This window comes from Giraffa tippelskirchi, chromosome 8, assembly GCF_054371585.1.
Source record: "Giraffa tippelskirchi isolate mGirTip1 chromosome 8, T2T-mGirTip1v1.2.pri, whole genome shotgun sequence".
NCBI lineage: Eukaryota > Metazoa > Chordata > Mammalia > Artiodactyla > Giraffidae > Giraffa > Giraffa tippelskirchi.
The window spans coordinates 29,684,884-29,827,233 of record NC_137282.1 but is presented as its reverse complement, the minus strand read 5'-3'; the positions used below and the strand labels follow the sequence as shown (position 1 = coordinate 29,827,233).

At 43.5% G+C, this 142,350-nt stretch overlaps 4 protein-coding genes, 7 long non-coding RNA genes, 1 other non-coding gene and 2 pseudogenes across 20 annotated transcripts; 7 read left to right on the top strand and 7 right to left on the bottom strand.

Moving 5' to 3' along the window:
* Positions 1 to 2,118: 2,118 nt before the first annotated feature.
* Positions 2,119 to 2,781, bottom strand: LOC145517359 (claudin-22-like). Its single transcript, XM_081519634.1, has one exon. It carries the CDS (start codon positions 2,779 to 2,781, stop codon positions 2,119 to 2,121), a length of 663 nt encoding a protein of 220 aa, XP_081375760.1.
* A 1,537-nt stretch (positions 2,782 to 4,318) lies between these two features.
* LOC145517358 (claudin-24) lies at positions 4,319 to 4,981 on the bottom strand. The gene has a single exon (XM_081519633.1). The coding sequence runs from the start codon at positions 4,979 to 4,981 to the stop codon at positions 4,319 to 4,321; it is 663 nt and encodes a 220-aa protein (XP_081375759.1).
* Positions 4,982 to 22,158: 17,177 nt separating this feature from the next.
* Positions 22,159 to 22,231, top strand: TRNAG-CCC (transfer RNA glycine (anticodon CCC)). Its single transcript has one exon. It is a non-coding gene; the product is annotated as a tRNA-Gly (tRNA).
* Positions 22,232 to 42,770: 20,539 nt separating this feature from the next.
* On the bottom strand, positions 42,771 to 48,977 carry LOC145518150 (uncharacterized). The gene is made up of 3 exons (XR_014062656.1): positions 48,838 to 48,977; positions 46,045 to 46,855; positions 42,771 to 44,960 (listed from the first exon to the last, which is right to left on the bottom strand). It is a non-coding gene; the product is annotated as an uncharacterized LOC145518150 (long non-coding RNA).
* LOC145518152 (uncharacterized) lies at positions 45,299 to 46,784 on the top strand. Its single transcript, XR_014062658.1, has 3 exons — positions 45,299 to 45,815; positions 46,276 to 46,344; positions 46,542 to 46,784. It is a non-coding gene; the product is annotated as an uncharacterized LOC145518152 (long non-coding RNA).
* Positions 48,978 to 49,088: 111 nt separating the features above from the next.
* Positions 49,089 to 55,150, top strand: LOC145518149 (uncharacterized). The gene is made up of 3 exons (XR_014062655.1): positions 49,089 to 49,307; positions 49,808 to 50,004; positions 54,167 to 55,150. It is a non-coding gene; the product is annotated as an uncharacterized LOC145518149 (long non-coding RNA).
* Positions 55,151 to 56,045: 895 nt separating this feature from the next.
* LOC145518151 (uncharacterized) lies at positions 56,046 to 61,632 on the bottom strand. The gene is made up of 4 exons (XR_014062657.1): positions 61,491 to 61,632; positions 58,112 to 58,240; positions 57,287 to 57,528; positions 56,046 to 56,880 (listed from the first exon to the last, which is right to left on the bottom strand). It is a non-coding gene; the product is annotated as an uncharacterized LOC145518151 (long non-coding RNA).
* Positions 61,633 to 61,812: 180 nt separating this feature from the next.
* Positions 61,813 to 64,179, top strand: LOC145518154 (uncharacterized). The gene is made up of 3 exons (XR_014062660.1): positions 61,813 to 61,916; positions 62,240 to 62,572; positions 64,094 to 64,179. It is a non-coding gene; the product is annotated as an uncharacterized LOC145518154 (long non-coding RNA).
* A 455-nt stretch (positions 64,180 to 64,634) lies between these two features.
* On the bottom strand, positions 64,635 to 66,983 carry LOC145518147 (condensin-2 complex subunit H2 pseudogene; annotated as a pseudogene). Its single transcript, XR_014062653.1, has one exon. The product of XR_014062653.1 is annotated as a condensin-2 complex subunit H2 pseudogene (transcript).
* LOC145518148 (condensin-2 complex subunit H2 pseudogene) lies at positions 64,635 to 69,667 on the bottom strand (annotated as a pseudogene). The gene has a single exon (XR_014062654.1). The product of XR_014062654.1 is annotated as a condensin-2 complex subunit H2 pseudogene (transcript).
* Positions 69,668 to 70,900: 1,233 nt separating this feature from the next.
* On the top strand, positions 70,901 to 74,455 carry CDKN2AIP (CDKN2A interacting protein). 3 transcript variants are annotated; one of them, XM_081521957.1, is made up of 3 exons: positions 70,901 to 71,347; positions 71,783 to 71,882; positions 72,342 to 74,455. In XM_081521957.1, the coding sequence occupies exons 1-3, from the start codon at positions 71,076 to 71,078 to the stop codon at positions 72,348 to 72,350; spliced, it is 381 nt and encodes a 126-aa protein (XP_081378083.1). In that variant the 5' UTR covers positions 70,901 to 71,075; the 3' UTR covers positions 72,351 to 74,455. The 3 variants fall into 3 exon arrangements, with proteins under 3 accessions (XP_081378083.1, XP_081378082.1, XP_081378081.1); XM_081521956.1 differs by having other exon boundaries at positions 71,783 to 71,913; positions 72,345 to 74,455; XM_081521955.1 differs by having other exon boundaries at positions 71,783 to 71,913.
* A 2,216-nt stretch (positions 74,456 to 76,671) lies between these two features.
* LOC145518153 (uncharacterized) lies at positions 76,672 to 100,882 on the bottom strand. Its single transcript, XR_014062659.1, has 5 exons — positions 100,650 to 100,882; positions 99,618 to 99,653; positions 99,433 to 99,542; positions 82,519 to 82,993; positions 76,672 to 77,992 (listed from the first exon to the last, which is right to left on the bottom strand). It is a non-coding gene; the product is annotated as an uncharacterized LOC145518153 (long non-coding RNA).
* On the top strand, positions 81,587 to 99,707 carry LOC145518155 (uncharacterized). The gene is made up of 4 exons (XR_014062661.1): positions 81,587 to 82,735; positions 85,883 to 85,939; positions 90,291 to 91,263; positions 99,476 to 99,707. It is a non-coding gene; the product is annotated as an uncharacterized LOC145518155 (long non-coding RNA).
* Positions 100,883 to 109,842: 8,960 nt separating the features above from the next.
* ING2 (inhibitor of growth family member 2) lies at positions 109,843 to 115,393 on the top strand. 5 transcript variants are annotated; one of them, XM_081521954.1, is made up of 3 exons: positions 111,273 to 111,600; positions 113,047 to 113,165; positions 114,575 to 115,393. In XM_081521954.1, the coding sequence occupies exons 2-3, from the start codon at positions 113,102 to 113,104 to the stop codon at positions 115,243 to 115,245; spliced, it is 735 nt and encodes a 244-aa protein (XP_081378080.1). In that variant the 5' UTR covers positions 111,273 to 111,600; positions 113,047 to 113,101; the 3' UTR covers positions 115,246 to 115,393. The 5 variants fall into 5 exon arrangements, with proteins under 5 accessions (XP_081378077.1, XP_081378075.1, XP_081378080.1 ...); XM_081521953.1 differs by having other exon boundaries at positions 113,007 to 113,165; XM_081521952.1 differs by having other exon boundaries at positions 112,993 to 113,165.
* The last annotated feature ends 26,957 nt before the right edge of the window (positions 115,394 to 142,350 follow it).

The window sequence follows — 142,350 nt, the reverse complement described above, 5'->3', positions numbered from 1 at the left end:
TTCATCCTGTTAGGTAACTGAGGAGAACTGGAAAAAGAGCACCGATCCTCCTTGTCAAGGTCAAATGTGAAAAACAGAAGTTTATTTAATGTAGAGTTAAATGAAGGTCAGCTGTCTTCAGCTTCTCAGTTTGACCATGAAAATGTTTATAGGATTATGTGTGGTTGTACCGTACGATTTTATTTTCTTCATTTATTTATTTACGGTCTTATTTATGTTCTGTTTAATATATAGTTCGGTTCTGGCCATCTTAAATGTTTGACATAGAAGAGGCTATATTGGAATATTTACAGCTTTATAAATTCCATCAGATTAGCTGTTAACTTTTTGTACTACACCAGAGTTTCAGACAAGCATAAAAGAATAAAACCTGTCTCAGGCTGGTAGTTAGCAGTTGTATGCAAGATGCTTTGGTTTTATTTTACAGCATTTGCTCATTTCTAACATGAGAGACAAACTTATTTTAATATAATCCTTTTTCACACTTTAAAAATCAGCAATAGTGTTATGTATTTATAGGCAGCTTTTAACAATCCTGACATATTTGTACTAACCCAAATGATTCACAGTGACAAAACATTTTAATAACTTGATCACAAAACCATCTGGACGACATGAATTTTAATATTATAAATACTATTTTTTAAAGGTAGAATTTATTCTTCACAGGGTAAAAAGAATGTAATATTTAGTTCTCAAGTTTGAATTATCAGTATGTTATTACAATTTTGTATATCAGAATCTAAGTGTTACAGGTACAAAAAGAATATTGCTAGCCAAATGAACAAAGTTTAGCTGAATCTCTGTAGCATGCAAATCAAATAAATTTAAAATCTTTTTTGGTATTACTTTATATTGTATTAAATATCAAAAGCTCAGGACTGAAACTAAATATTTAATCAGGTTAAATTCTGAATATGTTTCTGTTTTAATTTGTCTTGTTTGTAAAAGTATGCAAATACATCACATAGATTAACTGGTTTCTGCACTTTTCATGTGTTCATGGGTGGAAAAAAATTCAGTGTTTTTTTTTTTTTTAAACAAAGATACATATTGCCTAATACTTTATTTCAGTGTCTTTATTGTTCACTTAATTTCCCTGACTGGCACAAACACAAAAGTTTACTCAAACTATGTACCAAACAAATATAAAATCTTTCACGAAGAATTCCTCAAGCCCATGGCTGGTTGTGAATAGCTCTTGGCTGGACCATATATATCACTGATTCTTTTAAAAGGGGCCGGGGGAGGGGGGCAGTGCTCTGCCCACACCCCCCAGTCCTGGCCCTCAGCACCCCTGTGGCTGCTCCATCTACCCCAGAACACAGGGCACAGAGCAGAAGCACATCTGTGTGGTAGATTTTTACATGAATCTTGAAAACACCAGACTGCCCTCTGCTTCACACACAGTCTCCAAAGAGGCACTGAGCTCTGCAGTTAAAAAGGAGATGGTGTGTCCCCCATAGGCACCCCTCATGCTTTTAGACAACCAGCGATTCTTTCAGTCTAATCAAACAGCCAGACTTCTGCTGCTGTTTAGTCGCTAAGTGCATCCGACGCTGCCACTCCGTGGACTGTAGCCTGCCGGGCTCCTCTGTCCATGAGATTCCCAGGCAAGATAACTGGACAGGGTTGCCCTTTCCTCCTCCAGGGGATCTTCCCAACCCAAGGATCAAACCCATGCGATTCTTTACCACTGAGCCACCAGGGAAACCAGACTTTTAGTTTCAGTATAACATGCTTTTAAACACTTAAAAGAAGTCAATGATTATCAGTAACATTTTTATTTGCCAAGTGATTTTATCTCTATGAATAACACCTTCAAAAGATGTGTAGGTGCTAATGTAATGTTTTATTGACCAGTTCTATGCAGTTACTGAATCCATTTTAAAATTGAGAAAACCCAACCCCAGTAATGAGTATGATGACTATTAAGTCTTGAATGGTTTTGGTCCCAGAGTAGAAGAAAATAGTTTACCACCTTAGAAAGAAATGACAGTTTCAGAAACAACAGAGGAAAATGCATTTTAGAAAACGGAAAGCATAGTGAATGGGTAACTGTAACCAGGAGATCCTACCAAATCATCCGAGGAGGAGACACTGCGGACCCCTTCCGGCTTAGAGTTTCAGGTGAGTGGTTTTCATCTCCAGATGTAGACGGTGAGGCTGCATTTCTGCCACTGCATAGCGGCCAGAAGCCAAGGGAGCCTGGGTCCCGCAGGCAGCCCAGTTCAGCAGACACCCTCCGAGCAGGAGAGAAAACCCAGCAAACCAGCCGATAAAGAGGGCCTCTCCAAACTCCCACCTCGGCACAATCTCAGGGATGCGCTCGTCCCAGAACTCCTGGACTGTCACATGGGCCACCCAAGAGACGGGAATGAGGGCTGTGACGCCCGCTGTCCAGAACAGAATTCCTCCCAGGATCAACAGCCGCTTCTTGACGTCCTGCTGTGTCTCTCCAATCCTCAAGCAGTCCAGGCCAAAGCCCGACACCAGCAGGCCCAGGAGCCCCAGCCCATTCGAGAGGAACATTAAAACCCTGGAGATCCTGAGCTCAGCAGGCAAACCCAGGAAAGACTCGAAGTCCTTGCACTGCATCCCCACTTCCTCCTGGACGACACAGGCTTGCCAGAGTCCCATGGTCCAGTTTTCCATTTCATTTAAGTCCAGGTTGAAATTCTTCCATTGCGGCAGGTAGTTTGTAAGACAGGATAAAACCCATCCCAGCAAGGATAATGAAATACCAGCTAATTGTGCCACTGCTCTAAACACTAAAGCCATCATAAAATCCTGCGACCTTAGCCAGGCTCACCCCTGTCTTTCAGTGGCTGTGAAAAGAAGTATGACACTTGTATTAATATTATCACTTGCAGAGCTCAAAACTATTTTTTCATTGTGTATATAGGAGGATTCTTGCCAGAGTTGCTATTGTTCAATTCTGTGTTGAATAGATTTCAGAAAAGGATAGGGAAATAATTCTGCAAACCAGTCATGCCAAGGTGTGGCCAAGATCATGTTCACGTCCTATGGACTGCATTTCGTAGTATGCAGTTGGTCCCCGAAATAACATGAACTGGTAATAATCCTCTCATTATGAATGTATAAATGGTCCTCCTGTTGTTCCCAAACTTTCTGATAAGTCAAAGAATTAAGAAGTCTCCAGGCAAAATGTTTAATTGACAGTTTGGTTCAACTCCTGCTGCTTTTTATCTAATTGCACCTGTCAGATTTTCTTCTTTTCAGAGGTCTCATATTTCAGTACGCCTGTTGTGGTAAGTGTTATTGGCTTTAAAAATAGGTTCAACACAAGTGTTTCTTAACCAAATCAATCACAGAGATTTCTTCTGTAGGCTTTAAATCAGACTTCTGTTTCATAATCTCTTAGGCTACATATATCCCATAACATATGAAACCGTTCTGAACTAAGTATCAGGTCTGTTTAACCCCAGTGCCTTCCTGACAGCTGCACTCATGTAGGCATAAACACTTGCTATTTTTTGTTTGTTTCTTTTCCTGAATAATTATGCAGCAGAAAAGTTAAGCAGTAGTACTGTGTAGGTTAGAATCCACGTCCGTTTCAGTTCATCCCCATGTTTGTAACTTTTAATTGAACAAAGGAATGTTTTTATTACAGCCGATGAGCTGAATAGCAAGCAAAATATTTTTGGAATTGTTTTTTTCAAGTCTGAAGCTTTTGAGGGAAGAGACAAGAGATTGGCTGGTATTTTAAATCTCAAGAGTATCACAATGTACTGAAAACCTTCAGCCTCTAAAGTCCTGCATAGCAGGGTTCCTAGTAATTTCCTAAACACAAATCACCTCTGTTCAAGAAAGACCAAGTCATTGTTGTGGAAATGGCATTTTGGAGAGGCTTAGCATGTGGCTTTGCTAGTACAGAATGCTTAAAGGATCTCAAGTTATTAATTTAGTTTTTTTTTTCTTGAGGAAACAGGTTATCAATTTCAGCTACCAACAAAACCAAAAACAATTTCTAATATCAAATTAACACATTAAGCTTAATGCTGACTCTCTTGGACAGTCGCCACTACGTTTTGCTTGAAATAACCAAATCAATGAAATTTCTTTTGTTCATACTTATGTAATGGTTACCACAACAATTTTCTTTTAGATATAAGATTGGCTTCTTTCTTACTTCTCCAGGGTTGGGGAGGATGAGCTATCTAGGATAGAAAAATCATTGTCTGATGAGAAAATGTGAGCAGCACAAAGTTAGTTACATAACGAAGACCCCTTTTTCCTGCAGACACTCCATCACAGTTGATGAAGGAAGATATACCTATCTGTTCTCCTCAATGCCTTATACTGAAGGGTTGGCAATTCCATTTTCCAGGTACGCACACTGAGTTTGCATTTCTGCCACTGCATAGCGGCCAGAAGCCAGGGGAGCCTGGGTCCCGCAGGCAGCCCAGTTCAGCAGACACCCTCCGAGCAGGAGAGAAAACCCAGCAAACCAGCCGATAAAGAGGGCCTCTCCAAACTCCCACCTGGGCACAATCTCGGGGATGCGCTCGTCCCAGAACTCCTGGACTGTCACGTGGGCCACCCAAGAGACGGGAATGAGGGCTGTGACGCCTGCTGTCCAGAACAGAATTCCTCCCAGGATCAACAGCCGCTTCTTGACGTCCCGCTGTGACTCTCCAGTCCTCAGGCAGTCCAGGCCAAAGCCTGACACCAGCAAGCCCAGGAGCCCCAGCCCATTTGAGAGGAACATTAAAACCCTGGAGATCCTGAGCTCAGCAGGCAAACCCAGGAAAGACTCGAAGTCCTTGCACTGCATCCCCACTTCCTCCTGGACGACACAGGCTTGCCAGAGTCCCATGGTCCAGTTTTCCATTTCATTTAAGTCCAGGTTGAGGTTTTTCCAATGTGGCAAGTAAGTCGTAATAATGGATAAAACCCATCCCAGCAACGAGAGCAAAATCCCAATGAATTGCATTGCTACTCTCAAGACTAAAGCCATTGCAACAGACCTTAGGACCCTTGCCACCCCTATAGGAGCTGCCGTCTCCTGGCGGGCAGTAGTGTGACAATCTCGGTTCAATGCTGCTCAGGGAATATAAGCTTTGGTCGTTAACTCTTTGCATACTCTGAAATGCGTTTTTGTTCTTCTCGAATATAGTGTTTCATGTAAAGGACGAAGGGCTCTGTTAAAACTATGAGTTAGGCTTTCCGATAAAGATTTGATCTGTTACCTTCCAATTTGCTTGGTAAAATTATATCCCCTATGCTTGATGATTATAAGTCTAAGGATGAACAAAGAGGGCTCTATGACCCCTCACCCTAAAATACAACAGAAATCTTTGTGCTTCAATATGGATTAATTAGATTTTAAGTGGTGATAAAAGGCCAGCTCTTTCTACAACAGGACCTCATTGTAATAGCTGAATCTGAGATTTCAGAGATGCAAAACAAGACCTTGTAAAGAAAGGTAGACTGTTTGTCTATAATCTTTACTCTTCTCAGGCTTCCTTAACCTACACGAGAGCCTGGCCCACGTTCTTGAGTGTCACAGGGACTCGGTTGGGACTTGGCAGAGAACGTTTCCCTCAGATTCCTTTGAAAGGTAGAGGCAGGTTCATTGGATTAATGAAAATGAAAGATACCAAGGCGATGCCCAGAGGTACCAACTGAGGAAGGGGGCATCTCTGGATTTCATTCTGAGATTTTCTCCATCCTTGTTAAGGACCTGAGATAGAACGGGATTTCTTAGTATCCAACAGGTGTTTTTTTTTGTCCAGAATCAAGCTGTCTTCACTATCATTTAAGCCACAAAGACAAAGCAGCACCAGGCAAGGAAACTCCTACCGATTCCAAGACAAAACAGCCTCCCTGGGGCTGAGCTTTGAGGCGTCATCTTGTCTGTGTGTGTGTGTTTTCTCACTATGTTTTAATTTATTAACTGAAGGATAATTGCTTTACAGAATTTGGTTGTTTTCTGTCAAACCTCAACATGAATCAGCCATAGGTATACATATATCCCCTCCCTTTTGAACCTCCCTCCCATCTCCCTCCCCATCCCACCCCTCTAGGTTGATACAGAGCCCCTGTTTGAGTTTCCTGAGCCATACAGCAAATTCCCATTGGCTATCTATTTTACACATCATAATGTAAGTTTCCCTGTTACTCTTTCCATACATCTCACCCTCTCCTCCCCTCTCCCCATGTCCATGTGTCTATTCTCTATGTCTGTTTCTCCATTGCTGCCCTGTAAATAAATTCTTCAGTACCATTTTTCTAGATTCCATATATATGTGTTAGAATACAATGTTTATCTTTCTCTTTCTGACTCACTTCACTCTGAATAATAGGGTTCTATGTTCAGCCACTTCATTAGAACTGACTCAAATGTGTTCCTTTTTATGGCTGAGTAATATTCCACTGTGTATATGTACCACAACTTCTTTATGCATTCATCTGTCAATGGACATCTAGGTTGCTTCCATGTTCTAGCTGTTATAAAGAGTGCTGCAGTGAACAATGGGATACATGTATATTTTTCAATTTTGGTTTCCTTGGGGTATAGGCCTATGAGTGTGATTGCTGGGTCATATGGTGGCTTTATTCCTAGTTTTTTAAGGAATCTCCATGCTGTCTTCCATACCGGCTGTATCAATTTACATTCCCACCAACAGTGCAAGAACGTACCCTTTTCTCCACACCCTCTCCAGCATTTATTGTTTGTAGACTTTTTGATGATGGCCATTCTGACCAGTGTGAGGTGATATCTCATTGTAGTTTTGATTTGCATTTCTCTAATAATGAGCAATGTTCAGCATCTTTTCATGTGTTTGTTAGCCATCTGTGTGTCTTCTTTGGAGAAATGTCTGTTTAGGTCTTTTTCCCACTTTTTGATTGGGTTGTTTTTTTATCTGGTATTGAGTTGCATGAGCTGCTTATATATTTTGGAAATTAATCCTTTGTCTGTTTTTTCAATTGCTATTTTTTTCTCCCATTCTGAGGGTTGTCTTTTCACCTTGCTTATAGTTTCCTTTGCTGTGCAAAAGCTTTTACGTTTAATCAGGTCACACTTGTTTACTTTTGTTTTAATTTCCATTACTCTAGGAGGTGGGTCATAGAGGATCTTGCTTTGATTTATGTCATTGAGTGTTCTGCCTATGTTTTCCTCTAAGAGTTTTATAGTTTCTGGTCTTACATTTAGGTCTTTAATCCATTTTGAGTTTATCTTTGTGTATGGTGTTAGGAAGTGTTCTAATTTCTAATTTCCAGTTTTCTCAGCACCATTTATTGAAGAGGCTGTCTTTGCCCCATTTTATATTCTTGCCTCCTTTGTCAAAAATAAGGTACCCATAGGTGCATGGGTTTATTGCTGGGCTTTCTATCTTGTTCCATTGGTCTATAGTTCTGTTTTTGTGCCAGTACCATACTGTCTTGATGGCTGTAGCTTTGTAGTATAATCTGAAGTCAGAAAGGTTGATTCCTCCAGCTCCATTCTTCTTTCTCAAGACTGTTTTGGCTATTTGGGGTCTTTTGTGTTTCCATATGAATTGTGAAATTCTTGGTTCTAGTTCTGTGAAAAATGCCATCGGTAATTTGATAGGGATCACATTGAATCTCTAGATTGCATTTGGGAGTATAGTCATTTTCACAATATTAATACTTCCTACCCAGGAACATGGAATATCTCCCCATATGTTTATGTCCTCTTTGATTTCTTTCATTAGTGTCTTATAATTTTCTGTGTACAGTTCTTTTTGTCTCCTTAGGTAAGTTTATTCCTAGATATTTAATTATTTTTGTTGCAATGGTGAATAGGATTGATTCCTTAATTTCTCTTTCTGATTTTTCATTGTTAATATGTAAATGTAAGTGATTTCTGTGTATTGATTTTGTATCCTGCAACTTTGCTAAATTCACTGATTAGCTCTAGTCATGTTCTGATACTATATTTAGGGTTTTCTATGTACAGTGTCAAGTCATCTGCAAACAGTGAGAGCTTTACTTCTTTTCTGATCTAGATTCCTTTTATCTCTTTTTCTTCTCTGATTGCTGTAGCTAGGACTTCCAGAACTATGTTGAATAATAGTGGTGAAAGTGGACCCCCTTGTCTTGTTCCTGATCTTAGGGGGAATGCTTTCAGTTTCTCACCATTGAGAATAATGTTTGCTGTAGTCTTATCATATATGGCCTTCACTATGTTGAGGTAGGTTCCTTCTATGCCCATTTTTTGAAGAGTTTTAATCATAAATGAGTGCTGAATTTTGTCAAAGGCTTTTTCTGCATCTATTGAGATTATCACATGGTTTTTGTCTTTCAATTTGTTAATATGGTGCATCACATTGATTGATTTGCATGTATTGAGGAATCCTTGCATCCCTGGAATAAACCCAACTTGATCATGATGTATGAGCTTTTTAATTTGCTGTTGAATTCTGTTTGTTAAAATTTTGTTGAGGATTTTTGCATCTGTGTTCATCAGTGATATTGGTCTGTAGTTTTCTTTTTGTGTGTTGTCTTTGTCTGGTTTTGGTATCAGGGTGGTGGTGGCTTCATAGAATCAGTTTGGAAGTGTCCCTTCCTCTGCAATTTTTTGAAAGAGTTTTAAAAGGATAGGCATTAGCTCTTCTCTAAATGTTTGATAGAATCCTCTTGTGAAGCCATCTGGTCCTGGGCTTTTGTTTTTTGGGAGATTTTTTATCACAGCTTCAATGTCAGTGCTTCTATTTGGGTTGCTTATAATTTCTATTTCTTCCTGGTTCAGTCTTGGAAGATTGAACTTTTCTAAGACTCTGTCCATTTCTTCCAGGTTATCCATTTTATTGCTATACAGCTGTTCACAATAGTCTCTTATAATCCTTTGTATTTCTGCAATGTCTGTTGTAACCTTTCCTTTTTTATTTTTAATTTTTGTTGATTTGATTCTTCTCTCTTTTTCTTGATGAGTCTGGCTGAAGGTTTGTCAATTTTGTTTATTTTCTCAAAGAACCAGCTTTTAGTTTTATTAATCTTTACTACTGTATCTTTCATTTCTTTTTCATTTATTGCTGCTCTAATCTTTATGATTTCTTTTCTTCTACTAATTGGGGGGGGGGGGTTGTTCTTCTTTTTCCAGTTGTTTTAGATGTAAAGTTAGGTTGTCTATTCAATGTTTTTCTTTTTTCTTGAGGTAGGATTGTATTGCTAGAAACTTCCCTCTTAGAACTGCTTTTGCTGCATCCCATAGGTTTTGAGTTGTTGTGTTTTCATTGTCATTTGTTCCTAGAAAATTTTTTATTTCCCTTTTGATTTCTTCAGTAACCTGTTCATTATTTAGAAATGTATTGTTTAATCTCCATGTGTTTCTGTTTTTTTACAGTTTTTTTCTTGTAATTGATATCTAGTCTCAGTGTTGTGGTCAGAGAAGATACTTGGTAATGATTTCAATTTTCTTAAATTTACTGAGGTTTGATTTGTGACCCAAGATGTGATCTATCCTGGAGAATGTTCCATGCACGCTTGAGAAAAAGGTGTATTCTTCTGCATTTGGATGGAATGTCCTGAAGATATCAATGAGATTCATCTCATCTAATGTATCATTTAAGACTTGTGTTTCCTTATTAATTTTCTGTTTTGATGATCTGTTCATTGGTGTGAATGGGGTATTAAAGTCTCCTACTATTATTGTGTTACTGTCAATTTCTCATTTTATGTCTATTAGTGTTTGTCTTATGTGTTGAGGTGCTCCTATGTTGGGTGCATAGATATTTACAATTGTTATGTCTTCCTCTTGGATTGATCCCTTGATCATTATGTAGTGTCCTTCCTTATCTCTTATAATCTTCTTTAAGGTCTATTTTGTTTGATATGAGAATTGATACTCCAACTTTCTTTTGCTTCCCATTTGTATGGAATATATTTTTCCATCCTCTTGCTTTTAGTCTATATGTGTCTTTAGGTCTGAAGTGGGTTTCTTGTAGACAGCATATATAGGGGTCTTGTTTTTGTATCCATTAAGCCAGTCTGTGTCTTTTGGTTGGAGCATTTAATCCATTTACATTTAAAAGTAATTATTGATATATATGTTCCTATTGAACATATTTTGATTTTGTAGGGTTGATTTTGTAGATCTTTTTCTTCTCTTATATTTCTTGACTATACAAGTCCCTTTAACATTTGTTGTAAAGCTAGTTTGGTGGTACTGAATTCTCTTAACTTTTGCTTGTCTGAAAAGCTTTTTATTTTTCCATCAATTTTGAATGAGATCCTTGCCAAGTACAGTAATCTTGATTGTAGATATTTTCCTTTTGGTACTTTAAATATATCCTGCCATTCCCTTCTGGCCTACAGAGTTTCTGCTGAAATATCGGCTCTTAAACGTATGGGGTTTCCCTTGTATGTTACTTGTTGCTTGCTGCTTTTAATATTCTTTCTTTGTGTTTAGTCTTTGTTAGTTTGATTAGTATATGTCTCGACGTGTTTCTTCTTGGGTTTATCCTGTTTGGAACTCTTTGTGCCTCTTGAATTTGATTAATTATTTCCTCTTCCATGTTGGGGAAATTTTCAACTATAATCTCTTCAAAAATTTTCTCATACCTTTCCTTTTTCTCTTCTTTTTCTGGGACCCCTATAATTCAAATGTTGGTGCATTTGATATTGTCCCAGAGGTATCTGAGACTATCCTCAGTTCTTTTCACTCTTTTTACTTTATTCTGCTCTTCAGAAGTTATTTCCACCATTTTATCTTCCAGTTCACTGACTCTACTTCAGCTATTCTGCTATTGATTCCTTCTAGAGTATTTTTAATTTCACTAATTATCTTGTTTGCTTCTGTATGTTTATTCAATTCTAGGTATTTGTTAATTGATTCTTGCATTTTCTCTATTCTGTTTTCAAGGTTTTTGATCATCTTTACTATCATTATTCTGAATTCTTTTTCAGGTAGTTTTCCTATTTCCTCTTCATTTATTTGGACTTCTGTGTTTCTAGTTTGTTCCTTCATTCCTGTAGTATTTCTTGGCCTTTTCATTATTTTTTTTTTTTAACTTATTGTGTTTGAGGTCTCTTTTTCCAGGCTTCAAGGTTGAATTCTTTCTTCCTTTTGGTTTCTGCCCTCCTAAGTTTGGTCCAGTGGTTTGTGTAAGCTTCATACAGGGTTCGGTTTGTGCTGAGTTTTTTTGTTTGTTTTTCCTCTGATGGGCAAGGCCGAGTGAGGCGGTAATCCTGTCTACTGATGATTGGGATTTTATTTTGTTTTGTTTGTTGTTTAGATGAGGCATCCTGCACAGGGTGCTACTGGTGGTTGGGTGATGCCGGGTCTTAGACTCAAGTGGTTTCCTTTGTGTGGTTCTCACTATTTGATACTCCCTAGGGTTAGTCCTCTGGTAGTCTAGGGCCTTGGAGTCAGTGCTCTCACTCCAAAGGCTCAGGGCTTGGTCTCACAGCTCCTTAGCCAGTTTCCAGAGGTGTTCAGCATGTTTCCAGCCAGTTTCCAGAGGTTTCAGGCAGCTGCTCCACAAAGTTAGCTCTGCTCCCCTCTTCCTGGCTGAGTCTACGGTGTAGGAACTCTACTGGTCAGCACACACTGTGCACCATAAATGGGGGGAAAGCAGCAGCTGCCGCGATCACAGGCCTTGCCTGTGTTTTTGACTGAAGCCACACCTGAGCTCGGTGCTTCTGCAGAACAGTATCCTCAATGTGTGGCCCAGGACGAGAGAACACACCCAATGTCCCCAGAGCTGGTCCTCCCAGCAGGGCCCCCAGGCTCCTGTACCCATAGCCAGAGGGGCAGGACCAGATGGGCACGCCCAAAACAGGAAGGACCTGCAGGTTCCTAAAGTGGAGCCACTACTACCCTGAAGATTCTCATCCATGAACCAGACCACCACCTATCATCAGATTTCTAGTCTAAGATGCAGGGATTTCCTTCATGATGTTGCTCAGTGATCAGAGAGACAGCACCTGGATCCTGAAGCACCTAAGTAAGCACAGGAGTCAGGTTAGAAGACATTCCTTCGTCAACATTTTCCATCATCAGACATTAATTAAACAGGATGAATTCTTTCTCAACTTCTACAAATATTCAGCATCCGCTAGGATCGATTGCTGTCCTCAGTATACTGAAATAAGTTGTTCCAGTTTGCACAAAGACACAAGGATCCAGAAAGGGCTAACGACCTGCCAGAGGTCGTTGCAAGATACTGGCAACTTAGAGTTTGCTTCTAGGCGGAGGTCAAGTTGATCAAGCTCTCCAGAGAATCACTAACAGTTACAGGGCATGTGTACAAGCATGAGCGCTCAGTGATGTCTGACTCTGTGTGACCCCATAGACTGCAGCCAGCCAGGCCCCTCTGCCCATGGGATTTTCCAGGCAAGAATACTGCAGTGGGTTGTCATTTCCTTCTCCAGGGGATCCCCCTAACCCCTGGATTGAACCCAATGAAGGCAGATTCTTTACCACTCACCACCTAGAAATGGTTTTTAATATTGCATTGACACTTTAAAAAATGGAACAGAACAGGCTGCTCTGCATCTCCAGGGTGTTAAAAAGGTGATTCTCACGTGTCAGGGCTATAGGGAGGAAATTTCTCAGTGGTTGGAAATAACCTTCAACTCTTTTGTTCTTGCAACATGCAAAAAAAATTTTTTTGAGCACCTCTTACTGACTGGACAGTAAGTGATGAAGACACTGCCAAGACCCGCAGGGATGCAGGCCCCACCCCTACCTGGGATAGTGGGGCGGGGGTGCGGGGGCGGGGGGCTGTGGTCGTTGAGGGGATGGGCTCACGTTCAAGTAGGAAAAGCTGTCAGCAAATATGTAAATACCATCGTTCAAAGCAGTAAAAAAAAGCATGGGTGTGAGTGTTCCAGGCTGAGGAAACCCCAGTGCAGCAGCCCTGAGACTGGAAGCACGAAGCCTCCCCTCCCCTGACCTGGGGGCTCCGGTCTCCACATCTCTATTCACGGATTAGCAGCTCTGACCATGATACTCCCAGAAGGGGAGGTAGGCGTGAAATTCAGCCAGGAAACAAATATTACCAGCAGGTTGCTCAGCGTGTGGAGGACAAGATGAAATGGTTGGCTGGGTTTGGGATCTTCTAGGACACACACTCACTGAATTCGAAGACACTAGAGTCAGCACTGCTTTGAGAGAGGGAGGCCCTGGGGGCAAGTACTCAGAGAAACCAAATATCCCCACCTCTGCTCGGGGCAGGCTCATCTTTTCTATGGACAAGTGCTCCAGGCAAAGGGGTGCCTCCTGCCAAACACAGGCTTGCTTTTTGGTTTTTTTAAAACTATTTATTTTGAATTGGAGCATAGCCAGTTAACAATATTGTGATAGTTTCAGGTGGACAGCAAAGGGACTCAGCCACACAGGTACATGTATCCATATCCCACCCCTGACATCCCCTCCCATCCAGGCTGCCACATAACATTGAACCGAGTTCCCTGTTTTATTTTTCTTTAAGACTTTTTTTTTTCTTTTTGATGTGGATCCTTTTTAAAGTCTTTACTAAATTTGTTAAAATATTGGTTTTTGGTTTTTTTATGTTTTGGTTTTTTTGGCCCCAAGGCAGGTGGGAGCTTAGCTCTCTGATTAGGGATCAAACCCACACACCCTGCAGTGGAAGGTGAAGTCCTCAAACAAAGGTTTATTGGGTATTTTTTTTTAAAGGAAACCTATAGTTTGTTTGTTTGTTTTCCTTAATATTCCTAGTTTGCTAAATAGTAATCCTCACGATCAACGCTATGAACTCACTAAGTGGGACGAAACACCGTGTAGCCTTCACAACCCCCAGAGCACAATGCCGTGTATGTACCAGGTGCTCAACAAACACGTGTCTAAGAAACGGTTGAGGTGGCTTCTCCTTGCGCTCATGTGCGTGTCTTCAGTCGCTCAGTCGTGTCCAACTCTGTGCGACCCCATGGACTGTAGCCCACAAGGCTCCTCTGGCCATGGGATTTCCCAGGCAAGAGTACTGGGGTGGGTTGCCATTTCCTCCTCCAGGGAATCTTCCTGACTCAGGGATTGAATCTGCATCTCCTGCCTTAGCAGGAGGACTCTTTACCACTGCACCACCTGGGAACTGACAGTGAGTGCTTGTGTCCAACAGCAGCCCTGCAAACGCCGATCTCAAGGCCAGTCACCTGTCCTCTCGGCCACACCACACGCTGGTGCCTGAGCAGGACGAACAGACTCAAAGCTGTGAACTCAGTCAACTGCCCATAGTGAGATAGTAAATGCTGCCCAAACATCCGGAGTTGACCTACAGGACCGTTCTGTTCCTGAAAGGTGTCAAGATGGGCGTAGGCTAGGTTTGGGGAAAAGGAAGGAAGGCTGGACCAAAGTTTTCAAAGGATGCTAGAGATGAATGCTTGTTCATTTTAACATGAATGTTTAAAAATTCAGAGCACTTATCAATTCCTCAGATTGGTTGGTTTGATTTAGATAATTGCCAGGCAGTATATTGAGTGGCTTTTGAAAATTTCATCAAAAAGTTTTGGTAAGAAGAAAAGAGGAAAAGACCCCATCCTTGCCCATTGGAGTTAAAACAAAAAACCTAGGGACTTCCCTGGTGGTCCTGTGGTTAAGACTTTGCCTTCCACCGTAGGGGGCTCAGGTTCAATCCCTGGTAAGAGAACGAAGATTCCACATGTAGTACAACCAAAAACGATGGAAAAACAAAAACCAAGCGGCAAAAAAAAAAAACAAAATAAAAAACCCAAGTTGGGGGACATTACAAGATTCATGTCAATGTATGGCAAAAACTATTACAATATTGTAAAGTAATTAGCCCCCAACTAAAATTAATAAATTTATAAAAAAAAAAAAAATAAAGTGAATCTCAGACATATAAAAAAAAAAAAAACTGTAAGGAAACATCTATCAAGTATAAACTAATACTGCTCTGCAATTTTAACATGCATGCCCCAGTCTTTACACTTGTAGCCAGTGGCTTCCTGCGTTAGAAGATCTTGGGGGCAGGGGCGGGGTAGTGATCAGCATGTGAAAGTTACTCCCTCTGGCCGACGTTTTGCTCAGGACTTTGTGGGGATGAACAAACAGACCAGCTGGCGGGAGGGGACCAGCGCAGGAGAGCTTCCAGAGAGCCGCTCCGGAAGGAGTGCGTGGACCCTTCCCTGGGGGCTGCCCTCCAAGCCCCAGCGCAAAGAGGGTGAGTCCGAATGGCCACACCAGGATGCATCGCCCACATACAAGCACTGGTGTGTGTGAGTGTGTGAGCGATTGCAGGTGTCCTCGGCCGTTTCGGGAGGTGGCATTTAAGAGAGGAAGTAGGGGAACCCTGGAGGAAGGGGTGTATTTCCAGCCCCAGGGTTGAGAGCCCTTTTCATCACCGGTGTGTGGGGGTGGAATGTTTCTGAAAGCTAAATCACGTGGTGTTTCCATCCTCTGAGGCCCCAGCTGACATTTTATCCCAAGCCTTAAAAGGACAAATACGTAAAAGATAAGTGAGATCTGAGTTCTGGAGAATGAAGAGGACATCTTGTCATTCAGTGACTGATGGGGCTGAGGGACACTTTAATATTAAAGTGTATTATGCTATACCCTATATCTATTATACTAATATACTATATACTTGATAATACATTATAAATATTATAGGGCTTTCCTGATGACTCAGTAGGTAAAGAACCTGCCTGCCAATGCAGGTGATGCGGGCTCGATCCTTGGGTCGAGAAGATCCCCTGGAGGAGGAAATGGCAACCCACTTCAGTGTTCTCGCCTGAAAGAATATGGGGGGCAGAGGGACAGAGGAGCCTGGCAGGCTACAGTCCGTGGGGCGGCAAAGAGTTGGACACTACTGAGCGATTGAGCACAGTGAGCACACATACTCTATGAAGTTTAATATTCATACTTAAATGTTATATTAATAGCCAGTGTTTACTGAGCACTTACTGCCTGTCAGGCATTAAGAGAAGAGCTTTATCTGTATTAATCTTGCTTATCCTCACAAGAACCATGTGATTAGATGCTATGATTACCTCCATTTAATAGATAAGGAATTTGAGGCTTAAATAAACCAACTAGCTTGCCCTGCATAGAGGAAGATTCAAGCTCAAATTCAACTCAAAACGTCCAGGTCTTAATCATTTTACGGCGTAAAAAGGCATCTTTGGCCGTTGTCACCTCCACCTCTTCCTCCTGTCTAGAGGTTTTACCCGCTCACTGTCAGCATCCACTTGGCCTCGGTGTCTCCTCCTTGGACCAGAGGCAGGCACTGAGTGCATCCGACAGCAGAGGGGCTGAAGCCACAGAAGCTGTGGGCTGGCTTCGTGGCTGCAAAGCTAGAAACTGCATCAGCAAAGGACCTTTTCAGGGAGGAAAGTGCAGTGGGGACTGTCCTAGCCAGGGACTCTGTCCCCACCCACTTCACAAATAGAAATGAAAAGCCCTCTATCTCAGGATTAACTGGGTGCTTTTCTTTGTAAATCCTTTCTAAATATTAATCTAGGCTCACCACCCTCGGGGCTAAATTAATTTCCAGTTAACAGATGGGAAATACATTGCCCATCAGCAGCAGCCTTGGCGCCTCCCTCTTGGGGAGCTGAGTGTCGGGAGAGGCCTGGAATCGGGGTCAGCCCACATCTCAGACACACAGTGGCCTCATTCAATGGGACACTGAGGCCTAAAGAAACCAGGACCTGATTAGGACCAGCGTCAAGACGAAGGCCTGGCCTCCAGGCTGGGTCTCCAGGGCTCTTTCTGAAACTCTCCCCCACTGCCGGGCTCTGGAAGGAATCCACAGCCCCCAATGGTGCCCCGGCCACCTGAGTATTTATTTGCCATTTCTCCAGGAGAGAGACCAAATTCCATGGAAATGATAACCTCGCACCTGCCACTCAGGGGAGAGTGCTAGGAGTTAGGAGAGGGGAGAAGCCAGGAGGGAGGTGTGACTCCAGGTCGAGGGGATGGGGCAGTCAAGGCCATGGGTGGCCAGTCTGGGGCCACAGCAGCCCCTCTTCCCAGATTCTGGCCAGAGGGAGGGTGAGGTGGACAGTGGGGCAACAAGAGGTCACACTGAACAAACAGGCTGGGGTCACAGTCATTCAGCTCCAGAGCAGCTACTAGACGTGAGGCTGAGCGCCAGGCCCTGGGGTCAGGAAGGGTGATGAAGAGATGCACGGTCCTCGCCCATCAGCGATGGGGGACAGATGGTACAGGAGTGAAAGCAGAACCAAGTGATGGGGAAGCTCTGAGATGCATGATGGGTGGTTCAGTCTCTCTGAGAACACGACACGTGAGCCAAGAACTAACCAACAGAAAGTCAATCGAGCCAAGACCTGGGGGGACCGTTCCAGGCTGAAGGAGCCAAGGGGATACTTGCCTGATGCGGCTGAAGAACCAAAAAAACAGTGTGCAGTGGCAGGAGACCTGTGAGCAAGGTGAGGTGGGACCAGGTAGGACCAAGCGCAGGCCAGAGGTCAGGAGGAACAGACGAGGCAGCTTCAGGGGCAGAGGCGGTGTGGCTCAGCCTGCGGAGGGACCAGCAGAGATGGAGGGATACTGGTGGGTCCCCCAGAGGGGGCGCCGGCAGGACCTACTGATGACTGGACTAGGGGTGGGGTCGTGGCTTGAGCCTCTGGGTGGCTGGTGACAACGTGTCCTGAAATGAGACAGACCAGAGGAGATGGCTGGGGGTAGAAGGCTCCAGAGCCCTGTGGGGTCATTTCATATTCAAGATCCTATTAGTTATCCGCACGGCGATGCCAAGTAGGTGGCTGGATAAAGGCACTCAGTGCTCAGAGATCCCAGCGGAGAGACCTATGCTGGGAGTCACCGGCCTTCAGAGGGAATTTAAAAATCCAGACCAGACGACCCATCTGAGCAGCCGGCTGTGCCCCAAGGCCTTCAGGGCCGGGATGGTGGGCTGGATACATCACTCCAACCCAGAGCCAGGCAGGTGCTGCCCAGTCCAGGGGCGGGGGAGGCGAGAGAGTCCGTGGAAGGGAGCACACGTTGGCCCTCCCCATCCCAGCGCACCTGCTGCTGCCAGGTACCCAGCTCCCTGAACACATGCCCCTTTGTTCTTGCAACAGCTTGTTTCCTTCGGGTTTCCCCAGGGCAGCGTGCTCAGGGGGTCTGAAGGCCGTCTTGCTCATAAATCCCCTTGCGAAGGAAATCCTTGTGTCTCAGTGATGGTTTTGGTCTTGACCTCTCTTTCATAAGCTCTTTGTTAACACATCTGTTCCTGCTCAGGGTTTTAGAGTTTGGAAGGGAATTTGGGGTTGGGAGTTGGAGTGGTGTGATGAGATTCACCAGTGGATTTCAAGCGGTCCCCTCCCTGGCTCCAAGGGAGGGGGTGCAGCGACCACTCCACCCCCACCTGTGGGCAGTTCCCAAAGACCCACAGTATTCACCTAGAAAATCCCCACCTAACACTCATAAAATGGTCTTATTTCAGAATTATTACATGGGTTCACTACCCCTGCCAAAGACAATGAGATTTCTCCATAAATCAAAGATTTACTTAAAGGAAATGCAAGAGCTTGGACTCTGGCATCAGAAAGACCTGGTTCAAACCCTTAACTCAGCTACATACATTTCTGCAGTGGAGACCGCTTCTTTCACTTCTCTGAGCCTCAGTGCCTTGATCTGTAAAATGGGGATAATAGTAACAATTCACTAGCATTCACCAGCTGACTGAGAGGGCTGGGGAGAACTGTGGAAACTGCAAAGCACAGGAGGCCCTCAATCAACAGAACTACTATTTTCACTTTGCATTTTGTCTATCAAACCCGCATTCACAAGATGGGAAATTGCGTTTCTTCAGCAGCCAGGTGGTTATTGTACACTGGCCGAAACAAGTACCCCTTTCCAAAGTCCTCATACCCTTGGAGTCTTCTAAAACCGGGGTCTGTGCCATCGGAAAAGCCTTGGCAGGCAGGCTTGGCTCTGCTGGCCTCCCAGTGAAACCCGCTCTTTCCCTTCAGACGAGAGTGAACGGCTCTCTCTTCGGATTGCTCCTCTGACACTGCCCCTCCCAGGGCGGTATTGGGTGACTGTCTCCCTTGCCCTCAGATTAGCAGGATCAGATGGCCTAGTCATCAACTGTGGTTCCTGTGGCCATCAGCCCACCTGCTCACCCCGTGGCCAAGCCTGGGAGGCTAGATCCAGAGTCAGTGCTTCTTGCCAAGTCTCACTAGAAGCCTGCATAGGGAGAAGGGCTGTCAATACTATCAGCACAAAGATTTCCATCAGCCTTAGCTGGAAGGAAATTGTATTTCTAAGAGGAGAAGAATTGATTTAAAGACATTGTAAATATGAACTACTTTGCATCTGCCCTGAATCTTTTCATCCATCCATCCGTCCACCCAGCCATCCATCAGCTTGTTCCCTCCTGCTGTGTTCCTATAATAAGCTAAGCTAATAAAAATGTAACTTTTCCCATTTGGAAGAGCCCCTTTCTTGGAGTTCATCGACTCTGAGCCTCCGAACACCTAGTCCAACTTGATTACCTCCTCCAGCCCTGCCCCCTCCAGCCACTCTGGATTCTGATGTATTTGTTCCTGGTCATTGTCCTCCTGTCTCTACTAAGACGTGAGCTCCCTACACGTCTGAGTCCATCTGTCTTTTCACCTCTGTATCCCTAGAGCCTATCAGAGGCAAGTCTCTGCGTGTATTAGGTGCTCTGTAAATGTTTGTTGAATGACTGAATGAGTCATGCCACCCTGAGGATTTTAGAGTTTGGAAAGGGATTGGGGATTGGGGGTTGGAATGGCATCATGAGATGTACCTGTGGATTTCAAGCAGAGTGGGAAGAAAAACCTGTGAGATATTACCAATGCTATTCCACCTATTTTGGCTCAGATGAGGAGTCAGGATGTGTGCAAAGCAACTCTGGTGTGTGATGACCTTTCCATTCCTGTCATCCATTCACTCAGCCGAGAGTTACTGGGAACTGACAGACAAAGGGCATTGCAATAGGATCTCTGACTCACACAAAGATGGATAGATACGGTCCCCGTGAGTTTGGAGCATGTCCTCCATGCAACATTTCACATTCAAGGCTTTACTTGCTGATTGATTGACTACGTACATAATGCTGTGAATGCTCTGGACAGATGGATGTTGCCCCTCTTTAAAACACGGTGTACAGTCTCACAGGGAAGACAAAAGATGGGGCAGGGCATAGACAAATAACACAGGTAAAGACGTGGCCAGCCACAGGCCAGGGACTTATTAAAGGAGCTGCATTAAGGGGAAAGAGGAGGGCCAGCTAAGGAAAAGGAAGAAATAGGCTGACGTGGGATGGTGTCAAGGAGAAAGTGGCATTTGAGTTTAGCCCAGGAGGTTGGGCAGGATTTGAATAAAATTCACTGCACGTGGTTTATTCCTTGCCAGTAGAGAGTGATCCCAGATCGGAAGTCTTCATCTATCTGCTTGATGTTTCCTTATTAAAGATCCTGTTCAAACCATCAGATACTGTAAGTAAACCTTCCTCATCTGAATTTTACTTCACATGCCCTCAGTGTTTAATTGGACTGACTCTTAAAGCCATCAGGACTCCTGCATAATTTGAAACTTATTTTTGTAAAGGTGACTCTTTCAAGCAGTTCCGTGATCCTTACAGTAAGGAAAAGACAAAGATATTTCCTCTTACTGATTTATCGCTTTTCCACCAGGGTACGTCCAACATTAAAATTTTGAAGATTACATGAAAAGATAGATTTGTGAAACCATCTTTAATATCAAACACACACGAAGTTAACTCTTTGCTTACGCAAAGACTAAGGTACAGGACTTCCCTGGTTGTCCAGTGGTTAAGAATCTGCTTGCCAATTCAGGGGACATGCGTGCGATCCCTGGTCTGGGAAGATTCCACTTGCCTCGGGACAACTCAGCCCATGGGCCACAGCTACTGAAGCCCGTGCTCTAGAATCTGGGAGCCTCAACAAGAGAAACCCATGCCCTGCAACTAGAGAGTAACCCCTACTCACTGCAACTAGAGAAAGCCCGTGAGCAGCAAAGAAAACCCAGGGCAGCCAAAATAGTTTTTAAAAGAAAATAAAGAAAAAAAGGAACCAAAATTAAAAAAAAAAAGACTAATGTGAATCCTGTCTAAATTATTAGGTAAAAAATTTACTGCTGGTATATTTTTTGTGACTGCAACGAGAAAATGACCAGGGCTGGAAAAGAATATTCACTTTCACCAGTGCCTTCTGCGTGCTACGACCTGCTTCCTTGTCTGGTTTCCCTGCTGACTGGATGTTTGGGAAAGTCCTTAAGGGCAGCTGTCCCTTTCTGGAAGCTCCATCTCCTCCTGAGGCCTTGGGCCCTTCGGAGACCATCTTGCCATGACCACTCAGAACAAGGCTTGGGCTCCGCAGCGCCCTCTGGCCCAGTGACGCTCATGCCCTCTCCTCTCTGCCAACCCACTCTCAGTGTGGTCCTTGATTTTAGGCCTAGCTTTCAGCACAGTTATCAGCTCGAATTTTCTTTCTGTTTTGTTTTTGTGTTCCTCGCAGTTGCCCCAAATTTAGAATTTCTGTGCCCACTTCCCACCCAAGGAACCCCAGTCCTGGCCCCCAGTGTGACCAGAACTTTTCAGTGGCTCATTGATGTCTGTCAAGTAAACAAGATGAAGCATGATAAGGATTCATCGAGAGCCCGGACTGTGATACCCGTGGGATATTTTGTGAGGTCTTCCAAGAGCAACATAAAAGAAAAGGAAATCTGCTTCCTCGCAACAAAGTTTTGATTGATCGTTTTTGTTTCTTTTTTCTTTTCTGGCCTCATTCCGTAAAGGGAATCTGATGCTCTAAGACCATAGCCCAGAATGTGTTCAGAAGAATTGATTCTGATTTTACTAAAGCTGAGAGATAACTGAAGAACCCATTGACTATGAGACCCCAGAGTCCTCCCCTTGCTGCCTCAGCTGGGAGTCAGTCCTACTCATCTCCAGGTTCTGAAGCAAAGAGAATCCAAGGGCTCACTTGCTGTGGATGCCTCACAAGTTTCTGGTCCAGCCCTGGACTGCTGCAGAATGTCAGCCCTGGTGGCCACTAGCAGTACCAGGGTTAATTACTCCATCCTTCCATCATCACATATGTTCTCCATACATTTATTCATTCCACAAACTGAGCCCTGCCCCATGGACTAGACATGGCTCAAACAGGCTTCTAGCCACCACAGTCCAGTGTGATGAGTGTTAGACCAAGGAAAGAGCAGGACGCAGGACTTCCCTGGTGGTCCAGTGGCTAAGACTCTGCATTCCCAATGCAGGGGGCCCAGGTTCAATCCCTGGTCAGGAAACTAAATTCCACAGGCCACCACTAAAAAAAAAAAAAAAAAAAAAATCCTGCGTGTTGCAACTAAGACCCGGTGCAGCCAAATAAATAATCTTCCTTTAAAAGTAAAGGGAGGGTATGTGCCGGATGCTGTTGGAGCTCAGAAGAGCAGCTCCTAACCCAGAACCAGAGGTCAGGAACGAGCTTCTGGAAGAAGATGACATTGAAACGATAGGTATTAGCAGAGCAAAGATGGAGGAAGGTGTCCAGGCAGAGGAAACAGCAGATCTGGAGGCAAGAAGCCCCATGGTGTCCTGACACCTCTCCAGTCGGGATCATCTTGGATTGATCTTGGCAATGTCCACAGTTAAGACCACGCCCCAGGAGGAAGCCCCCTGCCATCTGGGGCCCCCCAACCAACCATCATCTGGTTTAAATTACACTGCAGGGACCTCAGGGCTCAGACACTTGGAATGCCTCCAGTTTGGGTGGAAGGCTGTTGTTGGCTGGAGAAGAGATGCTGTTGGAGGCACGGGGTCCAGAACCTCTGTACCCGTGTAGGGTGAGAAGCAGGGGCAGAGCCGCGCTCCCAGCCCCTGTATGGTTCCGCAGGGCTCCCCTCCACCCTTTTGTAAAGTCCAGACTTGTCACACGAGCCCCAAACACATTACCCACCCAAGGATGGGGATGGGAGAGTTTGAAGGGCCAGACTCAGAATTCTTGGAGTCTACCTTGGGGGACAACAGACACCTCCCACGTGTGGTACCAGCCTCCTTAGGAGCAGCTTCTGTGAAAGAGAAATGACCTCCGGACACTGGGGGGCCTGCCTCCCGGGTGACCTATTTACTCTTCCCTGGGTGCGGCCCGCTTACATTCTTTCATGTGGCCACCTGGCCCCATGCCAGGCTGATGGATTTCAAACCCCCAGCAATGACAGATATGTCACTTAAAACAATCTCCCATCTATTAAGCTAGCATAATTTTTTCTTTTTTTTAAGAATAGAGCACAATGCTGGCAGGACTTGAAGGAAATAAGCACATTCATACACTGCTGGTGAGTTTATAGTGGTTCCTCTCTTTCTTGAGAAAAAAATCAGACAATATGTAACAAGAGCTAAGAATGGTGTGACCCAGTCATTCCACTTTTGGGAATATGCTGCAAGAAAATAATTCCAAGAAAAAAAATAACCAAGCATGCACAAATATATGCACAGCAACTGCGGTTCAACACAATACAAAACTGGAAACAGGCCAGGACACACAATAGGGAAACGGTTAAGCAAATTGTGCGATGACATGAAACAGCCTATGGCCATTAACCATGACAAGTGTGGACCTTGCCAGCACGTTCAGATCTGGATGTTTAAGCCGTGATAGAATGTAAAGTGGCGTGTCCTGCTGAAGGTGACTATTTTTTAAAGTTTGTAGGTATTCTATAAACATTACAAGATAACCTAAAAGGAAAGAAGTTTAAGTGTTCCTTGAGTCCTTGCCTTGTAGAGCTGCTCAAGTTCATCATTTACAAAGCACGTTTTTGAAAAGCTGATGTACAGATGGCTCTTTAAAAGGAAAACAAAAGCTCAAAGGAGCCCTGGGGTCCTGTAGTGTCAGGACCCCAGGCTGATGGGTTTTGTTTGTTTTTTTTAATTTTAATTGGATGATAATCACTTTACAATATTGTGATGGTTTTTGCCATACATCAACATGAATCGGCTATGGGTATACATGTGTCTCCCCCATTCTGAACCCCCTTCCCAGCTCCCGCCCCACCCCATGGCTCCAGAGCATGGACTTTGGGTGCCCTGCGTCATTCATCAAACTCCCACCAGTTATCTGCTTTATAGATGGTAACGTATATGTTCTAGTGCTATCTAGTTCTCTCTAGTTCTATCGTCCCACCCTCGCCTTCTCCCACTGAGTCCAAGAGTCTGTTCTTTACGTCTGTGTCTCCTTTGCTGCCAGGCTGCTGTTCTTAATGCTGCTTCATCTCTGACTTGGACCTGATGGTTACACACCTGCGTCAGACAGAAGACACGCCTCTTCCTTCTCCAAGCACTACGGGCCAGCCCACGGCAAGGAGAGCCTCTGGTCCCATTTCTGCATCAGGTGGTACCCAGCAGAAATTCACAGGGGGCCCCTGGGCAGGAGCAGGGGAGGAATTCCTCAGCTTGATGGAGAAGCCAAGACATCTTCCTCTCCTCCGGGACGGCTGGTCTGGCCAGACTGGCATCTGCTGTGCCTGCCTGTAAAGAAGCCACACGCAAGGAAGCAAATGAGCGGCAGCCTGGTATTGAGGATTTCTAGGGTCTAACAACTCAGAAGCTTATAGGTACCAATCCTGGTGCAAACTGGGGCCTCGGGAAATAGCTGCAATCAATTCTCTTTTTTTCGTTGTATTACTACTGTTCGATTCCAATCCAAAGACTGTTGTTTTGGTAAGAGTTTCATTAAGACGTAATTATATACCATGCAATTAACGCATTTAGAGCGTACCATCCAATGGCTTCTCGTGTAGTCACAGTTGTGCAGTCATCACCACGATCAACTTAAAAACCCCTGCGTCCCCTTTAGCCATCACCTCCTAATCCCTCATCATCCACGCAGAGTACGGAAAGATCCTCACTACTCGTCACCACAGAACCAAAGTATACGACCAGGTTGGGGTGGGGGTGATGCCTGCCCACCCAGGGCACATCACCCCCTCCTCCTTCAGAACATCTACCCCCCACCCCCAGCTCGGTTCAGTTAGCCACTCCTCCCCAAAGGCAGCTGTGCACCCAGGGGGTGGGGGGTGGGGAGGAGCCAACCAAGCTCACCCCATCAGGGTGGGCCCGCCTGGACCAAGCGTAACCCTGCTCCTCCTGGTGATGGTCCTAGAACGGACTTAGGACCCGATGCTGCCCAACAGGAAGTGACAAACTGACTAGGGGCTTCTGGGGAAAGTTCCGTCTGCCCTGGAACAGTCTCACGGGAAGGCAGGCTCTCTTTTCTTTATCTGACTGCAATTCATAAAAACGCCCCGATCGCCTGCTTCCAGCCTGAGGAGGAAGTCAATGTTGAGGATGCCGATGGAGCGATGGAAAGACCCCCAGCCCTTGGTGAAACTGTAATACCCGGAGCCAGTGACCCCAGGGCCGCCCCACCTCCAGACTTCCTGTTAGGAGAAAACAAATGTGCTTGTTGTTTAAGCCAAAGTTTTAGTTACTGGCGGTTTAACGCATCCTGGCTGACATGGGATGGTTAAGGGGAAGGCCTGAGCTTAGAATTTATAACAAGGGAAAATGCTTTGTCTACCCAGCAATACTGACTGTATACATGAAAGGGTGGGTGGAAGAGGAACAGAGGTTTTGTTTCCAATCAAGAAATTTCTTAATAATTTTTAGATTCTATCTTTTTATTGGATGGGATTAATTTCAAACCATCCAGCTTAACCCCTCAGGCCTATGGAGGTAAACAGAAACAATCAAATGAGAACAGGTAAAGGGGTCAACTGTCATGACTGGAACTTTGGCAGAGATGCAAAGGCAGGCAGAGGGGTGGGAGAGCTTTGTAGTGGAAAAAAGGGAAGGCTTCCAGTCGGCCCTAATTGGAGGCTGCTGACCCCAGGGAGCTGCAGGTGGGCCACTAGAAGCTGGGCATCCTTTGTCATCTGTTAGGGCTGCATGCTTGGCTTTCTGGGCTTCCCTGATAGCTCAGATGGTAAAGAATCTGCCTGCAACGCAGGAGACCCTGGTTCGATTCCTGGGTCAGGAAGATCCACTGGAGAAGGGTTAGGCTGCCCACTCCAGTATTCTTGGGCTTCCCTGGTGGCTCAACTGCTAAAGAATCCACCTGCAATGCAGGAGACCTGGGTTCGATCCCTGCGTTGGAAAGATCCCCTAGAGAAGGGAACGGCTACCCACTCCAGTATTCTGGCCTGGAGAATTCCATGGACTGAATAGTCCATAGGGTCACAAAGAGTCAGACTCAACTGAGTGACTGTAAGTGCACCATACTTCTTTTTGGGAAGAAACTGTGTGAAACAGAATTTATCAAAATTCCTGTGTTTGGGGCCACAAATCTCGAGCAGTACTTCAAACAGAAGAACCACTTGTACATGAAGTTGCATGCATTATGTATCCAAAGCGTTATATCAAGCGTTGGCGTATCTGACATGACGTTTGTCTTGAAGTCTCGCAGCTGCAAACAAAACAGCACACAAAGTTCTACCAGCACAGTGAGATCACCCAAGAGATAAGCATTTCCAGTTACAAAATGGCACATAGTCATCAGTGAGTCAGTGTATTTCATCTCAGAGTTATTTGACATTACATTTGTGCAGTTCCAACATAACAAAGAACATTTAAAATGTATTTGCATGGCTCATAAGTGTGCTTCCTATTACACTTGTTTATTTATATATAGATAAATAGATGTGGACCATTTTTAAAGTCTTTATTGAATTTGTTACAATGTTGCTTCTGTTTTTTATGTTTTCGGTTTTGGCCGCTTTATGTTTTTGGTTTTGGCCGCAAGCATGTGAGATCTTAGCTCCCTGATCAGGGATTGAACCGCACCCGCTGCATTGGAAGGCAAAGTCTTAACCACTGGATCACCAGGGGTGTCCCTACAATTTTTTCCTTAAAGTAGACCTTCCAAATTGTATCTGCTTCTCTTGAAAATCTTGGATCTGCCCTTATTAGTTACCCAAGTCTTGAGCAAAAGTAAAAATAAAAAGATAGTGGGAGAAGCACACATTTCAACTTAAAACAGCAAAACAAAAAGGTATAGTTATTTGTAGGTATAAAGAGTATCCCTACCCTTTTAAGATGAAAGCAGAGTGTATCTATTGTTCTTACAATTGACAATTTCACTCCTTCATGTTACCTGCCTGGCCCCTATGAATACTAAATGTGTCACCCCATTGACAAAAAAAAATTGCATAGGCTTAAACAGAAACAGACTCAAAAATTTATGGTTACCAAAAGGGAAAGGGAGGGGGAGGGATAAATTAGGAGTACGGGATTAACTGATACCCACTGCTGCTGCTGCTAAGTCACTTCAGTCGTGGCCGACTCTGTGCGACCCCATAGACGGAAGCCCACCAGGCTCCCACGTCCCTGAGATTCTCCAGGCAAGAACACTGGAGTGGGTTGCCATTTCCTTCTCCAATGCATGAAAGTGAAAAGTGAAAGTGAAGTCTCTCAGTCGTGTCTGACTCTCAGCGGCCGCATGGACTGCAGCCTACCAGGCTCCTCCGTCCATGGGATTTTCCAGGCACTACCACATATAAAATAGATAAGCAACGAGGATTTACTGTGTAAAACAGTGAACTATGGGGCTTCCCTAGTGGCTCAGTGGTAAAGAATCTGCCTGCCAACGTAGGAGATGCAGGTTTGATCACTGTGTTGGAAAGATTCCCTGAAGAAGGAAATGGCAACCCACTCAAGTATTCTTGCCTGGGAAAGCCCATGCACAGAGGAACCTGGCGGGTTATAGTCCATGGAGTCGCAAAAGAGTCAGACAGGTCTGAAGTGACTAGAACAACAACAGGGAACTATACTCAATATCTTGTAATAACCTCTAATGGAAAATAGTCTGAAAACATATATATATATGACTGAATCACTTTGCTGTACACCTGAAACTAGCTCAATATTGTAAATCATCTATATTTCAATTTTAAAAAATGTGGAAGCTTGACCCAGAGGCAAATGACAGCCGAGAGCCGGGACGAGGGAAGCATGTGAGCCTCCAGCCACTGCTGATTTCCGCCGATTCCTGTTCAGGAGGGAGATGAGGGCTGAGAGGGGCAGAAGCCTGCTTATCAGATGAGATCAGCGTGGGGAGTTAGACATCGAATGGAAAAACAGTCTCTTAAAGTGAGGAATCAGGAACAACAACACAGAGACTTCCTGGTGGTCCAACGGTTAAGAATCCACCTTGCAATCAATGCAGGGGACGCGGGTTCAATCCCTGGTTGGGGAGCTGAGATTCCACATGCCTTGGAGCTTCTGACCCTGTGCCCCAGTGAAAGATTCCACATGACTCAACAAAGATCCTGCGGGCCATGACTAAACCCAATGCAGCCACGTGAGAAAATAAGTATTTAGGACTAACGACACGTGTTCACCTGAATCACATCACTTTACTTGCAAAGACAGAAATAAACAGTCTGCCTACTGACACTCATCTCGTGACATCAGGCCAGGCTGTTTCAAGAGAACAGGTCAATGGACTAGGGAATTTCTGACTTCTGTGCAGAAAGCACACTTGAATGCAGCCTCCGCTGAAATCTGCTCCTGGTTTCTTCAAAGCAGAGTAAAAACTTACAGCTGTTGAGCACTTCAGGTGCGGATGTCAGGGTTCTTCTGACTTGCCCCTCATCTGTTATAATTGTCTCACCAACACCGAAGCTAAGAGCAGTTTGAGTTACTCAACTTGATCGGTTTTTCTAAAGTTTTTAAACTAGTTTTCATATGAATGAAGTTTATTCTCACTCAAATTGAATTAGTTCATGTGATATTTAACTAAAATACAAATCAATACCAATAAAAAATGGCATAAACCAGTTAGGAAACAAATGTCACTAATTTAAGGCAATGATACCACTCAACCGGTGAGAGTCAATTGCTTAGAACAGCCTGCGGGCTGAGAGCTTGCTGCCTGTGGTGGCGTCCATCCGTGAGCTTCCCAGAGGACCAGAAAACGTCAATTAGTCAGGCTAATGGACGATGTGATCAAAACATTACCTTGATGACCTCCCGGCAGGGCAGGTCTTATATTGAGTATCCAATGAGTTTCACCTAGTAGCTTACTCGCAAGTTTCTTTTTAAAAATGTCAACTTTCAAGCAGCATGTAATTTAGAAACACAAGCTGGAATCAAGATTGCCGGGAGAAATATCAATAACCTCAGATATGCGGATGACACCACCCTTATGGCAGAACGTGAAGAAGAACTAAAGAGCCTCTTGATGAAGGTGAAAGAGGAGAGTGAAAAAGTTGGCTTAAAGCTCAACATTCAGAAACTAAGATCATGGCATCCAGTCCCATCACTTCATGGGAAATGGATGGGGAAACAGTGGAAACAGTGTCAGACTTTATTTTTTGGGGCTCCAAAATCACTGCTGATGGTGACTGCAGCCATGAAATTAAAAGACGCTTACTCCTTGTAAGGAAGGTTATGGCCAACCTAGATAGCATATTTAAAAGCAGAGACATTACTTTGCCAACAAAAGTCCGTCTAGTCAAGGCTATGGTTTTTCCAGTGGTCATGTATGGATGTGAGAGTTGGATGGTGAAGAAAGCTGAGTGCCACAGAATTGATGCTATTGAACTGTGGTGTTGGAGAAGACTCTTGAGAGTCCCTTGGAGTGCAAAGAGATCCAATCAATCCATCCTAAAGGCGATCAGTCCTGGTTGTTCATTGGAAGGACTGATGTTGAAGCTGAAACTCCAATACTTTGGGCACCTCATTCGAAGTGTTGACTCATTGGAAAAGATCCTAATGCTGGGTAGGATTGGGGGCAGGAGGAGAAGGTGACGACAGAGGATGAGATGGCTGGATGGCATCACCAACTCGATGGACATGGGTTTGGGTAGACTCCGGGAGTTGGTGATGGACAGAGAGGCCTGGCGTGCTGCAATTCATGGGGTCGCAAAGAGTCGGACATGACTGAGCAACTGAACTGAACTGAATTTGTACACATCACTTGCCATCTTGCGATTTGTGGCAAGTGAAACTGTACCCACTAAAAAGTTAATTTGTAACTTTTGGACTAATCTTTAAATTGAGATCAACCATGCAAGGAAATGGATTGGCCACCATCAAAACCACTAGATCCACCTGGATAGGCCTTCTGATTGGCGTTTCAGTTTCCTGTGCCTATAAGACACACACATGGTGACATCAGTGTGTTAGTGTAACAGGGAAGCAAATGGAAGACACTAATCTTGTGTCCATTCTTAACTGAATTTTGTGAAATTTTTAATTGTCATTTACTGAGCTTTTTGATTATAACTTCCACATGACTTGCATTTGGCACATGAGACAAATTTAAATATGCGCCCTTTTAAATGCAAGAACACGGAACTAAAAGTTTGAAGATGCCAGTGCTTTATTGCTTTCCCGTTATGAGGCAAAGAAACTTAACAATCAGAATATCACTGGCAATTTTTGCTCAAGAGTTTGGGCTCTTTCAAGGTAGGTCTCAAAAACTTACCATGAACTACCTCCCTCAAAAAAGGGAATTTATCGGCACACATAACGGAGAAGGTCTGGACGGCATTGCCCGCAGGGTGGGCTAGACTCAGTGACCTCAGCCTGGAGTCAAGCTTTTCCCTCGCTTCTGTCTCTGGTACTCACGCCCTCATCTGCCTTTGTCTCACCTGCATCACCTTCCACCCATCAGGCCCAAGTTGAATGACCTTCTCCTTCGTTTTCTGCTATGTATCGACAACAGACCCACACAGCCCTGCCAAATCAAGTGAGCCCGACAGGGAATCCATCCACACTGTGAAACTAAAGGAGTTTCCTCTAAATCTGTGGAAATCTTCAGTGAAAGAGTTCTACTCAGCTTCTTATGAGACGACCCAACCTCCCTGCACAGATGAGAGTGTACAAGAAAATAATTCAATATTCACTCAGGTCAAGGGCAAGAGATGAAGAGGAGGTCCGTCATGGATCACAGGGGCAGGGCTCCTGGGGACCAGGGCTAACCCCATGCACAGTGGAGCCTCTTGGATCCTCTCTGCTGTCTGAGAAGGTCTCCAGAAATCAAGGGGCACCCCCAAATGGGAAGAACTCAGAGAGGAAATGAGAGAAAGAAGCTGAAACTCAGAAAAACATTCAAGAGGCAAAGTTGAAATGCATTTGCAGGCCTGTGTTCCAGACAAAACAGCTACAACTTTTTAATGGAAAACTGCTCTTTAGAATGATAGACGGGAATCATATAACCCCCTCCAGGGCCGTCTGGTGACAGGCGCAGTAACAAGGATGGATAATATGCAGAGATGGGGTATATAGCTTTCCTCTGGCTTCTGTAAGACATTACTGCAAGGGGGATGGCTTAGAACAATACGGGGCTTCCTTCCCTGGTGGCTCAGCTGGTAAAGAATCCGCCTGCAATGCAGGAGACCCCAATTCGATCCCTGGTTAGGGAAGATCCCCTGGAGGAGGGCATGGCAACCCACTCCAATGTTCTTGCCTGCAGAATCCCATGGACAGAGGAGTCTGGCCGGCTTCAGTCCCTGGAGTCACAAAAAATTCACTCAACTGAGTGATTAACACTTACAACAATAGGAAATTATCCCCCTTCAGTTCTGGGCCCGGAAGCCTGAAATCACGGTGTCGGCTGGCTGAGCTCCCTCTGGAGGCCGTGGGTGGTGGTGCAGCGTTGCGTTCCTGGCCTCTTCAGCTCCTCGCGGCTGTTAGCGTCACTCCCCCCTCTGCTCTGTCTCTGACTTCACAGGGCCTTCTCTGTGTGTTTCTCTCTCCAGCCTGTGTCTCCCCTCTTTGTAAAGACTCTTGTCTTTGGATTCAAGGCCCACCAGATAATGCAGGATGATCTCTTGAGAGCCTTAATTACATCTGCCAAGTAGATTTTCCAAATAAGGTCACACTCACAGGTTTGGCGTGGACATTTTGTGGGAGATCACTGTTCATCCTACTAAGCAAGGACTTGCCAGTTGCAAGATAAATGGAATTTCTGCTGAAACAGATGACTCTCAAAAGCTTTTGCTTTCTGGTGTTACACAGTGCAGTGGAAAATTAAAATTTAAAAATGAAAATAGCCTTCCTTTTCTAATGGGTAATTAAATGTTTTTCTCTATTAGGGATAGCTTTTCAAATAATTTAACATGGCCGCATGTGTAAAAGAAGCCTTGGGAGAGGTGGGTTCCTACTGGTGGGATGTGGACCTTTGCAGGCTGTCATATAGATAAATAGATCATAGGGAACTTCAAATTCGCACCTACAGCTCAAAACTTCACCCTTTTCTTTCCTCCTGTTCAGAGACATTCCACCTTCTGCTTGTTTGCATCTATTTACAATTTCTTTCTCCTGATGAGAACCTTAAAGATCTACTCTCTTAGCAACTTTGTTTTCTTTTTTCCTTAGCAAATTTCAAACATGATACAGCATTGTTAACTAAAGTCACTATGTTGTACATCACACCCTCAAGATTTATTTAATCAGTGAGCATCTTTGGAATCAAATCATTTTATAGAGCCTTGATTATTTAAGATAAATTTCTAGAAATACACTCATTTGATCAAATAATTTTAAATTATTGACAGCTTATTTAATATATATTAATCTCTGTTAATGATTTAATCCAAAACTCTTGATACATAGCACAAATCTGCCCTCCAAAATTGTTATATCAGCTTACATTCCCATCAGGAGCATAGACCTATTTCCTCACACCAGCCCTCATCAATCTTGTTGGATAATTAAAGAAACCTAAGGATCTAGTTGTCTCAGATTTTGCTGCTACATACACGCAAAGCTGTTCATTGAGAATGTGAGGACAAAATAAGTTAGCTTTCTGAGCAGTAACTAGAGACTCACAGGGTGGAAAAGCATCTTAGATGAAAGAAAAACAGGTAGCACCTCTACTTCAGGTTATCAGGAGCTTGTCTGAAATAGTTTGTGATGAATGGTTTAGGTCAATGAGAGGGTGATTCCAATTAAGGAATTTTAGCAGAGGGGAGAAGGCAACTTGAGTAAGTGAATGGCCATTATTATCTGAGATTAAAGCAGCAAACCCATCCAATAAAGAACACATTGTTTGAAAGACCTGATTAAGTACACGTCTGAAAACAGGACGTCAGCACAGAGGGGAGGGTTGTTCTAACTATAGAGACTGTGACTTACACCATGACATTGACCTTATCTTAAGTGAGTTATGATATTTTCTGGGTCTCAGCCATGAGATTTCTCACTGAGCTGACCTCACAGTGATAAAATAGTCAAGAGTTCGGGTTTGTCAATGCCATCTATCTGGGCAGACCCAGGAAAAATAATAAACGAGCAACTGGGTAAGGCTTAGATATAATCTCATTAGGAGGCCTTTGTGGTGAGATGGTGGGAAGTGGATTACGGTGACCTAGTTCTATAACCCATTCTGAAATTCTCTGAGACTATTCCAAAACCAATTCTGCCTAGAATTAAAATACACATGTTGTAAAGTCATTTGGTATTTCCAGTGAAATCAGGAGCAAATCTCTACCATGAGATGCTGAGTGGATACAGAAAAGAGTTGTGACAAAGCTCTGCATTAGAGCTACCTTGGGACCTTGGAGGGCTGTTCAGAATCCCAAGGAAGCAAGCTGTTCACCCACAAAACCTAAGTTCTGCAGATAGGAAAATTAACATGTATTTAAGACCTGAAAGAAATTGAGCTGTGGGGAGGAGACGATGTTCAAATGAAAGTTAAAAATAAAACCCACCACATGGGGCTTCCCTAGTCCAGTGGCTAAGACTCTGTATTCCCAATGCCCGGGAACCCAGGTTCAATCCCTGACCAGGGAACTCGATTTCACATGCTGCAGCTAAAGATTCTATGTGCCCCCAACAAAGACCAGGAGCAGCTATATATATATGCTGCTACTGCTGCTAAGTTGCTGCAGTCGTGTCCGACTCTGTGCGACCCCACAGACGGCAGCCCACCAGGCTCCCCCATCCCTGGGATTCTCCAGGCAAGAACACTGGAGTGGGTTGCCATTTTCTTCTCCAGTGCATGAAAGGGAAAAGTGAAAGTGAAGTCTCTCAGTCGTGTCTGACTCTTAGCGACCCCATGGACTGCAGCCCACCAGGCTCCTCCGTTCATGGGATTCTCCAGTCAAGAGTACAGGAGTGGGGTGCCATTGCCTTCTTTGTATATATAAATATATATACATATGCAAAAGAAGAACCGACCACATGGATGGATGGACTTGGAGAGCATTATGCAGAGTGAAATAAGTCAGGCATGAAAATACTATATGGTATCACTTGTATGTGGAATCTAAAAAATACAACGAACTAGTGAATATGACCAAAAAAAACAAGGCTGTTGGAAGGACTGAAGGAGGTCAGATGTGTAGAGCTTTGAGAACAATGCCTGATATGCGATAGGAATAAATACATGTTGTCTCTTCTGAGACAAGAAATGTTTATCAAACACCCACTGTGTTTCAGTGCCAGGGAGCTGGCCCCTTGTCTCAGCCCACTGGAAAATGGACAAGAAAACCCCACGAGATGACCAGAGAAGTCATTGGTGCCAGGGGAGCAAGGCAGAACACCATTCCAAGCCACTCTGGGGCAGAGGACGAGACTCAAGGAAGACTTGCCAGAGGGAATGACCGGTGTGCTGAACCCCTGCAACTGTTCACTCGGTGAAGAAAGGTGCAGACAGGAGAGGGAAGAAGACTCCAGAGAGCAAGAGACACGTGCTGGTGGTTCTGGAAGACTTGAGCAGATCATGGAGGACGCCTGGTGGCAGAGCAGACACAGCTGAACCAGGAAGAGCACGTCTGCCATCCTCAGGGATCTGAGCTTTATGCTTAAAGCCAAGGGGAAGCCCTGGGGGATTTTAAACAAGCCCACCCCCTAAAGGGTTAACAAATCAGCATGCTACCGTCCACCCTGATCTTTATAGCATATCTGCAAGAAAACCTATGTTTTTCTTTTGTCATCTCAAAAATACTCGTAGTAACACTTGTCTTGGTCTTGAAGGGTGGCCCATTTTTCCTGCAGCGGTGGTTATGATTCCATAAAGACGACCAGCTAGATAATAAATGCTTGCTCCTGTGAGATGTTTTTCCCCATTTCTTTGCTCATCTGGTGCAATCATTTACGAAAAAAGGCCCGCTGATTGTGTTTCTCCTCATGTCCCTGATGTGGGATGGAGGCCCGGTGGGCCCTTGTGCTTCATTTAGGGCAAACCATGTGGCCAAGCAGTTGAGTCACCCTGAGGGTCATCCGTGGATTTATTTGAGGAGATGCATTTATGGTACTAAATGGCTGGGCTAAATGGGGCCATTATCTGGCCTTTTCACTGCCGCTATGAATGTCCCTCCAGAACGTGGGTATCGTGCTTTCCGGACATGACTTCGAGACAACATTTATGCCAGTTCCAGTCAATGCACATGCATGAGCTTGGGTCATTTTAGTCGTGTTTCTTGAACACTGAGGCACAAACTCAATGCAAGATGCTCTATTAAATGCTTCCAGGGCAATCAAAGGCAGAAAGAGGGGGAAAGAGCAGAGATTTGTTGAATACTCAATAGAGTCTAGGGGTTGAAATGCTACCCTAAATTATTCATGGCTTGGAATAAGCCAAGAAAAAAAAAAATCATAGCTCTAAATCCCAAGGGCCACTTTAAAGGATACCATCTTTCTTCTGGACCTGGGGGTGCCCTCACCACTGGAGGTGAGGGAGAAGGAGGCCCGCTGAGTGGGGACCGTCCAGGGGACCATCTGCCAGGAGTGAGAGGTGGACACGTCTCAAGCTGAGCCCCTGAGGGGCAGGCACCGCCCTTGGAATGAAAAGTGTTGGCTTCTGTGGTTCATCACCCCACCCAGCAAGTATACTCCGAGACACACGGCTGCTTCTTATGAACTGTCTGCGCCAAACCCCCAAATACCTTTTCCATATGTTCTTATTTGACTTTCCCACCTCTAAGGTTTGTCCAGCAGAAATGGGAACAGATTCTGGAAGAATGTACCAGCTTTGATTTAACAAACTAATTGTGTACGTATAGGAATAAACAGGGGTGTACAGACATACAGAAATGTGGCAAATATCCATACAGTTAGGCGTCTCTGACATCTGAGATCTAGGCATGGTTTTATGAAAAAGGGAAATGACTACTTAAGGAATTAAATTACTGCAGAATTTCCACATTCTAGGGAAAAAAGTGGTACTCATAGTAGGCAGCACAATGCTTAAGAAAATGTGTATGCTAAGTCACCTCAGTCACATCCAACTCTGTGCAACCCCATGGACTGTAGCCCTCCAGGCTCCTCTGTCCATGGGATTCTCCAGGCGAGAATACTGGAGTGGGTTGCCATGTCCTCCTCCGGGGATCTTCCTGACTCAGGAATCGAACCTGTCTCATGTCTCCTGCGTTGGCAGGTGGATTTTTTACCACTAGTGCCACGTAAGAAAACCAAGGGGAACTTTGGGTCAGGAAAGGGGATATCCCTTGCTCACTGTCTGTAGGTTGGGATTAGGCAGGGAAGGGCAGAGAGTGAGAGAAAACAAAATTACTCCGCTTGATAAAGAAAGGGCAGCAGGCGCGGTCCTCTGGCCATTCTGGAAGAAAATGGCTTTCGGGGTCTGGGTGGTAGAAGGAGGAGCCGATGGGGAAGAAAAGAGGCATCCTGAGAAGACATGCTGGCAGACACCGACACGCGCAGGACGCCAATGAGACCTGAGGCGGGGAGCGCAAAGGGACCCGAGGGCTGTGATGTTTGATTCCTATAGTCGTCCCTCAGCATCCAAGGGAGCTGGACTGGTTCCAGACCCCCTCCACCCACAGATACCGAATCCACGGATGCTCAAGTCCCTCATATAAAATGTCACATTATTTGCGTATTACTATACACACCTTCACATTTATTTTATTAAAAATTTTTTTATTTTATATTGGAGTAAAGCTGATAACAATGTTGTGATAGTTTCAGTTAGGCAGCAAAGGGACTCAGTCATACATCTACATGTATCCATTCTCCCCCAAACTCCCCTCCCATCCAGGCTGCCACATCACACCGAGCAGAGTTCCCTGCACTCTGCAGTAGGTCCTTGTTGGTGATCCGTTTTAAATACAGCGGTGTGTACGTGTTGATCCCAATCGTCTCTAGTTTACTTACAATACTTAATACAGTGTAAATGCTACATAAACAGTTGCAAACATTATGTTCCTGGCATGGCAAATACCAGCTTTGCTTTTTTGCAACTTTCTGAATTTAAAAATATATGTATTTGCCATCTGCAGTTGGTTGAATCCACAAATTTGGAACCCACAGATACAGAGGGCAGAGGATAGCAGCAAGTCTTGGCCTGTTTGAGCAGTAATGTAACAGTCTTCTTAGGCGCTAAACGTTCATCAGATTTTAGTGCTCTTTGTGCTTTGAGGAATGAGAAAGGGGTGTGTTTAGGGTGGACAGAGCAGCCTTAGGAAGCAACAAGATGGACAGATCACTCAGATTCGATAAAAAGCAGGAATTTGTACCAACAGGTGACTGGGGGAATATAGCCCATAAACCCCTCCCCTCAGTTCTGGGGGGGGCGGTTCCTTAGAAATCTCAGTAAAGCCATGAATGTTCTAGAGCCAGAGCTTGGCATAGGGCCTCCATCGAGTCTGTTTGGATATGAAAGAAAAAGGGAGATCTGCAAAAGCCAGGAGAACATAGAAGCAGCCAGGCAGCTGACACTGATGACAATTCCACAGAATTACGCGTATGGGTCGAAAGCAAAGAAGCCCTGGTGATTCATCATTTCCAGATTTGCTCCTCTGACTCCATCATTGGGCACCAACTCAACCTATGGCCTGTGATGCCACGCTGTTTCTTTGGCTTTTCCAAAAGCCTTTTCAGTGTTGTTGTGGGTTTTTGTTTTTGTTTTTTTTTTTGGTCTGCTACAAAGGAGAGACACTCTAGTGGACACAATTCTTTCTTTTTAATTCCTTCAATTAATGATGGCTCGTTTCTCCTGTTCTCTAATTGAAGCCATTTTTCCTCCTTTCACAAGTGCAACACAGAATTGCCCTGTACATAAAGAAAGACCAAATGGGAACGAACAATTACATTGTTTTCAAGATGGAAGTGATTTTCTTGGCTTTTCACACTATAAAAGGAACTTTCTAAGAAAGAAACTTTTTTAAAATCAGACAATACAGAAAACTAAAGAGGAAAATAAAAACACCTGATTTCCTACCACACAGATTTTTTTTTATTTTGCGAAAACTCCATAATAGATGGTGCTGCCGCTGTGCTGAGCTCAGTCATGTCCAACTCTTTGGGACCCCATGAACTGTAGCCCACCAGGCTCCTCTGCCCATGAGATTTCCCAGGCAAGAATACTAGAGTGGGTTGCTATTTCCTCCTCCAGGGGATCTTCCCAACCCAGGAACTGAACCTGTGTCTCCTGCAATGGCAAGCAGATTCTTTACCACTGAGCCACCTGGGAAGCCCAAGAGATGGTGCACAGTTGTGCAGCTAGCTTCATTTCTTTCTAGCTCTATATGCTGAATGTCTTTCCATGTCAAGGAATGTGGAGCATCATTTTAAGCAGCTGTGTAGTATTCTGTTGGATAGAGTCCCTTCATTTATTTCGCCAGTCTCTCATTTACAGACAGTTTAGAAGCAATGAAGAGATAAACGGCCTTTTACCAACATTTTGCACGCTTGTCCAACTGTTGTCTGGGGATACATCCTAGAAGTGTGAGGTAGTGACTAATTCTTTAATGCAGGTATTCAATACCTACTATCACACATCTCTGTTGGCACTGAGAAAAGAGCAATAATCTAGACCAGCAAGGTCCCTCCTTCAGAGTTGTTAGCCTGGTAGAAAATTTAAGTATTAATTAAACAAGGAATTCAAATAAAGTGCGATGACTGTTTTCATGGGGAAAGTACAGAGTATTCTGGCTCAAGGGAAATGCACTTTAAAAAGGCTCTTGCTACATCTTACCTAATTGCTCCCTGAGCAACCTTATGCAAATATACCCTCCCCTAGAAGGTTTGCAAGCACCTTACTTCCACAGTCAACCCTGTGAACCCACATTTGAGTTCGTGTTGGCCCATCCCAAAGGTCAAAGTTGCTTCTCTTGACTGAGCTCATGGTACAGTCATTATGTCAATGGGTCTCTGATTACTTTTCTATTGTCCTGTCCATTTGTTAAAAGACACTTAGCAACCCTACCTTCATGGAGCACAGTTTCAGAAGCTGATTGCTTAATTTCCCAAAGATACGCTTCAATTTTCATACTCAAGCAAACTGTTCAGAAGCTGAAGTTGGTCCCCAGCCTCCCTGACCCCCTGTGCTCCAAGGCCTGTAGCCCTCAGTGTTTCCTGCCATCCACATGGTGCTGTCCCCAGCCCGATTTTTCCAAATAATACCCATCACTGCCTCGGAGACCTCGGAGGAGGACTTTTCATTAACACATACCTGTTCTTGATTCTTTCTGTACAAAATGCGGAGGACATGCAGAAGGCTTTGGGTCGGTGGAAAGAGGGAATGAAAAAGATGAAAGAGTTTTAAGTAATGATCCAGTCTAGAAGAAACCTGGGGAAGTTCACAATCCCACAATATGCTTATTTAGAGTATTCACTGCGCTACAGGCTTTCTCATCATTTCTGTTCTATAAATCAATCTGAAATCTCAATTACCATTCACTCACTCACTCAGCCATTACTGAGGCTGTGCAGGGCCTCCAAGTCTGAGGACAGAATGTGTGTATGTGATTGTATGAACATCACAGATCATCATGGGTTTCAGCTATTGTTACATTAGTGGACCTGCAGACTTAGAAAGTCATCTTCCAGCAGGCGGGGTTGGCAGGTTCCCCTGGAAGGTGGACAGTTCATTATACAGGTCTTGAGGGTCTATCTGGTGAACCCCTCATGTGGAAAACTGGACCTGAGTGGCAGAGGGTGTGGAGAGTGGGGCCTTCCTCAGGGTCAAGGAGGACACAGCTCCTGGGTGACCTGAATTTAGGTGGCACCCATCATACGAGGACGGCCCCAGTGGCTGTGGAGTTGCACTATCCTAGGGAGTAAGGCTATCATCATGGCAGGATCAGAATCTGTCTTTGGGGGATTTCACCGGTGGTCCGGTGGCTAAGACTCCAAAGTCCCAATGCAGAGGGCATGCGTTCGATCCCTGGTCAGGGAACTAAGATTCCCCGTGCCACATGGTGTGGCCAAAAATAAATAACAATAAAAAATTTTTAAGAAAAGAAGGGGAAAAAAAAAAAAAGAAAAAGAAAAGAAGGGGACTTCCCTGGTGGCCCAATGGTTAAGAATCCACCTTCCAATGCCAGGGGTCATGGGTTCAACCCCTGGCTGGGGAACTAAAGTCCCACATGCCTTGGTGTGTGGCCAAAAATTAAAGAAAAAAAGAAAAGCACTGATATGAGACTTCCCTGGTGGTGCAGTGGTTAAGACTCCTGGAGGAGCTAAGAGCCCACATGCTTCACGGCCAAAAAACCAAAACATAAAACACAAACAACACTGAAACAAATTCAATAAAGATTTTTTTAAAAAATAGTTCACATAAAAAAAAAACTTTAATAAAATGTTTAAAAAAAGAAATCCGTCTTTGGGAAATCTGACTTTTGCATACCGCTGATATTTCCTGGAGTATTTTTTTTTTCCCACTGTCCCTTGTCAACACACTTTGGAAAATGCCAACTTGTCTCCCTTGTACTAAGAGTCACAAGAAAGGGAACTTCTGTGTGTGCTCAGGGAGGACTTTTCTTCTGGGAGGTTGGAGGGGCTCACCCCTGGGCACAGTAAGAATGAGCAGAAGAATCAAAGCCACATGACCACAAGGGCATTTTTTTACCTTTCTCTGCACAAACATATTCTTCTGCTGCTTTCTCGTCTTCTTTTCTGCCTTCTCCTTCTTTTTTGATCTCCCCCCTCCCTCCCATCACCCCTTTCTAACTTCCCTGGTGGCTCAGTGGTGAAGAATCTGCCTGCCAATGCAGGAGATGTGGGTTCTATTGCTGGATCAGAAAGATCCCCTGGAGGAGGAAATGGCAACCCACTCCAGTATTCTTGCCTTGAGAATTCCATGGACAGAGGAGCCTGGTGGGATACAGTCCATGAGGTCTCAAAGAGTGTCTCAAAGAGGTCTCAAAGAGTCGCTCAGGTACAACTGAGCGACTAAACACCACCCCACCCCACCCCACCCCATTCTAACCCACAGCTCAGTGACCAGCTGAGAAACAGCCAGACTTCTTGAGACTCCATCAAGAAATGATGCAAATCAAAAAGCCAGGCCTTGTCCCCGGGGGCTGCCCCCAAAGGGAATCACCCACTGACCGTTTGTAAAGGGAGCCATCACTATTGATTTGACTGTAGCCCTTCCTGAATTTTTACACTTCAGTGGGAGAATAATATCACCCTTTGATTTAATTATAGGGGAGCTTTGTTCTTTCCATGCAAGAAACCCTTTGCGATAGGGCCCAGTGAGAAAATACAGAGATGGTTCTGAGCGGCCCTGATAACTAGATCCGGGAGCCACGTTGAAAGGCAGTGTCTCCGGCTTTTAATTCCTTTCAATACGATTCCTGTGTTACTGTATTTCCCTTGTGTTTTTGGAAATGAATTTTTCACGGGTGATTGGGTTTTTTTGTGCTCTCCCTCCTGACAGGAAAGATTTGGATCTTTGTCTGTACAATAACCATACAGCACACCCGAGCCTGAAGCCAATCGATGCAAAGATATACCCAACCCTGGACCAGTGGTTCGCCAGACGGGCAGAACGCCCGCCGCCAATTGGACCGGTGCTGAGGGTGAGTGGCCGAGACAAATCAAACTCAGGTCCAGAGTCCAGTGTCAGTGTTGGAAACAAACGGTTGGGATTTCGGGGGAAAAAAAAAAAAATCAATCATGTGTGAGTTAGGGTAGCTCAACAATCCTCATTATCGGTTTATTGACTTTTATTTTTAGACTTTTAAAGTCTTCCCATTAGTTCGCCCCTCGGGGCACACGGATGGTGGCTATAAAGTTACACAATCAGCAAGCTGACAACAGCCAAAAAGAGAGAGCCAGCTCCCGAAATTGTTCCAAACCGATTGCACCGTCCCTTCCTCATGGCTCAAATCCAAAGTAAATACGCAGATTCTTTGCTCTCGATCTCCAAAGAATACACATCAGACACGGGAGGCTGGCGGGACCACTGAAGTTTGGGACTGGAACCAAGCCTACAAGACAGCAACAAGGAGATCTAAGCTCTCCTCCAAAAGGTGCCGGCTGACTGTTGAGGGCTCAGAGCTGGGGTCCTCGGCCAGGGAACCAGAGAATGGAGGCCAGAGGTGGGATCAGAGGCCCTGGAATGGGTCCCGAACCTACCAGCTATGCAATCTGAGAAAAAAAAAGCGAAGACTGGGGAGGTGGAGGGTGACTGGCCCGTCATCCACAGCACTTCTATTGGGTCCAAATGCATGCTAGGACTCATGGTAGGCACAGCGGATACACCCGTCAATGATCGAGACAGAAGCCCTGCTTCCTTGGTCGTGTTGGTGATAGGATGAGCAGATACAGTGTGACAATCACGTAGGAGGAGAAATGCAGGAGACCGAGACCGCAGCACCGACTGAGGGGTCGGGACAGGCCTCCAGGGGCAAAGTTTCCAGGCTGACGCCTAAGGGCAGGATGGGGCGGCCGGACGGTCAGCAGGAAAAGTGCTGCAGCCGCAGAGGAGGGGACCGGTCCCGAACCTGCAATCCCGTTGGCAGAAAGATGTCCCCTCATCAGGGCCGCCTCCTCCAAGAGCCTATTTAAAATTTTGTCCACACACACATTTTCTAATCCTCTTCCTGCTTCACTTTTCTCTGGAGAGTTTATCACCATCTGCTATACCTCGTATTTTCTTTTTTGCTTGATTGCCTTTCTCCCCTACTAGCTCTGTGAGAGCAGGAATTTTTTATTTATTTTTGCACAACTCTTTGCACAATAGTGCAATTGCTTCATGGATGGCAGATATTATTATTGTCATTATGTTCCCAGTCACTCAGTCGTATCCAACTCTTGTGACCCATGGACTCTAGCCTGCCAGGCTTCTCTGTCCATGGGATTTCCTAGGGAAGAATACTGGAGTGGGTTGCCATTTTCCTCCTCCAGGGGATCTTTCCAACCCAGGGATGGAACCCGAGTCTCCTGTATCTCCTGCACTGCAGGTAGATTCTTTACCCGCTGAGCCTCAGGGAAGTCTCATAACCAAAATAAGCAGCTTTAACCAAAATAAGTAGCTTTAACTCTAACCCACTTTATAAATACAAGACTACATTAAACACTTGGAGACAGACACACAGCCAGGGTGTAGTATCTAAGCTTCAAAGATGGGTCACTGATGGGCTAAAATTTCTAGCATCCATGCCTGTGGATAGTTTTATCCTCTTGAATCTGGTTCGGCCTTGTGACTTCCTTATAACCAACGTGGCACTGAGTGAGTTCCAAGGCTAAGTCAGAGGAACCTCGCGCCATCAACCACTCGCTGGACAGCATGCTCTCGAGGAAGACACTGCCAGAAAGAAAGTCTACTAACCTGAGATCAGGCTCCCCTGGTAGCTCACCTGCCTGCCAATGCAGAAGACTCAGGTTCAATCCCGGGGCTGGGAAGATCCCCTGGAGAAGGAAATGGTAACTCACTCCAGGATTCTTGCCTGGAGAATCGCATGGACAGAGGAGACTGGTGGGCTCCAAAGGAGCCTGAGGTTGCAAAGAGTTGGACACGACTGAGAGACTAACACCAATCTATAATTTGTCAATTCATGTTGACGAATGCACATCCTGTTAAGCAGTACAATTTCTCTCTTGGATGAGTTTGTTCATAGGCACACTCTTGTATTCCTAGAAATCCTTAGGAATAGCCTGCTACATTCTGGACAAAGGTTTCATCCCTTAGAATCCATTTCTTACTCTTCAATGTGTACATAACTCCAAAGAACAAAATGGCAATAATTTGTTTCTATCATTTCCTTTACCCAGAGCCACTCCTTCTGAAGTCTGTAAAGGTTCTTCATGTTAAATGAGAATCTGGCAAGTTCTTAATTTTTTTTATTTTCCTTTTAAAGGGCTTGTGGCTGAAATTATTGAAAGAACTTTATCTCTGATAATAGATGGGGTCTTGCATTGACTTAATAAGGAAAGAAAGTAAGGAACAGAAGGAGGTTAACTATGTGTGAATTTATAGATGCTTTGGTGTCTGGGGTCCATGTGAATAATATATTACCTCACTGTAAATATTAACTCTGCTAGAGTCTAGGTCGTTAAACACAAATTACCAGGAGCTCCAGGGAATGACTGAATGCTCTGTTCTTAATGACCTTTTTAACACCAGCTCCAGGTACGAAGGATCCTGCAGGGAATTCCTGGATTGTGTAGCCCTTAAGATGCTGGCTTCCGGTGTGTAGTGGTTTGTAAAGGAGCAAAGAAAAGGTGCCTTTTCCACAGAAAATAAAAGCGACAACACTGGGAATGTATCCTTTGAGAACAATGACAGTAATTGCTTTTGGCCTGGAGACTCCAAGCTTTTAAATATTCAGTCACTTTTTTTAAGGTAATAAAAGTAGAACCTTTGACCAAGATCATTAGTAAAGGTACTGCACTTTACGTGTGTCCTTTTCGCTGTGAGTTCGGACTCAGCGGGTCTGTTCTCTGCTGGCCTTCCAGCAAAATCCGCAGCATTCTGGACTTCTGTCTGATCCCTCATTCTGGACTTCTGTCACAACAGGCACTCAGAAAACCAGAAGTAATGGTTTCCACCAAGAGGGGAGATGGGGGCGGATGCGATGAATCGGGAGAGTGGGATTGACCACACACACACTACTATGTGTAAAATAAACAACTAATGACACCCAGGGGGCTCTACTCAGTGCTCTGTGGTGACCTGAGTGGGCAGGAAATCCAAAAAAAGACTGGATGTATGTAAACGTATAACTGATTCACCTTGCTGAACCGCAGAAAATAACACGACACTGTAAAACAACTATGCTTCGTCGCTTCAGTTGCGTCCGACTCCCTGAGACCCTATGGACCGTGGCCCGCCAGGCTCCTCTGTCCATGGGCTTCTCCAGGCAAGAATACTGGAGTGGGTTGCCATTATACTGCAATAAATTTTTTTAAAACAAACAACCTCCCCTTGGCACCTCTGCTCTTGTCCTGCAGCTCCAGAGGAGAGCCTTGAGTGAATTCTAAAAGGATTTCAGGTAGTAGTTTAGGAAAATAGACTCTGGGAACTTGGTGCCCTATAAAATGCCCACTTTTTTCCTCAGAGGCAGAGAAAAATGCAAATCTGGGTCCTCAGGAGACTAGGAGTGTGTCATTCAGTTGACTAGTCATCAATTATGACTGAGCACCTACAATTAAGTGCCAGCTAGCGGGTGAGCACTGGCAATTCAGCTGTGAATAAACAGTCTCCGAATGTAACCTGGGGGTGTGGGGACACACGGGGAAAGGGTTGGGTCATGAGTTATAATTTCAAGGGACACCGTTTTGTGTGGGTTGTTGCAGGACATTTCCTCCCACCTCCTTCATTTGCTCTGTGACCCGTTTCCTGATCAGGCTGTTACTTGGCGCACTGCCTCGCCCAGCTACCCTGCTGTCGGCATCTGCAGGTTCTGCGATCGGTGAGGCCACAGAAAGCCTTTTCTCTCTAACGTGCCCCATCCAGGCAGCCACTCTCTGTGTTAGTTCCTGAGAAGGACTCCCCACGATCCCCACATGGTGGTGGTCACCTCACTTTCCCACGTGTCCCCGTGCTGCCTGGGTGACAGCAGGACCATCTCCAGGAGAGGCTGTGACCGGGAGAGAAAGACTAATCTCCTTGCCAACCCCGAATCTCTGCAAGGTGCCCAGACCCTATGCTTTTGTGTACGTCATCCTTTACGTTCACCCAAGCTCATGATGGAGGTATGAGTACTCTCATTTTACAAATGAGAATTTGAGAGATTCTAAACTTTCCCAAGATCTCATCATTAAAAGGGCTTCCTTGGTGGCTCAGACAGTAAAGAATCTGCTGCAATACGGGAGACCTGGGTTTGATCCCTGGGTTCAGAAGATCCCATGGAGGAGGGCATGGCAACCCGCTCCAGTATTCTTGCCTGGAGAATCCCAGGGACAGAGGAGCCTGGCAGGCTACAGTCCATGGGGTCACAAAGAGTTGGACATAACTGAGCAACTAAGCACAGCACAGCAACATTAAGAAGTTGCAGAGCCAAGACTCAAAACCAAGTCTATTTAATTCAGCAGACCAACCTTAACCTAGGATGATCTCTGATGTCAGTAGAAATCTAAATGGAATTAAAGACATTATGCATTTTCCTTTTTCTACAAGTATGTGAGCAGTCTTCCTATTATTTCACCCACCTAGATGACACTCCCAGGAAGAGAGATGGAGGAAGGGCTGACTTTGGGGTCAGAAGAGAGGGAGTCATGTAAGGTAGGTAATTGCATTCTTCACCGTGGTAACGAGCTTGCCTGGACATATCATTTGCCAGGAATTGAGTGTTACACACACTCTCATATTAATATGCCCAGGGGGTCACACAGAACATTAGTGTAGTCTTCACTGCTGGGTGGGTTGTCTTTGAAACTTTTCCCCCAAAGTGACCTCACTGTTGTTGTTTACTTGCTCAGTTGTGTCCAACTCTGAGACCCCAAGGACTGTAGCCCACCCCACTCCTCTGTCCATGGGATTCTTCAGGAAAGAATATACTGCAGTGGGTTGCCACTTTCTACTTCAGGGGATCTTCCTGACCCAGGCATAGAAGCCCAGTCTCCCGCAAGTCCGCTGCATTGCTGGCAGATTATTTACCATGAGCCACCAGGGAAGCCCAAGTGACCTCTGGCAAAATCATTAAAATCAATGTAGACATCCTACCTTGGGTCCTTGTCCTTCTAGCTCTGGGAAAGAGGAATAACCAAAATTTACTGATCCAAATCCTGATCACCTGGGAAGGAAAAAGAAAAGCAGCTTGTTTTTATTATGTAACACTCCTGGCTAATGAAAAAGGAATCTTTGACTTCGGGGAAAATAAATTGAATGGGAGGGGACAGTGTTTTAAGTAAACCTGGCAGTTTAAACACAACCCTCCACTCCCTCTAGTCTTTCTTTAGAACAAACTGGGTTTCATTTTCCCGGATATTTGAGGAGAGTCGGACCAGGTAAGTGTAAGTCATTGACAAATGTTATTGTCTCATGTATAAAAGTTGAACAAAATAAAAGTATAATCTGCAAGTGAACCCAAGTCCCTAGATATTGGCTGCTGATGACAGTCACAATTTAGTTTTGGTTTCAAAACTCACAGTGGCGTTAATTCTCTCCAAAGCTTCAGTCCCACCTAGGACTTTTTCTCAAGCTTCTGTATAGAAATTACTGAGCACAGTATTACCCCCAACACTCGCGGGTGAGCATCCTGGGAACTAACCTGACGACGACTTACCCCTGGGCGAGGAGTGAAAACTCTGGGTTCTGACTTCTTAAGAATGATGGAAATTTGAACCTTGGCAGCCCCTCCCAGATTTTATCTTGCCTGCACTCAGCAAGATAGTAATCACAGTTTCAGCTGAAAATGCAGCTTGAAGGAATGAATGGAGGCTGGGAAAGAGACACAGCACACTGGCTGCAAAGCCACCCCAAGCCCTCTGTTGCTCAAAGGAATTCCCACTGTCTGTTGTCTCCTGTACTCGCTCGCCCTCATGGCCTCCCAGCCTCCCAGCCTCTCTGGATGCCCCATGTGGGGGCCTGACCTGACATGGCCTGATTCCTTGTCTCCTTGTTGTTGTTCAGCCACGCAGTCGGGTCCGACTCTTTTCGACCCCATGGACTGCAGAACATCGGGCCTCCCTGACCCTCACCATCTCCCAGAGTTTGCCCAGGTTCATGTCCATTGCATCAGTGATGCCATCCAGCCATCTCATCCTTGTCTCCTACTTGGCATATTAACAAGTTTCCATATCTTAAAAGTCTAAATCTGCTGCAAATAGCCTGGCTCTCTGGCTTAAGCCCAAGAAAGCCTCTCACCCACCTACACACGTGCTCAGTGACATAAGTGTGTCCGACTTTCAGAGAGGGAAGGACAAGTAGTTAGTTGGAAGCCTGCATAAATCACTCTCTCCCAATACAACAGAGGTCAAGAGCCAAGAGTATTTAGCCCCTTTCAGCAGTTTGCATCTCAATGAAAGTAGTTACCATTTTCATCAATACTGAGTACTATTTCCCAAGTGCTCCTCAGTAGCAATGGCATTATATTAAATCTGCCCAGGACTTTTGGCAACACAGAGGATGTGAAATTTCTGGTCTCAATGAGCATATAATAAAAAGCAAGGCATGGTAGTTAATAGCAACTATTTATGGAGTGTCTCCCTAGTGTCAGCGTTTACCACAAAGTTTGTCTGTGTGGTTAGCTGCTCAGTTGTGTCCAACTCTCTGTGACCCCACCGACTGCAGCCCACCGGGCTCCTCTGTCCATGGAATTTTCCAGGCACGAATACTGGAGTGATGATTCAGGGAACTCAGACCAGGGCTCAGTAACAACTTAGAGGGGTGGGATGGGGAGGGAGGTGGGACAGATGTTCAAGTGGGAGGAGATATAGGTCAACCTACAGCTGATTCATGTTGGTGTTTGGTAGAAACCAACACAATACCATAAAGCAATTATCTTTCAATTAAAAATAAATAAATTAAAACACATTTACACACACACAAAGAATACTGGAGTGGGTTGCCATTTCCTTCTCCAGGGTGCCTTCTGAACCCAGGGATCAAACCTACGTCTATTGCCTTGCTCCTGCATTGTAGGCAGATTCTTTATTGCTCAGCCACCAGGATGTGTGTAAGAGAAATTAACTCAAGGCTCACAAAAAAAAGAAGATTGTCTCAGGAAAGCGCGCCTCGTGGTGTAAAAAGGCTGCTGCACTGAGCCACTCTCACCCTGCAGGCCTTGAAACTTCATGTATTTATGTCTTTTGTTACCATCATAATTGGAAGGAGCCAGGCCGCTGCCTGCCATCATTCTCCCCTTTTCAGAACCGCCATGGGAGGTACAGTGACGCTCAAGGTCATGGGCCCAAGTGTGGTCTGGGTCTGGAGGGAGACCGTCATTACTCCCAGAGTCACTTGGCAGCATTTGTGAGCTCAATGGCTTCAGCTGACACCTTGGTTGGCAGACACCTCACTTCCTCATCACCAACCTCATAGGAAAATGCCTGGGCTGGCTGGGCCCCGTGACTATTAATTTCTATTACTTTTGAAGCACAATGAGAGAACACAGAAAAGAAGCTTAAACTCATTCTAATGATAATCCCTCGTTTATAACCATCACAGTAACAGCAGGACCTCTGCTCTGCCATCCCTGGAGGCCTCTGAGAACGGCTCTCATCGCCTCTCTTCCCTTCACTCAGGTAATTCTTCTTGCCTCGGATGCAAGGTTGCTTGAAACTCTCTGAGGCTCCTTCCTCCCCTCCCCTCCCCTCCCCGCTCCTGGAAGGGACACATTCAATTACCGCAGCCTTTCCTTCATCTGCAAGCTTGGCCACCCTTCAAGGAAGCTGTCAGGGTGGAGAAAGAAAGGGTGTGAGCCGCGGTCAGAATTTCCTGGGCTTCACTTTAGTGACTGTCCCCACCCAGCCCCAACTAAAAGGATGGAGGGGAAGGTTAACAAGGAGCCCAGGCAGGAGGAGAGAGGGGTAAAGGCAGACTCCTAGGTGTGGCCCTGAAAACATGGCCCCAGGTTAACTCCCCGAGACTCCGTCTATCCACAGGAGGCATCTCTGTCCTCTACTCTTGAACTTGAGCCTGGCAGCCATTTAACCAATAGAATACAGTGAATGAGAGATAACTGCTGTGCCAGTTTGGGGACCAGGCCTTAAGAAACTGGGAATGTCCCCTTTCTGCCCCTCAGGTACCAGCCAGCTAACTGTGAGGAAGGCCAGGCCGCTGGGGGAGAGCCCTGTGGGGATAGGAACAGGCCCCAGGCTCTCAGCACCAGCTGAGCTCTCGGCCAAGAGCCAAGGCCGATGCTCTTCCCTGGGCAAAAGCTATCTTGTCAGAGGATCCTCAGCCCCCGAGGGGCCGCAGGTGATGCCACGTGGAGGCGAGGTGAGCCTTCTCCCACTCCCTGATTTCCATCCAAATGGCAGGTCTGACCTGCCAGGTCACCAACTAAGCTTTGGGATGGTTTGTCAGACAGCAGTAAGGAACTGGAGCGCCTCCGCCAGCCTTCTATGGGGAAGCCGGGGAGGGATGCTGACCTTCCCCAAGCCCCCTCCCCAAGAAGCGGCTCCCCGTTCAGCCTCTCACTCAACAATGTGGCGTCTGTGAGATGGGGTCGCAAGACGGCTAGCCCAGCCCTGAACACCCTCCACACACCGTCCACCCCTCTTCTCCACAGTCCCCTTCACATGTTCTCTGATCTTGGGAAACTGCCCAGACTGGATATCCTTAGCCAGTTCCTTTTGACGTAGGAAAAACAAATGAGGGGACTTCCCTCGTGGTTCAGTGGCTGAGATTCCATGCTCCCAATGCAGGGGGCCCAGGTTCGATCCCTGGTCTGGGAACTGGATCCCTCATGCTGCAACGAAGATCAAAGATACTCCAAGGGGCAACTAAGATCCAGCACAGCCAAATAAACAAATAAACAGGGGTGGCGGTTTAGTCACTCAGTCATGTTGGACTCTTGTGACCCCGTGGACTGTAGCCCACCAGGCTCCTCTGGGATTCTCCAGGCAAGAATACTGGAGTGGGTTGCCATTTCCTTCTCCAGGGCAATCTTCCTGCCTCAGGGATTGAACCCAGGTCTCCTACATTACAGTCAGATTCTTTACAGACTGAGCTATAAGGGAACAAACCAATAAATATTTGTAAATAAACAAATAAATGGGATCAAGAACTCCTCACCCCTTCTGACAAGCCCAAGTTCACTATCCTCTGCTCTGGTGGGGACTTTTGTGGACTCCCAGCCACAGCTCTGCACAGTACTGTGGGCAAGTGGATTTCAGAAGCGGGGTGGGGATTATGGGGAGGTGGGGTGGGGGTGTCTGGGAGGCCTGGGGCCTTGGAGGAAGCCCAAGGAAGGTCTCAGGAGCCGAGGGGCGGTGGGGACCAGGTTTAGGAGGAGACAGAGATGATCAGTATCAAACAAAACAGAGAAAAGACAGAAGCATCTCCTGGATTTCGGATGATGGGCAAAGCCAGTGTCAGTGGAAAGCTAGAGGGTCAGAACCTACCCCCGGGTGGATCTGAGTAAAGAGTAGGAAGGAAGTCGCGGCCATGCTCAGGCACAAAGCCATCTTCTTTGCTGGGAATAGGAGGCAGGTGGTGGGAGATCTGTAGCTAAAGGTGCAGTGGGGCGGGGGGGCTCTGGGGACCTCTTATTTCGCATGGTTGGTTTCAAAGACGGGGAGTGTTAAGCAAAATTATTCAAGAGAGCAGCCCAGGGGAAGGGTTGACCTCTAAGGCCTGGCCGCTCCCTGGAGAGGTGGAAGAGGGTGGTACCCAGGACTCAAAATGCAAGGGAAGCCCATCCGCTTGGCCCTTGGGGAAAGCGGAGATGCTGGGGACCAGGACCTGACCGAGGAAGAAAGGGGTGCACGAGCGCACGCGGCTCTTTCTGCACCGGAGGGGCTGCGGGCGTGGAACTGGGAGGGCGGAATCGCCTGGATCTTGCATTTGCACATTTAGTCCCCAGTGGTCTTTTACAGACCAATACACACAGCATTTTCCAAGTCGAAACAATCATTTCTAAATATGTTTTTACTCGTCTTCATGTAAGAGGGCGCAAACCGCGAGTGTCCGCACTGAAAATGGCTTTGGGAGGAGGGCTGGGCTCACTCTCGCGGTCTTGGAGTCACCTCCGCGTGTTGCCCACTTGGAACAGGACGGAGCTGGAAGCGCGGGGGTGAGGGGGCGGTGGGAGGCGGTGGGGCGCAGGGGCCGGGGGTCCCTCCCCCGCGATCCCGGCTCCTCGAGCGCCACCCAGTGGCCTCAGGGCGGAACACCCCGCCGGCCCAGCGCGACTCCCGCAAAACTACAGCCCTTTGTGTTCAGAAGGCGCTTTTCCTGCCAAAGCGAACCGCGGTGTTACAACGACTGGAAGAGCAATCCTGGGAAACAAGGCCCTGATTTTTTTTTTTTTTTTTTATAGCAACAGTGGAAACCAGACCCCACTTCCTTCCTCCAGGATTAGGGCCTTATTGATGCTGGTGGAACCGGTCATCTTGTTTCAGGGTTGACCCGCAGCCATCCGAACTCAGAGAGGGAGAGAGGAGAATTATTTACGCGCTCCCGGGGCTCTTATCAAAGGGTTTCTGTTCGGGTGACCAAAATGTTACTATTACAAAGGACTCTCTTATAGGTGTTCCTTTGACTTTTTTTCAAAGTTTTTTTTTTTTCTTTTTTAACGACGCTGAGCCTGCATTTCCCTTCCCTGCTCCCTGCGTGGTGGAAAGCAAGGAGGCTTGGGGACATGCAGTGAGTGACACTTAAATGTCTTTCTGTGCCCTGCTGTGCTCCACCAAGGAACCCTCCATCAGGGAAGCTGGCCATATAGCTGCGGTGACTCGGTTGATCTGCTATATAATGAATTCAATTCTCATGAAGGAATTCCGGACAAACGACTTCAAAATAAAGGTTTAGACAGATTTAAAAATGTAAAGTCCATAGCCAATTATGCAAAGTAGGATTGGGAGGAGGAGGACAATCCCTTCCAGGCGGTTTTCCCCCACCACCTGGTAGCTGTGAGGAATTGAGTTAAAGGCCTGATGTCCCCTGCAAAATGGGGACAACAGTAATACCGATTTACTTGGTAGGATTGATGTGAGTTTTAATGAGATTATATATATATATATATATATAAAATGGTCATGAATTTTACTACAGAACAAGTCATATAAACAACGCCACATTCTGGATTTTTCCAAGTCATATTAAGTCAACTTGCCTGTGTGGTGAGACGATTCAATCTCAGTCATGTTTCAGGTCTCCCCCCATTTCCAGGGTCACAGAAGAATCACTGGCATATCTATGGTGTCTAAAACACCAAAGCTGGGGTGGAGCAGGGGAAATAAAAGGAATTCCTTGGTGGTCCAGTGGTTAGGGCTCCATGAAGGCTTGGGTTCAATTCCTGTTCGGGGAACTCAGATTCCACAAGTCACGAAGTACAACCAATAAAAGCAATTATTTCTGTGTCAGTATTATTCCAGGCACATTATAATCTAATTTTAAATCCTCGTCATGATTTAAATCTTTATCATGAACGATGTCAGAAAGGAATTTCATTCATAAACCCTAAGGTGGAGTTTAGAAAGACCTTTATGTAATTTAGTTAAAATGTCTGTATATTGAAGTGAACAGTGTTCCTTAAATCAAATAGCACTTCCTCTTTTTCTCACATATATTTTTCACGTTATATAATACATATATTTTTATATAAAGTATATATAATATATAGTTATATATAGTATACTATATAGTTAAATAGGGCTTTCCTGATAGCTCAGTTGGTAAAGAATCTGCCTGCAATGCAGGAGACCCCGGTTTAATTCCTGGGTCGGGAAGATCCACTGGAGAAGGGATAGGCTACCCATTCCAGTATTCCTGGGCTTCCCTTGTGGCTCAGCTGGTAAAGAATCCACCTGCAATTCGGGAGACCTGGGCTCGATGCTTGGGTTGCGAAGATCTCCTGGAGAAGGGGAAAGGCTACCCACTCCAGTATTCTGGCCTGGAGAGTTCCATGGACTGTATAGTTTCAGAGTCGAACACGACTGAGCGACTTTCACTTCACTTCACTTCTTTATGTAGTTAAAAAACTATATGTAGTTATATATACAGGTAATGATATAAGATATAATTGTACATAAAATATAATTTATATATGCATACGTGCTCAGTCGTGTCACACTCTTTGCAACCCCATGGACTGTAGCCCACCAGGCTCCTCTGTCCATGAATTCTCCAGGCAAGAACACTGGGGTGGGATTCCATTTCCTCCTCTAGGGGATCTTCCTGACCCAGAGATTGAGCTCGCATCTTCTGCACCGGCAGGCAGATTCTTTACTACTGAGCCACCAGAGAAGCATATATATGTGATCTGGTTCTAGCTGAAAAGAGAGTGACCAGTGTCTCTAACAAGACACTTGGGGCCTTCCTCCATCCCTTTTCATCACCCGCTCCCCCCACCCCCTGCAGCACCCACCACCTAGTCCATCCAACAGGCACTGGGGAACTAACTATAAAATAGGAAAAGGTTTTTCTTACTTTCCAGTGCCATTGAAAATGGAGCGACTGACTACAGCAGTCCATTAACCTGCTGGTGAGAAAACCTTTCCACCAAAACCTCCTCTTCCAAAAAGATGAAGAAAATTAGACTCACAGTTTCATCTCCTTGCATCTTATAGCCTTTTTTTTTTTTCAATTAAAAAGACCAACTGCTGCGAACATTACTTTTAAAGCCACCGAGGAGCCTCTGCCCTTGTACAGCCTGGCCCTGCATTTGGGCAGCCAGAGCCCCACTCACTCGCCTCGGCCTCAAGGCAAGGAAGACACGTCGTCAGATTGTGAGGCCAGGTCTTCGTCCCCCCCTCGATGCTCCCCGGGGCTCCTCCTTGCTCCTCGTGTGTCGTGTGTTGGAGCACAGTGTTGAGAGCCGCAGCTGGGCCCGGGGGATGGCGGGGAAGAGGCGGCCCAGACCCAGACAGGAGGGCCCTGTGAAATTCTGACAAGTGAGCTGTGAGGTCAGTGCAGTTGACGCTCTAAGCCAGCTGGGAAGGTGGAGATGCAATCTGTTCCATACGGCAAACATCTGGAAACAGGATGCTCTGTCGGCCAGTTCCAGAGACCACTCCCCCACCAAGCAGTAGTTCTAACTGTTCCTTTTCTGCTCCTTTTTTGCACAAAACTCCCTGAGGCCAGCTGGCACAGTGATAGCTACTAGTCTCTGCTTTATGCCTGCTGCAGCGCACAGGACAAGAAGGAGTCTTTCCAGTTCATTTCTTGAAGTCAATATTACCTTAATACCAACATCTGACAAATACTTTGTCAAGTGCACACACACACACAGACAAGACCAATATTGTTTACAATGGATGCACAAATTCTAAGTAAAATACTAGCAAAAGTATACAGAGCAAGAGTGAACAATGGGACAAAGCCAAAGTTTCACATGCACAGTTCCCTTTGCAGGGCACCCTGCTCTTGCCTTTCAGAGAAATCAATTTTGCTTCATTAATAAATTTGAGTCAGCCTAAGACATCTGAGTCTGTATTCTGTCATGCCTTTCCCCCAGAAGACAAAATTTTGTAGTGTAAATTATGTACATTTTATCACTGGATAAAAAAGCCTGGGGCCAAGCCCCTAAACAGAAGACCCAGCTTTGATCTGACTCTTAAGGAGAACAGTATTTCTCGAAGTGTGGAAGACGTACCACCTGAAAGCCTAGTTTATTTGTTTATTTTATTTACATATTTGGCGGTGCCAGGTCTTAGTTGCAGCATCAGAAATTTTAGTTGCAGCATATGGTATCCAGTTCCCCAACCAGGGATTTCACCCAGGCCCCCCGAATTGAGAGTGGGGGATCTTAGCCACCTGACCACCAGGGAAGTCCCTGAAAGCCTAGTTTAAAACTCAGAATCCAGATCAGAATTTTCTTTGGGTGGGGCTCAGGAAATTTTGAGAAATTTTCTCGTGTGAGTTTGACGAACATTCAAGTTTGAAAACCACTTTGTTAATGCATCTGCAACATCCCTTCTCAGCTCTAAACGTGTGACCTCAGGTGTATTCCTGGTTCTACCACTGCCTGTCAACTGAGCCTCCAAGGTCTTATACAGAAGATAGAGAAAAGTCATATCTGCTATTAGGTATGTGTCTAACATCTTTTGAAATCCTGAGATCAAAGAGGCCAGATAAACATGGCTTTCACCTGCAAAAGGGGCTTCCATGGGGACTCAGCAGTAAAGAACCCATCTGCTAGTGTAGGCGACATGGGTTCAGTCCTTGGATTGGGAAGATCCTCTGGAGGAGGAAACGGCAACTCACTCCAGTATTCTTGCCTGGGAAATCCCACGGACAGAGGAGCCTGGAGAGCTGCAGTCACAGAGTCAGACACGACTTAGAGACTAAACAACAACAGCTGCAAACAGCGTCCATATTATTAACAGTAGAAATATTTATTGAACATTCACAAAGTGCTGGGTACTAGGCCAAGAAATTCGTGTGGATTATCTCATTTTATCCTCATCACAACCCTGTGAGGTGGTACACAGGAGGCAGGCGGGACTTGGGAAGGTTAAGTAACTCATCCAAGTTCTCAAAGCTGGTTTCTGGTAGGTCCACTCATCGTTCCCGTCACATCTCCAGCACCTTCCTCACTCTGCCCTTTGCTCACCATCTCCCCTTGCTCTGAGCCAAGACCATGCTTTCCTTCAAGGTCCAGACCTAGCCCCTCTCCCCTAGGCACCCTAGTGTCTCTGTTACCTGTGAAGTCCTAAGGTGACACGCAGCTTCCTGCGTGCTTCCGTCTGGTGTCTTTAATTATTTTATATACATTTTTAAAATGTATATTCTTGCTTCTGTGCTGTATAGTAAGCTCCTTAAGAGCACAGACAGTGCCTCAACCGTCTTTGTGACCCCCACGGCTAACACAAGGTCTCAGCCATCGCAGACAGTGGATGGAAAGCCGTCTCGGTGGAGCCACCTGTACAGTCCACCGGTGTGTCAAGGAGTGATGACCAATATTCATAATGGTGACTAAGAGTCTTTAAGAAAATGGTAAGTTGAGAAAATGTTTGTAAATGATATGACCGATAAGGCGTGACTGTCCAAAATATATAAACAGCTCATACAGCTCAACATCAAGAAAAAAACAAACAAGCTGATTTTAAAAAATGGGCGGAAGACCTGAATAGACATTTTTTCAAAGAGGACGTGCAGGTGGCCAGCAGTCACAGCAAAAGAGACTCAATCTTGCTAATCATTAGGGAACTGCAAATCAAAATCACAAGGAGATTATCACTTTCCATCTGTCAACATGGCTATTACCAAAAAGACCACAAATAACAAATGTTGATGAGGGTGTGGAGAAAAGGGAACCCTTGTACACTGTGGGTGGAAATGTAAATTGGTGCAGCCACTGTGGAAAAGAGCATAGACATTTCTCAAAGAACTAAAAATAGAGCTACCCCAAAACCCAGCAATTCCACTCTTGGGCGTCTATCCGAAAAAAAAAACCCAAAAACACTAATTCAAAAAGATACAGGCACCCTAACGTTCATAGTAGCATTACTTGTAAATATCCCACCCTAGGGATACATAGCTCCCCCTCCTCGCGCCTTCCCACCAGCTAACCCAGAATAGTGAGAAAGACCTGGAAAGCGGGGTGAGCCCCAACCTGTGCTTTGGCGGGTTGTCCGCTGGGCGGCGCGACTCCTCCGCGTTCCTCCTTCGGGCTCCTTCAACGCTGGGGCCCCGGCACTGGCCGCGGGCAGAACCCACCAGGCTTCAGAGGAGGCGGCACCGGGAGTGGCTTAGCAGACGGACTGAAGCGCAGAAAGAACTGAAGCCGGGAGCATCAACAACTTCCCTGGATTCCTGATAGCCCAGCAAGAACCGAGAAGGGATGAAAGTTTCTGGCTGCCCAGGAAGGAAACGGAAAGATCCAGGAGTTAGACCGTAAAGGGACAGACTTCACACTTGGGGTTTTATTTTATATTCACCCTTGGGGTTACTGAAGCTCCTTCTCAGAGGTATTGGGAGAGAGATCGCTGTCCCCAGAGAAAAATGGCCTGATATGGTCAAAGCGAATGCAGTATCATATTATTACTCTGGAACAAAATAAATAGAATGGCATGCTTTATATTTCTATCGTGCTTTTGTTTTGGGGGAGATTTCAGTACAAAACACCTAGCCAACAATATCTTATTGTTTGACCATGCTTCTTTTGTAAAAAAAAAAAAAATCCTTAGAATATTCAAAACCTATGTCTTGCTTACAGGAAAGACTCAGAACTAACGCTTGGCAAGAATGAAAGTCAGTTGCTAAATGAAAAAGCATCCCCCCACCCAACTGGTCCCCACCAAGGAAGGATTACAACAGAGGTCCCAGGCGCCCCTGCACTCTCCCCGCTGAGCCCATGTGGGGCCCATTCTGGAATCTCCCGAGGGAGGGCTTTTTCTGAGCCAGGCTGCTCAGGCCCGAGCCAGAAAGGGAATCACACCTTAGATGGCAGCTGTCACTCCAAACAGATTTTTTGGCCTTGTGTTGTGAGGAGGTCTCCCATCTTCTCCTTGCCTTTTCAGCCACTGTGACGTCCCCACACGATGGTCACTGTAAATCGATGGGTTCCCTGAAAGTGATAGTTTCTTTGTGTCTGACTCAAGGACCTCACGAGATGAGAGGCTAACCCCTTTTCAAAAACCAGAGCTGGTAGAAAGAATGTCAGCCTGGAAATCAAGTGCTAGGCACTGCTCAAGGGCCTCTCTGATCCTGTCTCCCAATCGTTCCTTATTCCTAAAAATGAGGAAATGACATCAACTGTAGAAACTACCAGAAATAGAATTCCATGATGTCAGAAGAGAATTAAAGTAATTCTTCAAATTTGTTCCAACAGATATATTACATCTCCTCTCTTGGAACCAATAACTAGAGAACTATGACCCTTGTCTTTCAAGAATAGAAAAAAAAAGAAAGGAGGACAGTGGGTCTGGAGCCACCCAGGCAATGATACGGCTAGTAGTCTGAGCTGCTAACAGTCCAATCCTTCAATCTCCTCTTGTGACTCCAGGCTGAAGCCTAATGTCTGATTCCTGTCACATGTTTACTGAAAAGTGCACTCAGATTTTCTGCACAAAAAAATGAGTAAATTCCTGGTTATGGAGGTAATAGAACTTTGTTCTTTTCCCTCCCAGCTTACTAGTTCTGGTGTCATAATGTCATAAGGCAGTGATAAAAAGCGCGTTCTGATCCTCTTAAGCTTGAGCTTGGAAAAATAAATAAATGTGAATAAAAATTGGCCCACTCCCTTCACTCTATATCAAAGCCCTGTGGAATCAATACCACCACACCAAGCCCTACTGAAATCAATGAAGTAAGCTCCTGAATTCATTTCCATGGGACTTAGCATTGTAAAAATAATTGGATTGCGCAGCTCTCCAATACTCCTTTCAAGAAATAGAGAAAATGTGGCTTTGCCAGTAGGTGGAAGTGCTGGTAGGTTTCACCCTGCGTTCGGTATTGTCACGTCAAGAGGAGCTATAATCAAGTCTCGAATGAGCCTAGCAGTACTACCCTCAATGAGGTGTTTAAAACTGCCTTGCCTAGTGAGACCAAAAACACTTCTTTTGTTCTCATCTTCAAAATTAACTGCATGGTATTATCACTATCAATGAGGTGTTTAACATCAAAATTGCCTTCCCTGGTGAGAAGAAAAACACTTACTTTGCTTCCTTCCTTAAAATTAATTGAGGTTTTTAAAAACTCATTCTTATTCAACCAACATCTGCATAGAAGGGGAGATGGGAAGAAGATGGGATTTTTAAGTGTTGCCTTTGGTAGCCCATCAAAGGCTTCCAGCATGTTCTTTCTGTTTAGACCACTTGCTGAACACTTTTCTGCCCCTCAGCTTTATCCCTACCCCAATTATATCTTATAACATTGGTCTCATTGGTATGACCCTTGGTAGGGAGTTAATAGGTACTTGCTGGAATGAAAGAATGAAGGATTGAATCCATTGACCCAGATATTCCTTATAAGCTTGCGGATTTTTCACACTACGGCTCTACTTATTCAGTGGGGTTAAACAAATTGCTGATTAAAAATTTAAAAGTAGTCTCTAACATTAATATCTGAGGGGTCTTGGTAGATAGGTCAAGGGGAGCCTCACTGACTGAAACTGTCTGCCCTGACCAGGCAAGATAGTAACCACTCGTATGAGTTATTTTACAACAGGAGGTCCTGGTAAGCAATGCAGAACTAACAAGCTACCACCAAACCGAAGAATTCGGGACGGGTCAAGAGGAGAGAGGAGACACCAGTCCCTATGTCCTACCAACCTCCCAGAATCCTCCTCCCTGGAATCCATCTTGGCTGAGCAATGTGCACACACCCAGGTAGGACCTTGAGTCAGAATGATTGGCCAGAGACAACCAGGAAGCTAATCCCATCACCATAAAACCTGAAACTGCGACCCACATGGCAGAACGGTCCTCCTGGGTTCCTTTACCCTCCTGCCTTCCACCTGGGTTCCCCTTCCCAACAAAGCCTCTTGATTTGTCAGTACATGTGTCTCCTTGGACAGTTCATTTTCAAGTGTTAGACAAGAGACCACTGTCAAGCTCTGAAAGGGGCCCCTTTCCTGCGCCAGATATAGCTAAAGATGCTTCCTTTGCCCATTTTCCTCAGGAATTCCAGAGGTGGCTCTGACTTCTGTTACCATTTGGCCAGTTTGTGATGGGGGGTGGGGCGGGGTGGGTAGCTGTGGTCCCTGTCTTTTGCAGGTTGCAGCAGAATATAGAAGGCAAAAGATGTATTATCAACGTGATCTCATTTATTCCCTATAATTCATATGTTCCATTATCGTTGTTTTAAAATGAAGAGAACAATGACTTGGGGCTTCCCTGGTGGCTCAGTAGTCAAGAATCCACCTGTCAATGCAGGAGACACTGATTTGATCCCTGTTCTGGAAAGATCCCTTATTCCTCGGAGCAACTAAGCCCATGCTCCACAACTACTGAGCCTGTACTCTAGAGCCTGGGAACCACAGCTACTGAGCCCATGTGCCACAGCTACTGAAGCCCCCGCCCTAGAGCCCGTGCTCCACCAGAGAAGCCACGGGCAGTGAGAAGTTCGAGAACTACAGCTAAAGAGTAGCCCTTGCCTGCCGCAATTAGAGAAAGCCCTCACAGCAACACAGACCCAGCACAGCCACACAAAAATAAATAAAAATGCTTAAAAAAAGAAAACAAAGACTTGCAGAAGTTAAACAATTTGCCCAAGGCGGCAATGGTGATATATAATGGAGTCAGACTTCAACCCCAGGAATGTCCGATCCCCAAATGGTTGTTCTTAACCACTAAGTTAGGCGTTGTACCAGCCTCTCATTTGGCATCCTGGACCCCTCCAGGAACATACCTTTCTACCTCCTCTCCTGCCCATGGTTTCAAGGCAACCACACATTCGTGTAGTGGAGCCCAGGGCATAATAAAGCACACATTTCAATGTTTCCTCTTCCTAGTTTGCAAATTCCCCAATAATTAAGTGGAATACTGCTGTCCTATTTTAGTGCCTGGATTTAGCAAGTATTGATTTAGTTCCTATTTCTTTTCGGCCACTACACCTTGACAGTTAATCAAAATTAGTTAGACTTCACCAAGGAGCAGTGGCAGCCCACTCCAGTATTCTCGCCTGGGAAACCCCACGGACAGAGGAGCTACAGTCTGTGGGGTCGGAGCTGACAGCACAGCAGTGAGGAGCAGAATGTGCCAAGGGACAGTGTCCTGGACCAGGAGTCGACAGGCTGACTGTTTTCCTTGGTTTCTCGTTCTTGCTTTCCCATTAACCCCCTGTTTGACCTTGGGCAATCATTTAACCACTCTCACAGTCAACTTCCTCACGTATGAAGTAAACACGATCTCATGGTTCCCTTCTGGTGCTAACTTTTCGTGATTCCAAAGAGCCAGGATCAAGTTTATTATTTTACGGGAGCTTGAACTGCGCTTCTTCAAGTACCAACTCTTGTCTGATCTCTAGCTGTATCTCACTCCTAGATTTAAACCTAAGGATCAGGCACCAGCAGACTGTCACAAAGGGATGGGAAAGTACAGGTAATAATGACCTCATCTTATCAGCATTAGGAGGAACATGAAAACTGAAAAGATGGAATTGTTTTCTGGAAGGATCTATATGCTCCTCTGTCCGTAGGATTCTCCAGGCAAGAATACTGGAGTGGATTGCCATTTCCTCCTCCAGGGGATCTTCCTGACCCAGGGATCAAACCTGCATCTCTTTGTCTCCTGCACTGGCAGGTAGGTTCTTTACCACTAGCACTACCTGGGAAGCCCAGTATTATGTAAGGAATTATGCTAATTGATATAAAAAGGTTTTATCGCTTTGGCTAAAATGTGGAGGAAAGGAAGTCATCTTATAAAAGGGCTTCCCCCAGTAGGATCATCTTGTGCCATCTGAAACATTATCATCATCCTTTCTTTAAAATATTTTCTGGTATTTGGTGATCCTACAGTGCATATGGCTGTTACTCCCACCTTTTTGAGTGTGAATTCTTTATTTATTGATTTTGTTATTTCCCTTCCATGATATTGACCCTACTCAGATGTTTTATTGTTCTTAGGGTGGACGCATGACTCAGACCTGCACAACCAGAATACTTCACATTCCTGGCTAGACTGCTTGAGGAATAAAAATATGACTCAACAGAATGAATGAATTCCCAAAAGGACCTCCGGATGATCACAGAAACTACCAGGAAAGGCTCTTTCCAAAGCCTTTGTGGAGCTCTGGCAGATGTACATGCTATGGGCTGCTGGGAACCATCTTGCCATTATGTAAGAAGAGCTTATCTGAGGTTGAGGCTAACACAGAGAAAGCAAAGTCTAGAGATGAAAAGAAACAGGCTTCCTGATTACATTGAATACCTGGATCCCAAAAGTCTACTTCCTGAAATGTTGGTAATATAGCCAATAAATTCCCCTTTTTTGTTTAAGCAGAAGATGTTTTAACTCATAATTATTTTTGTCACGTGCAACTAAAATTAATCAAACTAGAATTTGTGAACTCGTAGAGGAAGCCCACAGTTACTCCACTTCTTCACATGAGTAGATACCCAAGAGGCCCTTCTAAAATTGAGGTTATTGCTATGCCACAGGAAAAGAAAGCAGAGTGCTATCATGTCTTATCTGACTTTCATCTTAAATACTGATTTTTAGAAACTAACCTTCATGAAAGATGTAACTTCACAATCCTATTTAACTCTCACAGCAGCAAACACATTTATTGACATTTATTAATGTCGAGGCTTAATGCAAAAACAAAATGGCACAGATCCTGCAGGAACACTTTAGAATTCTCTACCTGCTGTCAGTTCACCACTAGGGGTTAGATTTTCTCTTCAAGCCAGATTTTTCTGAATGTCCAAATATCTGCTATGTGGCCTCTGCCCCAGAATTTTCTTACTTTACATGGGAATCAAGAGCTAACCATCTAAAGTTGATAGATTAAGAAATTAAAGACAAAATATAATATTTAAATGTATGACAGGCGACCAACAGAACACTAAATATGTAACAAACACTGGGTGAGGGGAGAGACTGTGTAAGGGATACAGATTTATCATTTTCACATTCAGAAGTGAAATGAAATGCATAAAGTTGAAAAATCAAGAAATAATGTTACGTATGGGCTTCCCAGGTGGCACTAGTGGTACAGAATCCACTTGCCAATGCAGGAGATGCGGTTTCCTTCCATGGGTTGGAAAGATCCCAGTATTCTTGCCTGGAGAATTCCATGGACAGAGGAGCATATCGGGCTACAGTCCATGGGGTCACAAAGAGTCATCAGACATTACTGAGCGCGCGCGCGCGCACACACACACACACACACACACACAATGTAAGCATATAATGTGGAGTTATGAAAATAGCTACCCAAAGAAACCGAGACAGAGGCTGATATTAACGATAATCTCTTTAGAGGGCGACCAGGCAGAGAAGGGAGGGATGTTTTCACTTTAATTTTATGCCTTTCAATTCTCTTTAAACATTTCCTTTTTGTATGTATGTATGTATAATTTAAAAGTTTAAGAAAATTGACCAGAACTTAACTGTTTATCTAGGCAGCTTGCTCCCTGTTCTCCAAAATGTCCATTTCAAGCATTCCCTACTCCATCATACAGACTCTATCTCACCTCCCATCTCCAATCTTTACAAACTTTTTTTTCTTTTAAAATGGAGGCAAGGTCTCTCCATCTACCTGAGGTTAATCTCTCCTCCTCCATGTTGGATCCCACCCCCTCTGACTTCCTCAGAAATTTTCCTTTAACCCCCCTTTCGACAGTATCCTCAAATCCTCCCTCCTTTAGCTCCTCCCAGTCAGCTGGTACACATACTGAAGCTACTCTCAGCTTAAATTTAAAAACTGCCTGGATCCATGATCCTCTCTAACTTCCTCTCTCTTCTCTCTTTCACAGCCAATGTCTCCACTTCCTACTCCTGAAGTTACTCCAAGACAGAGTCTGCCTCCATCACTCTGCCAAAACTACTTTTGCTAAGCCAATGGTTCCAGTCTCTAATGTGTGTGTTCTGCGTGCTCTGTCATGTCAGACTCTTTGTGACCCCATGGACTTCAGCCCACCAGGTTCCTCTGTCCGTGGGATTTTCCCAACAAGAATACTGGAGTAGGGATCGAATCCATGTCTCCTGCATTGGCAGGCAGATTCTTTACCACTGAGCCTCCTGGGAAGCCATTGGATCATTAATACCAGTATTCCTCTTTCTTGATTTCTCCACAGGGTTGACCTAAAACAATAAGACAGTCAGTTCTTTTCCCAGCAAAAATGGATTTACTCAGTAACAGCCAAGGATTGCAATTTAGAACATGCAAATCCATGGAAACAATAGGCAAGTCCAAAAGCCAAAGGAGAGGAGGGCTGTTTTATAGAGGAGAAGGAGTTGAGTGGGGCTAGTATAAACAAACAGTCCACTGGAGGAAACTGGGAGCTTGAAGGGTAGTAGCTTTTTAAAAATTTTATTTTTAATTGAAGGATAATTGTTACAGCATTGTGTTGGTTTCTACCAAGCATCAACATGAATCAGCCATAGATTTACCCGTGTCCCCTTCCACTTGAACATCCCTCCCACCTCTTTCCCCATTCCACCCCTCTAGGTTGTTACCGAGCCCTGCAGCTGGAGTTCCTTGGCTGATTTTCAGTCCCTTCTTGACTAGGTTGTTGCCCCGGGAGAAGAAATTCATCCCCCAGCTGGGTTGTAAAGTAATAGCCTGCTTCCTGTTGAAGATGCAAAGGCACTTGTTTTCTTACTGGGTCAGCAATTGACCTTGAGTGTAATGGCTTGAGCACACTCCCTTCTGGCCTCCCAACTCCATCTTATTTTTTTTTTTTTATTTTAAGGGACTGGCAGGATGGCAACACTTTATTAGGCTGGGCCAGCCAGGAAGCAAAGTGGACTGAGTTGATGCATGCCCAGCATCTGTGAGGGATGGGCTCCAGGGCCCAACCCTGGTCTCAGCGCTCCCCACTCAGGGCTGCACCATAGGTCAGGAAGTGTTTGTGGGCCCGCTGGTATGTGAGCTGTCTCAGGGACATGGTGTCCACCGCCACCTCTAGCCCCAGCTCCTGGGTGATTGCCACTGTGTGGTCATTAGCCAGCTACAAGGAGGCCAGCATGAAGCGACACACTTCAAATGCAGGCTGGCCTGCCACCAACGTTGCAAAGGGACACCACTGGCTGAGCTGGCTGAACCTCGAGACCACCTGGTCCCCACAGGTGTTGATGTCAAAGGGCACGTGCTCCTCCTCCTGCTCCTGGAGCAGGGTCTGGATGGCATCCTCCCAGTTCCGGAGGTGCTGCTTCAGCTCTGTCTCCTGGATGAACTCCTGCTTCGAGGTGGTGACGAAGAGCTCCACATTCTTTTGGACCAGCTCTTCACAGCGTAGGGACACTGGCATGGCTGCCGCTTCCCTGTCTGCGTCTTTCCCGGGGCTCTGCCCCCTTGGGCTCCCCATACTCCTCTCACTCTAGGAAGTCACCTGCCACTCCCAGATCTTCGACAGGGTCCTTCAGGCAGTCTTCCTCCACAGGCCACAGCCCCTCCTCAGCCCTTGGCAGCCACCGCTCAGCCACCTTCCTTCTCTGCAGCTTCTGGAGTGTCTCCAGCTGCTCCCTCACATGCTTCCAGTACAGAACCTCCATGTCTGCGAAGGAAGGGCCCTTTCGTCAGGGCCTCCTGCTGTCGGCGTGGTCAGCATAGGCGGCCAGGTACCACTGGTGGAAGACCTGCAGCTTGATGGCACCCTTCCTCTTTCTCGCTTCTGTCCTGGTGCCTCCTCCACGTGGGGGTTGGGGGGGCATGGAGTAGGGCCTCTCTTTCCTGAAGGGCTCAGAATCCAGGGAGTCGAAGGGGTCCAGGCCCTGCCAGGGGTCTGGGGTCTCCTTCAGTCAGGATGCAGGCTCCAAGGACTCCTTCCGCTCCCGGAGTGGGCAGCAGTCTGCTCTGGGCTCCTGGGGCTCGATCGGGACCTCAGGGGCTGAGGCCTCAGTGGGTTCCGCGGTCCCCTCTACATTCTCTTCCGCATCCCCGCTTCTGGGCACTGGACCTTCTGGAGAGGTGCCTGGCTCCTGGGAGATGCTGAGCACTGGGCCGGGACTCCCCCACACAGAGACTTCCATGGGCTGCTCCTCACCCCTACCAGGCTCCTTCTGGTTCCTTGGCAGCAGTGTCTCCATGAGGGACACTCCCACTGGCTCCAACAAGAACGTTATTCTGTGGGGTGGGGGGGGCGGTTGGCGCAGGGATTTTTCCTAAAATCTTTCCCGCGGGCCAGGACCTCCCCCTGCCGGCTGTACAGGGGGTTACTATTCTTCATCTCGTCAGGGGCTACCAGGGCATTGGGCAGGAGGCGGATGAGGGTCCCACGGGGGGGACCTGGTCACCCCTGAGAGCCGCGTTAACACAGGAGTCAGAGAGGTCGTCCAACGACAGGAACTTACGCGCCGCCTGCCTCCTGGGGGGCCCTGGAGCTGGCCTCCCCAACGGTCCCATCTTCCGGCTCGGAAAAGGGCTGCTTGGCCCGCTTCTTGTCAGAGCTGAAGTCGAGAGCGAGGTGGACCAGGGAGTACAGGTAGTCAGCCTTCTGACTGTAGATACAGGCGGAGCCCTGGATCGCCTGTGCCGCCTCAGTGAAGTGCATTGTGGTTTTGCCTTTGTCAAATGAAACGCAGATCTGGCCCAGCTCCTCGAGATCTTCGCCCAGCTGGGCCGCCACGTCCACCTCCCAGTTTCTGGTGAGGTAGCGGGTGGGTAGCAGGAGGTGGGCGAAGGAGCGCCTCAACGTCCTCCATGTTCTGGAGGGGCCGCATCAACCCGGGGATCGCAGCGCCGGCTTCAAGAGGGGCGAGTGCGCTCAGCCCGCCGCTAGTTCTGGAGTCATTTTCCTCCACTCCATTTTTAAATGAAGTTTCTCTTCATTAGTTCACAGAACAGCTTCTGACACAGGGGACTACGCTTTTCTTAAAACATTCTCATCATTGACTTTCAGGACACACACACATCACCCTGTGATTGTTATCAAAAGTTCGGCCTCCCTGTACACCAATGCTGAATCAAATCCTGGAAACAGAGTTTTGGGAGAAGTAAAAAAGGATAGATAGCTTTATTGCTTTACCAGGCAAAGGGAGACAGACTAGACTTCTGCCTCGAAAAACTGTGTCTCAACCCCGGAGAATTTGCTAAGGGGTTTGAACAGGAGTTCAAAATGTGGGGGTCTCTGACAAGATTAAGACATGAGCACGGCGTGTGTGTGTGTGTGTGTGTGTGTGTGTGTGTGTGTTAGTCACTCAGGCTCCTCTGTGCACGGCGTGTGTGTGTGTGTGTGTGTGTGTGTGTGTCACTCAGGCTCCTCTGTGCACGGTGTGTGTGTGTGTGTGTGTGTGTGTGTGTGTGTGTGTGTGTTAGTCACTCAGGCTCCTCTGTCCATGAGATTCCCCAGGCAAGAATACTGGAGTGGGTTGTCATGCCCTTCTCCAGGGGATTTCCCAACCCAGGGACTGAACCTGAGTCTCCTGCATTGCAGGCAGATTCTTTACCAGCTGAATCCCCAGGGAAGCCCTTAATCTTGTCTCAAGTGGTGGCCTCCTAATCTTAATAAGTTTGTCTGATCCCTTTAATCTCATGTCAGGTGATTTCTTGATCTTCTCTGGGCTCACTTCTCTCCTAAAGGCCAACCTGGTTGAGGGCACTAGTGGACTTTTTCCAAAGGTCCAGGCAGAGCCTCCAAGCCAGCTTTAACAATATGTGAACCGTGAACTTCCAGATGTTCAAACTGGTTTTAGAAAAGGCAGAGGAATCAGAGATCAAATTGCCAACATCCGCTGGATCATCGAAAAAGCAAGAGAGTTCCAGAAAAACATCTATTTCTGCTTTATTGACTATGCCAAAGCCTTTGACTGTGTGGATCACAATTAACTGTGGAAAATTCTGAAAGAGATGGGAATATCAGACCACCTGACCTGCCTCTTGAGAAATCTGTACTTAGGTCGGGAAGCAACAGTTAGAACTGGACATGGAACAACAGACTGGTTCCAAATAGAAAAAGGAGTATGTCAAGGCTGTATACTGTCACCCTGCTTATTTAACTTCTATGCAGAGTACATAATGAGAAACGCTGGGCTGGAAGAAGCACAAGCTGGAATCAAGACTGCTGGGAGAAATATCAATAGCCTCAGATATGCAGATGATACCACCCAAACGGTAAAGCATCTGCCTACAATGCGGGAGACCCAGGTTCAATCCCTGGGTTGGGAAGATCTCCTGGAGAAGAAAATGGCAACCCACTCCAGTATTCTTGCCTGGAAAATCTCATAGACTAAGGAGCCTGGTAGGCTACAGTCCATGGGGTCGCAAAGAGTCTGACACGACTGAGGGACTTCACTGTCACTTTCTTTACGGCAGAAAGTGAAGAACTAAAGAGCCTCTTGGTTTTTCCTTTAATGAATTATCTGGCATGGGGGAGAAAGCAAGTATGATTCCACACCTAGATGATATCTGGACATTTTATTATTTAAAATTTATTGGAATTGCTTTACAATGTTGTGTTAGTTTCTCCTGTATAACCATGTGAATCAGCTATATGTATCCATATACCCCTCCCTCTTGAGCATCCCTCCCCAGCCTTCCTCCCACCCATGCCACCCTTTTAGATCATCACAGAGCACCGAGCTGAGCTCCTTGTGCTATACAATCTCTCCTTCCCCTGTGAGTTCACAAGCCCATTCTCTTAGGTCTGCATCTTTATTCCTGTCCTGCAAATAGGTTCATCAGTATCATTTTTCTAGAATCCATATCTATGCATTAATATGTTTTTCTCTTTTTAAGAAAATACACAGATTCCACTTCACCAAAGAAGAGGCTAATGATTTACGTTTAATGACTTGAAATTATATGTGTGTGTGTATATATGTATACATAAACTTAGTCTAAGAAATAAAAATGACCTTTCAATGTTACTAGCTATTCAAAAGTAAATTACTTTTATTTGTAATATAGAGAAAACATGATTGCTAGTTTTGGGTATTTAATAACTTAGTAAATTGAATTATTTGCGGTTTTCCTCAAATAACATAATTTCAGATTAGCATTACTGTAGAGTGCTCAGTCTCTAAGTCATGTCCTCCTCTTTGTGACCCCATGAACTACAGCCCGCAGGCTCCTCTGTCGATGGGATTTTCCAGGCAAGGATACTAGGTATCCGGACATTTTAAACCAAGAATTTTTTTTTTCGCCCTGTAGCATCCCAGCCATGTTGCTTTGACAGGCACTCAAATAGAGCCTGGATTTCAAAACTGATTGTTAAAATTATAATAAGAGCATTTTGGGCTGAAAGCTGGAGTATTTGTTATTTGCAGGATCCAGATGCTTGACCTAAAAAATGTTTTTTTTTTTTAAGGTTTACTTTGCATATGAAGATTCAGCGCATAGACCACGGACCACGAAGTTAAGAATAATAGCATATATCGTACTAAAAAAAAAAAAATGCTTTCTCACTATAAGGAGACAAATTACTGGACTAGAAGGAGGAAGGATTTCAGAGAAAAAAGGACAGAAGGGAACTTGTGAAAACCAATGAGGGTAGGGCGGGCTGAGGGGGAGGGACTGTTGGCTCAGTCTCAGTTCAGTTCAGTCCAGTCTCTCAGTCGTGTCCGACTCAGCGACCCCATGAAGTGCAGCATGCCAGGCCTCCCTGTCCATCACCAGCTCCCGGAGTTTACTCAAATCCATGCCCATTGAGTCGGTGATGCCATCCAACCATCTCAACACCTAATACTGGAAACATAAGCAAGTCGGGAGTAATGTTAAGTTTGGACATTCTAAAATGGAAAAAAATGCAAAGAAAAAAATGCTCTAAGAGGGTAAAGTTGGGGCCGTGGAGACAAATGCACTTCTCCTTTCCGTCCAGCTAGGCGTTACCGTTTGTAAATTTAAGGAAATACGGAGACAGAAGTTCCTGGTACAGCGTTTGATATTGACCAAAAATCCACCCAAGAGGAAGCAGTACTGCCTGGGTTGAACTGCGGAAACCAAACCCAAATCTGCGGGGTCGGGGCTGGTTTCAAAGACGGCTCCACAGGGCAACATCGAACTGGATAAAAGTTATCATTAATCTTTATTAGCACAATTTAAGCGAATGTACACTTGCACATTCTTAAATGCCCCGAGACCAGAACGGCTTCAAAATGCCTCGCTTATCTATATTCGAAACGGCGCTGGTTGCTGTTTTCTACATAAACAAAAGATGAAAGCGAGCTTTATTGTGGCCCAGCTCGAAACCATCGTCCTGGGGCCGAGACGCCAGACCTCGCGTTGGGGACAGCAGCTCCAGTCCGCGGGGACGCGCGCTAGACGCGAGGACTCGGCCGGCCCCGCCCGGCCGCTCCGCATTCTCAGCAGCCCTCGGCCGCCCCCAGGAGCGGCGGGCCAGGCGCCGCAGGGACGAAGCCGGAGCGCGCAGCGTCACAAAGCCGACCCGGAACGGGGAGGCGGGCGCCGAGGTCGAGGGTACCCGAGGCGAACCCACCGGCGAACCGCCCTCAGGGGGCGGGAGGCCCTCGCCCCGCCTCCCCTCCGCCCGCTGCCGTCGGGGCCGCAGCGTCGCGGCAGCTCGCGTGCCGCAAAGCGTCCTGGGAGAGCCGGCTCGCGCCGGAAGGACGCGCGGGCGCTCGGCGGCGACGAGGTTATAAAAGGGAAGGAGCCGGCGGCGGGCGGAAGTGGGCGGTTCAGCTGCTCCCGGCGCTGTTGTTTGGTGTTTGGGCCTCTGGAGGGGCGTTCTCTGGAGGGCTGCCGGTGCAGGCCGCAGTGACAGGGCCGCTCGCCCCGCGCCCCCCTCCTGCCTTCTGGCTCAGAGTCCGCTCCCGGCCTCCGCGACCCACAGGCCCAACATGGCGCAGGACGTGTCGGAATACCTGAGCCAGAACCCGCGGGTGGCCGCCTGGGTGGAGGCGCTGCGCTGCGACGGCGAGACCGACAAACACTGGCGCCACCGCCGAGAGTTCCTGCTCCGCAACGCCGGGGACCTGGCCCCGGCCGGCGGCGCTGCCTCCGCTCCGCGGGAGGAGGCCGCCGACGCCGAGAGCGGGACCCGCAATCGGCAACTGCAGCAGCTCATCTCCTTTTCCATGGCCTGGGCCAACCACGTCTTCCTCGGGTGCCGGTGAGTGATCCCGCGTCCCCGAGCAGCTCTCCCAAGGCCCAGAGCCTTCGACCGGGAGGGGGAGTGGTGAAGCGCGGGAATCCGCGGGACCTGCTGCCCTCTAAGGGCGTCTCTTGGCAGAAGCCGACACGATTCACGGTCTGGAGGTGCCCCCGTAGCGTGGGGAGCTGCCATTGGTGTCGTTGGCGATGAGCTGACAACGCTCTTGGGGGGAGAGTGACACTAAATCTAAATTAGGTTCGTAAGAAAGGGCCCCGCCTCCCAGACCCTGGGCGTTTGTGTGTGAAGTTCAGGAAACCGAAAGTTCCTGGCGGTTGGGTTCAGTTTCTTGATTATTACCAGGAAATGCAGTTCCTGTGGCCTGCAGTTTTTGTACCCTAGAGGTGGCAGCGGAGCAAAAACACGTTCTGAAGCGTCTCTCCCTTCTTGTTACAGGTACCCTCAAAAAGTTATGGATAAAATACTTAGTATGGCTGAAGGCATCAAAGTGACAGATGCTCCAATCCATACCACAAGAGACGAACTGGTTGCCAAGGTGAAGAAAAGAGGGATATCGAGTAGCAATGGTTAGCAGATCATAGATGTGAACATACATAGGAGTTTAGAACTTAAGTTTGATGTAATTAGGAATTATCGTTATTACTAATTTTTTAACGAGTTGTAATTGTTATAATGTTATTAATCAAGTTGGAATGTTAAATTATGTTTATGTGCTTTAGGCTTTGAATTTGATAGTTTCCTTTGACTGCCATGAGATTTCAAAGTGTCAAATGTTGCCTATGCTGTTAATTTTTTAATGTTAGAAATTATTGATGTTATTCAACTCTGTTTTTAAGAATTAATGAAGTTATTCCACATTGTATAAAGAATCTACAAATCCTGAAGTAATATCACCTTGTGACTTTGTTTTAATATGTGTATCTGTCTTGTACATTTTGAGCTGATTATGTGTGTGTGAAGTAGACTTACATATCTGCTTTCCTTTTTTTTTCAGAAGGGGTAGAAGAGCCAGCCAAAAAACAAGCTGTAGAAGGGAAAAACAATTCTGCAGTTGAGCAAGATCGTGTGAAAATTCCTGCTAAAACATCAACTCAGCAGGAGAGCAGCTCAACCTGTTCGGGTTCCTCTTCCAAATCAGAGAGCAGTGGGAACTCAGCCCGGAGCTCCAGCACCCCAAGTCAGAATAGCAGTGCCACAAGTGATGGAGAGCGCGCAGTTGCCAGCCAGAGCAGCAGCACTGCCTCTCAGGCGACAACGGTAGGGTCTGGAAAAGCTTCTGAACCAGAAGTGCCAGATAAACATGGTTCAGCATCATTTGTTTCTTCACTATTGAAATCCAGTGTGAATAGTCATGTAACCCAGTCCACTGATTCCAGACAACAAAGTGGATCGCCGAAGAAGAGTGCTTTGGAAGGCTTGTCCGCCTCAGCCTCTCAAAGTGTCTCAGAGATTGAGGTGCCCTTGTTGGGCTCCTCAGGAAGCTCAGAAGTAGAGTTGCCACTGTTGTCTTCTAAACCTAGTTCAGAGACAGCTTCCAGCGGGTTAACTTCTAAAGCCAGTTCAGAGGCAAGTGTTCCGTCATCAGTTTCTAAAAACAGTTCGTCATCAGGCACATCTTCACTAACCCCCAAGAGCAGCACCTCAGCGAACACAATGCTGACTTCCAAAAGCGCTTCGCAGGTAGCTGTGTCACTGTTAGCCTCCAAGAACAGCTCCCAGACCAGCAGCTCTCTGGTCTCTAAAAACGCTGCCATAGCAAGTGTGTCCCAGCTGGCTTCTAAGAGTAGTTCTCAGACCAGCATGGCACAGCTGCCTTCCAAAAGTACTTCACAGTCGAGTGAGAGTTCTGTCAAGTTCTCTTGTTGCAAGTTAACCAACGAAGATGTGAAACAGAAACAACCTTTTTTCAATAGACTGTATAAAACGGTGGCATGGAAGTTGGTGGCTGTCGGTGGCTTTAGTCCCAACGTGAATCATGGAGAGCTCTTAAACGCAGCTATCGAGGCTCTGAAAGCCACACTGGATGTGTTTTTTGTCCCACTAAAAGAACTGGCAGATCTGCCTCAAAATAAGAGTTCTCAAGAAAGTATTGTTTGTGAATTGAGATGTAAGTCTGTGTATTTGGGCACTGGCTGTGGAAAAAGCAAAGAAAATGCTAAAGCAGTTGCATCAAGAGAAGCCTTGAAGTTATTTCTCAAGAAAAAGGTAGTGGTAAAAATATGTAAAAGGAAATACAGAGGCAGTGAAATAGAAGACTTAGTTCTCCTCGATGAAGAATCAAGACCTGTAAACTTGCCTCCAGCATTAAAACATCCTCAAGAGTTACTGTAATATGTCCAAAATATCACTGTGTACATTATGTGGTATTTGAAGAGAAAAACTGGCTTACTTTTGTATATGAAACACAAGCTTTCACAAATTTTGTATTGCCTTTTTCCAGTTTTGCAGAAAATTTACATTCTAGTTCTCTTCACACAGTGGAAGTTGTAAATAATTTGTGAATGACAGTATACATTAAAAGGTTTATGCATTAACGGCATACCAATATGCTGTTTTATTTGCTGAAGAGAATACTGTCTTCTATTTTTAATGACACATTAGGTACGGTGTGTAGTTCTGTAGTCTTGAAATTTTTGTACTACTTTCAATTTGGTGAAAATGTATGAGTTGTCTACCATGCTTTTTTTTCCTAGCTGAATAAACTTTCACATCAAAGAAAAGGGGACCATAGTATTTGAATGTCTGAAAGTCTGTGAAGCTTAAGGTTTTAAGAGTGTTGCCCATAATGTTGAACATGTCTGTTAAAGAATAAAAGAGAAAATAGTTGCCTCAGACTATTTTTATGAGACGTTGTAAGCATTTTTTAGATATAAAGCAGTGTAAAATACTTAAGGTTATTTTATTCTGAAGTTGTTTGAAATTCACCATGATTTTGACATCTGCACATTCTTTAAGTGGGTTAATTTATGTTTTGAGGTAAACTACAATTTACCCTTTTTCTTAAAGACATAAATGTGGGTTTCTATATTAAGCATATTTTGTGACTACTATAATTAACGCATTGATTTGTTTAGATATTAAATGCTTTAAGCTATTTTACCTTTTCAAGAAGTTGTGGTTTTTTGGTTTTTTTTCACCCCCGAAGTCAGAACCAATTCTTTCAAATAGGCTTCCTGTTACTAGTCCTTGTAAGTTACAACTGGCTAATTTTTCACAGCTTGATACAGTTTTCTATGGGTAGTGAGGTTAACAGTTTGCAAATCTAGAACCAGAACCAGGTGTTTTTATGTTGACAAATCTCAGAAAAACACTGGGCAAGCAGTAGAAAAGCTAAGCTCAGCTCCTTAATGAGCCTGTTCAGTTGAATTACATTTGTTGGTAATGAAGTCCTGGTTCATTCAGTCCTGGTGATTCAGACTGTATTACTCTTTGTGGCCTTCTGGCTTTCTAAAATTGCTGCACTTTGACCATTGATGTGATAATGTACAGAGGAAAAACCAGGACATGACCTTTTACATGGCAGTTGGGTTGAAGTAGGAAAATTGGACATAAATAGTAAAATGTAAGTATGCAGAAGTTATTTCTGTTTTATATTTTAGAAATAATAGAAGACAGTACATATACTTGAAATAATCATTTTTATTTCACTAGATAACTTAAAAATGATTCATTTTTGAGCATGTTAAATTGGATACCAAAGTTTAAAATCCATATTCTGTGAATGGGTTGCCTTTATATATCGTGAGGGGAAGTAACATGAGTGTTGTGAAAGCAGTTTTAATTACCTGTTTCCTCAGCCTTGTAATTTGTGAGTCAGTGATTACAAGAATAAGTCTCTGTATTGTATCCAAATTAGATAGTTTAATAACTGCCTAAATTGGCTAAATTTCAAGTTAATATAAAAGCTATTGAAAATGTTTTAAATTACAGTAAACTTTTTTTATGGTAGAACTGGAGGAAGCTGCTTAATGTAAAAACATCTAATTTATAAACACTTGCTATCACTTTATTAAAATTTAAAGAATCCCTGGTTTAAGAGAAATGCATATTTTACAGTTCTTCATAATAGCATAGGGCAGAAGAAAAGAAGCTTTGGAATCTTATTCTTGAGATAGAATCTTGGTTCTGCCTCTTTAAGTAGGCATGTAACTGGGAATTCAACCTTTTAACTTCATCTGTAAAATAGACGAGCTGCCTCAGAACTGAGGGGATCAAACAAGGTAATACATGCAAAGTACACCATAACTGCGGAATTGCTTGTATGTGTGTTCTCGTTTTCTCAGAATCTGATGAGTAGCTTTTACCATTTGGCCCATTTTCAGATGAAGAAACTGAAAAAGTAATTTGGTCAAAGATCAAATTCAAGACCCTATCTGATTCCAGAGCTTGGACTCTGGACACTGTTTTATTGCTCAATGATCTTTCTCACTTCTCTAAAGGCTAACATTTCTGAAAATTCCTCAGCGTGGTTTCCTACTAGTTTTAAGTGACCACATCATTCCAAAGGCTCATTTCCTTGAACTGAGTCACTTTAGGAGCCCTAATGTTTGTACTGCTTCTCCTTAGTACTTGCATGTCTTGAATGTTCTTAACTAGGGAATTGTCCCATATGGGTGCAGTTGAAGTTTGCTAATAATAAAATAATTTGCAATCAAGTTTACTGAATAAAATGGGATATTGAGATGGGAAATGCTGGTTTTTCTTCTAAATCTGAGATAAGATGATGTCCTAAAACTAATTTCCCTTGATGGTGCTAAAATCCAGGATATTTTTAAACAATGATACGAGTTTTTAATCCAAATTTTGAGTGCCTTCCACTGCTGCCATTGGCTGATATAATTGTCATGAGGATGACATGTAATTCCAAGGCTTTGATGCATTATCAAAAGCATGCTCCATTTTAAATTAGATACAAAAGGGCCATCCATTTTCCTTGCCAAGTACAACTTTCCTTGGTACAGATTTCTCCTTCCTCTTTGATTTCCTGAGCAATGGCAAAGTGGTGCTGAAGCCATCTATTGACTCACTCCCTAGATGCTGGCAAATCGATGGGTAACTGTTTAAGCATGACTTAAAGAAATTTGTGTGGTTGATCATTAAAGGAATTCTTTGTAGCTTTCTACTGTTTAAACAGATAAAGGCAGGGTTGTCAAGCCACTAATGTTGCTACTCCCTCTCTGCAAGAGAAAATGGATAGAAATTTCAGTGAATGTAGCTTAGTTGCCATTCAGCTAGAACCATTCTTTCTCCATTTCTTCCCTTATTACCAGCTTTACTCTCCACTTTTTTGTTTTTTCTTTAAAAAGACGACTGGAGAAAGATCATTGTTTTAAAATACTAATTTTTAAATTTCTCTTTATTCCTTTGTGGTTTATACAGCAAGAAAAATAGTGTACTTAGTGGACAAGGTCCCAAACAAAACTGACCAACTTGGGGGGAGGGGCGGAGGGGGAGGTGGTACCAAACGAAGGGTTAGATACAGGATATTCCTTTGAGTAAAAACGAGAGATTTCATATACCAATCCTTAATCAAATGCTTTCTGTGATCTTGAAATTTTCATGAGTAGAATAAGAATTCTTGGAAGGTGTTAGGAACAACCAAACTAACAGCATAAACAGTAAGTATACATAGCTATAAAGCTGTACTATGATATAGAAGTGGCACTGTTTTATATACATATATAATGTACATAAAACTTGAAGTGTAAATACAAATGTGCAAGAAGATGATCACCTTGTGTTTTCCTTATGACTGTTTTCATGTTCATAAGTTTACCAGGGCTTGGACATTGAAATGATAAAATCCAAACTTCCCTCGTGGCTCAGTCAATAAACTGTCTGCCTGCAATGCGGGCAACCCAGGTTCGATCCCTGGGTTGGGAAGATTAGCTGGAGAAGGAAATGGCAACCCACTCCAGTGTTCTCGCCTGGAGAATCCTGTGGACAGAGGAGCCTGGTAGGTTACAGTCCATGGGGTCTCAAAGAGACACAACTAAGTGACTTCACTTTCACTTTCTTCTTTCTAAGCTCTGAATATGCAATCATTGGTTTTCAAACTTGTAGCCGTATTTCTTAAAAGAAGGAATCCTGTGTGTAAAATTGACAGGAGCCGACCTACTTAGAAAGAGGGCAGCCATACCCTATGGCTGAATTCCTTTACCTTCTGTTCTCATTTTCTTGGCATCTCCTTGGACTGAACAGAAGGGGGTTTAGCAATGGATGAGACCTTGTATAGATGCCAGCTTCTTTTGCAACAGGTATTACAATGGATGGAGTGGAAAGCCTCCAATTTACTATGTGGAACTAATCTGTTTTAAAGTAATAATGTGATTAGAATTTGCAATTAGTAGAGACTCAGGCTTAAGGGACCATCACATAAATTAACATTTAGATAACCCCCCAAATAGCTATCATTTTTTTCTTTTTGTGAAATATAATTGCAGAAGTTCACATATAAAGCCTAATATTTAGTAAATGATACCCTGATGCTTTATGTACAACTTACTTAAGTCAGTCTCCTTACCCGTAGGTGGATTGCTGTTGTTGATCCTATTTCACGAATGAGAAAACAGATGACCATTTTGACTTGTTCTCCTCAAATTACAAGATGAGTAAATGTTGAAGTAGGGACTCAAATGCAGTGTTCTAGAAGATAAAACAATGAGTTGGTTCTAATTCGGGGCACTGAATGTCAACCAGTGAGACATGCTGTCCCATGATACTTGTTTGTATCCTAGAAAATAGTGTGATCACACTTTGAAGGAAATTTGAGAAATTTTATTTAACAGTTTAAACTAGGAAGCTTCTAAAGAAGTAAACTTAAAAGGAAGTTGCCCATATGTATCTGAAATAATTGTTGAGAAATAGTTTCTAGACATTCTATTTGTAGAATTTTAAAGGGACAGTCTACAGAGGCAGTGGTATAATCAATGATGTAACCAATGGTTGAAACAAATTTCATATGTAATGAAACCAATCCCATTACACTTTACCATTTGTTTGTTGTTAAATCTTTTCCTACACTAGCTGACAAAAAGAGGATTCTCATGAAATAAAAACTAACAAGAGGTTCACGGAAGCATCTCGTCAGTCTTACCTGTGTGCACTCTGGTAGATTACTTAATGAACACACATGCTCAGTGGCCAGCAGTTTGGAAACCAACATGGGATAAAGTATGTGTACCTTTGTCGTCACTTTTCATTTCAAAATATTGAATGCAATTAACAAGAGAGAGATGATACAGGTAAAATAAGTAAAATCAGAATTCTATTTTGAAAACTCATTCCTTTCCCCTGAAATTCACATTCTCTGGTAGTCATTCCACCATCATGGCTCATATAGGAAGGGAGAGAAGGATAAGGGGACTTCAGGAAAGTCCATACAGGGATTTCAAGGAAGTGAAAATGCACCATTCCAGCCCTGGCAGATTTTGAGGAGGGTCAAAAGATGGAATTCCAGCTGAGCTAAAGATGATGCTGTTAAAGTGCTGCACTCAATATGCTAGCAAATTTGGAAAACTCAGCAGTGGCCATAGGACTGGAAAAGGTCAGTTTTCATTCCAATGCCAAAGAAAGGCAATGCCAAAGAATGTTCAAAATACAAGTGCAATCATTTCACACACTAGCAAAATAATGCTCAGAATTCTCCATGCTAGGCTTCAACAGTACATGAACTGAGAACTTCCAGATGTTCAAACTGAATTTATAAACAACAGAGGAACCAGAGATCAAATTGCCAACATCTGTTGAATCATAGAAAAAGCAAGAGAATTCCAGAAAAACATCTGCTTCATTGACTATGCTAAAGGCTTTGACTGTGTGGATCACAACAAACTAGAAAATTTTTAAAGAGATGGGAATACCAGACCACTTGACTTGCCTCTTGAGATACCTGTGTGCAGGTCAGGAAGCAACAGTTAGAACCAGACATGGAACAATGGACTGGTTCAAAACTGGGGAAGGAGTACGTCAAGGTTGCATATTGTCACCCTGCTTATTTAACTTATATGCAGAGTACATCACGTGAAATGCTGGGTTGGATGAATCACAAGCTGGAATCAAGATTGCCAGGAGATGACACCACCCTTGTGGCAGAAAGTGAAGAAGAACTAAAGAACCTCTTGATGAAAGTGAAAGAGGACTGAAAAAGCTGGCTTAAAACTCAACACTCAAAAAATGAATATCATGGCATCCGGTCCCATCACTTCATGGCAAATAAATGGGGAAATGAAACAGGGACAGACTTTACTTTCTTGGGCTTCAAAATCACTGCAGATGGTGACTGCAGCCATGAAATTAAAAGACGCTCCTTGGAAGAAAAGCTATGACCAACCTAGACAGCGTATTCAAAAGCAGAGACATTACTTTGCCAACAAAGGTCTGTCTAGTCAAAGCTATGGTTTTTTCAGTAGTTATGTATGGATATGAGAGCTGGACCATAGAGAAGGCTGAGCTTTTGAATCGATGCTTTTGAACTGTGGTGTTGGAGAAGACTCTTGAGAGTCCCTGGGACTGCAAAGAGATCAAACTAGTCAATCCTACAGGAAATCAATCCTGAATATTCATTAGAAGGACTAAAGCTGAAGCTCCAATACTTTGGCCACCTGATGCAAAGAGCCAACTCATTAAAAAGACCCTGATGCTGGGAAAGATTGAAGGCAGGAGGAGAAGGGGACAAAAGAGGATGGACGAGATGGTTGGATGGCATCACCAACTAATGGACATGAGTTTGAGCAAGCTCCAGGAGATGGTGAAGAACAGGGAAGCCTGGCATGCTGCAGTCCATGGGGTTGCGGAGTTGCACATGAGTGAGTGACTGAACAACATCATCAAAAGAGGGGGAGCGGGAATTTGAGACAAGTGGATCCTGAGCGACGTGGACTTCACCTGTGTCAGTGAAAGTAATGACAGTTTCCATGTAATGAGCCTGCCTCATCTATCCCCTGCCTGTAATCAAAGAATGCATCCTTCCTTAGGAGAATCCAAGAGATCAAAACAAAGAGGGCTTGAGCAAGAAATCGCCATCATCTTATCCTGCCAGAGATGCTTCGTTTTGGGGTGACTTTCCAAAGTCTGGGAAGACAGTATAGAAATACAGATAATAAATCAGTAAATTAATCATAGTATTAATACTTTGGTATGATTTAGGAATACGTTTTATGATCCTTGGCATATTTTGTGTGTTTTTGTTTTTCAAGGTGTTCAAAATAAATATGGCATATTAGAGGGGAAAAAAATAAAACAACAACCTTAAATCCAAAGCTGCTGAGTTGCACAATGCCAGGGGGCAGCCTTCACGTGGAATACTGCGGGTGTTGTGCAGTACACTGATGTACTTGGAGTGTGAAACAAAGTGGCCCTTTTTGGAATCTCTGAGATTGCTATACAAGTAAACTTAGAAAACTCTTACTTTAAAAAAATAATTTGAAAGAAACATTGGTGGTTTTATGAAGCACAGCATGAAAATTCCAACAAATTGTTCTTCGGGGCAACATATGCTAAAGTGACTTGATAATGCTGGGGGCACTATTTATACTTGGTCAGGTATTACTTTGGCCAACACATTCTTCTATGGGAGTAATTATTTCAAGACAGTAGCCTAAAAGATAATACCAGGTGAAGTTAGGCTACTTGGGTTATGATAAAGAATTGTGCCTTACCGCTGAGCAAGACTTTGCGGAAGGCTGTACAACTTAAAAATGAGTTCTGCAGAGCAGGTCGATAAATTAAGATGATTTACTTATTTAGTGATATCGGATCACAAGTACTTCCTCAACCATTTAATCCTAAAAGTCTAATAAGGGAACCTCTTTTTACTCCATGAACCCTTAAATAAGAGACCGTAAGGGTCAAGTAATAGAAGTAAAATGGAAGCTTCGATGGCAAACAAGTTGTTGACAGTTTTTCAACACTTCGTTTGGAGCATAATAGATAGGACAGAATTGCAAGTTTGCTCTAAAGAAGCTGGAGGCTGTGGAAATAGATGGAAAGTAAGTGCTCTATGGCTGACTTCATTTACCTGTTGCCTGCTTGACCTCAAAATTGTTGAAAGTCAGCTTGTCACGGTTGAGCAAAATATACCTTAACGTTGTAGCTCTCAAGTATAGCTGGACAGATAGTCAAAAGGCATGCATAACTATTCAAGCAATCATCTATACATTCTTTATAGTTATATAAGTATATAACAGTTAAATAATCCTAGGCATTTGAAAAATCACGTTAACTTTAAACATCTAGAATATCAGTGTAAGTATCTAAGGGTGTAAAAGGCTCATGAGGAACGTGACAGCACACATTCTGCTGCAGATAATATGTAAACTTCTGAAGTCAGTTCTGTTTAAAGAAAAAAACAAATTTACAAATCCTGATTTTGTGTACTTCAAAGAAAAATTTTATTTGGAAAGACTATCTTTATTCCATTATTCTACTACTTTCAAAACATTTTTAGGGCACCTCGTTTGGAATGGCCTTTTGTTCCAGAAGCATATTCTTTTGAATTGCCTTAGCGATTTAGTGGTAGAAAATATTTGTATTTTGTTGATTGACTTGTTTTTTATTTACTTGAGTTTATGGTACAAAGTACACTTATCAGACAGGTACTTGAATATCCTCATCAGGTTAGAAGATTCCCAAGCCCTCGCTTCAGAGTTTAGAGCTGTAGAACCAGAACAAAGGGGAGTTACTTCTGAGTTTCCAGAGTTGGCAATAGCTCTCAGACCAGCTAAAGAGGTGGTCTTGAGCTGGGCATGTTGATTGACATCTGAACTGAGACGATGAGGCTGGAGGGAGTGAGGTGTGAGGGGAGGTGGGGGGTGGGGATAGTACAATAAAGTTCTCAGGGCCTCAGGGGTCATTCTCCAGAGGGATGTTTTAACCACAAAATGGGGAAGGTGTGCTGGTACAGATGTCCTGTAGGTTGACTTAAAGAAAAATTAGCTATTGTGATGCCCAGTGAGTTCTTCCCAGGGCCCACACTGTAAGAGGATGGTCATTACAGCCACCCAGCTACCCAGGTGGTGGAGAACACCCTCTTCCCATTCTCAAAGTCGTTTCCTCCAACAACATCTCAAATGATTATGCCCTGGAAAGAAAAGTGGGCTTTACCTTAGACACTTTCCCAGACAAGTGATCAGAACAGGCTGGTGCTGGAACTTTTCCCACAAAGTACTTACCTCTTGTTTTCCTTCCTCCTGGATGTCAAGCTGCTACTGCTCCCAGCTGAAGCAGCTCTTTGCTGTCCATGCTGTGGACACCTTTGCCACCAGACGTCTACAGATTAAATCCACCAGGGAGTGGCTGCTGAACAGCATTAACAATCTCACTTTGCCATCATCATTGGGTTATGATGAAGAGTTGTGCCTTACCATTGAGCAAGACATTGTGTGGAAGGTAAGTAAGTAAGTGTAAGCCGCTCAGTCATGTCCAACTCTTTGCGACCCCATGGACTGTAGCCTGCCAATCTCCTCCATCCATGGGATTCTCCAAGCAAGAATACTGGAGTGGGTTGCCATTCCCTAGTTTTTTGGTCATCACAGACTTCCTGGAGAAGACTGTTCTCATTAAAATAACCTCCAATGTTTTGTTCCATTCTGATAGTTAAGAGATGGCCATCACAAACACAGTACATGCTCTAAAATCTGACATGACCTGTAAAAAGAATAAATCATTCAATCAATAAAATTGTCGAAATATCAGAAAAAAAAAAAAAGACTTGTGACGTAATAACCAGTGGATGTCACACTATTGAAAAGGGAGAGGAGAGAGCCAGTTCTCTCTTTTGGACAAAGGGCATCTCAGGAGAGTCTGACAGCAGCCTAGCTCTCTAAATCTTTTCCCTCCTTCCTTGAAAAAAGTCTTCGTATTGCACACAACCCTCTGCCTCCAGGAGGCATCATGAGGGCATTGATTTCTCAGGGAATAAACAAAAAACGCAGGAAACACAGATAAACGTGTTATTCATCAAACATGTACTGGGCACCTTATCTGCCAAACACCCAAAGAGTTTACATTGACTGGAGAATGGAATTGGGCTAACAGGTTTCAGGAGCAAAGCTGCCTACTTCCTATTCTGCCAGTAGTTCAAGCTGCAACGTGATCTCTTCCAAATATGTCAGCCTTCATGTTTTTCTCTATATTTCTCACTTCCAGCCCCTCTTCCTGTGATCAGCTCTCCCTTTAGATGGATGATAGTTTAGGAAATGCTCTGATCACTTCCAAGTGAAGCAAAAGAATGGTTACTATTGGTTACACTCCTTTCTTAAAATTACAGACAGCATGTCAGACTTTTCTCTTCCCAATGTCTTTGTAGGAATTTATTTGTTTTCCTCTGGGCTGCAATGCCTAAATTAGTCATCATCTAATCCTTTACAGAAGAAGTCTGCTGACCCTTCATCTTACCCGTCATTATCCTGTTTAAACAAACTCAAAAGATTTCAGATGGTACATGAAAAGCTTCTGTCTGCTTCTTCGATCACCCTGGCCTCATTCTCTTCTCCTCTTCAGGACTTTAACGCTTGCTGCATCCTTTCCCTGTAATGCCTCTAAAGGTTCATTCTCATCCTTTGGCTCTTATCTCAAATATCCCTAACTCTTTTTATTTTTTTCACTGGAGTGGGTTGCCATTTCCTTCTCCAGGGGATCTTCCTGACTCAGCAATCAAACCTGGGTCTCCTGTATTGCAAGCAGACTCCTTACCATCTGAGCCACCAGGGCATAAATATCACTAACTCTTAATAGAGTATCCCTTACCCCAAGGAATCACAAGTCCTTCTTTATTACCTTCATAATTATCTTATTTTTTGCTTAGTCATTTTTTTCCTCGACTAGTATGGAGGCTTCATGAGACCAGGCACCTTACTGTCTTGTTTATCAGTGACTGGCACTTAAGTAGGTGCTTGATAATTTTTAAAATTGTAGTAAAATACCCATAACACAGAATAAATCATTTTTAAGTATATGGTTCGGTGGCATTCAGTTCAGATCAGTCTCTGAGTCATGTTTGACTCTTTGCAACCCCGTGAATCGCAGCACGCCAGGCCTCCCTGTCCATCACCAACTCCAGGAGTTTACCCAAACCCATGTCCATCTAGTCAGTGATGCCATCCAGCCATCTCACCCTCTGTCGTCCCCTTCTCCTCCTGCCCCCAATCCTTCCCAGCATTAGGGTCTTTTCCAATGAGTCAGTTCTTCGCATGAGGTGGCCAAAGTATTGGAGTTTCAGCTTCACATCAGTCCTTCCAATGAACAACCAGGACTAATCTCCTTTAGGATGGACTGGTTGGATCTCCTTGCAGTCCAAGGGACTCTCAAAGGTCTTCTCCAACACCACAGTTCAAAAGCATCAATTCTTCAGCGCTCAGTTTTCTTCACCTTCCAACTCTCACATCCATACATGACCACTGGAAAAACCATAGCCTTGACTAGACGGACTTTTGTTGGCAAAGTAATGTCTCTGCTTTTTAATATGCTATCTAGGTTGGTTATAACTTTCCTTCCAAGGAGTAAGCGTCTTTTAATTTCACAGCTGCAGTCACCATCAGCAGTGATTTTGGAGCCCCCAAAAATAAAGTCTGACACTGTTTCCACTGTTTCCCCATCTATTTCCCAAAAAGTGATGGGACTGAATGCCATGATCTTAGTTTTCTGAATGTTGAGCTTTAAGCCAACTTTTTCACTCTCCTCTTTCACTTTCATCAAGAGGCTCTTTACTTCTTTCTTCTTTGCTTTCTGCCATAAGGGTGGTGTCATCTGCATATCTGAGGTTATTGATATTTCTCCCGGCAATCTTGACTCCAGCTTGTGCTTCTTCCAGCCCAGCGTTTCTCATGATGTACTCTGCATATAAGTTAAATAAGCAGGGTGACAATATACAGCCTTGACGTGCTCCTTTTCCTATTTGGAACCAGTTTGTTATTCCATGTCCAGTTCTAACTGTTGCTTCCTGACCTGCATACAGGTTTCTCAAGAGGCAGATCAGGTGGTCTGGTACTCCCATCTCTTTCAGAATTTTCCACAGTTTATTGTGATCCACACAGTCAAAGGCTTTGTCATAGTCAATAAAGCAGAAATAGATGTTTTTCTGGAACTCTCTTGCTTTTTCGGTGGCATTAAGTACGTTCATATTGTTGAGCCGACATCATTACCATCCATCTCCAGAACTTTGACAGCCCCATGCCTTCTACCCGTGGCAACTACTGTATTCTACTTTCTGTCTTTATGAATTTGACTACTCTAGGTACTATATGTGGAAACCTATGTGTCATTTTGTAACTTACTAATTTCATTTAGCATAATACCTTCAAGGTTTGTCCCTATTGTAGCACATGTGAGACTTGCCTACCTTTTCAAGACTTCCTTTTCCTTTCCTTTCCTTTATATGTACATATCGCACACTTTGTTCATCCATTCATCCATCAATGAACACTAGGAATTTCTTAATTAGAAATCTAAATTAGGCTTAATTGAGTTTTAAAATCACAACTAGCTAACTAATGAACAATTAGTATGTGCTTAATTTTATATCTAAAATCCCACTAGCAAAGCCAAGAAAGTAATCAGCATGTGCACTGAATTCTACTGGGGACAAGAAAAAAGGTAAGAATATATCACCTTTTTTGGAAATATTCATAAGTCCTTTTGCATCAGACTACTTTTATTGTCAAAGAAGTGTTAGCCCCTCAGTCCTGACTCATTGCAACTCCATGGACTGTAGCCCTCTAGGCTCCTCTGTCCATGGGATTCTTCAGGCAAGGATACTGGAATGGGTTGCCATTCTCTTCTCCAGGGGATCTTTCTGACCCAGGGATCAAACCTGGGTCTCCTGCATTACAGGCATATTCTTTACCATCTGAGCCACCAGGAAAGCCTGTTTATTGTTAAAGCAGAATACAAATGCAATTTCATTCCATTTTCTTAGTTTAAAAACAGCACCTAGATCAGCAGGCAATGCTTTAATTAACAGCAATCTTCTTAAAAAATCATTTTGTGCTACCTAGATAAAATTTGTTTCACTGTTATGAAGGCAGGATTAAAGGAAAAACTGAAAGAACAAGTCACCTGAACATGAGGAAAATCTAATAGAGGAAAACAGGGAAATCTGGACTTTATTTATCAAATGACACCAAGAGGAAGTGGAAAAGTGAAGTGGATCAGAATATGCCACCCCCAAATATGCCACTTTAGCATAAGGATTGTTTTGAGTGGAGGGCAACTGAGAAGCAGCAGATGCAAGAAAAACTCTCTGCTCTCCCCTTGTCTGTCTAAAAGCGGAGCACAAGTTTCCTTTTGTGAGGGTGTCACCCTCTCCTGGACCAGGAAGGGAAAAACAACATTTGTCATGGGAGATGGAGATGGTGCTGAGATGAATCCACATAAATAACACCTTACTTAGTAACCCCATCTTCCATTACTATCCTCCTATATTTACTTTCCCACAGTTTACCACACACAAAGTCCAAATCCCTCTCACTTTGTTTTGTCACTTCTCTAGGACTTAGCACCCCTTGTTAAGATGGTATATAAGCCCCCTGCGTTTAATTGATTCTTTGGATACTCACTTTATATGAAGGTCTCCATGTATGTGAAAATATTAAAATATTAACATCAAACAAACAATAAAGAGGCTGAGTGCTGAAGAATTGATGCTTTCAAACTGTAGTTTTGAAGAAGGCCTGAGAGTTCCTGGGACTGCAAGGAGAGCAAACAAGTTAATCCTAAAGGAAATCAACCCTGAATATTCATTGGAAGGACTGATGCTGAAGCTGTAGTTTTAATACTTTGGCCACTTGATGTGAAGAGTCCACTCATTGGAAAAGACCCTGATGCTGGGAAAGATTGAGGGCAAAAGGAGAAGGAGGCGACAGAGGATGAGATGGTTGGATGGCATCACCAACTAAATGGACATGAGATTGAGCAAACTCCAGGAGATAGTAAAGGACAGGGAAGCCTGGCATGATGCAGTTCATAGGATTGCAAAGAATCAGAAACGACTTATTGACTGAACAAGAACAACATCAAACAAAATTTGTATGCCTTTTCTCCGGTGAGTGTGTCTTTTGTCAGTCTTATTCACAGGCCCCAGGCACAAAAATCTAAGAGGAGAGTTTTCATCCTCTACGTAATAATTTGAGAACTTAATCCGCAAGGTATTTGCTCAATGAATTTTCTTTTAATGAGGAAGGAACACTGGTATAGTAGGAAGAACTTTGAAGTTAGATAAGCCTGGATTGGAGTCTTGAATATACTGTTTAATGTATGACCTTGGGCAAAGTATTTAAATTCTATGCCTCAATTTCTGCATCTATAAAACAGGTAAGACCGACTCAATGTCGTTGTTGTGAGGGTTACGTAATATGAAATATGTAAAATATTTTAATTTGTATCTCTGTTGTTAAAGATGGTTGGGAAGAGCTAAGAGTTTAGGAAGCAGGATAGATAAAAAGTGAACCTTAAGCTTTTCTCTCTTTCTCAACTTGGGGCTAATATAGAAACATACAGGGGGCCCACTGGGTTAGCTGGCAGTTTTGTGCAAAGAACTTTGCAACTAAAAGAGGTATTTGAGAAAAATCCAAGACCTCAAAGAGTACAACATAAAGCACAGAAGGGAAGCAGCTGCTGTGGGTATTGATGAATGATTCATAGGAAGAAGAAAGAAAGGAAAGAAAAGAGACTGACTGGCTGAATATCAATATGTAGCAAGAGCTTTTACCGGATACTTCTGCTTTAAGGGGCCTCTATTAAGGACATAATCCAAAATACATAAAAGCAATTGAGCATACAGATGGTCATCTCAATCTTATGAGATAGAAAACCCAAAAACAACCTGAATGGCCAAAAATTATAATTATAATATTTTTATATGGTAGAATATTACTAGGACTTCCCAGGTGGGCCAGTGGCTAAGACCTTGCACTCCCCATGCAGGAGGCCTGGGTTCTATCCCTGGTCAGGGAACTAGATCCCAAATGCCACAATTAAAGCTTCCAATGCCAAAGAATGCTCAAACTACCACACAATTGCACTCATCTCACACGCTAGTAAAGTAATGATCAAAATTCTCCAAGCCATGCTTCAGCAATACGTGAACCGTGAACTTCCAGATGTTCAAGCTGGTTTTAGAAAAGGCAGAGGAACCAGAGATCAAATTGCCAACATCCGCTGGATCATTGAAAAAGCAAGAGAGTTCCAGAAAAACATCTATTTCTGCTTTATTGACTATGACAAAGCCTTTGACTGTGTGGATCACAATAAACTGGAAAATTCTGAAAGAGATGGGAATACCAGACCACCTGACCTGTCTCTTGAGAAACCTGTATGCAGGTCAGGAAGCAACAGTTAGAGCTGGACATGGAACAACAGACTGGTTCCAAATAGGAAAAGGAGTACGTCAAGGCTGTATATTGTCACCCTGCTTATTTAACTTATATGCAGAGTACATCATGAGAAACGCTGGGCTGGAAGAAGCACAAGCTGGAGTCAAGATTGCCAGGAGAAATATCAATAACCTCAGATATGCAGATGACACCACCCTTATGGCAGAAAGCAAAGAAGAAAGAAGTAAAGAGCCTCTTGATGAAAGTGAAAGAGGAGAGTGAAAAAGTTGGCTTAAAGCTCAACATTCAGAAAACTAAGATCATGGCATCTGGTCCCATCACTTTATGGGAAATAGATGGGGAAACAGTGTCAGACTTTATTTTGGGGGGCTCCAAAATCACTGCTGATGGTGATTGCAGCCGTGAAATTAAAAGACACTTACTCCTTGGAAGGAAGGAGTATGACCAACCTAGATAGTGTATTTAAAAGCAGAGACATTACTTTGCCAACAAAGGTCCGTCTAGTCAAGGCTATGGTTTTTCCAGTGGTCATGTATGGATGTGAGAGTTGGACGGTGAAAAAAGCTGAGCACCGAAGAATTGATGCTTTTGAACTGTGGTGTTGGAGAAGACTCTTGAGAGTCCCTTGGACTGCAAAGAGATCCAACCAGTCCATCCTAAAGGAGATCAGTCCTGGGTATTCACTGGAAGGACTGATGTTGAAGCTGTAACTCCAATACTTTGGCCACCTCATGCGATGAGTTGACTCATTGGAAAAGACCCTAATGCTGGGAAGGATTGGGGGCAGGAGGAGAAGGGGATGACAGAGGATGAGATGGTTGGATGGTATTACTGTCTCGATGGACATGCTGCTGCTGCTGCTGCTAAGTCGCTTCAGTCGTGTCCGACTCTGTGCGACCCCATAGACGGCAGCCCATCAGGCTCCGCCGTCCCTGGGATTCTCCAGGCAAGAGTACTGGAGTGGATTGCCATTTCCTTCTCCAGTGCATGAAAGGGAAAAGTGAAAGTGAAGTCGCTCAGTCGTGTCCGACTCCCAGCGACCCCATGGACTGCAGCCTACCAGGCTCCTCCATCCATGGGATTTTCCAGGCAAGAGTACTGGAGTGGGGTGCCATTGCCTTCTCCGATGGACATGGGTTTGGGTAAACTCCTGGAGTTGGTGATGGACAGGGAGGCCTGGTGTGCTGCAATTCATGGGGTCGCAAAGAGTTGGACACGACTGAGCGACTGAACTGAACTGAACTGAACCGAAAGCTTCCAAGTGCCACAACTAAGACCCAACGTAACCAAAAAAAAAAGAAAGAAAATTATTTAGTCATTAGATACAAATGAATATAAATAAATATTATCAGCTTAATTATGTAAAAAAAAACAAAGGAACAAGTGAAAAAAGACTGGAAGGACATACAAAAATAGTGTTAAAAGTACTTTGGATAGAAGATTGTAAATGTGGAAATTCAATGTATTTCTTTTTAGTGTTGCCTATTTTGAAAATTTCTACCCTTAATTAGTATTATTTTAGATTTTTTCTTTAATGTGAACCATTTTTAAAGTTTTTACTGAATTTGTTACAATATTGCTTCTGTTTCATGTTTTGTTTTTTTGGCCCCAAGGCATGTGGGATCTCAGCTCCTCAATAAGGCATCAAACCCTCACCCCCTGCAGGGGAAGATACAGTCTTAACCATTGGATCACCAAGGAAGTCCCCAGTGTCATTTCTATAACCTTCCCTCTTAAAAACAAGCAAAAAAAAAAAAACCATCAACACCACAACAAAAAAAATTATTCAAAAACCACATGCAGAAAAATATCTGTAGTGCAGGCAATCTTGGATATTGATTAAAAGGAGATCCAGTCACTTCATGTTTCAGAATTGTAGGTGGCAAGATGGAACTTAAAGAGCCTGAGACCAGTGTTTCCTCCAGAGTGGGGGCATCTCTTCCCACTTCATAGGGAGAAGGCCCACAAGAGAGTCTGCACACTTTCAACAGTAAATTGAGAGTCTCAGAGGAAGCCTCAGAACTTTGTACTGTAAAGCATGGAAGAGAGAACCCTAGTGAGACTTTGGGGACTAGAGTTCCCAATATTCCACATTACCATAAAAAGACCTCAACACGACTACTGGAGAACATTTGATCTGGAACAGGACCATGTGCATACGTCTGATCACAAGAGATTTAAATCTGATAACTAAATCAGACAGCTTCCCATTCCCCAATTCCAGCAAGAGTGTAAGACTGTTTTTATATCATAGGCGCTTTTGTCCTTCTGAGAAGGCGACTAGGAACAGATGACTGTACCATGGCTCAGACAATGTATTTTCCTCTTGCTGACATTTCACTGCAAATAGCATTTTCCATGGTCCATTCCACAGGGACTTTTTTCCTTTTGGAGTTCCATGGTTCCTCAAGGTCAGAATTTTCGACAGTTATAGGCTCTGTGGCCCTCATCTGATTTGCAGGAAGTATGTGAGCAACTTCAGGCCAAATGCCAAGCATGGCAAGCTGATCCCCAAGTGTCAGCAAAGCTTCTTTCATTCCTACCTTCACAGGAGCTACTCATCTCTTCGTTTTTAAGATTTTCTAGGTGAGTCAGTTAATGGACTGTGTCTCCTTGATTTATAAGCAAACGTATTAGACCTTCTTGACAGTTCTCACTGAAATCGCTCTCTCTTGACTTTCTGAATGACTCCACAGCACAGCTAAGTTTAAAGTAATCTTCACATAGCTTCTCTCCTAACTTGCTTTTAATCTTTAATGTGGATAAGGGGTCAAGACTCATGTATTCACTCTGAAATTTTTGCATGGTGGTCTGTTTAGAATAAAACACGTAAAGAATTCTTCCTTCAGCTAAAATATTGATGGAAGGGTCCCACCTAAATATTCTATCATATATATGCATAGAAAATCTCTGGGAAGACTGGTAAGAAATTGGCTTTCTCTGGGAAGAGGGGTGGGGAGACAGACATGAGATTGTACATACTTACACCATATATCCCTTTTTACTGTTTGGATTTATCATCTGCATGTATTTTTTTAAGATATTTGAATAAATTTTAAAAAATCAGAAATGAAAGATAAGAAATCCTGCTTAAATGGATATTTATATCATGTTCTTGGTTAGGATGACTTATCATTGTAAAACTGTTTAGCCCTCCCACAATTATCTATGAATGTAGTGCAATTCCAATAAAATTCTAGCAAGATTTTTTATGGGAGTTTGACAAATGAATGTCAAAATATCTATGAATAAATAAACCTCCACAAACTCCCTAATTTGAGAAAGAGGAGGGATTCGCCTATCAAATATTAAGATGTGGTACTGAGCCAACAAAACTTAAAAACTGTATTTTGGGTAAGGGACAGACAAAACGAACAAGGAAACAGAATAGGAATGTGCATGAGGGTTGAGTCAAGTCATAGGAGAAAAGAAGGATTATTTAATGGATCATGGAAAAATGGTTTGCTTCATGGAAGAAAAAAATAAAACTTTGTCTCTACCATACACCATATACAAAAATAAATCCAAGTTGGATTAAAGGTGTAAAAGATTAGAAAATATTAAAAAGAGAAAAGTTTCTTTAAAATTTCTTAAAACAAGCCTCTCAATTCACAAATGGATACATGAATACACCAAAATTAAAAAGTTTTGTTCAAAGAAAACATGCTGGCAATGTTAATACATAGCTAACAGACTGGGAAGAGATATTTACAGTATTTAAAATCAATAAGGGGAAAAATAGCTACAGAGAAATTACGCAAACCAGTGAGAAAAAACAGGAAACCCTACAGGAAAATGGTCAAAGAATTTTCATGAAGAGATTCTCAACCTCACCAGTAATCAAATCCAAAGGGAAACAGTTATGTGTTTGTTTTTACCCAGTAAACTGACCAAGATCAGGAAGTTGGATAGAACCAAGTGATGGTAAGGATGTATAGAAGAAACACCCGAAATGTTGTTAACTGGTGTTAACTGTGTGTTAACTGGTGAGGCCCTTTCCAAGGTCAGTTTGGAAGTATTGCATGAAAGTGATGAAGTCCACATGCTATTACCTAGTAATTTCATTCCTAGACATACCCTAGGGAAATTTTTCAATGATTCACAGGTTAACTTCCCAAGTACTCACTGTTGTGTTGTTTGTGGTGGCGAGGCTGGGAGCAGTGACTATTACCCAATCATGGAGAACACTAAACATTTCTCATAAGTTGTAAAAATGCTAAATACATTGCAACAGTTAAGCAAACAAGTGTCACTTTAAGAAAAAGACTCTTCTCTAAAAGTCTAAATTTATACAACAAACAAAATGAGAATTTGTATTTTAAAAGATTCTTTTAATTTATAGACTTCCCTGGTGGCTCAGAGGTTAAAGCGTCTGCCTCCAATGCAGGAGACCTGGGTTCGATCCCTGGGTCGGGAAGATCCCCTGGAGAAGGAAATGGCAAACCACTCCAGTGTTCTTGCCTGGAGAATCCCATGGACGGAGGAGCCTGGCAGGCTACAGTCCACGGGGTCGCAAAGAGTCGGACACGACTGAGCGACTTTCCTTTCCTTTCCTTTAATTTATATCAGAATAATGGAAAAACTTTTATTAGAAACCAGAATACCTGACTCTGCCATTCAGGAACTATTTTACTTGGGGCTGGAATCTAGCCTAGATACTTAATCTATTCAAGCCAGTTCCCTCATCTGTGAAATGCTTCCTGCTTCAGTGTCAGTGTGAAGAATAAGCATGAAAATATTTTGTGAAATATGAAATGTTATAAACAAAAACCTAAGGATTCATGAAAATTACCCTTTTGATGTAACGTAGCAACTCCTTTTCTATTTTTTTAAATGGATTTATAAGAACAGAATTTACACATGACTAAAAAGGAAATGTGCTATAATATAGAAAACTCTATTTCTGGGTCAATTACTTTCAAGCATGGTAGGAGGTAGAATATATATATATTAAAACATTCTGGGTAATGTAAAGATAGAAGGAGAGTAGGTTATGGGAAGCTCCTATTTTCTCTTTAGAATAAACTCATTACTTCTTGAACAATTTTTAGAATTCCATTTTAATTGATTAATTTTAGCAAATCTTTTAGGATTGTGTGTGTGTGTGTGTGTCTGTGTGTGCGTGCGCGCGCGTGTGTGTGAGTGGTTGTCCTAGGGTTTACAATACACATCCTTAACTTTTCAGTGTTTTCTAAAAAATATTTACTTATTTATTTAGCTGTGTTGGGTCTTAGTTGCCACAACTCATGTAGGATCTTAATTCCTAGACCAGGGATCAAATCTGCATTGCATGGCAAACTCTTAACCACTGGACCACTGGGGAAGTCCTAACTATCTAGTGTTTTTAAAGTTAATGTTGTAGCACTTCACATAAAATACAACACTAAAAATTGCATGCCTCATTCTCTCTTTTCCTTCTAGAACCCTACATGTTAGATCTTTTGGTATTATCTTATATAATAGGTCCCTGAGGTACTGCTCATTATTTCATTTTATAACAATTTTCCTCTTGGATCTTCAGAGTGAATAATTTCTATTGATCTGTCGTCAAATTCACAAACACTTCCTTCTGTTCTTAAGGCTATACAGTGTAAATTTTATTTCAGCCGTTATACTTTTCAGTACTAAAATTACCTTTCAGCTCTTTTAAAATTTCTTTACTCTTCTGAGATTTTCCATATTTTCATTCATTACAAGTGTGCTTTCTTTTAAGTCCTAAGCATACTTGTGACAGCTACTTTAAAATCCTTGTGTTGAATTCCAACAACTGGTTCATTGTGGGGTTAATTCACCATTGAACTAGGTTTAGGGGTTACATTTGCCTGCTTCTCTGTATATCTAGTAGTTTTAGATAGTATCCTGGACATAGAGAATGATGTACTTTAGAAATCTCACTTCTGTTACGTTCTCTAATGAGCAGCAATGTCTTTTTGTCTTCGTATACAGTGGGCTTGGCTGAACTCAAACTCTTAAGTCAGTGCAGTGTTCTTGGGTTTATCTGGGCTGCTTGGAGTCCAGCCTGCACTTGGGTAGTTTAGGAGTTAGCTAGAGACTTGGGCAGTTTCTACACAGACTTTACGGCTCCTTCTCTATGGCTTTCTTCTTTCTGGGATTTCTCCTCCACTTTCCATTTTTTGTTGTTTTAATTGCCTCTTCTTCATCTCTTTGGCGAGGCAAGGATTCCCAACCTAGGGTTATGGCAATGGCCTGATACATGACACTAAGCACTAGTCATGAGACTGATGGCAGTTTACAGTCAGTCACACATACTCAGAGCCTGGGGGCAGGATACCAGACACCATTCAGGGCTTGCAGGGATGTACCTGGTCCTCAAAACAAGAAAGGTTGTTTGGCTAGAGGACCTTTTAGGACCATGGGAGCAGAGTGGGGAAGGGAACTTGGTGTTAGGCCATTCATAGCCTTCCAGATTCTACCTAGTGTCAAAGCAGCACATGATATTAACTCTAGGCCCTGTATCACACTGTGGTTGTGCTGGAATCCACTCTCTGGCTCTTTAAGCCAGTACATCTGCAAGTTTCCAAGTTTACATCATCCTACAGAACTGGGTGCTGCAGGCTAAAAGACATAAAAATAGGAAACTTCTGAAGTGCCATTTCATTCTAAGTATTGACTTCCCTCCAGAATTTGCCTTCTTTTGCTTGCTCTCCAGTGACTCTTGGTATCTTAAAAATATCTTATCCAGAACTTATAGTTGTTATTTGCAGAAGAGTGATTTGATGGGAGCTCTCTGGTTAATACCAGAAGCAGAACTTTTGAAGTTCATTCTTAATCTTTGGCTGTAAGCAGTTTAATTAAATAGCTGAAGAAATGACCAGATACAATTTATTGATTATAAAAGGAACTGGGTAGAGTTTTTGGAAGTATAATAATAAAGCATATTTACTCATAGCTGTAATTAATAACTGTAGGGCTCAAAAAATATCATCCCATAAGATATGTACATTTTGATTTAGTGCAAATTTTGATTCCACACAAACAATTCCAAGTTCAGTTGGACTCAGCACTCATCAGATAAAATCCAAGAAAAAAATGTGTTTTATTTCATATTTTTTACATACTGCTATAATAGATATGAAGGGAAAAAAGCCATTATTTGACAACATAGTCCCATATTTCTTCTTGAATATGCACCATCTTCCATAAACCATGATTGACTTCTACCAATTTTCTCTTATTCTGCCTTGCTTCTACATTTATTCCTAATTTGATTTTATTTATACTTATTCTTATAAGCATTTCCCTAACACTCTATATTCGTTCTTCTGTATCCCTACAAGATTATAAATGTCTCCTGAACATGGATCAAAGATTTGATTCCATTTAAATCCATACACAGCACATACTTGCATATGTCGATTATTCTTTTTTCAGTGAATCCTATCAAGGCTTGAATGGACAAACTGTGTTTTAAATTTATTCAGAACTCTGGTTGTGGCTGTTGTCTTTGGTGAGCCCAGAACCACTCATAAGAGTCAACGGCAGGTTACAAACATGGCTAAGACTTCTTATGGCAAAGGATAGAGAGCAAAGTAACCAGAAAAGATGTACTGGGAAGTCCAGAGAGGTTATTACAGGCTTCCAATGTCCTTGGTCTGAAGCTGCAAGGAATTTTCTCTCTCTCTCTCTAGCAGCAAACTACAGGCATATGTTAAGTACCTCTACCTATGGAAGCCCAGTTGAGTCTCAGGGTCCAAGATTTTTATGGGAAGCTGTTAAAGTACACACATTATGCGGTACAATCAGCTATGGCAACTGAGACTCAGGTCCCCAACCGTGGAACCAGGTAACCGTGTTGTGCAAAGGAACCTGACAAGCCACTATAGCGTGTTCCATTTCTCCGGGTGTTCACCACAAAATTATCACTAACATAAAAAACATTCCACAAGCCAAATTCCCAGGGCCTGCCAGGTCAGTCATGGTTTCCTTGGAGACATACAAGAAATAAGCAACCAGACCCGCTGCAGAAACTTTTTCTCCCAAGGGTCTGTACATCCTTGCTATCCGTTATTACCAACTCCCAGCTTACTGATAGAAGTAATACGAAGCTAGCTAAGCCCTGGCATGTGGGAAAACGTTTTTTAAGACCACTGCACATCGAAATCATTTCCTCTAGTCTCTCTACCCTTCTAAACACGTTCCCAGACTCCAATTTCTACAGTGGGCTGTTCTTTACAAACAAGTAGGCTACATCTAGGAAGCAACAGTTAATGCTGTTTGGAAGAAGCATATGTGCTCAGTCGTGTCTGACTCTTTGCAACCCCATGGTCTGTAGCCCTACAGGCTCCTTTGTCCATGGGATTTCCCAGGTAAGAATACTGGAGTGGGTAGCCATGCCCTTCTCCAAGGTATCTTCCCAACCTAGGGATCAAACCTGGGGTCTCCTGCATTGCAGACAGATTTTTTACCAGCTGAGCCACCAGGGAAGCCTACTAAACCCAACTGATATTACCTCCTGGAAATTTTCCATATCTAGCTCCTTTGTTTCTTATAACCTCACTTCTCTGTTAATTGCTCCTTCCTGGCTTCTCTGTCTCTCTCTTCCCAGGTCATTATTCATTACAGAAGAGCTGTCAGCCCCATTCTTTCTAGAAAGCAACACATCACACACCAAAGAATAGTTTCTGAAGAAGATCCCTTACATGAGATATTACAACCACTCAGGTCACTATATTCAGTTGTTTTCCTGTGGGTTATATATGTAACACATATAATATCAATTTTATTAAAAAATTAATTGATTCCTATCCCAAATTGAAAAATATGCCCAGTGGAATGGAATCTATTTCTTGGAACCCTTTGAACCATGGAACAGAAATAATAATAACTGCTTCCTGTACCTCATCCTCTCTTTGCTTTATGACATCTGGACTCTACTTCCAACCTTTTTCCTTTTTCAGCTGCTATATTCAGAGTCCTCTTCATTAGCTACTTCTGCTTAAATTTCAATCACATAGAGAAGACCACAGCTCAGTAAGGGACAGCAGGGAAGGACTCCTTCTGACTTATACATGGCATGAACACAGAACATCAGCCTGAATATGAACTTTCAAATATTTAACTCATAACAATGATAAAAGGTATTCCATCTTAACCTAAGGTATTCAAGTAAGATTGCACAAAAATTAAGAAAGCTCTTAACAAGTTGAGGGCTATACTGAAAGAGGAAAAAGCTAATGGAACTTCTCTTAAACTGCTAAAAAAAACTTCACAAAAAAATGTACTTCTCAGTGAAAACTGTCTAGATCAGTTTCTAAAGGGTGATGTCTTCAAACCTTCAAACTTATCAACTGTGGTATTTCTTAATTTTAACTGTGTATAACAATATATTTTAGAATGCTGGTATGCCAAGTACAGACATTATCAGCAACAGTAGCAGAAAAATTATCATTAAAAGTGAACTGTGGTACATATACACAATGGAATATTACTCAGCCATTAAAAAAATACATTTGAATCGGTTCTACTGAGATGGATGAAACTGGAGCCCATTATACAGAGTGAAGTAAGCCAGAAAGAAAAACAACAATACAGTATACTAATGCATATATATGGAATTTGAAAGATGGTAACGATAACCCTATATGCAAGACAGAATAAGAGACACAGATGCATGGAACAATTTTATGGACTCTGAGGGAGAAGGTGAGGGTGGGACGTTCTGGGAGAATAGCATTGAAACATGTATATTATCATATGTGAAACAGAACACCATTCCATGTTCGATGCATGTGACAAGGGCTCAGGGCCGGGGCAATGGGATGATCCAGAAGGATGGGATGGGGAGGGAGGTGGGTGGGGGGTCCGGGAAGGGGAACACATGTGAACCCATGGCTGATTCATGTCAATGTATGGCAAAAACTATTACAATATTGTAAAGTAATTAGCCCCCAACCAAAATAAATAAATTTATAAAAAAATAAAAGAAGAAAAAAAAAAAAAGTGAACTGAAGCTAAACACTATGTGCTCCTTTCCCAGTGATTAGTATACATATGCATTTTGTTATTGTAGGATGCATGGAAATCTTTTTGCTTCTTTTGTATTAAAAATAAAGTTTATATTTTGTTAAAGCAATAAATACATTTAAAAAATCAAATGTGCAAAATCATATTTGTGAAAACAGTTCTCCCTCCAACTCCAGATCCCCAGGCTCTAAAGCCGAGGCAACTATTATCATAGATAACACCGGACTATTCTTCCAGAGATACTTTATGTGAATAGTAAATAGCAATAATTCTAAAGCTGACATCAGGGAACTATATTCAGTATCCTTTAATAAACCATAATGGAAAAGAATATGAAAAAGAGTGTATATGTATAACTGAATCACTTTTCTGCAGAGCAGAAATTAATATAGCATTGTAAATCAGCTATACAGCTAACATCATGTAAGGAAGTCACTAGGCTCTTATGAAATTATTTTTGCATCAACATGGCACTTTTCAAAGATTACATTAGATAGGCTATTAGTCCAACCCTGAATTACAACTGTATTTTTTGTTATACATAAAAGTGTTATGAATAGCTCCTGTAGATATAATTTAAATGTCATGATCCCTAAATTTTAATTCTCATGTTATACCCACCACCATCAATGGCTCAAATAATCATTCCTTTCTCTGATTCTTCTATTTTTCCTATAACAAAACTTTTCAGCCTCTAATACTTTCCACACATACTTTCCCCCATATCTTTTATATCCTTGTTCTTTTAATCTCTCTAATTCTAGTACTTACTTTCAGCAGATAACAGGAAAAAATATTTCTACTGTCACTTCAGGCATTTCTTCAAGGTTGTCTCCCTGATGAAGTCACTTCCATGACCAAAGGATATTACGTTAAAGGATCTGGAATGTACACCAGAGTTAGAACATGCAAAAGATGCCACACCTTGGAGGCAGATAGGTAATGAAGAGCACAACCTTGTGTTTTCTCCAGCGGAACGGAACAAGGGCAGTCTAGAAGACAAAAGAAAATGAGATACATTATTTGTTAAATAAATATTTCCAAAATGTGGCTCTCTTATTTTATAGAACTAGCCCATTTAAAAATACTTGTAGCAAAATAAGGTTATAATTTTCCAGAAACATATATACTGAGTAAATCGAGATACACTGGTTTCCATAGACTAAAGAATCAAGAGAACCCCAATTTATGGAAATAAATTAGATAAGCAATTTAAAAAAATCTGTTACCCTCAGAAGCTAAATCAATATTCACTGAAGTGTTGGATTAAATTAACCATGCCAAGAGCAATTAATGAAACAATAGCTCCAATAAAGCCTCATTAAGTAATCAATTAGAATTATTACCAGGAACAAAAGATTTAGCAGAAAGCTCCTGGCCAGTAGCATGAAAGTGAAGTTGCTCAGTTGTGTCCAACTCTTTGTGACCCCATGGACTGGACCCTGCCAGGCTCCTCCATCCATGGAATTTTCCAGGCAAGAGTACTGGAATGGGTTGCCATTTCCTTCTCCAAGGGATCTTCCTGACCCAGAGATCTAACCCGTGTCTCCTGCATTGCAGGCAGATACTTTACCATCTGAACCACCTGGGAAGCCCGGCCAGTAGCATGAGTTTTGTTTTTAAAGGATCATTCTTATTTTAACCAGAGCTGAAGGCATGAGGCATTTGCCCTTGAAAATAAGTAACAGTCTAAAAGATTATAGGAGGATTTCTCGTAATTTTGATTTTGTGATTATTTGGATAATTACCATTCAGGAAATTCTAATTTTCCTTTAGAGGTGATTTTGTCAAATTTGCTACAAGACTTCTCAGAAAAAGTAATTTTATAATATCCCAGGTTCTTAATTTTTTTCCCCCTCTATGGGTACTGTTCTCCTTTCCAATGATTATGAGCTAAGATTAACTAATATTTGTTTTACTCTTAAATTTTTAGGTATATACTTATTTCATGTATTGCAGTGTGACTTTGGGCAAGTTACTTAACTTACCTGGGTCCCCATATTGAAGTGACATGAGTTGAATGTCGCTCAGTTGTGTCCGACTCTTTGTGACCCCATGGATTAGCCCATGGAATTCTCCAGGCCAGAATACTGGAGTGGGTAGCCTTTCCCTTCTCCAGGGGATCTTCCCAACCCAGGGATCAAACCCAGGTCTCCCGCATTGCAGGTGGATTCTTTACCAGCTGAGCCACAAGGGAAACCCATGGTCCCCATATTATCACCTGTAAAAAGAAGTTGGTCTACAGTTGATCTTTAACAGGGATTCTCAACCTCTTCACCATTCTTCCCTACAGATATTGTTAGGGGAACCACTGACTGAAACCACCTGCCCTGGCCAGGTCAGATAGTAGCAATTTGCATGAGTTATCTTAAACAGGAGGTCCTAGAAAGGAACGCAGAACTAACAAGCTACCACCAACCCGAAGAATTCAGAAAAGGTCTAAAGGAAAGAAGAGAAGCCAGTCCCTGTCCTACCAACTTCCCAGAATCCTCCTTGCTGGAATCCATCTTGGCTGAGTAATGAGCACACACCCAGGGGGGACCCAGACTCAGAATGATTGGCCAGAGACAACCGAGAAGCTAATTGCATCACCATAAGATCTGAGACTGCAGGCCACACACGTAGCAGAGCAGTCCTCCTGGGTTCCCTTACCCCTTTGCTCTCCACTTGGGCACCCCTTCCCAATAAAACCTCTTGCTTTGTCAGCATGTGTCTCTCCTTGGACAATTCATCTCCTATTGTTAGACAGAGCCCACTCTCAAGACCTGGAAGGGGTGCCCCTTACTGCAACAACACAATGGTTACTATGAATTAACATCAGTAGTGGCTCACTCAGCTACTGGGTGAGGGTGCCTGTTGCCTGTCCTCTCTTCCTGTGGGGGACATCACTGATCTAAGATTAGTGTTAACTATACAAGTTGGAGAAGGCACTGGCGACCCACTCCAGTGCTCCTGCCTGGAAAACCCCATGGATGGAGGAGCCTGGTGGGCTGCAGTCCATGGGGTCTCGAAGCGTCAGTCACAACTGAGTGACTTCACTTTCACTTTTCACTTTGATGCATTGGAGAAGGAAATGGCAACCTACTCCAGTGCTCTTGCCTGGAGAATCCCAGGGATGGAGGAGCCTGGTGGGCTGCCGTCTATGGGGTCGCACGGAGTCGGACACGACTGAGTGACTTTTACTTATACAAGTCTATAGAGATTAGGAGATTAAAAATGACCATCTGAAATTGCATAAAGTTGAGAGCAATTTTTTTGTTTTTCCTTCATTCAGCCTATATTTACTCAGCACTGTGCAGGGCTCTGAGACAACAGGCACAGTTCTTGAATAAAATCATCTTTTCTGAGGTTCTTAGTAAAAAAGCAAAAACCCCACATAATTTAAAGAGGGTGAAGCCTATGCTACCATGGCTTTCAATACATTACCTCTTTACCACACTTCTCAGTCCATTTGATGAAATTAATAGGAAAATCTCTACAACAAATTAAGTGTAGCATATGTCAGGCACTGCCCCAAGCTTTAATCTCAAACTTGCAAAGGTAAGAGGTCAAAACTTCAGTTTACAGGTTTTGGCTGCTCTATGATTCTAGGCTATTGTTGGGTTTATTGCTTATCTGCAAAAACATTTTAAGGTATGGTACCGCTCACTGAGATAAAGGGGTACGGACGAGGACAGAATGTGCCGGCATCTCTTTCATTACACTTATGCATCAAGCTATTTCATTATTTATACAGGTTAAATGATTTACACCTGCAATATTAACCATTTAATTATAGACAGACTTACTAAGTTTCCCCAGCAAAATTAGGCCAGAGTTTCAATTTTGAACATAAGTATAAATCTCTCTTCCCTAAACTTTAAACCCTTTCCCCTGCTTTTAGGAAATATAATTGCATAATTCAAACTCCTTCAATACTGTGACCTAGTTCCCCCTCTTGCTTTTATAAATGGCTTGTGTAACTATGGTAACCATCCAGGGAATATTGAATGTTTTTCTGGTCAGCAATATGCAAAGTATACCATATGTTTTATTTTTCTCTCTGGGATAACCAAAGTGGATAATACATGCTTGCTTTTCTTCTTAGTTATGGGAATGACATTTTATCATACCGAATTTTCTGTGATGATAGACCAAGTCATTCACAGTACCTCCACTAAAAGGTTTTAGGATCATCTCTTAATCTTTGCAGCCAAAGATGGAGAAGCTCTATACAGTCAGCAAAAACAAGACCAGGAGCAGACTGTGGCTCAGATCATGAACTGCTTATTGCCAAATTCAGACTTAAATTGAAGAAAGTAGGGAAAACCACTAGACCATTCAGGTATGACCTAGATCAAATCCCTTATGAGTATACCGTGGAAGTGACAAATAGATTTAAGGGACTAGACCTGAAAGACAGAGTGCCTGATGAACTATGGACAGAGATTCGTGACACTGTACAGGAGACAGGGATCAAGAAAATCCCCATGGAAAAGAAATGCAAAAAAGCAAAATGGCTGTCTGAGGAGGCCTTACAGATAGTTGGGAAGAGAAGGGAAGCGAAAAGCAAAGGAGAAAAGGAAAGATAGTCCCATCTGAATGCAGAGTTCCAAAGAATAGCAAGGAGAGATAAGAAAGCCTTCCTCAGCGATCAGTGCAAAGAAATAGAGGAAAACAACAGATTGGGAAAGACTAGAGATCTCTTCAAGAAAATTAGAGATACCAAAGGAACATTTCATGCAAAGATGGGCTCGATAAAGGACAGAAATGGTATGGACCTAACAGAAGCAGAAGATATTAAGAAGAGGTGGCAAGAATACACAGAAGAACTGTACAAAAAAGATCTTCACGACCCAGGTAATCACGATGGTGTGATCACTCACCTAGAGCCAGACATCCTGGAATGTGAAGTCAAGTGGGCCTTAGAAAGCATCACTACGAACAAAGCTAGTGGAGGTGATGGAATTCCAGTTGAGCTATTTCAAATCCTCAAAGGTGATGCTGTGAAAGTGCTGCACTCGATATGCCAGCAAATTTGGAAAACTCAGCAGTGGCCACAGGACTGGAAAAGGTCAGTTTTCATTCCAATCCCAAAGAAAGGCAATGCCAAAGAATGCTCAAACTACCGCACAATTGCACTCATCTCACATGCTAGTAAAGTAATGCTCAAAATTCTCCAAGCCATGCTTCAGCAATACGTGAACTGTGAACTTCCAGATGTTCAAGCTGGTTTTAGAAAAGGCAGAGGAACCAAGGATCAAATTGCCAATATCCGCTGGATCATGGAAAAAGCAAGAGAGTTCCAGAAAAACATCTATTTCTGCTTTATTGACTATGCCAAAGCCTTTGACTGTGTGGATCACAATAAACTGTGGAAAATTCTGAAAGAGATGGGAATACCAGACCATCTGACCTGTCTCTTGAGAAACCTGTATGCAGGTCAGGAAGCAACAGTTAGAACTGGACATGGAACAACAGACTGGTTCCAAATAGGAAAAGGAGTACGTCAAGGCTGTATATTGTCACCCTGCTTATTTAACTTATATGCAGAGTACATCATGAGAAACGCTGGGCTGGAAGAAGCACAAGCTGGAGTCAAGATTGCCAGGAGAAATATCAATAACCTCAGATATGCAGATGACACCACCCTTATGGCAGAGAGTGAAGAAGAACTAAAGAGCCTCTTGATGAAGGTGAAAGAGGAGAGTGAAAAAGTTGGCTTAAAGCTCAACGTTCAGAAAACTAAGATCATGGCATCTGGTCCCATCACTTCATGGGAAATAGATGGGGAAACAGTGGAAACAGTGTCAGACTTTATTTTTTGGGGCTCCAGAATCACTGCTGATGGTGACTGCAGCCATGAAATTAAAAGACGCTTACTCCTTGGAAGGAAGGTTATGGCCAACCTAGATAGCATATTTAAAAGCAGAGACATTACTTTGCCAACAAAAGTCCATCTAGTCAAGGCTATGGTTTTTCCAGTGGTCATGTATGGATGTGAGAGTTGGACGGTGAAGAAAGCTGAGCGCCGAAGAGTGATGCTTTTGAACTGTGGTGTTGGAGAAGACTCTTGAGTCCCTTGGACTGCAAGGAGATCCAATCAATCCATCCTAGAAGAGATCAATCCTGGGTGTTCATTGGAAGGTCTGATGTTGAAGCTGAAACTCCAATACTTTGGGCACCTCATGCGAAGGGTTGACTCATTGGAAAAGACCCTAATGCTGGGTAGGATTGTGGGCGGGAGGAGAAGGGGACGACAGAGGATGAGATGGTTGGATGGCATCACCGACTCGATGGACATGGGTTTGGGTAGACTCCGGGAGTTGGTGATGGACAGAGAGACCTGGTGTGCTGCAATTCATGGGGTCGCAAAGAGTCGGACACGACTGAGCGACTGAACTGAACAGAACTTGCTGTTAGTGGTCATTCTAATTGCTGCACAGCACTATAACCCATAGTAGGATTGATTGTGTTCACCATTCTGTGCTATCTACCTCATAAATTAAACGTACAGGATAACAATACTAACATTAGCAATATTTCATCCTGAGAATCTGGTATTTTCTTAACTTCATCCTTTAGTCCTAGACAAAGTGTTTCCTTGAAGCAAGAAACTAAAATGGAATCATCTTGGGGGTCTACTTAGATACCAAGAAGACTTATTTCCAGTTTTTATTGATTTTATATGTCTTCTTTTTTGCTCTGTTTTCCTACAATTAAGGTGTGCTCTTGTGCTCTTTCGTGTCTGCTCTTTGCGACCCCATGGACTGTAGCCCGCCAGGTTCCATGGGATTCTCCAGGTAAGCATACTGGAGCAGGGTTGCCATTTCCTTCTCCAGGGGTTCTTCCTGACTCAAGGATTGAAACTCCATCTCCTGTATCTCCTGCATTGGCAGGTGGATTCTTTACCACTGAGCCACCTGGGAAGCCGAACAATTAAGGTATACTACTTACATAATAAAGCAATCAAAAATGCTTTAAAATTGAGCTCAGTGGAGATGTATTTGCGGTTATTGTTGCCTATTGTACTGATGAACTGATTAAAAGTTTTAGGTTTTTTTCAGTATAATTTAAAATGCTTCATTTGGACTTCTAGGACAAATGATACTCTAAAACAAATGCCTAGATTTTTAGAAGATTTATTTTCAATAGATATAATTACATTTCCACAGTGGGCTATCAATTAGTAACCTTTCAAATGAGGATTTTGTTTAAAAATGATTTCATTGAATTTCACTATACTTTACATAATGTTTTCCAACAATCCAAACATCTTCCATAGAAAAACATTGCTATCCACTTCACTGAATTAAATAGGGAATTAACTGCCTCTTAGTGGTTTAGAAAAGGGCTCACTAACCAAATGCAGTGTGGAACAACTGCGACAAATACACCTGTCAAACAAACCAAATGTGAAAAGGCATCAATTAGACAATAGGGAAACTTCAATTGTCTGGATATTAAATGATAGGTAATTTTTGGATGCGATAATGATGTTGTAGCTTATCTGTTCATATTTAAAGAATTTACAGAGAAAAACCATAATAATGCACAAAGGATAAAGGAGTGAAATATTATGGGCCATATATTGATAAATGTTTGAGCTGGGTGAATGGTATATTTGGATTTATTGTACTATTACCTCTACTTTTGTGTGTGCTTGAAATTTTCCAAAATAAAGTTTTTAAAAATATTAAAAAGTAGAAAAAAAGAAAAGGATTTCAAATTTAATTGGCCTGACTCAAGCAGTAGCTGAGTTTTCTCAGGAAGTATCTTTAGGAAACCTTCAGCACTGTTTGCTAGTTATAGTTTTCCATCAGTTTGTAGAGAGGTTTTTTTTTTTTTTTTTAAGGATAGATGTGTGTGTTCAGTTGCTAGTTGCTCAGTGGTGTCCAACCTTTTTGAGATTCCATGGATTGTAGCCCACCAGGCTCCCTGTCCACGGGATTTTCCAGGCAAGAATACTGGAGTGGGTTGCCATTTCTTCTCTAGGGGATCTTCTTGACCCAGGAATTTGAACCCGTGTCTCTTACGTCCCCTGCACTGGCAAGTAGGTTCTTTACCACTGTACCACCTGGGAACCCTCTTTCATAGTTTGAAGTGGTCTCTGGCATACCCTACCAACCCTTTACAATACAAATAAGGGCCTCCAGGGACCTCTTGGGCTTCCCTTGTGGCTCAGCTGGTAAAGAACCCACCTGCAATGCAGGAGACCTGGGTTCGATCCCTGGGTTGGGAAGATGCTCTGGAGAGGGGAAAGGCTACCCATTCCAATATTCTGGCCTGGAGAATTCCATGGACTGTAGAATCCATGGGGTCACAGAGTCGGACACAATTGAGAGACTTTCACTTTCACTTTTTTCCAGGGACCTCTTAAAAATTTCCTACCAGGAACCTCTTACAGTAATGGATTTATAAATTAATGTTAACCTCAGACAGTTCTACTAATTTGAAGGTGTCAGTAACATATTTTTTAAGGTTACTTTTGTACTTTTTCACTTTCATACTGAAGAGCAAAGAAGATGCCTTTTTCCTTTACTCATACAATTAAATATCACCAATTAACTTCTGTATTTCGGAGAATTAGGGACTTTTAAATATTGCATTTAGCAGGGTACAGGAAAAGGCCCCAAATTTCCAGTTAAGTGACTACTGAGAAGAAAAGGACATTGATAAATAACCAAGGTCAAGGGCTGAGTTTGGGGAGTACAGTGATTTTTTTTTTTTAATCTCCCCCCACACTCTGCTTTCACAACTATGGTAGAAATGCTGATTATCTTATAAATAAGTATAGCAAGCAAAGCACATCTCTAACAATTCACATACACACATATATTACCATATCAGAGTGTTCTTTATAGGTTTAGAGCAACACAAGCTGAAAAATCATTATTTAGATTTTTTTGCTTCCTTTCAGCCTGTTCAACAGGATTGTGAAAGGTGAAACTAATGTTTTCATCTCCATATTCATCCTTCCTTTCTCTCATCCTGTTCATAGCTCCTGGAGGGAGTGCTTTAAGTATTATGAATCATTGCTTTCTCTCACATCTTGTTTCTAACAATGTGTCATACCTGCCTGCAAATCACTTCTTAGGCTGAATAAAACCCATAGGCACATGTTGTGTCAAATCTGAATCGGTAAATTATAAGGCATCTTGTATTATTTGGGGCCTTCATTAAAAACTAGCTGATTTAAATATATGAGTACACAAAAATAGCAGAGTTTAAGTAAAAGGTGATTAAAATTCAATTCTTAGCGGTGACTTTTTTGACAAGACCCGGCCACTTAATCTGAAAGACTTCCAGAATGAGAAGAAAATCCCTAGGCAGTTCTCGGAAATATCAACACAATACACTGTACTGCCTAGGTTGACTTAATATTCGAGTGATCAAAACCTTGAAGCCTCACAGCACAAACACACAAGACAGTCTCTGAGTCCTAAGCCATGTTATCTTGTTCCCAAGACTCAAATTTCCAAGAGTGCTTTTTTTTCCGTTTGAAATTTAAAATATCCTCTAGATCAAGGTCTAGATTTCTCTTTGTATGTCAGTGGTTATGTACTATTAACAGCTGTTTCAAAAGGGCTCTAAATAGGTCACCAGACAGGTGGCCTACCACTGCGAACCAACTGGATATAAGGAGAAATCCAAATTTATCGCCCATTCAGGTTTTCTTTTTAACGCAGAGGTACTACTCACAATAGTGCTTGTTTACACAGGCAATTGTTAAAGTTCCCCATGTATTTGTCCTCTTTATACCCATTTCTTTGAAAAAATACACGCTGTTATATACACCGAGTCCACACGGAATTCGTATCAACTCCACTGCTGGGCATTTCATTTAACACCAGACAGAAATTGAAACCGTGAGAGCCGATCACGTAAGACGAGGATGAGGGCCTGACTTCTCATTAGGTTTATCCTGGCGTCTCCATCACCCCTTCAAGCTGGCCCCCAGCGGTTTTGTTTTAGGTCGAAGACGTTAAGTTGACCGTGCCCTTCTCAACGCCAGGAAGCCATCGCCGCCGACGTTTCAAGTTTAAAGATTCTGATCTCCGGGGGTAAAACATCTAGTTTTTTTTTTTGTTTTTTTTTAAACGTTGCCTGTTGGACAAACAGGTACAGGGCAGAGTCTGTCTAAAATAAATGCGAGTCTTCAAAAGCTGGAGGGCGGACCAAACCCACAGGTTCTGAGGCGGCGGGAGACCCCCCGGAAAGGCGGGCGCTGGCGAAGCCGAGAGGGAGACTCCCAAAGGCGGGCGGCCTAAGGCAGAAAGAGATCAGGGGGCCGCGGGGGCGCCACCGCCTACCTCCGCGATCGGCCCCCGGTGCGCAGGGAGCCTGAAGGCCGTGGCGGGAGGAGGACGGGGCCCGAGCGCGGCGCCGGCCCGGCGGGCACACCGCCGCCGCCGCGCATGCCCGAGAGCCGCGCCCGCCGCGTCGGCCCGGCAGGCCTCCCTCAGGGTCGCGGCGGGAAGCGGCCGCCCGCTGCCGCTTTCTGAGGCTCGCCAGGGGCCGCGCTAGGCCCCACCTGATGGGGGCGGAGGGCAGGCTGGAAAGTCGGTAACACCGGGCCGAGGGAGCGGGACCCAGCTTCCCCCTCCCAGAGGAAAGGACGGAAGGAAGGCGGTCGCCGACCCGCGCTTCAGTCCCATTCAGACACTGAGCGAAGTGGGCCGGGCCGATGCCCCTTTAAGAGGAGGCGGGGCGCAGCCTGCCGTTTGGCCGCCCTCCGCACCCTCCCCCCGCCCCGGCCGAGAGTTGACAGACCAATCGCCCGGGTGGCAGAGGGAAGGCGGGAGAATGCGAACCCTGCGGTAGGGCGGTAGGGGCGGGCCCCCGGGCCTCCTCCGGAGGGAGCCCTGCGCAGGCGCAGAGGCGGCCGCAGCCGGAGGGGCGGGGGCAGCCCAGCGAGAGAGACTCTCCGGCAGGCGCGGGAGGGTGATTGGGGAAAAAGCGGGCACCGAGAGGCTTGTCATGGGGATCCGAGTTACGGGGCGGCATTGGTAGCATCTGGGGCCTCCCAGGGGAACCGGAAGTGTCAACGCCCGGAACCCCGGCGCCAGCTCCGCTAGAGGAGGTCGGGGGTGGGGGGGTCCCCGCTGCTCTAGTCCTGGGGAGGGAGGGGGGAGGGAGGGAGCCGCGATCTCGCCCCGCCCCTGGGCTTGTTACGGCGGGGGCGGGGAGTGAAGGCTTCTTGGGGGGGGGGAGAGAGCGGAGATCGGGGGACTCGGCAGTGCCCTCCGGAGCGGCGGCCGGTGTCCGCGCGGCGCCGGGCTGCCGAGCCGAGGAGCCGCGGCGGCCGTGGCTGTTGCATGTGTGGCTGCTGGATGCGGAGGCGGCGGCGGCGGTGGCGGCGGCGGCGGCAGCAGCAGCGGCAGGATGTTAGGGCAGCAGCAGCAGCAGCAGCAACTCTACTCGTCGGCCGCGCTCCTGACCGGCGAGCGGAGCCGGCTCCTCACCTGCTACGTGCAGGACTACCTCGAGTGTGTGGAGTCGCTGCCCCACGACATGCAGAGGAACGTGTCCGTGCTGCGGGAACTGGACAACAAATATCAAGGTAGGGGCCGCGGGTCCTCCCCCCCGACTCGGGGCCGCCGGGCACGGTCGCTCGGAGCCGGCCCCGGGGAAAGTGCCACTTTTCCAGCTTTCCCCGAGTGCAGTGTGTGCGGTCTGGCGTGTGGGACCCGGGGCAGCGGGCCCCCGCAGGTGGGGTGCGCGGCCCTCCCCCTTCCCCCGCTGCGGACTTCTCGGGGGGGGGGGCTCGAGGGTGGAAGGGAGCGGTGGCCGCTCGTCAGCCCCCGCTGCAGACCCAGCGGCTGCAGCCGCTGTGGAGACGAAATCAGCCATTTTTAAGCAGCAAGCTCATTTGTTCCGGGTGGTTCGCCCGCCGGGTGCCGCAGATCCCTCGGTGCCCTGGCCTGGGCAGCGTGCAGCCGGGCGGGGAGGGGTGCCGAGGGGAGTGAGCGGCCGGCCGCGGCCGGACTCCCGCGGGCCCACAGGGCCCGGCTTCCTTCAGCCCAGCCCGCCTCGGGCCCTCACCCCCGGAGCGCAGATGCACTGGAACGTGCTGGGGGGGAGGGGGCGAGGGCGGACTGCGAAGGCGGCCTCCGGGGAGGTCCCTCCCCCGGCGCTCCGGCGCTCCGGGCTCGGGAATCGAGTCTTCCCCCGTCTCCTGCCCCAGGGAAAGTTCCGGGCCGCAGCCTTTCCCGGCTGCTACAGCCGAATGGTTGAAAGGCTAGGGGGTGTCCCCGCGGGGGAGCCGAGGGGTGTGTGTGTGTATCTCTGTGTGTGGGGCGAGGAGGACCCCCCCCGCATGGGGGTGGGGCTTGCAGGGGTGACGTAGGATGTGGGCGGGGCGCGGGCACGCGCGCTCCCGCTCGTCCGGAAAATGGCTGGTCGCAGGAAGGCTCGGGCGGGCGACGCCGGCTGGTTGGGAGGTGGCCGTGAAGGACGTTAGCTCGCCCTCGGCGGAGTCAGCGTTGGGATTCGGGACACGTTTGTCTGTGAATTTTCGACTTTTCCCAGTCAAATCACGACAGAGACACAGTCAGCCTCGGGGACCGTCGCCGATCCCAGTACCGCGTAGGTTCCGGGACTTGCGTCACTTCCGGGTCCCCGAAGGGTGTGAGCTGGTTGACTGGGCAACCGCCTGGCGTCCCTCAACCCCCGGTTCCCTCCTGCGCCGAGTTTAAATGCTGTGGCAAAGCCGCCCTTTGTGCTCCGACCCAGACAGCTAGGACAGGGAACCCACCTTTCTTACAGAGCGTGTTATTGATCATTGGTGACCCTTTCGCCTGCAACTGCACGGGGAGGAGTTAACTTAAATGGGGAGCCGTTTGCTAATAATCTCGAGTCAAGAAACAGACCTTGGACCTGATGTGAAATCAGTCCTCTGAACTTTAAAAAGATAACTTCTTGGACCCATTCTCAGTTTTTCGACCCGTCGCTAATCCTGTAATTTAGTGTCTTAACGCATTTCTGGGGTGGTATTTTGGGGCCTTCTAGCTTGATAGAATGTTTAGTTGTCTCTGTGTCTTGTTTTTTAACCTATAGTTTACTTCTGCCTTTTGAATCAATATTGACAGGACTGGTCTCTGTTGGGGTGGGGGAAGTGATTAATACAGATTACTTACTGGTTGTCAGTTGCTGCACTGTGTTCAGAACATTATCCCATTTAATCTTCACAGCTCAATGAAGTAAAAATTCATTTTGCAGACAAATTTAAATGTACAAGGAGTTTAAGTAACTTGTCCAATTAAGTGGGGAATGTTTGACCTCACAGCCTGGCTTCTTCAGGCGCACATGGTCGTATTTCAATCTTGTTTTTTTTTAATGCTCTCCAAAGGTGTTTTCTATAGACATGGAGCACATACCCGAATTGTAACCTAAAAATATTACGTGTGTGCTTAAGAGTTGTTTGTTGAACGTTTTTAGTTTTTCAAATGATAACTCTGAAGTTTGTCAAACTTGCACGCTTTTACATTTCTTTAAAGACATGTTTGAGTTCACAGAAGTTAAAATACTTTCTTTTAATATGAATTGGCGAGGGACAATTTGTTACAGGAAATATGCAGTCTTGACCATCTAGAATTGACAGAAGTAGATTTGACAACGTGAGAAACAGTATTGGGCCTTGAAAGACTGAGAGATTATAAAAAGTTGTAGCTCCCTTAAGACTATAGTTTGTTTCAAAAGTAATACAAAAACAGTGATTTAGTTTTTACTCTATGCACATGCTTACTAAGCTCAACTTTCAGTTTTCTACTAGCTTTCTATACTTGTGTTTTTGGTTTTTCATGTCTTTAATTTCTTTGCTAGTTCTTAAGTATTTTCTGCTTTTTGATTTAATATTTACAGTAATAGTGATATAAATTGTATAGACAGTTAAATTTCTTTCCTACCTATTTCATACATTTTCAGAAATTACTGAAGAACCCTAAAAGTAGACTTAAAAACTTTTAAAGATAGAGGAATGAAGAAAACAGTTGCATAATTGAACGAAGTATTTATTATGTGTGTGTTAGTCAGTCAGTCACGTCTGACCCTTTGCGATGTCAAGGACTATAGCCTGTTAGGCTCCTCTCTCCATGGGATTTTCCAGGCAAGAATACTGGAATGGGTTGCCATTTCCTTCTCCAGGGCATTTTTCTGACCCAGGGATCGAACCCGGGTCTCCTGCATTGCAGGCAAAATCTTTACCATCTGAGCTATCAGGGAAGCCCAATTTATTATAGGGTATTGTTATTAGAGAACCTCAATTTTTGTTCCAGTATTCTTGTTCATAATTTCCTTCATAATCAAAGGTTATTTACACCTTTGAGCTAAAATTTCGTATTTAATATCCAGTGCCTTCCATGCAGCTGTGTAGAATGTGCTTAAAGGGCAACGCCAAATTGACAGGTCTGGCGCAGTTCAAAGTCCAGGGTGGTTACCTGTTGAGCTTCCATGTCTTCACATGCAGAAGTGGTGGCTTCCTCATGGGATTGTGATTCATGAGAAGGTCGCATGGAAGGGACTCAGTAAGTGTTAGTGACCTTTCTTCTGTCACTGTGTAATTAAGGTGTCTTGAAAATGTGAATTTTTACCTCATATATAGTATCTGTGTTGCTATAATTAGCTTCTAATTCCTGATTATTGGATAAGGCTTGCCTTTATTTTTTAAACTTCAAATTTTGTGTGTCTGAGGGGAAAATATATAAGTTATTTTTCCTGGAAGAAAGTTGAGTTCTAAAGAAATCCATGTACATATCTAGCTGGGAAAATGGGCAAGATGTGAACATTACTTAAAAGTATGCTGTGCGGGTGTGAGTACCTTCAGATGTGTGGGGGCACATTGTTGGGTAAGTAGTTGTTCTTTGTGTGAGTACCTACAGTTCCTAAGGAGGTTCTATTTCATAAGGTGTGTTGAATACATGCTCTGTGTTACCTTACTTGCAGACACCCCCAGTGTATGTATTTTACTCATCTGACATTTTTGTTCTTGTTGTTAGAGTAATGATATTAGAAGATTAAACAGTGGTATGGCATGTGGTGGGATAAATTCTAAGTTTTGCTTCTGCACTTCTTCTAAGAACTCTTTCAGATAGCATTGTATCTCATAAGGACAAGAAAGAGGACAGATTTGAATAAGACATTTATGTAAATTTTGGTGACATCTGGAACTATGTTTTAAGATTTTTGTATGTCTTCTAATGACTCAGCCATTTTTAGTTAATTTAAGTGTGTCCCACATTCTCTATAGTACCGAAATCAGCAGATCAAGAAACGAAGGACCAACTGCTGAGTTATCTACAAAAGCACAGTGACCCAATGCTGACTTAACTATAATTTTGTTAGTAGCTTAGTCAGTTGATGCCAGAACCTGAACCTAAACCTGTTCTGGAAATAGTCTGATTTTCAGAGTCTCCCATGTGATGAAATAAAAGAGCCATTCAAGCTAATACCATGGAAAGCTAAGTTATTTGTGTCTGCTTTGCTTAAGAATGTCCAGGGGATGATACGAAAGTCAAGGTAGAGTGTCTCGCTGGGGCCATGAAGGAAGTCATGGGTTGAACCATAAATCCGGTAAACATAGTTGGACAGTAATCTAGCCTAGTCCTGGTGAAAGACTTTTGATTTTTAATTAGCCACACATCTATTGTCCTTTCTAATGGAGAATAATGAGTATTAGGGAGGGCTCATTCTTTTTATTAGCTTATTTCTAAATGTCCTTTCATGTTGGATAATGTGTGGTCTTGGTAAGGAAAATAAAATGTTTTTAATGTATTCATACTATGCAGGAATGTGGTTTTATGGTTCAGTTCTTTTGTTTTTTAGTTCTTTCTTACTGTACCAGTTCTGGGGAAAATCACTAACTTGAAAAATGTTATATGTGCTACCATGCATTTTCTTTTTTTTTTTTTCTGATTTTTTCTTTTCTTTTTTTTAGAAACATTAAAGGAAATTGATGATGTCTATGAAAAATATAAGAAAGAAGATGATTCAAACCAGAGAAAACGCCTCCAGCAGCATCTCCAGAGGGCGTTAATCAATAGTCAAGAACTGGGAGATGAAAAAATTCAAATTGTCACACAGATGCTCGAATTAGTGGAAAACCGGGCAAGGCAAATGGAGCTGCACTCCCAGTGTTTTCAAGATCCGGCCGAAAGTGAGCGAGCTGCGGAGAAAGCGAAGATGGATTCCAGCCAACCAGAACGATCTTCCAGAAGGCCCCGCCGGCAGCGGACCAGTGAAAGCCGCGACCTGTGTCACATGACGAACGGGATCGAGGACTGTGACGATCAGCCCCCCAAAGAAAAGAAATCCAAGTCCGCCAAGAAAAAGAAACGCTCCAAGGCCAAGCAGGAAAGAGAAGCTTCCCCCGTCGAGTTTGCAATAGATCCCAACGAACCTACATACTGTTTATGTAACCAAGTGTCTTACGGGGAAATGATCGGATGTGACAATGAACAGTGTCCAATCGAATGGTTTCACTTTTCGTGTGTTTCACTTACCTATAAACCAAAGGGGAAATGGTATTGCCCAAAGTGCAGGGGAGATAATGAGAAAACGATGGACAAAAGTACTGAAAAGACAAAAAAGGAAAGAAGATCGAGGTAGTTAAAGGCCATCCACATTTTAAAGGGTTGTCTTTTATATAATTCTTTCAGAATTTACTTTCAGAAAATGTTTTAGGGTAAATGCATAAGACTATGCAATAATTTTTAATCATTAGTATTAATGGTGTATTAAAAGTTGTTGTACTTTGTCTGTGACCTTAATTTTCTGCACTGAATTACCAAATATTTTAAACCAGGTAGTCTTCAGATCGCCTGATGAAAGGAGCAGGGACTAGAAAAGGGTGGTTTGAACATGATAAAAACTTCACACACCATGCCTATTTCATCTTCACTAAAACTGCAGTGCTAATTTGGGGGAAAACACCAAAGTTTTGCTAGCATTTTAGTTCTGTGTGCTTAAAAAAGTTTGGATACAGTTAGTTCTCTGTAAGCCTTCAGATTATCTTGGATAATTTAAAATATGAACACTATACCATTCAGAGCTGCTTTCTCCCTGGCCTCATTTACACATAACACTTGTTGATCTCTAGTCTTCCAAGAATTTAAGGAACTAGAGATAAGAATTTGGGATTCCATGTGGAATGATGTGCTCTTATCAGAGTATTTGCTGCTGTATTTTCCATAGTAGCGTTTTGATACACTGTCAGTAGCCCATTTATAAATACCTTGCTGCTGCTTCACAGCTGCGTTCAGTCTAGTACTTCATAAAGGAGTTGTTTTGTTTTAATTGAGGCAGGTAGGAGCAGTTAGAATACCAAAAACGCTGCCATGGGCTTATATTGTCAAAATTTGGATTATGCAGTATGGTTCAAGGCGCTTGAGCAATTTTAAAAAAGCATCTTTGTTAATATTTTTCATGTTGACCCACGGCTGGGATGCCTGGTCACAGGCCTATCAGCGGGAAAAAGGTATATACTAGTCTTTAAATATTGCCTTTATGTCAAACAGTAGTTTAAGTAGTTTTGCCAGTGGCTGTAGTTCATTTCTGTCCCAATCAGAAATTATATATTATTTTAAGTAATAGTGTATTTACTTTCTTAACTTTCTGGTATTGGTGCTGTTTGGTGTCTTCATGTTTAATGAACTAATTTCATTATAACAATGCAATTAATAATGTATTTGTAAATTGAATTTTCCAAGATTCTAATATTTTAAGGGTAAGCATCTTGATGGACACATATCCATATAGTTGGAGAATTTTTGTTTTTTTCAGGGGTGGGGGCAGTGGATTGGCTAGTCCTTAAATCTATATGTAACATACTTTTTATTCCTCATTTCTTTCTAATCTGATGATCTGGATTCTTTTTGATTAACATGTGAAAAATCCTGTTTGCTTGTTTGGAAAAAAGAAAAAAAGAAAAAAGTTTTTTCTCTTCTAGTTCTCCTGTGTGACTTTTAGGCAAAATGTTTCAGCTCATCTGGGCATCAGGGTGCTCGTCTGTAGTATGCAGTTGACTTAAGTATCTCTGTGGTTCTTTTGAAATCTAGAGTATTTTCTATTGTAGTGATGGGCTTCCCCAGTGGCTCAGAAGGTAAAGAATCTGCCAGCAATATGGGAGACTCAGGTTTGATCCCTGGGTTGGGAAGATTCCCTGGAGGAGGAAATGGCAACCCACTCCAGTATTCTTGCCTGGAAAATCCCGGAGAAATCCCATTCACAGAGAAGCCTGGTGGGCTACAGTCCATGGGGTCGCAAAGAGTCAGACACGATTGAGCAACTAACACTCACTCAGGGATTTAAATAATCAAAGGGCTTGTTTTTCACTAATTTTGTCCTTCATTCTGAGGTATGAGGACAGTTCAAAGGTGAACTTAGAGGCGGGTAAACACAATATTTGATTAGCTTCTGTCCTAAGGATGTTTTGGTTGATGACTACAGTTGATTATGTTGAGCAAGAAATGTTGAATTGTGGAGAAATCCTTTTCTCTCGTGAGATACAGCATTTTGTCTTAGTGATTATGTCCTTGTGACCAGGATAGAGCTGCCTACCTGACACCGTTGAAAATAGCAGTATGTGCAAAGCCCCCCAAAACTCGCAGGTGTGACTCATATAGAGGTCAATACTTCTGTGCATCAGTTTGCCTCAGCATGTGGGGGAAAAGAAGAACCTACAAATAGAAGTCCCCAAATTTGGATTAAGCTTGACAGGAAAAGCAACGGAAAGTCCTGAAAGATGTGTTCTCTTTCAGACCAAATGTTTGAAACACTTATTTTTATGAATTTCTGTTTTTTCTGTACCACACAGGAAATAGAAGCCTTAAGTTTGTATAACATTATGACTGGCATTACTTTTTTTAAGTATCAGATTTCATATACTATTTCAGTCCATGCTTACCAACTCATAATATATACCAATGGTTCGCCAACTTGTCTCACATTGGAATTCACCTAAGGAGCTTCACAAAATACTGATGCTTGGGTCCCACCCTCAGCAGTTGTGATTTAACTCATTTGTTTTTAAGTGGAGTCTTAATGTTCGAATTTTTAAGACCCTAATGTACAGAAAAGTAGAGCCTCTGCCATGCTATGAAACTTTTAGCTGATTGAAAACCGCTAGTGGATTCTCTGCATCTAGGTTTGTGTGCCTGAAGCACAGATAAGTGTGGATACATAGCTGGGAGTTCTGTCCCCAGACCCCTAAAGTTATACCAACAATACCTGAAGAATCAGTATTTGGGTGCTTCTTGTTTTCTCAGTAGTGATTGTTAGAAAAGAAGAAACAGTTCCTGTTCATGGACCAGACATTCTAGGGGCAAAGTGATATATATATATATATATATATATATATATATATATATATATACATACATACATATATATATGAGAGCGATTATAGATAGTTCCAGGTACTGGGGTTAAAGGGGGCTTCCCTGGCTCAGAGGAAAGGAAACCACCTGCTGATTGGGGAGACGTGAGTTTGATCCCTGGGTCCGGAGGATCCCCTGGAGAAGGAAATGGCAACCTGCTCCAGGATTCTTGCCTGGGGGATCCCATGGACAAGTGAACCTGGCAGGCTATAGTCCGTGGGGTCCCAAAGAGTCGGACATGACTTGGTGACTTGAGCACCCACACACTGGTGTTAGATGCCAAGGACAGGAAGGAGATGGGAAATGAGTAGAAAGGGAGGTGAGTGTTCTAGTTATGTAGTTAAGACGGTCTCTAAGGAAATGATCAGTTGCGCTGAGACCAGAAATAAGCAAGTGAGGCAGGCAAAGAATTTTAGAGGAGGGAGAAATGGAACAGGCATGTCAGTTTGACTAGAGCATTTGGCGCAATGCGGGAGGGCCTTCCTGGCAGCCATGGTAGAAAATTTGTGCAAATGTATCACAGGTAGCCTTGGTGAAGATAGGGAGATACAGGAGACTAAGAAGTCTTTCTGCCAAAAATATTACTGGCTTAGACTAGAGTGGGCACAGTGGAGGTGGTGGTGGGTGGTAGGACTCTGTGTTCAAAGGTACAGGTGTTCAGAGAACTTTGGCCCAGAAGCTGGTAAGCAAGGGGATGACAAGCATGACTCGAGTTTGGGGCTTGAGAGATCTAGATTTCTGTTTTGCACTTATGTTCGAGGTGCCTGATAGAATTCTAGTGGGATTCCATCATGGAGTTGGGGGGCTGACGTTAGGGGAAGAGATGGGGGGTTAAACATTAAGGAGTTTGCCTAGGAAGGGAGTTTAAAGTCATGTGACTGAAATCACTCATGTAAATACATCAGTGCTGCTCAAATTTTAACAAGCATGTGAGTCATCTAATTTTCTGAAACTGCAGATTCTGACTCAGTAGGCCTGGCGTGGGGCCCGAGATCCTACATTTCTAGGTACCTACAAGCTCCTAGGTGACACTGGTAGTTCAGAAACCCACATTTTGAGTATCGACCATGTACATCCAGAAGAGGGAGGCGTGGGCCTGCCTGGTGGTACCCCGACATTTGAAAGGGGCCAGCCAAAGGAGACTCCGAGTTCTCTCGGTAAGAGAAACCGGAAACATGACACCAGAAACAAAAGTGAAGAAAGTGTTTCAGGAAGGGCGTGATCTTTCAAGTGTTTGTCAAGTTAGGTGAGTACTGAGAATTCACGATTAGATGGGGGAGATTGTTAAGTTTAACAGGCGGCATGGTTTGGGGTGAAGGTTTGGCTGGGATAAATTGGGCCAGCTCCATTATTTTTGTGGGGGCCAAGCTCCGAGGCAGGCGGAACTTCCTAGCCCAGGGATCAAACTCACACCCCCGGCATTGGAAGCGAGGAGTCCTAACCACTGGACTTCACCAGGGAAGTCCAGAGCAGAAGATGGCAGCAGAGCCCGCAACTCCAGGCAGCTCCAGTCCTCACAGCAAGGAAATAGCAGTGGGATGAGGGGCTGGGCAGCTCAGGGAAGGTTCTAACTGAAGGAGACAACCGCATGATTACGTGCTGATTGGAATACTGCATGAGAAGGGGACAGATGAGACCTCGAGAGCAGCGGGTTACTGCAGGAGTGGAGTCTGAGTGGGCAGGCAGGAGGGAGCAAGGGCTAAGACTGTGAGGGCTTAGCCTCAGGCCCAGGGAAAGTGCCAGCTCACGCATCAGAAGGGAGGGCAGTATCTTTGCTCATTAATTCAAGTATCTATTGCATACCCGTTGTGGTGGTGGTGGTGTAGTCACTAAGTCGTATCTGAGACTCTGCGACCCCATGGACTGTATGTAGCCCGCCTAGCTCCTCTGTCCACTGGATTCTCCAGACAAGAATACTGGAGTGGGTTGCCGTTCTCTTCTCCAGGGGATCTTCCTGGCCCAGGGATCGAACCCGGGTCTCCTGCATTGCAGACAGATTCTTTACCAACTGCACACCTGTTGTACCTGTACTGTATTTACAAGGCACTATTTTCGGTACTGAGGCTAAAGCAGTGACTGGAATGATAAGTCTGTAAAGCTAGAGGTGCTTAAGTTCTGGAGTGGATGGGTGTCAGCACAGAGAGCTTGCCAGATTTAGTCCTGGGAAAATGGGATTGTTCTCACAGCTTCCGTGTTGCCCGTGAAGAGCTGAGACGGGAAAGGTGTTGAAAGTCTGCAGGCGTTGGTGGGAGGTGTGTGTCAGCTCTCACTGGGGAGACAGGGCAGGTGATTGGGCCCTGGGTGCCAGCCAGAGTGCAAGGGCATCTGGAGTCTTTGGTCGTAAGCTTCAGATGAACTCATTCTGTTGTCTGGATGCAGGTATGAAAACAAAGAGGTGGACAGGATAACTGAAAATTTCAAAATCTCTGCACAGAAGGTGATTTAGTCGCTAAGTCGTGTCCGACTCTTGCGACCCCATGGACTGTAGTCTGCCAGGCCCCTCTGTCCATGGAATTCTCCCGGCAAGAATACTGGAGTGGGTTGCCATTTCCTTCGCCAGAGGATCTTCCTGCCCCAGGGATCGAACCCAGGTCTCCTGCATTGAAGGCAGATTCTTTACCTACTTAGCTATGAGGGAATCCCCCTGCACAGTAGGCACCTGAGAAAATGGCAGCTTCCCCATCCTTTTTGTAAACTCACAGGTGGCTTCCTCTGAGGAATCTGTCTTCCTCTCTCCCACCTGAAATAAGAGGAGCTCGTCCTCAAGGAGCAATTGGTATTAATAAATTCCAAAGCTCTTCAGCCCTTAAATCAAGTCCTTATGGTTTGATGTCACTCAAAATCTGTTTTAAGTAAACCTCAAGTTATCTCAAAATTGCTAGGTTGCCTAAACTCAACATCAGTTAGAGAAACCAAACCTCTTCTGCTGTTTCTGTTTAGTCGCTCAGTCATGTCTGACTCTTTGTGACCCTGTGGACTGTAGCCCACCAGGCTCCTCTGTCCATGGAGTTTCCCAGGCAAGAAAACTGAAGTGGGTTGCCGTTTCCTCCTCCAGGGGATCTTCCCCACCCAGGGATCGAACCCTGGTCTGCTGGGCAGGCGAATTCTTTACTGATCAGAGCCACTTGAGGAGCCCCTAACGTGCAGCCAGGGCTCTGGACCGGATTCCTGCTGTGGGCTCCTCTGGGATCCCCGCCAGGTCACCTGTCCTTGGCTTGCAGTTTGCTCAGCAGTAAAACGAGTGATTGAAGAAATGGTTACCTTGAAAATGTGGTTATTGTTATTCATGCCTCTTAGCATTACTTGTGGAGAAGGCAATGGCAACCCACTCCAGTACTCTTGCCTAGAAAATCTCATGGACAGAGGAGCCTGGTAGGCTGCAGTCCATGGGGTCTCGCAGAGTCGGACACGACTGAGAGACTTCACTTTCACTTTTCACTTTCATGCACCGGAGAAGGAAATGGCAACCCACTGCGATGTTCTTGCCTGGAGAATCCCAGGGACGGCGGAGCCTGGTGGGCTGCCGTCTATGCGGTCGCACAGAGTCGGACACGACTGAAGCGACTTGGCAGCAGCAGCAGCATTATTAGTAGGAGAGAGTTCTGTTCACAAAGTTCTCTAACTGATTAGTTCACTAACTAGTTTATAATATAGCAGGGTTTCTTGTTGTTTTGGCCATGCCACAGGCAGGATCTTTGTTCCCCAACCAGCAATGGAACAAGCTCCCCCCTGCAATGGACTGGCAGAGTCCTAACCACTGGCCCACCAGGGAGGTCCTAAAATAACAGCTTTTAATCCATGTATGTGGTTCAGTTCAGTTCAGTTGCTCAGTCATGTCCAACTCTTTGCGACCCCATGGACTGCAGCACACCAGGCCTCCCGGTCCATCACCAATTCCTGGAATTTACTCAAACTCATGTCCATCGAGTCGGTGATGCCATCCAACCATCTCATCCTCTGTTGTCCCCTTCTCCTCCCCAGCATCAGGGTCTTTTCAAATGAGTCAGCTCTTTGCATCAGGTGGCCAAAGGATTGGAGTTTCGGCTTCAGCATCAGTCCTTTCAATGAATATTCAGGACTGATTTCCTTTAGGACGGACTGGTTGGATCTCCTTGCAGTCCAAGGGGCTCTCAAGAATCAAGACCTTTTAAGCAGCGTTTTCTCAACACCAGACGCTAGAATGAGCCTGATGGGTTTTTGCCATTTCCATAAACCGTTCTAATTTTGTGTTTAAAAAGTCTTATTTACTCTATATTTTTCTTTGAAAAAAAAAAAGACTCACTTTGTGATGTCAATTTATTTTAAAAAGGAGCATATCACTTTGGTAAATGGAAAATTAGTATCTTTTTCTGTGAGTGAAATACTATAAAATATAATGAAAACAAAGCCATGTTATTAGATTCCAGCTCTACAGTATTACCTGTGAAAGCAGAGGCCCAAATCTCCCCTCTTTTTGGGACCTGAGGATCAATGTGTGGTCTTAGATTTTTTTCTGTTTTTTTTTTTAACATGGATTTTTTTCTTCCCTGTTCTTGACTGTCTTCAGATAGCAGCATTTTGCTATATACTTGGCTTTGAACAGCAAGATCGAATTATTTAACCAGGGCCCTTAGCTTATTTTTACAGGACACTAATCTTAGAAACTCCCCACATATAAACAGTGGTGTTGGGCCAACTGGCTAGCTTTCCCCAGGGGCTCAGATTTTAGATGGCTGACGGCCTCAGTGGGAAGCAGTGGTTTTGGTACCGAGAGAACTTGCAGTTTTACTTACCAAGGATGTAACTTGGTAGCAGATAATCCCAAGCCTTGAAAACAGATGTTTTTGTACTTTTGTGCCTTCCTGAAACATAACATCCTCCAAATGGCAGAAAGTTTCTTCACGGGTTTTTAGAGCATGTTTGCCTTTTGGCTTTTATAAATTTATATTTCCTATCGATTTGAAATTCTCACAGATTAACTGATTGTGAACTCTGGCAAAATAGTGATTGAAAAGTTACTCAGTTTTGACTACAAAAAATTTGTAGCTTTGGCTCTGAATTCATGGTGCCTACGTATTGCCCTGAGTATTTTCTACACCCATATCAGTTTCGTGTTACTTCAGGGTAATTCTGACTAAATTTAAGGTGTAATTTAGTGGAATTTTTTTAATTGCACCATGAAAAACAAAGAAGCTTCCAATGGCTGGTTAAGAGAAGGAGAAAATGATGGATCTAAAAAGAAAGGATCTAAATACTTTTCTTTCTACTTAACTCATTAAAATTCATCTTAATTAGATTTCTCTTTCCAGTAGTAGATGAAATTCTTAATTATCTGGAACTGAGATTTTAAAACTTTCTTAAAAACGTCATTTTCTCACCATTTGAAGATTTGAAACTAGGCGTTGCTCCTTTTGAGCTAACGAGAGTACCTTTAGGACTGTGGAAAAGCGCTTTTGTGCAGAGCTCCTTTATCTGTGAAAGAGTTTGCGGTACCTTAACAAACGGTTGGTTAATTCAGTGTGTTGTGAGACAGAAGCTAAGGGGAAATTTTACTTCTTTACATGCAGGATCAAAGTAGATTATTCGCTGCAGGTTTTTGATTTGTTTTTACCAGATCCTTGAGTCTTTGTTTTACTTGTAATGCTCCACTGAGGTCTGTCCTTCTGAGGGTATAGGATGCAAATGGTAAGCTATAAAAGAGAGTATTACTGCACACAATCATTTGTAAATGATCCCCAGGCATAAGCTGAGTGTCATTTGTTTCCTTAACATATTTTCCTATTTCAGACCTACCTTGTCCTGATTCTTGACATTAATAAGACAATTCAAAGATAATCTAAGTAGCCTGAAAAAATATTTTGCAAAAGCACATCACATAGAACTAGAAGAGCATTCCTGTGGTAACTAGGCAACATCTTCTGTTTGGGGAGTGGGATTATGCTCCAAACCAGAGTTTCTCAAAGTGTGCCATGGATCCTGGAGTGCTAATCTGCCCGAGAAAGCTGGGGTAACCTGCATGTTATACCCCACTTCTTAGAGATTCTGGAGAAGGGAATGGCAACCCACTCCAGTATTCTTGCCTGGAAAATCTCATGGACAGGGGAGCCTGGCAGGCTCCATGAGGTTGCAAAGAGTCAGGCATGGCTGAGTGACTAACACTTTCTTTTCACTTTCTTAGAGATTCAGAAGGTACGTATTAATGTGTGTGTGTGTGTGTGTGTGTGTGTGTGTGTGTGTGTGTGTGTGTGTGTGTGTTTTGGCTGCACCATGCAACATATGGGATCTTAGTTTCCCCACCAGGGATCGAATCCATGCCCCCTGCACTGGAAGCATGGAGTCTTAACCACTTGACTGCCTGGAAATTCCAAAAGGTACATATTAGAGGTTCTGAGAAATCTTGCCACTGTAATACCTACTCAAACTCATTACTTGCTTCCCCTATAATACCTACTCATATCCCAAGGAAGTAGGGGGCATTTCATAGTTTTTGAGAATATTGCACTAAACCATCTATCAAATATTCTGGATAATTATACTGTACAGGGAGTTACACCCAAGCCCCTGCCCTTGCTATATATCCTCAGTATTGATACCATTCACACCATTATTTAGGAGGTATTTGTCAGGTGTAGGAACTTATGTATTCTTTCTGTTAGATAGTAATACTCAATTTGGCGGAGGAAGTCTACATGTTTTAAGCCTTCCTAAATGAATCTGATTCAACAAATAATAATACTGTCTAAATAAGAATTGTCTGTAGCCTGTTATTTCAACCTTGAAAATAATTTAACTTGTTCGGTTTCTTAATAAGTAGAACTGGCCTAGATCTCTTAGGTACACAGGGACTGTAGCCTTCCTATTTTAATCAGAGAAATGCTAGAAGAAACTACTTTTAATAATCTTGTATCCATTTCTGGAAAAAGGTGGACAAGGGCCAGTGATACTCAAGATCTGAACTGAAGCTGCCTTTATACTACCACATGGCTCAGGTAGCCGTGAGACCTGAACTCTGGCTTATTACAAAATATTAAGCAGAGTTCCCTGTGCTATAGAGCAGGTTCTTGTTGGTTATCAATTTTACATATAGCAGGATGAACGTGTCAGTCAAACTCCCAATCTCTAGTATGTTTTCTATTTCTTTTTACATACCATCATAAGAGAGGTTCCTTTCACATGAGGAACAGATGAACAGGTCTGTTTTTCTACAGGTCTGACTCCTCTCCCACGATAGGGGGCACAGCCTTGTTTGTAGTATCAAAAGTTATTTTGCTGCTGCACTAAGTTCACCCATGAGGTGCACAGCATGTTATAAATTATGCACCAATTATATGGCTGAGTTTATTATCCCCCTTCTTAAAATATGCGGTCATTCCCAAACAATTAGCACTTAATTATGTTTCTATTTTGTCTCTTAATTGTCCCATATGTTGGGATTTTATTTCTCTACCACACTGCTGCTGCTGCTGCTTAGTCGCTTCAGTCGTGCCTGACTCTGTGCGACCCCATAGACAGCAGCCCACCAGGCTCCCCCGTCCCTGGGATTCTCCAGGCAAGAACACTGGAGTGGGTTGCCATTTCCTTCTCCAACGCACGAAAGTGAAAAGTGAAAGTGAAGTCGCTCAGTCGTGTCCGACTTATAGCGACCCCATGGACTGCAGCCTACCAGACTCCTCCGTCCATGGGATTTTCCAGCCAAGAGTACTGGAGTGGGGTGCCATTGTCTTCTCCACTCCACCACACTACATGCCTCTGAATGGCAGAGATCAGGAGTTAAACTTTTTGGAACTCCCAACACAGCAATCCCAAGTCTGTCCTAATGAATGCTGTTGCTGGCAGATTTGGTGTTTTAAGAGAATGTTGGTAGAACAAGTATCAACTAATTCTGGAAAGACGGACAATTTCTCTATAGTACAAAGAGTATGTGCTCGTTATCTGGCAAACCAACGATGAAATCGCTGGATGAGAGTAAAAAGAAAAGGAAAATAGCTTCTGAGCCTTGTAAAGTCACAGCACCAAGTATGTTTCAAGGAGACCACTGGATTGTGTGCATCAGAGTCATCGATCTTTCTGCTATAAAGAGCTAAATCCACTCTCAATTCTGTCTCTCAGACACCCCTGCTGTGCTCCATTGTTGAACATTCTCCCTCTCACTGACAACTTTTCTGCAGGTATGTTTATAGCATTCATCGGCTTTCATTATCCATCTGCTTTTCCTGCTCCTGGAAGATCTTCTGATTCCTAATTCAGAGACAGAGGAGAAAAAGCAGCGCTGTCAGAGCCAGGCAGACCTCAGTCCTAACCTAGGCTCTAACCATTTGCTGGCTGTACATGTCTTAGCCATTCTGAGCTTATGTCTTCAACTATTAAAAAATAGGAATATTAATATTACATCTCAGGGTTATTGTAACAATCGAAAGAAATACGATTCTCATCTAGATTCTAATCGAGCTAGTACGCAACAAATGTAAGATTCCCTCACTTTCTATCTCTGTGAAAACAAAACACAAGATAATATTGCAATGATAACTAATAGTTCATTTCTACTATGTCACTAGTACAATGCTAGAAACTTGAGTCTTTTGTGGAGTATGCACTGTTGAATTCAACATTATCACTTAATCCTGTTTCTTCTCCTTTCTGCTGTCCTACGTAAGCCTTTGTTTTCTATGAAGCTAGAGATTTTCGGTAGCTCAGAGAGCTCTTGATGCTGATGAAAACTGTTACATCCTGTTCCTACCTTGTAATTAGGAAATCTCTCATCTCAGCAACTGGATTCTTTCTGAAGCACCCTTTCCATTATCTCTCTGCTCTTATCATGAGTTTATAATGGCTTTTTAGTCTACATCAGATTGAGGGATTAACCCCCAACTCCCCAGCCCCACAGTCAGCCCTCCAACAAAAGTTGTCGTTGTGTTTTGGGTCATGCCCGGCGGCATGTGGGATCTTAGTTCCCCAACCAGGGATCAAATTCGTGTCCCTTGTATTGGAAGCAAAGAGTCTTAACCACTGGATGACCAGGGAAGTGCCCCAACCAACATCTTATTAGGAGAGTCTGCCTTCTCTTTCTGACTCTCCATTTGAGATCTCTCTCTATCCTGCCACTTCTGGTCATAGACACATCCATATCTCATTCCTGATTTATTTTATGTAAACTTGGTTTATGCATTTCCTCTGCTCTAACAAGAATTCTTTCCTCACCTTCCTTCATTTAAATCCTATACTTCCTTTAGAGTAAATTTTAAGTCCACAGAACCTTCCAAAGTCAACCAAACTTCCAAACTATATAATTAATATTTATTTTGCTTCTAAAGAGTTTTTTCCCCAGGTTACATCTCCTCCAACACTACAGAGTATAATCCTTCAAGGAAAAGGAAATTATATTCAACTACCCTAATGGTTCTCTCCAACTCTGAGCCTGTTCAGACCTAGTGGAAACAGTAGGCACTTAATAAGTACAGAAGTAAATCACTGTTAGGATGATCAGTAAGCCCTGGGGCTCTCCACCACAAAAACTTTTGAACACCAAAAAATTTCAACTCTAATCTGTGAAGAAATTTTTGTTTAATTGATATATAGTAAATGTAGGGTTAATTTTGTTTTAAAATGCATGTGTGTTTAAAAGCCAGCCTACTCAAGAAGATTCTGAGTTTGCAATCAAAGCTACATAAAGGATGAAAAAAACTGTGGATAGTTTAATAAGAATCATGTAGTGAAGAAAGGAGATAATTGTACCTAGAGGTTTGTCTCCAGATTGTTGAATGGTTACTTTTCTGAATGTGACCTTTTTGTCTTTGGGAAGATAACACGATTTTGCCTATGAATATACACTTTGAGCGAGATAAGGGAATAACATCTAACTGAGATTTTTTTTTGTAAGCACCACCATTGTTCCTCGTATCTTAAAAAAGCATGTATCATTCTAAGTATAAATACATTATTTAGTTTATTTTTAATATAATTATAAAGCACAGTATCATATAGCATACCCTCTTATGCGTGCTGACTTGTGTAAGTTGATGGGACAATAGTTAATGAATATCTGGTAAGAGACTAAAGAAAACAAAATGGTTGTTAACTGGAATCTTCCTGGAGCTCACTATTTCAGGTATATATATATATACATTTTTTTTTTTTAGATTATTTTCCCTTATAGATTTTTACAAAATATTGGTTATAGATATCTGTGCTGTACACTAAGTCCTTGCTGGTTATCTATGTTATATAGAGTAGTATGTGTGTGTTAATCCCCAAATCTTAATTTATTCTCACTCCCACCCCAGGTTTTTTATTTTCATTTTATTTATTTATAGGAAATCCTGTTATCTTTTTAAAAAAAAAATTTTTTTGGCCACACCTGGTGGGGGATGTGGATGACAGTTCCCTGAACCAGGGATGGAACCCTTCACCCCTGCATTGGAAGGTGGAGTCTTAACCACTGGACACCAAGGAAGTCCCTCAGGCTCTTTATTTTGAAATGACTATCCTCTAGCTCCAAAAAGTTGGCATTTTGCCACCAGCCTGTCTTCAGCCCTCAAAAGCTATTCTAATGCTTATCTTGTCTCCTAGACTCAACATTTTTCTCTTTTCAGATACCATTGCCAAGAAGCCCTCAATTTCAAACGAGTCAGTGACCCAGTAAATTACCTAATGCAGCCTGTAGCTCCAATCAGCAATCGCTGGTACAGGCTCAGAATACTCAAGTGGAAAATATCACTTGGGGCAGGTGACAACCAAGGACTTGGAAATGAGGGAAATAACAAAACTTCCAAGGGATCTGAAGAGAAATATGCAAATTTCTTTGATGACTCCCAGGCTGGTTGAAGATCCCAACAATACAAGATAAGGTGTTTGCTTTTCTGAACACACGTCACTGTTTCTTAGCAGAGACGGCTCAAAACAGCAGTCAGATTAGAAAAGTTCACAATGGTGGTATCATCCGTGAACCAGATGCAGAGTCTTTACCTGGCCGGTGTCCCCATCAGTTAAAAAGATGAACGAATCAGACGATTAAAACCTTATGTCATAAACATTTGAATCATAACTTCCCTTTCTCTGAATATATGTTAATCAAAAACTATTCTATGATTTGGTTTCTCAAATCCACAGAGAAAATAAGAGCTACATGAACTCTAGGCCTACTTGTCAGTAATATTTCTTATTGAATAAATTCAAATTTTGATTAGTATCATTCAATGCCTTATCAGGCTTTTCCCCCAAATCTGATCAAACCTGGCACACTGACCCAGTTTAGTTTCTAAATTCCAAAAAGCTGTGGGCTGCCTTGAAAATTCATTTGATCATTTCTTCATTCAATTGAATATTTTTGGAAGCTTCTTAAAGCCCAACTACTATGTTTAGGAATATAGCTTCGAGCAAAACTGATGTGATCCTGACAGAGAGCTTTTAGGCCAATAGCTATAATAACACATGACAGGGGTTTCTTGGTAGCAATGTTTTCTAAAAAAAAAAGAAAGATTTTGAGTCTAGAAGAAATGATTCGCTTCAGGAAGGCTTTCTGGAGTAAACAATACCTAAATAGAGACTGGAATTAGGAATTAGAAGATCACAGAGGGAAAGAGGGAAGGAGAAGCCAGATGAGGGCAACAGAGAGAAGTTGTTAGGTGGGGCATTTTATTTTTAATTTTTTTTTAATCTGAATTTTTTAGTAGAAGTATAGCAGATTTATAACATTGTGTTAGTTTCTGTTGCACAGCAAAGTGAGTGAAATGCCATTTACAGCTCCATGAATGGACCTAGAGATTATTATACTAAGCGAAGCTAACTCAGAAAGAGAAAAACAAATGTTGTTTATTAATGCATATACGGAATCGAGAAAAATGGTACAGATGAACTTATTTGCAGGAATAGAAATACAGATGTAGAGAACTGACATGTGGACTTGAGGGGGAGAGTGGGGCCAACTGGGAGAGCTGCATTGACGTATATACACCATCATGTATAAAAATTCGCTAAATCGTGTCTGACTCTTGCTATCCGATGGACTATAGCCCACCAGGCTCCTCTGTCCATGGGATTTTCCAGGCAAAAATACTGGAGTGGGTTGCCATTTCCTTCTTCAGGGGATCTTCCCAACCCAGGAATTAAACTCCGGTCTCCTGCACTGCAGATTCTTTACCGACTGAGCTACCAGGGAATTCCCAGGGAGGGGATTTATGTATACATATAGCTGATGCACTTTGTTATACAGCAGAAGCTAACACCGCATTTCTCTTCTCACCTTTGTAGCCAGATTTCTTGATAGATGTGTATAGATCGGCTGCCATCACGTCCATGAAGCTTATGTCAGGGTCTGCAGTGCCCTTGATATTATTTCATACTCGTTTTACCCCATTTAGGAGTACCATTGACACAAGAGCTGTTTCTTTTAACTCTGTCATCCTTTGGCATTATATTAGGACTCCATGAGTCTCTATCCTTAGCACTGTTCTCTTTCTATACTCTTCTGGGTAAATCTCAGCGTTTCCCATATCTTTAATCACTATCTGTATGCCAATGACCCCCAAATTGACTTCTCCAAGCCTCTCTTCTCAACTCTAGATTTACTTCTCCACTTGAATATCACGAACATTTCTCAAGTTCAACATGTCCAAGACTGAGTTTGTTGTCTTCCTGCTTAAAGCAGATCCGTTTCCTATGTTTTCTACCTTCATGATTGGAATCACCAAGCAGGAACCTACATGTCATCCTCAATCTCTCACTTGTCATTATCTTCCAAATGTAATACGACACATTTCCACTAAATTCCTAACTAGTGGATTTTCCCTCCAGTGTCAAACACTAGTCTAAACAACATCTAAGGAACCTTGGTGAAACCATGTAGCATACAAATTTTTTGAGGTCTCCTTCTCTCTGAAATACCATTCTACCCTCCCTTTAACTAGTATGCTAAAGGTTATCGGTTTCCATAGGATCTAAGAATGAACTGTGGGATAATGATCAAGTCATTGCCTAATGACTTTATATTATGAATATTTATATATGAGTACTTAAATTATGAGCAGAATGAAAAATTATAAGCCTATAATAGCTAAATCCTTGCATTAGTCATTGGTTACATTCTACTTAAATTATATTCTGAATAAGGCTGACATTTGAAAAAATGAGTGTATAAGGGACAACAATTCATTATTAAGTGGTAAGTGATATTAATTGTAAAAGACGAAAATAGGCTGAAACTTGTACACAGAACAGATTTTTTTTAAAAGGAAAGCACCAATAAACGGAGCTTGAGTGCAAAATCCTATTTTACATATTCTCAGTTTAACACTAAGAGAAACGTAAATACTAATGAAAACTTAGTACAAAGCAAATTCAAATGAGAAAAAAATATTTTCAAAGGGGCTTCATCAGGCAATGCTAGTACAATATACAGCAGTGAAAACAATTAAATTAGTCTCTTCCAATCTCAAAGTGCTCTCTTGGAGACAAGCTATCAAATGTGAGGAAGTATTTTTAACATGAAAATACCCTCTCTTCCCAAAGTACAGCCTGGCGACCAAACACTCTCCAATATTGCACTGAATGGCCAACCCTGAGGAACCATGACAACAGCCTCTGGAAAGGTTAGCACCATGCCTCTTAGGAAGAAAAATGTAGTTCAAGGTCAAACTCAATGTTTGTGAAGAAGCCAGATCCTATTCCTCTCACAAAGTTGTCATCGAACAGCTGCCAAAATTTGAGCCTCCCTTGGCCAAATGGCCCTGCTGGCTTCCTCCCATGGGTCCCACCAGGACTGCCTGTGCCTGTCGTTTCTATCTTAGGTAAACGGGGTTCCTCCATTTCCAGGGAAGTCCAGAGTTGCGGTGGCAGCCATGAAACCCTCTCACTTCCTCCATCCTGGGTCCTGGTGCAGGGTGAACAGGCTCTGGTTGCAGCCCTTCTTCCGGAAGGCCGGATCAAATCTACCAGTTGGTGAGAAGGAACTACCTCCCACGAGTCCTTCCAAGTCATCTTCTGTATCCGTGATCTCTAAATGGACCTCCCTATCAGAAAACGTTTTGAGCGTGTATCCCCGATATGTTCAAGTTGACCCTTGAACAAGTAGGTTTGAACTGCAAGTGTTCACTTATACGTGGAATTTTTTCAACAAATACATGCTACCTGATCCCTGGTGGAGTCCCTGGAGGCAGACTAGTGACTGGGAAGTTATCCAGGGATTTTTCAACTGAGTGGAAGGTGGGCAGAGGCTTCCCAGGTGGCACTAGTGGTAAAGAGCCTGCGTGCCAATGCAGGACACAGAAGAGATGCAGGTTCGATCCCTGGGTTGGGAAGATGTCCTGGAGAAGGGTATGGCAACACCCTCCAGTATTCTTGCCTGGAGAATCCCATGGACACGGGAGTCTGGTAGGCTATAATCCATAGGGTCACAGAGTCGGATGTGACTGAAGAGACTTAGCAAGCATGGAGGGGAGTGGTTAAACCTCTAACCCCAAGTTGCTCAAGGATTAATCATATTTATTTCTAAATCATGGATACGATCCTATGCTAACTGTTTTTTTTTTTTCAAATAAATTTATTTATTTTAGTTGGGGGCTAATCACCTTACAATATTGTAGCAGTTTTTGCCATACATTGACATGAATCAGCCATAGGTTTACATGTGTTCCCCTTCCTGGACACCCCTCCCACCTCCCTCCCCATCCCATCCCTCTGGGCCATCCCATTGCCCCAGCCCTGAGCATTTGTCTCATGCATCGAACATGGAATGGTGTTCTGTTTCACATATGATAATATACATGTTTCAATGCTATTCTCCCAGAACGTCCCACCCTCACCTTCTCCCTCAGAGTCCATAAGACTGTTCTATGCATCTGTGTCTCTTATTCTGTCTCGCATATAGGGTTATTGTTACCATTTTTCAAATTCCATATATATGCATTAGTATACTGTATTAGTGTTTTTCTTTCTGGCTTACTTCACTCTGTATTATGGGCGCCAGTTTCATCCATCTCAATAGAACCGATTCAAATGTATTTTTTTTTTAATGGCTGAGTAATATTCCATTGTGTATATGTACCACAGCTTCCTTATCCATTCGTCTGCTGATGGACATCTAGGTTGCTTCCATGTCCTGGCTATTGTAAACAGCTAACTGTCATATATTAAACTTTAGTGAAGCTTGACGTTTTCCTTTTTTAGAAAATGGAGAGCTAATATTTTCTTCCTACTCTTCAGCAGACTGTGTTACACACTTCATACAATGCTTATGCTGCTCTTTGAAGATCTTTGGTGTTCATGTTTGCCAGAGTTAACATCCTGAAATTCAGGTAAACCTCTCCCTGCTTAAAATCCTTCAGCAGCACCACACTCAGTATAAAGTCCAGATTCCTTGACACGTGTTTGAGAGCCAGTGTGGCTCTGATCTTTACCCTTCCATAATTTAGAAATATGCCCCTTACCTTCTCTCTACAGCCTACTTTTTTTTCCCCTCCTTCCAGGACTTTGCACAGACTCTCCCCTCTCTATTGAAATTGTTTCTCCCCACAGTCTTCAGGGAAAACTGCTATTTCCAGAAAATTCCCGGGACTCTCCTCCTTCACCTACCACCTTGTCAGGATTCAGAGCCCCTTGCGCTGCAGGGTTTGTTCTCTATGCAATGTCCCCCAGAACCCATTGCAATTGTGACCTCACCAGTGGGCTCGCTGAAGGTTGGAATGGGTTTCTAAGTAAAAGGCTTGGGTATAGAGAAAAGTGAAAATCTCCTGGTTTGAGATGGTGTTTTACATTAGTCCAGGGATGGGGTGAAAGAGGTCCCCTTGTTGATTTGTAGGACTTTCTAAAATAGTGAAGATATGAATACTGTAAACATTTTCTTCTAATTTGTGACCTGTCTGTTTTATTTTTGATGTTCTTTTGTTGAACCAAAACCTTTAATTTTAATGTCACCAATTCTATTAATTTTTTTTGACTTATGGTTTATGCTCTTGGGGATTTAAGAAATTCTTTCTCACCTCGAAATCACAAAGACTTCTCCTACATTGCCTTTGGTTAACTGTATAGCTTTTATCATTTACAAGTAGAACTAAGGTTACAACAAAATTTCATTTATAGATCCCTTTTGTTTTCTATGTAATATGCTGCTGCATACACCAATTTCTCAGCCCTAGTTTCATTCTGTCTTAATAGTCTAAATACTGAAGGCTCCTTCTGTCTCAGGAGAAGAATAGTCAGAGACAAGTCATGCATGGCCAGGCTTAGAGGCAATGAACTGTCCCTGTCTTTCAGAGTGAGCGCCTGACCCTTAAAAATAAACAGCTGGCTTTAATAACAGTGATGAAATCCAATTAGAACTTTTCCTCTCATTTGGGACACTGGGATGACGGCCCACTCTATTTTCTAGTAAAGGTACTAAGTAAGACATGCTTACTAGGTGAAAAAGTTTTGCAGAGATTAAACATAATGGAAAAGAATATATATATATATAAAACCAAATCACTTTGCTGTACAGCAGAAATTAATACAACATCGTAAATCGTAAATCAATTCTATTTAAAAATATAAATAAGTCTAAGCTGTGTAGAATTAAAAAAAAAAGTTTTGCAGAGCCTCAAATACGTTATACTCCTTTCTTTGTTACAAGTTCTATTAATCACCTTTGGGGAATTGTACAGCCTAGGCCTTGAAACGTCATGTTCTTAGAACTTTAGCAACACTTTATGAAGCCATGGTTTTTCCTAATGAAGGAGAGGGTGTCAGATGGCAAATGGCTTAGAAGCCCCTACAAGAAGTTTTCCATGGGTTCCTTGGCATATACTACCTTCTTTTTTCCTCATGCAATGGAACATCTAGTCAATATTTTTAAGATACAGCAAATTCTTGTATTTGGCAATATTGAGTGCGATATTCTTAAGATAAAGCAAGTCCTTGTACTTGGCCTTTGCCATGGGAAAACAAAAAATAGGAGCTTTTATCTTTTTGTCTTAGCAATATCATAGGACTGATACAAATAAAATAATGACACTCAATCCACTAATGAGAATAGTGCCCAGCAAGCCCCTGTTCACAAATATGAAGCAGATGCTCATATTAAATTTTAAATTAATACTAGATAAGATTGTTTCAGTTCTGCTGAATCTTGATAAAAATGGTTTTCAAACTAAACTAGCTCCCAACTTGTCACAGCTCATTGAGTCCAAAGATGACAATTCTGGTCCTCATGAATTTGACCTAAGCCTTATATTTTGAATACATGCTAATTTTCTTCAGTTAAAAAAAAAAAAAGCCTTCAGAAGGGCACTGTTGGCAACTTGATTAGGTTTGATTTAATTGGTGCAGACACTTGTTTGACCCCAACTTGGAATTGCCTGGTCTTTTCAGAATATCTGGCAATGAGCTGACAGAGTACCCCGCTGTTCCCACAAGACAGGTAGATGTCTTTCCTGAAGTTCAGTGAATAGAATTGCAGGCACAGAGGTATGGACTCTAAAACACACGGTTATAGATGTAATGTAACTAGAAGTGCAAGGATGGGGACTTCCCTGGCAGTCCAGTGCTTGAGACTGCTCTTCCTACCCAGTGCCATGCAACGTGGCCAAGAAAATAAAGTAAAAAAGAACAAGGATGAACTGACCCCATGGGTGTATATCTGGGTATTGTAACTCTTCAGGAAGAGCTTGTTTCTTAGCCAGAGTTTGGGCTCTATAAATGTTATCAAGCCGTAAAGCTTGGGCGTTAGTTTTCTGTCTGGTTCTCTCTTAAGAATTCTCCAGCTATTACCAATTCTTTTCCTTCCTAAGACTTACAAATTATATATTCACCAGGACCCATATTTATAAGCCTGTAAGAACAAGTCTGGTCATTCCTGAGGTCATTTATACCCAATACCCAGTCCTCTGTCCTAATAGGAGAAATCTTAGCTTGTTGTGTCTAATACTAACTAGAGTCTCCCACATCATCCCACTGTCCATAAGACAGAAGTGAATATATATTTTATATTGAATATTTGCCCTTGCTAATAAAATATTTAATTTGTACTCATGGATGGCTGAAGGTTTTCTGGGTTTTATCTATGCAATTCCACCATCAATCATTTGAAAATATGCTATCCAATATGGTAGCCGGTAGTCTCATGTGGCCATTGAGTGTGTGTGATGGGAATGGTCCAAACTGAGCTGTGCTTAAAGCATAAAGTACATACCAGATTGGGAAGACTCAGTATAAAAAAGGAGGGTAAAATATCTCATGACAGTTTTTATATTGATTACATGTACAAATGTTAATACCTTGGCTGTACTGGATTAAATAAAATATATTGTTAAAATTGATCTTAACTATTTCTTTTTTCTCTTTCAAATGTGGCTCCTAGCAAATTTAGAGTTAGTTTTGTGGCTCCCATATTTCTAGTAGACAGCACTGATCTAGAAGCTGGCTTTGGGTCTCTTGGCATCAATTCCTTGCCCCATTCCCTCAGTCAGAACACTTGATCTCATCTGCACTTGTGTGAGTTCTTTCATGTGGCTTAATCACCTCCGTCAAACATTGTCCAAGCAAGCAACTGGGCATTAGTCAAGATTAGAGCCGATGATGAGCTTCTGGTTACAGCCTTCCTGGCAAGAGATGCCAGCTGCAAAAGAAGTTACTGGACATGCTGTAAGTTATGTAACTTCCTACCAAGGGGACAAAGTGAAATTCCAGGACTTGGCGCATGTTGGACTCCAAGGCATTCATTCTACTCGACCAAGAGTATGACTTTAGCCTACAGCTGCAAGTGTCACTGTCAGAAAAGTAAGACAAATAGGGGATCAAGGTGAAAAAGATCAGCTAAAAATCTCTTAATTGTACAATTCCAGGGTTAAAATTATATTTCCCCTGCCTCCATTAGCCTACACAGTTGGACTTCTTAGGTTTTCAGTCATGACACCCCTTTTTCATGGCTTGATCACTGGGAGTTTTTCTATACTTTGTCTTTCATTTAGTTGGAGGGAATTTTGTTTTATTTGACTCTTTCAGTGACTTGTGGAGTTATGAGTTCTTATAATATTTAAGTCAGTGAGTTAACACCAAATTATCTCCCCAAAGCAATATAAAAAAATAATGAATAGGGAAATGTATGGTTACCCACCCCCATTCAATTTTTCCCCCTAATAAACCATGTAGTGTAAAATTTGAATCTACCTCTGTTTCCTAGGAGGAAAACTTACTTTATTTTATTATTTAACCTTTTATTATGGAATCTTTCAAACATACACAACAAGAAAGAGAAAAATAATGAGTCCCCATATACCCATCATGATGCAATTTCAACAGTTGTCACAATATTCCCAATCTTACATCATCTATCTCCCCATATATTTCTGTTTTTCTTTTTTCTTGAGCATTTTGAAGCAAATCTCAAACAATTTGTCTTTTTATAAATAGTTCAATGTGTATGTCTAAGTGACAATTAAAAAGGGCTTAAAAAAAACTGCTCTGACATTCAGTTCTGTTCAGTTCAGTCGCTCAGTCGTGTCCGACTCTTTGCGACCCCATGAATCGCAGCACACTAGGCCTCCCTGTCCATCACCAACTCCAGGAGTTTACCCAAACTCATGTACATAGAGTCGGTGATGCCATCCAGCCATCTCACCCTCTGTCGTCCCCTTCTCCTCCTGCCCCCAATCCCTCCCAGCATTAGGGTCTTTTCAAATGAGTCAGTTCTTCACATGAGGTGGCCAAAGTATTGGAGTTTCAGCTTCAACATCAGTCCTTCCAATGAACACCCAGGACAGATCTCCTTTAGGATGGACTGGTTGGATCTCCTTGCAGTCCAAGGGACTCTCAAGAGTCTTCTCCAACACCACAGTTCAAAAGCATCAATTCTTTGGTGCTCAGCTTTCTTCACAGTCCAACTCTCATATCCATACATAACTACTGGAAAAACCATAGGCTTGACTAGATGGACTTTTGTTGGCAAAGTAATGTCTCTGCTTTTTAATATGCTATCTAGGTTGGTCATAACTTTCCTTCCAAGGAGTGTCTTTTAATTTCATGGCTGCAATAACCATCTGCAGTGATTTTGGAGCCCAAAAAAATAAAGTCTGACACTGTTTCCACTGTTTCCCCATCTATTCACCATGAAGTGATGGGACCGGATGCCATGATCTTAGTTTTCTGAATGTTGAGCTGTAAGCCAACTTTTTCACTCTCCTCTTTCACTTTCGAGGCTCTTTAGTTCTTCTTCACTTTCTGCCATAAGGGTGGTGTCATCTGCATATCTGAGGTTATTGATATTTCTCCCGGCAATCTTGATTCCAGCTTGTGCTTCTTCCAGCCCAGCGTTTCTCATGATGTACTCTGCATATAAGTTAAATAAGCAGGGTGACAATATACAGCCTTGACGTACTCCTTTTCCTATTTGGAACCAGTCTGTTGTTCCATGTCCAGTTCTAACTGTTGCTTCCTGACCTGCATACAGGTTTCTCAAGAGGCAGGTCAGGTGGTCTGGTATTCCCATCTCTTTCAGAATTTTCCACAGTTTATTGTGATCCACACAGTCAAAGGCTTTGTCATAGTCAATAAAGCAGAAATAGATGTTTTTCTGGAACTCTCTTGCTTCTTCAATGATCCAGAAGATGTTGGCAATTTGAGCTCTGACATTAATCACTCTAAAAGATCAATAACCATTCCTTAGGAAAAAAAATTCTGTATTATATATGGTGATGGATGTTATTAATAGAGTTCTTGTGGTGACCATTGCATCACAATATATGCAATGTCAAACCACTATGTTGTAAACCTGAAACTAATAAAGCGATATATGGCAGTTACACCTCAATTAAAAAAAGAGAGAGAGATTTCCCTGGTCGTCCAGCGGATAAGATTCTGGGCTCCCAATGCGGGGAGCGAGGTCAGGGAACTAGACCCCACGTGCTGAAACTAAGAAGTCCACATACTGCACAGAAGATCACTCAAGCCAAAACTAAGAAGCAGCGAAGCCTAAATAAGTAAATATTTTTTAAAAAATCCTCAATATAGTCTAAATTCAGAGCACATTTGAAATGCCCCACTTTATCTTAAAAATGTCTTTTTTACAGATTAATTTTTGAGTCAGAATCCAACCAAGTATCACACCTTACACTGATGTCTCTCTTTTATTGTATAGCTGTCTCTTTTCTATATGCTACGTACAGTATGTAAAAGAAAATGACTCATTTGACAGAAGACTCTCCTACAGTCTATGCTGGCTGTTTCCTGGTGGCGTAATTTGATTTGTTCTGCAAACTCGTGTATTTCCTGTACATGAAGTTAGGTTCAACTTTACGGTCAGGAACCCTTTACACGAGGTGCTGTGTACTTGTTTTGGCATCACATTACATGGTCCATAATGGCTTATTGTTCAACTTTTACAAAGGCCAAGAGCAACCATTATGGGCCAGATTGTCAGACTGATGCCTCCTTTATGAAATTTCCCACCAACGTTTCATTTAATGGTTTTGGCCTCTGTCAACAAAAGACCGATTTGTACTCAGATGACAAGGATAAGCAAGGCCCAGGTTTTCAGCACAGAGCTGTGTGAGGCAGCATAGAGGTATCTGCAGGAATATTCTCCACTCAGATGTGGACCCCCTCCACGGCCTCTCTGCTCACTCATTCCTTTACCTGCCTCCGGATGTGGGTGTCCTTGTCAGAAAAGGCATCTACCTGTGAGTATATCAGCAACATTATTTTTGGTTGCCCAACCTGTGGGATCTTAGTTCTCCCACCAGGGATCAAACACATACCCCATGCATTGGAAGTGCAGAGTCTTAACCACTGGACCACCAGGGAAGTTGCATGAGTTATATTTTTAATTTTATGACCAATTTTTTTTTTTTTAAAGAGGCTGGGGACTTCCCTGGTGGTCCAGTGGCTAAGACCCCGAGCTACCAATGCAGAGGGCCCAGGGTTCAATTCCCGGTCAGGGAATTAAGATTCCACATGCTGCAACTAAGACCTGGTGCAGCCAAATAAATATTTAAAAGAGACTGAAGAAGAGAAAGGACTGTGGACACAGAAGACAGGGAGAGAGGGACGAAGAGGGTTGTTGGAATCCTGAAGTTTCCAGTGTTCATCAGACCTGAAAACACCCCTTAAAATACAATCAAGTCAGGCTGGAAGGAACATGAATCTGTGAAAAAGAGTTCTCTTCAATTTCTCATCAGAGAGAGTATATGAAGAAAGTAGACTGTCCTACTAAATAACTCAACCTAGTGATTGATAACATAAAAGCATAAACTATTTTAAACTACAGAAGTGAGAATTTGAAATGCAGGATATCAAATCCTAAGACTTTTATATCATGAATTCAAGATGCAGCATTGCATGAACAAAAATAGATCTGAGATCATTATTCAAAACAGCAGAAGATTCAGAGGGAGAGGCAGAAAGTTCCACGGAGGCTCTTTCTGATTTAGGCAGAACTGCTGCTTATATGACTACTGATTATCATGAAGGGAGGCCTGGCATCACCAAGAAATACAAAGGCTTTACTCTACAGATAGAACGGAAGTCCCCCCAAAAGTGAGCCAGAAATGAGCAGAAACCCAGAGGATGTAGGTTTGTAGTCAGTCGTGAATAGCTCATCACAGAGAGAGTGCCTGCCGTCTTGACCTATGATCGTGTTCGCTGTTGTTGGGTTGCTCAGTTGTGTCCAACTCTTTGCGACCCCATGGACTAATATAGCCCGCCAGGCTCTTCTGTCCATGGGATTCTCCAGGTAAGAATACTGGAGTGGGTAACCATTCCGTTCTCCAGGGGATCTTCCTGACCCAGGGATGGGACCCCGGTCTCCTGCACTGCAGACAGATTCTCTATCATCTGAGCCACCAGGGAAGCCCTGTGATTAGGAGATAAAACTTGCCCAGGAAATGGGGATTCCTAAAATCTGGCTGAAACTCCACCTTCTTCAAGAAGCAGTTTCAAATGTTGTAATTTCCATTAGAGAAACAAAAGGGGGGAAGAAAGAGTGATAGAGGAAGACACTGGAATTCCTAATTTGTTCAACATTCCTAATTTGTGATCCTTTAAGATCATGTTCAAAAGATTTTAAAGGCAGGTTATACTTTCATAAGTAAAGGCGTGTGGTGTCTTTGTATTTATTCTAAAGGGTTCTATGAAATTAAATTTCAGGACAAAAATTTCCATCGCTTTTTGATGACTCTGTGAATTCAGTTTTTCAACTCCCTTCCACTGTTTTGGCTGAAGGGGTGTGTTGGAGGCTCTGCCCATCTCTTCTGCAAGCTGGTCAGAGGTCATTTCGAGCTGGTCTGAAAGGGCTCAGTCAAGTGGCCAGAGACTCCGTTTCCATCGAACGTGCTACAATAAATTCTCCCAAAGACGGCCTGACAATTTGAGCGGTGTTATGTAAGAAGACGGAGGCCAGTTTGGTGCGGTATCAATTTGCAGTTGCGTTAGCATATTTTCCCATGAGCCATAAATCTTGTGCATTCACCAGGTTTCAATATGATTTATAAGCTTCAGTTGCCAGGCACATGTCACACTACATGGGTCCCCCTTCTTCCCACATTCCAACAGCTTTCATGAGATCCTAACGTCAGAATTTGACAAAATGTCGGAGAAGAACAGTAGTAAAGTTCCAGAGAGGGAGGAGCTTGACAACCAGCCTATTTATAAATGTGCCCTTTTTATTCTTCATGTCCTGTGGTATGAACATGGCCTTAACCCAAAGCTCTTGGTCTAAAGGACCCAGTTCTGAAGTGAGATGCTTCTAATATTTAGAGTTAAATTATACAGGCAGATCTCGGAGATAAGGCAGGTTTGATTTTAAATCACCGCAATAAAGACAAGATGTCATTAAAGTGAGGCCCACAAATTTTTTTTGGTTTTCCAGTGCAAAAAAGTATGTTTACACTATACTGTACTCCTTTAGGTGTGCAATAGCATTACGTCTTAAAAAACAATGTATGTATTTTAAAAAATACTTTATTGCCTATAAACGATCATCATCACCTGAGCCTTCACCAAACTGTAATTTTTTACTGGTGGAGGGTCTTGCCTCGAGGTTGATGGCTGCAGACTGGCCAGGATGGTGGTTGCTGAAGGCGGGGGTGGCTGTGACAATTTCTTAAAATAAGACAGCAGTGAAGTTTGCCCCATTGCTTGGCTCTTCCTTTCGCTTGAACACTTAGAGGCCGTTGCAGGGTTATCGACCGGTCTAATTTCAATATTGTTGTGTCTCAGGGAATAGGGAGGCCAGAGGAGAGGAAGAGAGATGGGGGAACACTCAGTTAGTGGAGCAGTCAGAACACACACAGTATTTGTCAATTGTTTGCTGTCTGATGTGGGTGAGGTTCATGGGACCCCAAAACAATTACAGAGTAACATCAAAGAGGACTGATCACCATCACACATATAACAGTAA

Coding starts and splice junctions, on each gene's coding strand:
- LOC145517359 (XM_081519634.1), bottom strand. CDS start 2,781: ATGGCTTTAGTGTTTAGAGCAGTGGCACAATTAGCTGGTATTTCATTA.
- LOC145517358 (XM_081519633.1), bottom strand. CDS start 4,981: ATGGCTTTAGTCTTGAGAGTAGCAATGCAATTCATTGGGATTTTGCTC.
- CDKN2AIP (XM_081521955.1), top strand. CDS start 71,076: ATGGCGCAGGACGTGTCGGAATACCTGAGCCAGAACCCGCGGGTGGCC. Junction 71,348..71,782: donor CACGTCTTCCTCGGGTGCCG/GTGAGTGATCCC, acceptor TTCTTGTTACAG/GTACCCTCAAAAAGTTATGG. Junction 71,914..72,341: donor AGGGATATCGAGTAGCAATG/GTTAGCAGATCA, acceptor TTTTTTTTTCAG/AAGGGGTAGAAGAGCCAGCC.
- ING2 (XM_081521949.1), top strand. CDS start 110,991: ATGTGGGCGGGGCGCGGGCACGCGCGCTCCCGCTCGTCCGGAAAATGG. Junction 111,229..114,574: donor GTCGCCGATCCCAGTACCGC/GTAGGTTCCGGG, acceptor TCTTTTTTTTAG/AAACATTAAAGGAAATTGAT.